This window comes from Nelusetta ayraudi, unplaced genomic scaffold (assembly GCF_046127955.1).
Source record: "Nelusetta ayraudi isolate G7.1 ecotype Tasmania unplaced genomic scaffold, CSIRO-AGI_Nayr_v1 ptg000020l, whole genome shotgun sequence".
Lineage (NCBI taxonomy): Eukaryota > Metazoa > Chordata > Actinopteri > Tetraodontiformes > Monacanthidae > Nelusetta > Nelusetta ayraudi.
The window spans coordinates 310,368-451,409 of record NW_027466070.1 but is presented as its reverse complement, the minus strand read 5'-3'; the positions used below and the strand labels follow the sequence as shown (position 1 = coordinate 451,409).

General features: G+C 48.4%; 5 protein-coding genes across 10 annotated transcripts in view; all 5 read left to right on the top strand.

Annotated features, from left to right (window-relative positions):
* The window catches only part of cav2 (caveolin 2), a 5,294-nt gene extending 711 nt beyond the window's left edge, over positions 1–4,583 (top strand). The window contains exon 3 of the mRNA XM_076027203.1: positions 2,524–4,583. Within this exon, the coding sequence (XP_075883318.1) occupies positions 2,524–2,674 (151 nt within the window). The 3' untranslated portion in view covers positions 2,675–4,583. The remainder of the gene's footprint in view (positions 1–2,523) is intronic.
* A 2,215-nt stretch (positions 4,584–6,798) lies between these two features.
* Positions 6,799–13,885, top strand: cav1 (caveolin 1). The gene is made up of 3 exons (XM_076027202.1): positions 6,799–7,005; positions 7,989–8,156; positions 13,524–13,885. Exons 1-3 carry the CDS (start codon positions 6,970–6,972, stop codon positions 13,863–13,865), a joined length of 546 nt encoding a protein of 181 aa, XP_075883317.1. The 5' UTR covers positions 6,799–6,969; the 3' UTR covers positions 13,866–13,885.
* Positions 13,886–27,488: 13,603 nt separating this feature from the next.
* met (MET proto-oncogene, receptor tyrosine kinase) lies at positions 27,489–86,005 on the top strand. The gene is made up of 21 exons (XM_076027200.1): positions 27,489–27,644; positions 29,390–30,623; positions 50,899–51,102; positions 56,259–56,387; positions 56,482–56,658; positions 57,449–57,606; positions 58,628–58,742; positions 59,303–59,439; positions 59,782–59,946; positions 60,707–60,806; positions 67,025–67,234; positions 70,087–70,236; positions 73,123–73,276; positions 73,477–73,611; positions 74,263–74,517; positions 76,111–76,191; positions 78,795–78,976; positions 79,051–79,160; positions 79,699–79,864; positions 80,404–80,540; positions 82,708–86,005. Exons 2-21 carry the CDS (start codon positions 29,397–29,399, stop codon positions 83,042–83,044), a joined length of 4,329 nt encoding a protein of 1,442 aa, XP_075883315.1. The 5' UTR covers positions 27,489–27,644; positions 29,390–29,396; the 3' UTR covers positions 83,045–86,005.
* An 8,845-nt stretch (positions 86,006–94,850) lies between these two features.
* On the top strand, positions 94,851–111,758 carry LOC142888792 (F-actin-capping protein subunit alpha-2-like). Its single transcript, XM_076027201.1, has 10 exons — positions 94,851–94,985; positions 105,724–105,787; positions 106,664–106,715; positions 107,240–107,303; positions 108,319–108,525; positions 109,122–109,201; positions 109,826–109,904; positions 110,087–110,158; positions 110,289–110,351; positions 110,462–111,758. Exons 1-10 carry the CDS (start codon positions 94,947–94,949, stop codon positions 110,600–110,602), a joined length of 861 nt encoding a protein of 286 aa, XP_075883316.1. The 5' UTR covers positions 94,851–94,946; the 3' UTR covers positions 110,603–111,758.
* Positions 111,759–113,187: 1,429 nt separating this feature from the next.
* Positions 113,188–141,042, top strand: part of LOC142888787 (suppressor of tumorigenicity 7 protein homolog) — a 37,154-nt gene continuing 9,299 nt past the window's right edge. Inside the window, exons 1-3 of one of the 6 annotated variants that reach the window (XM_076027193.1) lie at positions 113,188–113,451; positions 124,095–124,407; positions 137,790–137,872. In XM_076027193.1, the coding sequence (XP_075883308.1) occupies positions 124,386–124,407; positions 137,790–137,872 (105 nt within the window). In that variant the 5' untranslated portion in view covers positions 113,188–113,451; positions 124,095–124,385. Of the gene's footprint in view, positions 113,452–117,349; positions 117,368–124,094; positions 124,408–132,979; positions 133,187–137,789; positions 137,873–141,042 lie in introns of those variants that run through there. The other 5 variants (XM_076027191.1, XM_076027190.1, XM_076027192.1 and 2 more) reach the window with 5 other exon arrangements.

The window sequence follows — 141,042 nt, the reverse complement described above, 5'->3', positions numbered from 1 at the left end:
CTGCAGCCGGCAGGTGTCTGGCTGCGTGGTGCATGTTGTTGAAGTGAAAAGGAGCTATCAAGAATTGAAAAGTTTGGTTCTCAAATTTTATAAAGGGAACAAGACTACAGATATTGTATATATGGGCCTCAAGGTGTGTTTCTTACTTTTGGAGTGGGAGCACCGGACTAAAAACAAACAAACAAAAAAACCTGATGTGTGCAATAAATAACTAGTTACGTACCATGTATTGCTATGTGCAGGTTTGCAGCCCAGTGCATTTTCAAAAAATAGAATTGAAAAAATGATTAGTGGACAAACACATTCATAGTGGACCAGTTTCATTTGTTTACCATCATGAGAGCAGTGGGTGCAGTGGCTCGGTGTTTCACAAAACTCGACCCAAATCCAGACAGGAGCAGAGAAAAGCCTTTGCTGTTTTTGATGATGATTTTGATCTAAAAACTGCCAACATTTTTTTTTTTAGAAAACTGCTGAAGCATTTGCTGCTAGTCTAATTAGCAATGGTCACGCCCTTCAGCGGCTTCCTGCCTTTCTCCTTCTTCTTCTTCTTCTTCTTCTTCTGCTGTGGTTTTTGAAGGCAGCGTGCATCCGTCGCATCCTGCTTTCATTAAGACTGAGGGGAGGCTAACACGCCGCACAAAGCTTTGCACCCACATCCCTCAGTCCCGGATTGGTTCAGGTTACGTTAGCATTAGGGTTAAGATTAGGGTTAGGGCTACGTTGCGCTAGTGCAAGAGTTAGCATTAGGGTTAGTGTTGGGGTCAGCGTTGTGCAGCTTGCAGAAGACTCAGCCAATGAGGGGCAGAGGGAGGCCAGGTAGGATTCGCAATATCGCGCGGTGGAGGAGATTAGCTAGCCTGTCAGAGGTCAGGCTGCATTGAAAGGTTAGCATTCAGGCTAAACAGTCTCTGTCGTAAAAGTTTCCGTTGACGATGTTGTGCCGCACCGAAACAAATACACACAGCACCTCACACACAGTCACACTAGATGCCGACGCTGAACATTGACTTGCTGTGGGAATGTTGCAGGACCTGGGTGGGACTTTTTCCCCGGAGGAGGGGGGGGGGGGGATTCAAACCCACGCTAGCGTGCTTGTTCTGCCTCTTTAGGAAAACACAAACCAGGTTATTTTTAAAAGTTGACGTCACATCTTCGTCTGAAACCCAGAGGGTTTTTTTTTTTTTTTTTCACTCATTATTATTATTTTACCCTTATTTGGAAAATGATGTCATGCTCATGTCGGCTGTGAGCACCTGCATCACTCTCGGACCGGGTGCCTCTCGCTGAGCGCGTTTTCCAACCACGCAGCCTCAAAGAGTCTATTTACAACCACTTCAGGAAGAAGAAGCAGTTTACGGCGGCGTGAAGTAAACGCTCGATGGAAAGTTGTGAGGAATGTTTCAGTTCCAGCCCGTAGTGGGTGGAAAAACAAAAAAAAAAATTAAAGGCCCCGTGGCCTCATCCAGATAGCCGGCAGGCTAGCGGCCTGTTTGCGCACCTCCGTGTGACATTCTTCAGGTGCAGATTGGGAGACCTGCGTGACCTCTGACCCCACCCGGTGGCAGGGGAGTTCAATCACAGCAGGGCGTTCATCAATAGAGCGTCAAGCTCGTCGATGCGTGTGGAATGTGAGAGGACAGAGGAGACGCGGGTTCAGAGGAGAGGACGACCTCCAGACCTGCTGCTGCTTCTTCTGACTTGGCTTCCTCAGAGCTGCAGTTCAAGGAAGGGCTCTCAGAATTCAAAGTATTCTCGCTGAGGAACTGTGTTGGCTGGAGGAGACGGAGTTGGTCACATGGCTTTGCTTGGTTACCAGAAGTAAATTGGAAAAAATAAAAAAAAACTGGCCCAACCAATTCTGGGAATGGTTGGGGCCAAACTGAAACCCTGGAAAGAGGCGGAGCATTGTAAAGAAAACTTGTGAGGTTCACAGCTTATTCTGCAATCCTACATTTTCTGTACCTCTGCACTTTCCCCAAAAGACAAAAAAACACCTCATTCCAGCCTGCAAACTTTATTTGTAAATTATAGTAGACAAATTTCCTTCCAAATTTTGCTGTTCTCGATAAACGTTCTAATCTAGGTCAAAATTCAAAATTTGCTTTGAGATGCTTGACAGGAACTTAAATCTACCGTCTACAAGTTGGCAGCAGCTTCCTGTATTTACCTGTTTTCCTGGTTGGCTGAAGTCCCAGCCATGCCGCTTAGGCTGCAAGCTTTGACAGTTCAGGAGAACTGCAGAATGAATTGCGGCCAATCGGGGTGCCATTCTCTCTCCGGGAGGCGAAGGCACTGGTTGGCTTCTCCTGACCGACCTGTCCGACGACTCTTCACACCTTGCAGGCAGAAATGACATGAGAAAAGGTTCAGGCTTCGCTTTTGCTTCCTTGTGCTTAAATTAAATAAATGTTTGAACATGCAGCCCGTGACCCACTTTCCTTCCTCGATGCAACTCTTTGGAGGTCAAAGCTCAGATTGAACGTGTGAAAGCTGACAGACTTTCCCTGGTCGCGCCTGCAGGCTGGTGATGCCGCTGATGCAGAGCTTCCTGATGCTGGTGCCGCCGGTGCAGCTGGTGTGGAGCAGCCTGACGGACCTGTTCGTCACGCCGCTCTTCCAGAGCGCGAGCAAGATCCTGTCGTCCATCCAGGTGAAGAGGACCGACGGCTAAAGTGGACGACGGCGATGTCGATGGGGGAAGAGGAGGAAGCGCTGCAAACTGGGAACAAGCAGAGGGAGCGGTTGTCGTGAAATACACACGCTTAAAACACAACAATGACCTTTTCCTTTTACCTTTTGCTATTTCAAAATGAACATGCTCAGCAAGTTGTCGGTTTGCGGCTCAAAATCCAAATATATATTGTTTGCAATTTGTCAAAAAGGGCCGTTAAATTGACTAAAAGTTTAGCTTTGCCTGTAAAACAAATCACACAACTCCACTCGACACGACACGCTGAATATAAGCTCAGATGTTCCACCAGAACTCCACCAGAACTCTTTCCCTCCATTTTACTGCTGCGGCCGAAAGAACCAATCGGGAGGATTCGAGGTAATTTTAATTTAGCAAATCAAACTGCTGATGTGAGATGTAATATTTCAACCTTTCTGACAAAAAAAATACACGTTCATAGTTTAGTCTGTAGGTTGTTGTTTTTGTTTTGTTTTTTTTGCTTTCGGTTTTAACCTGCTTCAAGTAGAACTTCAGTAGGTTGGACGATGAGACGCAGCTGGTTGCACCTTTGCAGGCTTGTGTGTTGATTTCACACTGTGTTGGCAATAATATAATATAATACGGGGCATTTACACCACCGCTGGGACATGAGTGGAGGTGTGGCTTATTTTTATTTATTTGGTTTAGATGCTTTATTATTTTTGCAAAAACAAATATTTAACTGACAGACTGAAATATTTAAAGGCGTAAACTAACTCTAAAGTGAGCGGGAGTTCTGTTCTGTTCTATTCGGTTCCATTTTGTGTCTAGTCCAGTCTCTCATATGTGCATCTTTAGCGTTAGAGGTGCTGGTTTGACCATTTGTGCAGCCGTGGCGAGGTCAATAGCTTTTAAAATGCAGTAAACGATGCAGCAATGTCACATTTGATTGTTCAGGTCTGTTGAGACTTTTCTTTTTATATATATACGTGCGTGTATATTTCTATCTAGCACCTGAATGTGCTGCACTGTGCATGGATGTGCTCAACAGTTCTGATAACTTATTAAGTATTCGAGGTATCCCAGGTTTTACACACAGTAAGTTTTTATAGGGAGGTGAAAAAATCTCATCACTGCACTAAACTGAATATTGGTCCACGGAGGATATTGAGAATTTGGGATTATTTACAACAAAAAAAAAGGAGTAAATCTGGTTTGGTTTCTGATGTAAATACATATTAATTCACTTTTTAATTTGTTATTTAAGACTAACAGGCTAATTTCAGAACCTGGGCCGAGTACGGAAGAGGATTAGGGTCACAAGAAGAGAAAAATATTGAGATAGGATTGTTTTTTAAGTTTCCAATTAAAGTTTTCCAAAAAAAAAAGACAAAATTTCATGAATAAAGTCGAACTTTCGAAAATAAATTGATGTAAAGAAGACGAAATTTTGTGAATAAAATTTAAATTTTCCATTTAATGTCAAGAATAAAGTTGAAAGGCTCTGTGCACTGTGCAAGTCTAGCGGAGTACTTATGTTTTTGCGATGTTCCCGATTACTGTGGGTGAGCCTTGTGGGATACTCCTGTTTTCAGCAGTTTACTTTTAACTCTGGGTAACTGGATTAATCCACCATCCATCCAGTCTACTCACCAATTTCCACTTTATTTGCGTCAACTTTATTCCCAAAATTTCTACTTAAAACTCGGAATGAAAACTTTAACAAAAGTCTCCTTCCTGTAATATTGTTTTCTCTTATCGTGGCCCTAATCCTCTTTCATATCGGAAAGACTGAACAGCAAACATTAGATAATTCATCAGCGTGTGCGTCATCCAGTTTTATCTTCTCATCTCAGTCTGAGACTCTTTGCTGTAACAAGTCAACTGTGCACCTCGTGACCAAAATAAAGATTCATTTTTTCCCCCTCCAGCTCATTTTTCTGTGTGTGGTGTTTTCTCCTCGCTGTCAGAGGAGTCAAGTCGGACTGTGATGTAAGTGCCAAAAAAGGTCTCGTAAATCATCTCACTGGAGTTTGGAACCCGACGATGATGAACCTCAGGTGGACGGAACAAGACCCGAGGCTCCGCCTCAGGACCCGCAGGCCTGCTGAGGCAGCCGTGCCGCGCCGCGCCACTATACCAGCAGCCCACCCGTGCATTCTGCATGTTCCCTTCATGCGCCCTTCAGCGGCAAACACCTCCGATTAGCTTCAGCGGTGTTCACGTCCAAGATGTTACACAACATCAAACTGCATTCCTCATTAGTTTTTTTTTTTTTTTTTCGTCAACACAGTCGTGTGTCAGGACCTGCAGAGGTCACAAGAGGGCAAAAACGTCTTTTTCAGAGCAGAGATGTTTTTGGTGTTTCTGACCTGTGTTGACTCATTTTGGAATGATTTGAAGTTGCAGCGCAGCTCTGCACCAAGTCTTGTCCAGCGTTGTGCTGTGTTAAGTGTGTGTCTGTGTTTGGCTTTACAGTGAAAAAAACCTTCTTAACCCGTCTTAATGTCTTACAGTGATGCATTAAGTGAATAATTTGCGCGACATATGGTGCAAATTTAAAGAAAAAAAAAGATCAAATCTGAAACAAACTGTAAACAAACGCACAACATCGACGACGACAACTGCCGGTGTGAATTACAAAGAGATCCCTCACTTCCTTTGCATGCTCCCCTTTATTGGAAACCAGCTCATTGTGATGTCACAGAGGCCACACCCAATACCTCTGTGAGGTTCCTGGCCAGATGCAAACACAAACTGCAAACAGAGGGCTAAGACTGCTGGCTGTCAGAGTGGTCCGTCGACGCAAGTGAAGGACGCAATGGTCTGTCATCACTGAGGGATCCACCAGCAGGAGAGACACTGACGCAGAAGGCGTGACCTTGACTGACCTCCTGGTTTGGAATCAGTCTGAGGTGAGCCCAACACTCGGCGTGTTGCTCTCGAAAACAAACTTTAAACGCTGAGCAAACAGCCTCAGTAATGGGCAGCAGTCAGTCCCTTCCAGCCCCCCCGCCGGCTCTGCTCCTATCAGCTGCACGGCCCCAGGGAGGGAAAAACAGCAGCACTACTGCATGCCAGCTGCTGGGAATAGCAGGTGATTCCCGGGAATGTAAACAAACCAGAGTGACCGACCAGAGTGGCTGACCAATGAGACTGCGGCAGAGAGCGGCAACACAAAAACCTGCAGGGTTGACGGTACGTGTAGGTTTAAGTGGTCAGAAAAATAAATAAATTGGACAAACTTCTGAAAACTCTTTATTCTTTGTGCAAGTCAAAGCTAAACAGTTGTTTGCTCCACTGAGGTCCTCCAGTGAATTCAAGAACTGCTTCGTTAGCTTTAGCTTTAGCTTTAGCGATATTTTATTCATTGTATTCCTCCATCACTGTCAGTCCAGACCACCACCAGACCTTCCCTGCAGGTACCACTCAGTGCAGGTGAAGGAGTCCAAGTCCACCAGAGCTCAGTGTTGCACCTGCACCTGAGCAGGAAACCCCTGAAGAGCCCAAACCCATCACTGATGCATGTTGCACTGATTGGTTGACGTGTTGGAGAAATCTGTCATTGTGAGAATGAAAGGTGCCTTGAAGAATGTTGCAGTTGTTTCATTTTTATATAAATATATTTTCATACAGTGCTGAAAAGCTGCGCTGCAAACAGACCATTGCCTGTGTTCTTAATTTCATTTTCCCGGTGACTCTTCGGATCAGTTCTACCATTAAACATTAACCTCCCGAGCTTTTGGCTCCCCCACTCGTGTGTGTGTGTGTGTGTGTGTGTGTGTGTGTGTGTGTGTGTGTGTGTGTGTGTGTGTTTTTTTTTTTTTTTTTCCCCTGCTCGGCTCCCCTACTGCCTCGCGCTGGAGCACGTCGCCGTGACAAGCATCCACACCTTTCTCGCCAATCCCCAATTAACGCCCACAAATTCTCGCGGAACAGAGGCGTCATTATGCTCTCTGCGAGCGGGTCCCGGCAGTGCAGCAGTTCCTCCACAGGCAGCAGCCAACAGTGACTGTCTCCTGCTGCTGCTGCTGCTGCTGCTGAGGAACTCTCACTGCAGGGGTGGGTTCGTCCTCCACTGAGGAACCACCGAGGCCCCCCCCTACTCCACCCCACCTTCACCACCGGCATCTGTACTACCGCACTCAATTCCCGTCACGTCCACTCGGACGGACATAAAACCAGGGTGCCAGGAGCGGCAGCAGCTTCCTGAGAGGAGACTCGCCGCCTCCCCGCCGCCCCCCCTCCCCCTCGACGGCTTCGCCCCTCAAGTCCGCCTCGGCGCGCACGTCACTCACTCCAGACCTGCGGGCAGCATGACAGGAGGGCTGAAGGACGAGGAGACAGACGAGGTACAGTATCGCTCTTCAAAGCTTGGCTTTGTTTTTTTCTTCCCCGAGAGACTGAGTCCCTGCGACAAGACCAGCTCTCGTCTTTTTTCGTTCATTTTCCCTCCGAGGCGCCGCTTGAAGTTTCCGCAACTTCGGGCGGTTCGGTCTTCAATTAAGTTTTGTATTTTTATTTTTTTTTGCACCTGGTCATGAACGCGTCTCCCACACACGCTGAGGGAATGTCAAGGACCCTTGAGTATCCATTAGCGTGTCGGTGGGAAAAATGTGCCGGCCAGGAGCTCAAAATAGCAGCAGAAGCAACAACAACAACAACAACAACAACAACAACAACAACAACATAAGAAGGGAAAACCCGCACTGAGGTTCCTTGGTGTCGTGCGTAAACGCGGAAAAGAGGCAAAACCCTCAAAATTCATTCGAGCCAAACTCGACTAATTTGTAGTGACTGCGCCCAGAGGATAAAATGCCACCCGTGTAGGTCACGTGGACGGAGTTGTTAACGCAGACATGGGCGATAGTACTGGTAGGGACCCACCAGTGCGACAGGATCTTTACGCACTCGACTTTTAACGCAGCTGTGCCGGAAATCCAGCGCGATTTTAAGCAGCAGATCTTAAGGAGCAAGAGAAAAAAAACGTCCCAGGTACCAACAAGTAAAACAAGAAACACAACAAGAAAGACATTTATATTTTAAGGAACAGTGTAGGGGGGGGGGGGGGGGGGGCAGCTTAAAGGCAGAAAGACGCGCCTTTACGCATTCCAAAATACTTGTTCCCAGATTGTCTGCGTGCCAGGTAGCGGGTTTGTGTCTGGGCGGTGAGGACCCCTTGCGGCGAGATGGAGGGTGTGGCGCTTCGACTTTCTATTGGTTCAGACCCATCCCTGTTTGCGGGGCAGCTCCAGCCTCCCTCCCGCCCTCTCTCCCTCTTTCCCTCCCTCCCTCCTCACTCTCCTCTTTCTCTGCCTCCTCCGGACCCCGACAGGAGTTCCCGCAGTCGCCGTTCATCCGAAAACAGGGGAACATATACAAACCCAACAACAAGGACATGGACAACGACAGCCTGAACGAGAAGACGCTGGAGGACATCCACACCAAGGAGATCGACCTGGTCAACCGCGACCCCAAGCACGTCAACGACGACGTCGTCAAGGTGAGTCACGCTGCCGCGTGCGGGGCTTTTTGGTGGGCTCGGCTGTGGCGCGCGCACAGGGGCACTGGTGATTCTGCTGCTGACCCATAGTACTTCTTTCCGTTCTTAAAATTTTCTCACTTGTTTTTGTTTTTTTGTTTTTTTTTTATACTTCTGCGCAACAGCGCGCCAACAATCCGGAGTTCTCAGAGTTTGGCGCTGCGCGTCAGAGGCGCTGCGTTGCGCACAGCGCGGAGTCCCAGCAGCGCTCCTCTCCGTTCCTTCTTCCCCTATTAGGAAGAAATCAGCGCAGGGCTGCCAGGGCTCGCTGAGCCGATCTACTCTGCGGGTTTATTTCTCTTCTTTCTTTCTTTTTTGGTCCCCTAGTTGAAAACGCGAGACGCTCCAGGAAACAGTCACTTCCCTTCTCCTGGTTGTTGACATATATCTACATTTTCATTTCGGTCATTACTTTCTTCATTCTTTTGTGGTGTGGGGGTTGCGCGGGATTCCCGCAGTTTCCCCCGCGGCGCGCAAAGCTGAATTCTTTCCACGAGAGAACAGCGCGCGTTCATTTGGTAGACAGAAGTTTCTGAGGAGGACGCAGCAGCAGCAGCAGCAGCAGCAGCAGCAGCCACCTGACGCTTCAGTGTGAGGCGCGGCAACGACCTCGCCCTCGGCCTCCCTCCCTTCCTCCCCCACCTCCTCCCTCCCCCTGCAGCTGGGGCAGCCTGGGTATGGGAGGTGGGGGGGGAGGCAGGGAAACACCCGAGTAGCTGCTGAGCAGAGTATTCGTGAGAGGGGGTCCCTCACCTCCCTCTCACCTTCCTCCCCCCTCTCCCCTCCTCCCACCACCACTCCTGAGTCCTGCCGTCAGGAAAATGTCCAGTTGTCCTGATTGGCTGCTGATGACCAACACTTTGTCACCCCTGATTTGATTTGACCAATCAGGTTCCAGTCAGGGAGTCAGGACCCCGGGATCCTTGAAATGAATCAGTGCACACGTCACCATCACCAATGCGTCAGCCAAAGTGCAAAATATTCCGTGTGAGATTCTTATATCGTTCAACAAAAAAGGTTTTATATTAAATTTAATTGGATCTAAAAAAAAAAGAATCTCGTCGTATCCCTCGCCATTCTTTCCAAACGACTTCCATGTGACGCATTGCTCCGCGTGGGATAATGAAAGGAACACTGGATTAGCAGACGAGAGGAAGCGATCTTCTTCTTTTCATTTTATCCATTTTTTAAGTCTTAGAAGTAGAGAGTGGACTTGAACCTCGACTCTCTCCCGTCTCCCAGACTTGTTCCACCTCTGATCCGCTCTGCTCCTTCTCCAGCAGTGACTCAGACTCTCCTTCCAGTCCCAGAATAGAACGCAGCTTTACGATGCCCCCTCCAATCCCCCCGCTCACCCCCCACCCCACCCCACCTCCCCCCTTGCAGAAGCTGCTGCAGCCAGCTAGCCACGATCACAAGGCTGCGCACTAAATCTAAAGCAGCGTGGAGAAACTGGAGCTCATGAAACAAACTGAATGTGGAGTCGACTTCAGGAAGTCGAGGTTGTGCTCTGTCGCACGACTTCGAGCGGCCCAGGACCTCGCTGGCCGAAGTGCAGCGATGAAGCACCGTTGTCACGAGGCTTCGTTTCACGACAAATGGCAACGGCGAGGTGGAAAAAAAGACACATGGACTTTGGACCCTCAGGTGCTTACAGATTCCCACTGCAGCTGCTGCCAGGCCTTTGAATGGTTTTTTTGTAGTTTTGTAGTTTTTTTTCTAGCCTGCGCTAACGTTAGCCACCATGCTGGAATAGCACTCGTGCTCACGTGCCGCCGTTCGTCAGATTGGTGAAGCGTCTTGCTTGGCCTTTGTGGTGGAACAGTGCAGCGCTGCTGTGTGTTGAGGGACACCGAACGTTCGGTACAAAAGTCTTTCAGTTTCTCCAAAAAATTTCTGGCCACTTAAAAAGTCCAACGTGGGTTGTTGCGCTTTTATGTGTCATACTTTCTCTGCGCAGTGTCACAAAGCGTCACCACAAATCGCAGACGTATTACCAGTTAGTGTTTCCAGCTCTGCAGCCCGCAGGGTGGACAAGGTTGTTTTCCTGCTTTGGAAACAGAAGGATAGTAATTCATCGCCCCGGGTTAGCCCCCCCCCCGTCCCGACTCTGTAGTTTTTGCAGTGCAGTGTGTGAGTGTGTGTGAGTGCAGTACAGTGACTTGACTCCTGAGGTGATCTGAGGCCATACAAACACTCCACCGAGTTGAAACGTGTGTTTTGGTGTAACGCTCTCCCCCCATGCAGGGAAACCCTCCGAGGCATCTCCATGTCCTCCATCGCTCATCCAAAATTACCGGCATTGTGTGTGTGTGTGTGTGTGTGTGTGTGTGTGTGTGTGTGTGTGTGTGTGTGTGTGTGTGTGCGTGCAGACACACTCTCTCTCTCGCTCGCCTGCCGCCTCCTTATAATTAGAGCGGTGCGAGCGGCTCTCCTCCCGCAGCCGCTGCAGCTGGCTTCAATCACCCGACCGCATCGCTGACGTGCACGAGGGGGATCCGAGACTGAGAAGGAGGGCGAGGGCAGTGGGGCGGGGCAGAGGAGGGGCGGGGCTCGGCAGAGGGGGGGCGGGGTTGGCGGTTTTATCGATGATGTCAGTGTCATAAGATGATCTTGACAATCTGTGCGTGTTATTAAAGTTAAGGGTGAGCCGTAAAAGCCTTCTGGGGCGGGAGGGGGTGGGAGGGGCTGTTGACAGACATGCAGGTGACTGAACAGACCGTCTGCCCCGCAGGGCTGCACACTGTGTCCAGTATTGGAATATCGTTACCTTCTTCCAGCATTATTCGCATATTCAAATCGCTGCACGTCGCATCTTCCTCCTGCTGTCCATAAGTCCTGCTTAAAACTGCCCAATCAGATTCAGTCTTTCTCTGCAGCCATGGTAACAGGGCGGGGCTACAAAAAAGTTCTTTGCTCGTCCGGCAGCGACCGAACTGACCGGGCCGGAGGTGAGCAGCATCTTCCTGTTGCATGGCAGAAGTACTTCCTGTCTCTAGCTCCTCCCCCCGTTTCTCCTCAGAGGGCTCTGATTGGTCCACTAAGGAGCGAATCGGCTAGAAGTTATCCACATCGGGGGAGGATTTCAAGCTGGATCTTTTCTACTTTCTGTCCTAGTTTAGTTCCTCTTCAGTTCTGCGACCTCTGTGACCTCTCCCTGCTGGGGTAGGAGGGGTTTTGTGCTTTTATCCAAATGTCATGCAAATGTAGAAATGCCACACAAAAAATGTGAATGCAAACCAAGGTGTGCACACCTTGCGCACATCACACACAAATGACATGATGAGGACCAAATATAGACGCAATGGTCTCCCATGTGCACTTGCAGACAGACACACATGCAGGTCTACTCCCCCCCCCCCCCCCGACGGCTTCATCATGAGGTTGAGGTCGAGATTGTTCCCTCAACATGAACCCGGGTGGCTTAAGGTAAATTTGGCCTCATTAAAAGCCTCCCGAGAGACTCGCTGACCGACGCCAGGACAAAAATCTCGCACACAATCGGCCTCGGCTGTCAGTCACGCTAATCTCCCCCCGGAATCAAACCAAACATTTGTCTTGACCACCGAAGCCCTCGGACCGACAAAGGAGCCCATTAAGCCCTCTTCCTCATCCTCTTCCTCCTCTTCCTCCAGAGCTTCACTCTGTCTATTCAAGTGTGTGCCGACGGCCTGAAGATAGAGCTCTGGAAATAAATAGCACATTGGCCTTATTTACCCAATAGAGTCAGTTGCCTTGCCGACGGGTCACATGCTGACCCTGAGGTTGGGCTGCTTCGCATCAAATCTCAGATTGAGCCGCCGACGTCCAGTCTTTTAATTCCAGAGTGGGGGTGGGGGGGGGGGGGGGGGGGCAAGCTGGATCAGTGTTTCAGCTCAGTGAGAACCAGCGGTGGCGGTGGCGGCGTCTGGAAAGCAGCAATGGCAAAGTAGAACCTCAGAAATGATTCAGTTCATTGACGAAAGGAGGGAAACTTTAGATCCTCGCACATTGGTGCTAATCATGGATTTTCCTGCCCTCCCCCGTTTGACAGCCAGGGCAGCCGCACGCTGTCAAACTTTTGCATCTGCGGTGGTGTTTGTGCGTCGGCGCAGTGGAAACTGGAGTGAAGCAGCCACGGAAATAAAAGGAAATCTAATTAAATTCAGTCTGCGCTGGATTGGTGGCTGCAACCAGAAGTGACGGCTGCTGGTTGTTAAATCTTAAGAAACTGCTGCTGCTGCTGCTGCTGCTGCTGCTGCTGCTGCTGCTGCTGCTGCTTAACAGAATAACAGACCAGGATTTATTTTTCATCTCCGGCGCTCGCCGATGCACGAGCCAGCACGCACGACGTCACGCCCTCAGACTGGTGTGTTTGTCAGAGTGCAGCGCGAGTCGACATCCTGTCCCCTCCCAGCAGTGAGTCGTCTCACAGTGACTGCAGACTAAATATTGACTCGGAGGCCGTCCACACTGACACACTGACTTTTGCCATTGTGTTCTGACACTTTTCCCACACAGCACCCTTGCCGCACCCTTTTTTTCCCTTTTGTTTCCGCCCTTCTTTCAGATGTGAAAGCCTGCAGGATGTTTGTGACAACAAAAAAAAAAAAATCGGTGTAAGCACAGAAGCGAGGCGAGCAAACGTGAAGTGTGATTATTTGAACTCGACATTTACTGATTTGACGTCTACTTGGATGTACAACTGTGTGCGTCTCCCTTGTTGCGCCATTAAAAAGGGAGGGGCTTATGGCGTTACCCTGATTCCGCCACTAGGGGGAAGATTGACATGTTTTCATCCTTCAGCTGATCTGCAGGAAGTCCATGTGATTCCTATTGGCCTTCAAGTTGGACAAATGGTCAAGGCATTTAGAAAAGTTCCAATCTCGTCACGCAGTGTTTTGACGACAGCAGGCTGGATTTCAGTGACATCCGAGACAGTGGAGCCCTTTGTTAGACGGAACTCAGTTGCATTTGATTGATGTGAATGAGTCTGCGCCAATCAAGTACCACAGACAGCGCCGATTCAAATAATAAAAACAGCCTCCGTGACCTGAAGCGCCTCCCCTTCCTCTTTCTCTCCCACCTCCACCTCATCCTCCTCTTTGTCTTCCTCCTCGTCCTCGTCCTCTTCCCCCTCCTTCGTCTTCTCTACCTTATCATCCACCTTCTCCTCGTCCTCTGCCTCCTCGTCCTACCCCACCTTAGGTTTCAGGAATGCCATTCTGAGATTGAGAGAAGAGAAGAAGTAGAAGCTTCTGAGAAGAAGCTAAAGAGATTAGCGTGTGCTCACTCTTTTTTGTTCCAGAACTTGATGTTTCTGCTCCTCTTCTTCTGTCTCGTCTCCAGGTCGAGTTTGAGGACGTGATCGCCGAGCCGGCCGGCACCTACAGCTTCGACGGCGTGTGGAAGGCCAGCTTCACCACCTTCACTGTCACCAAGTACTGGTGCTACCGGCTGCTGACGGCGCTGGTGGGCATCCCGCTGGCGGTGGTGTGGGGCATCTTCTTCGCCATCCTGTCCTTCATACACATCTGGACCGTGGTGCCGTGCGTCAAGAGCTACCTGATCGAGATCCAGTGCATCAGCCGCGTCTACTCCATCTTCATACATACATTCTGCGACCCGCTGTTCGAGGCCATAGGCAAGTGCTTCAGCAACATCCGGGTCCGCACCACCAAGGAGGTGTAGGGGGAGGGGCAGATAGAGGGAGAGGGAGGGATGGAGGTAGGGAGGGAGGGATGAGGTAGGGATGAGGGAGGGAAACAAAGAATCAGAGCTGAGAAGAAGAATTTAAAATAAAGAATAAACCTCTGGGAAACGAGTGGTGAGACTTTTCCAGAGCTGGGCAGAGGTTGTTTTGGAGGCGGAGGGGGCGGGGTCACATGGCACCGGACCCTGGCCCCTCCCTCACCTGCCAGTTCCTTCCCTCTGGTGTTAGTGGGAGGGTGCAGGGAATGAATCGTTCTCAAATGGGAAGGGGGATTTTTTTTTTTAGTTGTCTTTTTTTATTCCTCACAAAAACTCCAAATTTGTTTTTCCTGCTGTTAAAATTCCCTCCATTCTAAGTTTTTTTAGTGGGGTGGGGTGGAGGAGTGGGAGGGGAGGGGGGGGGGGGGGTAAAGGGGTGGGGTTCTGGAGAGCTTTTGTGCCGTGATTGTTTTCCTATGAGGGGAGTCAGTCGGGAGTCAGAAGCCGAGAGAACCAGTGAGCGCCGCCCGGTTCTGTCTGACTCAGCAACAACGCGGCCGCACAAACAGCACAACGCGAGCGGCGCTGCACCCGCCAGCACCTCCCCTCACCTCACACCTCACCCCAACCCACCCTGTCTCTGACCTTCATGACCTCCGCCACCCCCACCACCACCACCTCCAGCTTCCACAGCGGTCTAACACACTGAGCCTGCCCTCGTTCCTGCATGTGCCTCTCCGTCCGCCACGCCCACAAGCCCCGCCTTCTTCATTCATTTCTTTCCTTGTCAAAAAAACAAAAAAACTAAACAGCCTCGGCGCCAGCACCGCCTTGCGTCACCCTCATCGATGACAAGTGCGCGACAGAGAATGTTTGGGAATTTTTGCAAGAACTGCTCTCTTTTTAATTTGTTTTTTTTGTTTTGTGCTTTTTTTCCCCCGCTGATTTTGCTTGTGAAACTCTTTGTAATCCACCCTGGTTCCACAGAATATGAAGAACTTTTTTTCGCCATTGTTTTAAAAAAAAAAAAAAATCATAAATGTACTGTATAAGCGTTTGTGCATAAACAACAAACCAACCCGGCGCTGTGTGATGTGTGTGTGGTGGGTTACAAGAGCTCACCGAGAGTCACTAACACTCTCTGGGATTGGATGACGTGAGGTGGACCGTGATCATGTTAATCACCCCCCGCATCCCATCCCGACAACCTCTCATAACCCTGTTCTGCTGCCCCCTGCTGCCCAACTGTGGACACAACGCGATAGAATTTGAGATGTGACCGATGTTGTGTTTGAATGAGCCGTTCGGCTTTGCTTTGGTTCCGTCACCTTCAGTCATTCTGCTGTTTTTTGTTTTTGTTTTTGTTTTTTTTATCTTCACAGGAAAACAAAAAAAGCACCTTTTTTTTTTTTTTAATTGAGTGATTTAAGCTCCAAAGGTCATTTTTACTTTTGTTTTTTTTTCTAATTCAGAAAATATTTTCCTTGCAATGCTTCTACTGTACAATTTTCACGCTGTGCACATTAAAAAGAAAATTTAATATATCCCCATGTGCATTGTGATTTATTGTCCTCACTTCTGTCATGCAGGCAGTAACAAGAATGTGACCTGCTAGTCAAACATTCATGTTTGAGCAAAATATGTTTGAGGGTTTTGGGGTTTTTTTTTTTGCAATGAATTAAAACTTGTGTCACTTGTTGTGAAACGGAGCTGCCAAGATAAGTTCCAGGAAGATTCTGGAAAACAGCTGGCCCTTTGCTAAGGCCCTTCCTCAAACAGTCACCGTCCAGTCCTGTGTTAGCAATCAAAGCAGTTGATAGTTAGCTTGTTTAGCAGGCTGCTAAAACAAATCAAGCTCCTTGGTTCCTTTCCTTACCTCTGTAGATTGAACATGTGCATCATAGGTTTTTTTTTCCTTCAGTTGTTTTTTTTTTCTTAAGTTTATAAGTCAGTTCTTTCGCCCCGCCCACATTTTTATTGACCCCTCCTTCCTGCCTTACCCTATGGTACAAATTACTTCTACGCCACTGCTTCTAAGACTTCAAAGCGCCATAGCTCATTTTGTTCCATCGAACTTGTGATGCTGAATAACTTGCACTGCGCTGGTGCCATGCACGCTCTCCCCCGACTCCCCTCGTCCATCTGCCTAAAAAGCAACATGTGCGCAAAATCAAAGGACCATAATCTGCAGCGAGCTCTTGTGAAAATGTTATTTTCCGCCGGCGCTGCCCCCTGGAGCCCTCGGGGTGTTTGTGCAGCGGGCCGAGTCACTGAGGTCAGGCTGCACACAGGCACGAGCCTGGCACCATAGCGTATCCACGGCAACCGCAGGGGGAACAAAACACAAACGTTGGGCAACGCCAACAAGACTGGAGTGCAGTCTTCACGTCAGGGATAATTTCAGGCTGCTAATCACGCAGCCCGAGGCTCCACCTTCTGGAGCTGGTGTTGTGTAGACTTGAGGAGTTGTTGACAGTGGCTCATTGTTCAAACAGTGCGGACGAGTCTCAAGGATGCATTGGATGCAGTAAAGTTTTGGGTTTTTTTTTTGTTGTTGTTGTTGTTGTTGTTGTTGTTGTTGTTGTGCGTTTACAGCTCGGCTTCCATTCAGCCACTGGATTCCTGTCAGCGCAGGTTTTTGCACGGAAACTCACAGCCAGAGCGCTGGCTGTTGAGATGTTGTTCAGGAAGTTATTAATCCACTGCAAACTGAGGAGAAAATCTGTTTTTGGTGCTTGTACGGGTCAGGATGAAGGGTTGGATAGACAAAGATGACTTTTAGGGGCTCTAGGAGCTCATTAACTATTTAAGTGATGGTAGGTCCCATATTTAAAATTGAACCCGTCTATGTAGTTTAACTTTTTGTCTTCAGCCTGTCATCAAACCTTCAGAAAAAAAAGGAAAACTTCGTCCTTGATTTTTCTTGCTAGCACCCCTATCTATTGCCTGCAGTATAGCTTCTGAACTTGAACTTGAAGAGGGCGCCACCGCCGCAATTCAAAACTCAAACGAGTTTGTGACGTTTTTGTTCACAGGACATCCATGCATTTTGCAGAGGTTGGTTGGCTTTGTTGTTGTTGTTGGGTTTTTTTCCCCCCCCAACATTATCGCTATTAATGTATAACTCATTATGATAGAATAACTGAGAAATCGAAGCGTTTACAAGACCCAAAATCCACCGCCAAGTTAACACAATGCTGTTGTTGTTTCTGTTTGTTTGTTTTTAAACTTCTTCTTGGCTTTTGTTTTACTTGACACACTTTCAAATCCTTCAAATCTTCCCTGTGGCGTATCATCTTTGCTCTCAGTTTTTTTTTTTTTTTTTTTTCAAAGAAAGAAAGCAAATGTAGCAGCGCCATCTGGTGAGAAAATCAAAAAATGCATACATGTGTTTTGTGCAATCATGGATGAACCGCGGATGGTGACAGCCTTGTTGTTGTTGTTGTTGTTGTTTTAAATATATATTTATTAAAGTATATGAAGCCTTGTGGAGATCACAGTGAGCAAAGACTGACGTCTGTTTCTTCTGAGGCCTTTTCAGGCAGCGTGTATCAGCTACTTCCTGGTTTGTGCGAGTGAAATATTTGAGCTTTTCTTGACCCGGATGACGAAAAAAGTGTAGTTTCGCCTTTCAGTTTCACAGTGGAACGGCAGCTCTGTTAGGGCTTCGCTTTTGTGTGTCACCAGCATGTCACAGGACACCGGAAGGTCCCAGTCATTATTTTTAATTGGCCCAGCCTGCCGTGCGTGGCGTGAGGACTTCACCTGGTGGTCGGAAAAGTTAAGTGACTCATTCAGTCTGAGTTTGTGCTGCTTTCTGCGGTGAAGAAGAACCAGATGGTGAAGACAGCACAGCAAACCACCTGGATGTGTGTGTGTGTGTGTGTGTGTTCACCAGCTGGGTTCCAGTCATCAGTAATTGAAGGGAGGCCGACCTGACCCTCAGTCAGGTAATTTCCCCTGAGGATCAATCAAGTGTTCTGATTTTCAACACAGGCCAGGAGGGAAACACTCTTTCCAAGGCCTGCCTGCTTAATATGGTGAATGTCCAGTGTTTTACACATTTTATGATCTTGTAATCTATTTTTAATCCTACACGCTGGTTGGGGAACCTCACAAACACCTCTGTTTGCAGCCTCCTGCTAAATTAAAAAAAAATAAAAAAATAAAAAAATCTTCGATCCTCCAGTTACCATCAATTCACCTATCTGATGCTCATTCTCCTGTTTTATTGAAAGAAGGTGGTTGTATGATTATTTGGTTGTTTTGTTTTGTTTTTTTCAGTCAGTACGTAGTTGAAAATAACCACTAGGGGGCACCTGTTGACTTCCCATCACCTCTGAAGCCGAGGGCAACTCTGGTCCCGCTCGTTTCTGTTTTAACAGACGTCTGCTGACACATCCGCAGGTGACACACACACACACACACACACACACACACACACACACACACACACACACACACACATGTGCGACTGTTTACCTGCAGGCTCTAATTGTGAGGAAAACTCAACCACTGTCTTATCTAACACACAACGCATTGTAACCGTTAACTGCAGGCTGATCACATTTCTTTCTTGTCTGCTTCACATTGACATCAGTTGGCTCACTGTCAACAAGAAGGCCTTAATTAAATTTCCTGCCTTCGACCTGACCACTTTTACTCTGAGAACGATTCTTCTCTCCTCTCCTCTCCTCTCCTCGCCTCTTCTCCTCTCTGTGTGTAAAATAAGAAGTTTTTTTTTTTAGATATATTGACGATAAATTAGGAGAAATTTCCCATATATAGAGGTTTAAAATATCTCAAAACATCAGAGGATGTTACTTTTAAGAGTGGAAGGCGTCTGGTCTTTTTTTTTTTTTTTTTACATGGTAACTCAAAGCCTTGAAAAAAAAAAAAGAAGACGGGTCTTAAATTCATATCTCGATGATTCAGATGTGTGTTAAATTTACTTTACTTACAATTTGTCCAATAGCATCAGCAAGATTTACACAAGTCGGTTCTAATGGTGGAACAACCACAAAAAAAGTATGATAATGAACGAATGTAAGGCTGCCTCACGTGGAGCAGAAGGGAGACTTTTGCAGATTTTTCACGCTCGCACTGCACACAGTGAAACTTTACTCCAACAGGAGCCTCTTTGTCACCGGGCTCTTAATGAGAAACAACGCACACACCCACACACAGTTTTGGGGGTGAGGTCTCGGCGGGGCCGACTCTCAGACAAGTTCTTGGCAGCGACCACCGTCAGCTGTTCACGGCGGCGAGCGGCGCGATGACGGCTACAATGAAGCGTGCGATGACATCACGGATAAAGAAGGCTGGAGGCGGTCCAGTCCCCGCCCCCTCCAGCTCACCGTCGGCCCACTGATAAAGCTCCTTGCAGATGTTGCTGCAGCCGCCACACCTGGTTCTCCAGTCCAGAACAGTCGCCGGCTTGAAATGCACATACAAAAAATTAAAAAAATAAAAAATAAACATCTGTTTGCTGGTGACATGGTGCAACAAATCTGTGGTGACACGTTCTGGTTCCAGCCGTTCTGCCTTCGCCGTTCCACTTCTGTGCCGGAGATCAGCCGACCTAATCTGGAACGCGGCATGGAATGTTTCCAAAAAATCCTTCGGACTCCATCTGTGAAAGAGGCCGCAGAGAGAGTTTGAGCCTGACCACCTGTCTGCCACCTTCAAAAGGCCCGTTGCCCTATGGATGAAATGCCGTAACGATTAAATACTTTACAGTTTCCACCAAAAAACGTTCCCGTGTGGACCGGACCTAAGTCTCATGAACAGTGACCCGGGTGACCACAGAGTGGTCAGTTGAAGGAATTGCCTTGGCGAACCTCATAAAGTGTGCGACCCATCAGGTCACAGGGATGGGAACTCGTGACCTGAGCTTGTCTTGCCGCGAATGGTTTCAACAGGTCACAGCGGAAGGAAGGATGGACCACAGCCAAATAAGTCCATTTCATAGTGTCATCTTTACCCCTCACGGCCATTAAGTTCTTTAAATCGTCCGTTGGTGAGAGTGTAAGTGCAGAAGGTTGTTTTTCCTCTTCTGGTTTGGCCCTCTGATGAACCGCCGTCCAGCCCAGGTTGTAGCTCCGCCCTCGCCCCGGCTGAGACCCTGACGCAGGATGATCGAACCTGGATGGATAGACTGAGTTCCCCGCCATCACTACACTCTTCCTGCCTGCAGGTTACCTGTTTGTGTCAGTTGCGAGAGCCACATTGTGGGGAAAAATACCTAGATTGTATCAGCGTATTTTTTCTTCCCTCCAGCGCATAAACAACACAATTACTCTACAACCACCGCTTGATTTACTGGATGAAGCCTCTTTTGTTCGGCCCTAAAGGGCCGATTGTTGTTTCTCTCTCTCTTGCAGCTGAAACCCGAAAACGTCCAGTTTCCCACCATTACAGTTGTGTCCAAAGTTAACGTATGGATCTTTTGTTGGGACGCACAAGAACGCACAAAGACGTGCGTGCCGAATCACTGAAGCAATATCCTCCTCCGGCCCGCCAGGACACGATGACTCAGCAGTAGCCAACAATTAGGCTCAAAAAGCAGATTTTTCTTGAATGAAACCACACTCATACATATTGAGATTGTCGAGCTATTTTGTGATTAGTCGCACAAAATATACAAAACAACTTTTTTCGCCTTCCACAAAATGGGTATCAAGAATCATTCACACACATTCTGGAGAGAAGCGGAGGAATTTAAACACTTGAAGACGCTCACAGTGAAAAAGAGAGGAGAAGATGAGCTCACACTGTCGGCCGAACTGCTTTGAGGACGCGAAAACAAGGCCAGGTGGCAAATGAAGTGGATAAATGTGGAGATTTTACTCAGCGCTCATGCACAGAGCCGCTAATTTGGGTCCTGTGCTCAGTATTACTGAACCTCCAAGGAGTTTCTGCGCTTGATCAGTCAACCGACCAATTTGCTAAGCTGAGAGATCCTACTGCAATAACAATTGGACGATGCATGAAGGGGCCTGACAAGCTCGCAGCAAAAAGCTAAGGTGCTGAAGCGGTTTGCTTAGAGAACCTGCAAATCAGTACCAAAAAGACAGGGGATTTAGTTTACTTTGCCAAAACTGGAAAGAAGGGAAATGTCGGATGAAGCAGCATGGAAGAATGCACGAACTGCGGAATCAGTCGAACCCAACAAGTGCACCTTCATTTGTTGCTGCAGTTGGCTGAGTGGCTCCGCGTGTGTTTGTGTGCAGTTTTTTGCCTGTGTCTGTTTTGCTTTTTGTTTCGTTTTTTTTCTTGATTTACAGTTCTTTGCTGCAGGCAAAACTTTTCAAAGATTAGCTTGAGTCAGTTTGCTCAGAGGCAATACGCTTGTCTACTTGTCAGCTTTAGAATATGAGCAAACAAAGGTTCTGGCGGAGGTGCTCGTGTAAGCAGATGCAAACGACAGAGTTTGGATTAGTCCGATTAGTTCCTAACCTCTGCATTTAAACAGAGGTACTGGACTTTTTTTTTTTTTGTTCTTCCGATATATTTGAAAGCAACATTTTTATTCAGATTTAACTAGTGCTGGAACTTACAGACCATGTGTTAGAGTAGTAACCTATTGTGCTAAACAAGTGAGGAAATCATTGATTTATCACTGTAGGAATATACGTACATTTCTCCTTAAAAAGAGTTGTTGGGTTTTTTGGGGGGGTTTTTTGCTTATGTTTTTCGCTTAAATTCAGTGAGCCAGCGACAAAAACTCATTTTGAGCCATGCAAATATTCATCGCTTTGCCCTGAGCACTGTGAGACCACTGACTCATATCTCCAGGCTCGACACCTCATCACAGAGATATGGGAACAACACGCGTCTCCTCCTTCTTTTATTAGTCTTCCTCCACTCGGCTCGACTCGCTGTGACTCTATCAGCGGCAGATTGGTCGAGATAGCGACGCGGCAGCGGTGCCTTATTGACGGCGGTGGCGCCTGCCAGCTGCCGCAGCCATTTCCTGTCAGCTACAAGATCCTGCTCTTCTTTTTCTTTTATCATTTTCTTTTTGATTTCCTTTTTCATCAGGTGCGCCTTTATCGGGCAGGCTGGTCCCAGGTAATTTTAAGATGGCAAACCCTGATCTGAGCGCGCTCGCATAAAAGAAAAGGTGGGACGAGTCTTGAAGGGGGTGGCGGGGGGTCCGTCTGGGCAGAAAAACAAGGCACCGACTAGTTGGAAACTAAAATCATCTCCTGCTAAAGCTGATGCTTTGTTGCATCTTCCACGTTTGGATGGAGACAGAAACAAAATCCCTTGTTCAGGCTGCATCGCCAACCTATCAGCGAGGTGTCCATTCCTTTTGTGACATCATAAAGGGTGTAGCAGACAGAGATTGAAAGGATGGACTGGTGTCATTACTGGGGGGGTGACCAACACCACGTTAGACATCATCAGTGAGATGAAATTTGCACAATACGGCACCTTTGAATACTGTTAAAGAACATGAAACCTGTTAGAGGCTTCTGAACGAGTATTGGCTAGCTAATGGGTGACGTCACATGTTTGCAGACAGTCAGAGGCAGTGGTCTGGCGAGGGACCCAATAGTCTTTGTCTGGAAACTCCCAAACTGTCCACAAATTGTCCCATTATTTCGCAGTCGGTTAAAAGTTAAGAGAGAAAAGTCTGTAGGTGTCCTCGAGTTAGGCCCCGCCCACCTCGGTGACCACCCCGCTGCCACTCTATTCCGGGCATATCAGTTCTTCACTTCTTCTTCTTCTTCTTCTTTAAAAAGAAAAATAAAAATAAAAAAATACCCTTAATAATGCCTTCTACTGCAGCTGCAGCCTCTTATTTAGCAGTTTTCTCTCGACCTCAACTGCTGTTTATTGGCGGCGGCCGAGCCAACACACCAGAATAGTCTGCGAGGCTTCAGTCGGCACAACGCTGTCATTATTTGGCGGAGAACATGAAATTATCCTTTGCGCTTTCGCTGTATAACATAACATCATTTATACCGAATAACAGGACGGAGCATGATTGGTTGATGATTGGTTGAAGGCCTGGAACTTGGCTTGCTCCAAGTGTTTTTGATGCAGTCTAGGAATAAAAGTGTTGCTCATCAGGAGGCTGGAGAAGTATGTAAATATACCAGTAGATGTGGATGTGTGGTTTTATTTCGGGAAATTACAAATTAGAGGAAGGAAATTTTGAAATGAGCCTAAAAGTTTATTTAACATTATTTCAAATGCATGCATTTGTGAATGTATTTTTTATTTCCTTATCCAAAACATTCAATTTCAAGCTTAAAAAAAACAACAACACAAATTACTGTCTCTGTCTCTCTGCTTTTGCATGTAAGTTTCCTTTTTTCATGCCTCATTTCTCAACTTCATCTCTGTGGCTCTCTAGGCTCCTCCCACTGTCCAAAGACTCTGCCCAGGCTCCTTCCACTGTCCTAAGACTCTCTCCAGGTTCCTTCTACTGTCCACAGACTCTCTTCAGGCCTCTGTCCAAAGACTATCCAGGCTCCTCCCACTGTCCTAAGACTATCCAGGCTCCTCCAACTGTTCAAAGACTCTCTCCAGGCTCCTCCCACTGTCCAAAGACTATCTAGGCGCCTCCCACTGTCCTAAGACTCTCTCTGGGCTCGTCCAACTGTCCTAAGACTCTCTCCAGTTTCCTCCCATTGTCCAAAGACTCCCCAGGCTCCTCCCACTGTCCAAAGACTGTCTCCAGAATCCTTCTACTGTCCAAAGACTCTCTCCAGGCTCCTCCCATTGTCCAAAGACTATCCAGGCTCCTCCAACTGTTCAAAGACTCTCTCCAGGCTCCTCCCACTGTCCAAAGACTATCTAGGCGCCTCCCACTGTCCTAAGACACTCTCTGGGCTCGTCCAACTGTCCTGACTCTCTCCAGTTTCCTCCCATTGTCCAAAGACTGTCTCCAGAATCCTTCTACTGTCCAAAGACTCTCTCCAGGCTCCTCCCACTGTCCAAAGACTCTCTAGGCTCCTCCCACTGTCCAGACGTGCTTGCAACAGGATCTGACCAGCAACTTGAACTTAGGTGCAAGTTTGAGTGCCACCAAGCTCGTGCACAGACGCGAGTATTTGTTCAAGTGTATGAAGTCGTCCGTCACGTCTTTATCCTGGACGGAGTCGATAAACAGCGGCGCCACTCAGTCTTCAGAAGCCACTGCAGGAACAGCACCACCATGACATCCTGCGGCGTTCCCATCGCGTGAACTTTAGTGAGCCGCTCTGCACTTGTCGCTGCAGGAAAGCACCGCCCAGAGGTGAGTCACGTGATGGAGGCCTGGGCGAGCGTTTAATCTCCTCTCAGCGACTCACAAGTCAAGAGTCTGTCGGCTGAATGAACTCCGGATGGCTGGCAGGCATCCGTCAGTCTCTCCTGCCACACTCAGCAGTTGACCAGGCCGTCGTATCGACCCCCCCAGGTGATAAATAACCGGGTTTTTAAAAGACAATCAAGACCAAGTGCGGCCCAGATGAAGACTGATTGCACTCAGAGGTGATGGGTGCGGGAATCGGGCCTGACCTCAGCCACGTCCAATAGGGACGTGTTCAGCAGAGGGCCAGCAGATGGCAGCATGCCTGGTGAGATGCCGATGCAGCTGCAGGCAGGACGCCACTGATGTTATAAACTTTTCTTCTCAGCGCAGTTGGTTTATAATTCTGCTGTTGTTGTTTTTTTTTTATAGGTTAATGTGATGTGCCAGCAGGGACAAAGGTTCTGAATACGTCATGTGACTTCAGCCGTGATTGTAGCTCCTGGGAGTTTTTGGTTTTCTTAAAAGTCCATTTTGCAGAGAGGTTTCATTTATATGTGAACTTGGATTTTTCACCTGATTAAGATCCCTGGAAGACTTCCAGCAAAAGTTGAATTTTCATTATGTTGATATTTGCATTTGATTGAATTTCACATTTTTAATGGAGCAAAATTGTATTTTCCCAGCAATAAACACAAAAGAAACAACAATCAGTGCATCTGTCCTGTCAGTGAGAGCCCATCTTCAGCTTCCTCTCCTTACCCCACATCTCTGGTGACATGTGCCCTGTATGATGTCACAAAGGGCACTCCCACCTCTCCCCGGTTAGTGACAACACCCCCACTGCCCCCCCTTCTAAACACTTTTAGCAGGAGGTTGCAAACAGAAGGTTAATTCTGCTGTCGTCATGCCAGAATGCTCCTCTGAAATCCAGGACGAAAGAATAACCACCTGTAAAATCATATGCAACCTTCTGTCAAAACAGGTTGTTTTTTTTTTCTTGTTTTTTAATTCATTTTATTTATTTTTATTTTTGGCTGCAGGTGTTTTTGTGGGAGACGACAAAATCATTCCAGGAGTGTGCGTCACCCCACAACGGCTCTGAACTCTTTGCATACCAGCGTTGATGAGGTTCACCGCCGCTGCTGCCACCCCCACCCACCCTCAGCCCGCTGCAGCCGGCCGGGTATGGCTCACCACCGCTGGAGCCGCACTGACACACCCCAGGAACACACACGCGCGCACACACACACACACACACACACACACACACACACACACACACACACAGAGCGTGTGACGCTCCCCTTGGCAACAGTGCTAGTAGTGCCCGGAGGTTAGAAAAAACTGTTTCTTTCTTTCTCTCTCTCTCTCTCTCTCTCTCTCTCTCTCTGTCACACACACACAGACAAACACACACACGGCAGCAACAGCAGAGAGTTGTTGTGCAACTCCTGCGTTATTGCCACAGAGGTGAGAGTGAGCCTGCAGACACAAACTCCTTTGAGCAGGATATTTATTTATGGGCTCTGTTTTTGTTCAAGTGTGTGCGTGTGTGTGAGTGTGTGTGTGTGTGTGTGTGAGAGAGAGAGAGAGAAAAAGAGAGAGAGTATGAAGCGCTGTTGTAAAAGTTGGACGAGCACTTTTTAAAATCAAACTTTTCTGCTCCTCCATCTTTCATCTTTTTTTAATAAAAAGTCTGCTGCCTCCTGCAGGATGGGAGGGTTGCTCTCCTCAGTGTGTGTGTGTGTATGTTGCGTTATTGCAGATGAACTAAAGGTCGATGGTGCACAGTGACAGTTTAAGGGCTCTCTGGGGTGATGTCAGAAAAAAAGACCCAACAAGAACCCCACGGCCCTCTGGGAAATCAGAGGGCGGACGGCTGATGGATCGTCCGGGAGCTGAGGTGAAGATGTGAAGATGAGGAGCATCAGTCGCTCAGTCAGGGGAGACTTTCTCCTGTGAACCCAGCTGAGTGATCAACCGCTCAGACACACACACACACACACACACACACACACACGCAGCTTCACTCATCCCTCTGTTCAGCCTTTTATCAGGCCCCTGGAAAAAGGCCCCATGTTCAGGAAGTTGGACAAAGGAATTTTGTCTCTCCCTCTCTTGCACTCTCTCTCTCTCTCTCTCCTGTGATTCATGGCTGAGACACTCGCGCGCGCTGCTGGTTTATCCTTTATAACTTGCTCCCATTATTTATGGCTGAGTGAGCCGTTTCAACATGACGGGCGGCCGTCTGACTCACGAGGCTGCCGCTGCCGCTGCAGTCAGGTGGTTGTTGCGAGTGTGACACTGCCGTGAGTCCTCCTACATCTTTGGGTTCGGTTTGAGTCTGATGCATTGTCATTTATACAAGGTCTGTTTAGGTAGAAACAAATGGTGAATCTTAAAGACAGGTATTTATGGACCCCTGATGTGAAGAAAGGGTAACCTGGACGACACCCCCCCCCCCCTCCACCCCCCCTGCCGTACTTGCGTCATCAAGGCACATCCATCAGGTGAGAAAATATTTCCTGGCTCAATCGCATTGGTGTCAAATCCAAGAATCACGTACTGCCGCTTTGATCCCTCAACAGACTGTTTTATTACCTGAGCCAGACTGCACTTGGTATAGAAGCAGTATTGTTTGTTACGTATGAGAGGGCTAACCTACAGATCTTATATACGTGAAGAGGCTGGAGCTGCAACTTTGGAGACTCTCATATTGGCGTTGAGAGCCGCCTCAGGTGGAGTGGTGCCCGGCGGACACTAAACCTTTTCCTTGCAATAAATGTATTTCTTTCCAATCAAGTGGGTGCCAAGGGAGATTCCTTCAACATGTACGCGTCATGGGAAACCACATGATCTCAAATAAAATAAAATAAAATGTGCTTAAAAATTAGCCAAATTAGCATTAATCGATAGCTGTTTTGATGAAACAGTCATCGATCAAAATAAAACAGAAGCTGCAGTGAGCTCCCAAAACTTTTCTTTCCTTTGCTATTATTTGTGGTTGCTATTATTATGTGGTTCAAGTTTGTTTTGCAGCTCCCAGTTCGGAGTTTTCAGTCTTCGTGTTTCACCTCGGCAGGACCGCGGCAGCAGCACCTGGTCGCGTCACACGGATTCGGAGGGAGGGAGGGAGGATGGGGGCGGAGCTTTACGCGCACCCATGTGAGAACGGCGGCAGCGGCAGTGAGTGTGTCAATGTGTATGTGTGTGTGTGCGTGTGTGTGTGTGTGTTTCTAAGTGTGTGTAAGTGTGTGTGAGAGAGCGCTCGTGTGACCAGGCAGCGCTCAGTCACTTGTTGGAGAGTCGCAGGTTTTTCTGCCGGAGCGCCGCGAACTGGAGCTGAACCAGTGGGACATAGTTTTTAATATATTTAAAAAATATAAATATATATATTGTTTTAACCGTCACAAGGAAACAATTCTTTAACAACCAGTTCGGATCTGCCGAGGAAGTCCCGCTTTTTGAGGAGCTCAGATGGATTTGATTTGAAGGCAGACGGGACCGGAGCCGCTGCTGCTTCCCAACAGGTGAGTTTGATTTAATCATTTTCTCCTCCTCGTGCTCGTATACATTTTTATTTTTTTTTTATTTTTTATTTTTTGCTCCTTTCGGCGCTGATTTTCTGTGCGTAAAAAGCGCAGCGGAGCCCTCAGTCCTCCTCCTCCTCCTCCTCCTCCTCCGCCACCTCCTCTGGATGTCCCTGCGCCAGCTTGTTTTTAAACCTTTTTTTCTGCCTCCCCGCACCAATTCACCAAACTTCCCATTCGAGGTCTCTGCCTCCTTTCGCCATGAGTCACTTTCCTCTCAAAAAGGAAAAGGTTTTTTTTTTCTTTCTTTCTTTCTTTACTCTTTCTCGGCGCCTTTTGTCCCGCAAGAAAAAAAAGAAGAGAAAACAGCAGCAGCAGTAGTATTGTGTTTGCTGCTGCAGGTGTGCGCTCGTAATGTTGTGAGTCATTTTAAGCCAAACACGGTTGCTTCAATACATAAATAATCTGTTTTCCGCGTTCGTTTTATTTGATCAAAATATCCGCGTCTGTGTGAACTCTGCTTCCTGTTTTTATCACTCAAGTCCTCCTGCAGCTGTTTGTGTTATCCGCGGGATTATTTGCAGCTCGGGTCCATAAACACCCTCAGCTTTCAAACACCTGTTTCATCCTTCAAAAGTTATTTAGTTTCTCTCTGAAAAACTGAGATTCCTCCCTCTGATTGGCTGCAAAGAGGGAACGAAAAGGGAACAAATCTGCCAAAGATGCTCAAAATGAGATATTGCATACACACATGCATTGCTGTTGGCATGGGGGGGGGGGGGGGGGGGGTGTAAATCGAAAAATGCACGAGTTTTTGATTTTGGGTTTGGATAGATAGATAGATAGATAGATAGATAGATAGATAGATAGATAGATAGAGACTTTATTGATCCCTTTGGGATGACTCCCTCAGGGAAGTTAACAACAAATGCAGGTAAAATATTTATTTATTTTTAAAATGTGGCGTGCAGAAGCGCACTACTTTGCAGATTCCCTCTGCTTTCCGCGTCGTCTCCCCGCAGTTTTCCACTTAGTCGTCGTGGTAATTCATCATTTTGCAGCGATCCCCTCTCCTCCTCCTCCCCCCACCTTTCTCCCTGCAGCCTCTTTTGTTTTAATTGAGTTTCTCTACGCTCCCCGGGGCCCGGCTGTCTAAACTTAGGCAGGCGGCTCAGGGGGTCTCGTCGCTCTGCACAGCCGCCGATTCTCCAGCTGAGAACCGCACAAGTGCACGAGACAGAGGACAGGCTGGCCCGGTCCTGGTTCTTGTCTTAGAGTCAGTCCTAGTCCTTGTCCCAGACTTGGCCCTGGCCCATGTCTTGGACTTGGCTCTGGTCCTAGTCTTAGTCCTATTCCTGGTCTTGTCTTTGGCCCTAGCCCTGTCCCTAGTCCTGGCCCTGGTCCTTGTCTTGGACTTGGCATTGGTCCTAGTCTTAGTCCAGGTCCTGGTTCTGGTTCTGGTTCTGGTCCCGGTCCTAGTCCCTGTCTGGTGATGATTAGCAGGATTTTATGTCCAGTCACTTTGCACCCTGAATGTCTTTCTCTGTTTGTGGTGAAGTGAGTCGACGGTGGTTCCACGGATCCACTCACGGCTCTATAATAAGGTTCTCTGAGGTCCGACTTGTCTCTCCTACTGTGCCTCCCCCTAACCTCTCCTTCCATGTGCAAGCTGCAGATAGTTGAGGCTGAACGCTGTGAGCTCTTTGCGTTCCTGCTGACTCATCCCCTGGTATCTTCTCTTCCAGGACCAGGATGAATCTCCTCCTGCCGCCACCGCCGTCACTGCTGTTGCTGCTGCTGCTGTGGGCGTCGGCCTCCGGCGCTCAGAGCCAGTGTGACCAATCGCCCGAGAGCGTGCGGCTCAACCTCTCAGTGACCTACGACGCCCTCCCGACCTTCACCGCCGACTCCCCCATCCAGAACATGGTGACGCTGGACGGAATCGTCTACGTGGGCGCCGTCAACAGGATCTACGCGCTGGCGCCTAACCTCACCAAGCTGTCCGAGTACCGCACCGGCCCCCTGCTGGCCAACCAGACCTGCGGCCGCGCGCCAGGCGGCAATGCCACGTCTCCAGGCGGTCTGGTGGACAACCACAACCTGGCACTGGTGGTGGAGAACATCTACGACAAGGGCCTGTACAGCTGCGGCTCGGCCGACCGCGGCGTCTGCCGGCGCCACGTGCTGGACGACGGCGTGAGCGCCATGACGGTGGACGAGCAGGTCTACTGCTTCGCCGAGCGGGTGAGCGAGGGCAGAGGTCAGCCGCCCGACTCGGACGTGGTGGTGGGCGCCGCCGGCTCGCAGGTGCTCAACGTGGAGAGCAACGTCATCAAGTTCTTCGTGGGCAACTCGGAGGTGCCCGGCGACGGGCGGCGGGCGGGCGAGGGGGCGGAGCCTCACACCATCTCCATGAGGAAGATGAAGACGAGCCAGAACGGCTTCACCTTCTTCTCGGGCCGCTCCTACATGGACCTGGCGGCGGGCCTGCGCGGCCGCTACTACCTGCGCTACGTGCACTCCTTCCACAGCGGGCCCTTCGCCTACTTCCTCACCGTGCAGCAGGTGGCCAAGGACTCGCCCTCCTACCACACCCGCATCGTGCGCATGTGCTCCTCCGACCAGGACATCCGCCGCTACGTGGAGATGCCGCTGGAGTGCATCGGCACCGACAAGCGCCGCCGCCGCAGCTCGTCCGAGCATGTCAAGGTCTTCAACATCCTGCAGGCGGCCCACGTGGCCAAGGTGAGCGGCGACGCCGAGCTGCAGCGCCAGCTGAAGGTGGAAGAGGACGACGACGTGCTGTTCGCCGCCTTCGCCCGCGGCCGGCCCGGCTCGCCCGAGCCCATGGCCGGCTCGGCCGTCTGCGCCATGTCGCTCAAGCACATCAACAACATGTTCAAGATGTACATGCAGCGCTGCCACACGGTCGAGCCCTACCACTTCACCGGCTCCAACAACACGTCCTGCTACAACGTGGTAAGAGCTCCTGTCTCTCAACTTTCCCCGCATGGTTTATTGGTCGTTCCTATTTTTCTGGGAGGGAAATTCAGAAGTTGCGCAGCTTGAGGAGTTTTGATGTGATGGAGGCTTCAGATTTTGGAGGAATTGTGCAATTTTCCTCCAAAATGCCAAGACACAGGCGGTCAGATTCCACCTCCTCACCTATCATTTCTGGCAAAAAAAAGACCCCCGAAGAACCATTGATCGCTGCGTGTGATGGCCGGTTTAGTAAAATCACTCTGACATGTCATTTTTAATATTTTGTTTGTTTGGTTTTTTTTGTTCCTGCAAATAAGACAGACGTAAGTCTTCCCTCAAGTCTTTGCTCGGCAAGTCGTATTTTAAATATTTAAGTCTTGGATTTACCTGGAGAGAAGCTGCTGAGTCTGAGTGAAAGGAAACAGCAGGCATTTGAGTTGTTTTGTTAAGACGTTGTTTTGGCCAATTAAATTAAGCCTCTTTCCACTCATCCATTGCGCAAACACAGCCCGGAGGTCCCTGGACTGGAGGGCTTGCCCACTGGACAGACCTTCAGTTTCAGTTTCTTGGAGTGTTCGGGCTGCCGGTGTGACTTTACTCCCTCGTGCGTTCCAGTCGTTCAGCGAGATGCTGACGCCTGACCTGCCGCCGACCTGTGACCTCAGGCCATTCTTGCGTGATTGTGCAACTCACTTCGGAGTAGGCGTATCCTGGCCGGTTTGCTTCAACTTGTTTCGGTTCCTGGCATAAATCAGCAGGTTTTTCCATGATGCTCCAGCTCCATTCTGGAGTTCCGCCAGCTTGGTATTGTGTCCGTGACACCACCTGGTTACGGCAACTGAAGAACTAGGTCGCTCTTCTGTACAATGGCTGAAGAGGAGACGAACCTTGCTAGTGTTGTGGATGCAGGAGAAGAAGGTCACCAACTTGAAGATTATGATTATTACGATTCTTTGTCGTTCAGCCGATGCCGCTGTTACTGTGTCGGGCAGAACCCAGTTTGCACGTCGCACTGTACGACGTTTCCCGATCTGACGAGCGTATTGCTTTGCACACTGTAAAAATGAATCTGGCTGCTTTCCATCACCCAAATAAAAACGCGGGTGATGGAAAGCAGTCGAGGGACTCGGAAGATTTGATTCTCATCTTTGATGTTTTTGTTTTGTTTCTATTTTTAGACAACGCAAAAACAGTCACGCACACTTTGGGACTATACATCATGACCACAACCCCCAAAGACATTAGACAAAGCCGATCCAGCCTCACCCCGCCCCCCTCCCCCCTACATCCCTCCAACCCGGCGGTTGACTGCAGTCAGTGAAACTTTGGCCCTAAAAAAGTGGCCATGGCCGGCCATTATTGATTCATTACAAGCACCACCTCTCCGTGTCGTCCCTCTCAAACCCCCCCCAACCCCAACCCTGCTGCTGCCTTCACCTTTACTAGCTCACCTCCAATCCATCAATCCGCTCGATCGGCTCGATCGATACCGACATGACTTAAACGGGGCGAGTGCCCCGCCCCCTCCTCCTCCTCCTCCTCCTCCTTTCTGACTTCATCTTCACTTAAACGCGACATCAGTCAGCGGCGCCGTCCACCTCCTTCAGTGCGTTCAGGCTGACTGGGCTTTACGTCACTGCAGCCTGGACGTGTTAGCATAGTACAGTGGAAGGAAGAAAAAAAAAAAAGGGTCGGGGGAGGGGGGACGAGAAGGTATAGGAGTCATGTGCAAACAACGCTTCTGTGGAAGAGGCACGACGGGGTGTGTTCCGCATGTGGGTGTTGTTGTTTGTAACGTCTCTCCGAAGCTCCTGGCAGAGCAGCGAGTTTGGTCTGCAGCAAAAAAAAAAACTCTGTCTGCGCTGTGATTCTTGCGTCGCCGCCGAACCCGAACAACTCGTCCGCCCAACAGCGCAAACCAGCCAGAAAACAACCTGATCACCCGCCGGTGGTTCAATTTGTGTCCGCGTGACGGGACTGGAGTTCGGGGGGGGGGGGCGGGCAACAACAAGTCCTCATTAATTCTGCCCACACTCGTCTTCTTGTTTGCGCCTCGCAAACAGGACGCCGTTTGCGCTCGGCCTCGGGCGTCTTGCCCTCGGAGTTTGTTTACACTGCTGGAAAAAGCCTACAGTCATATTGTTTGTCTGCGTGTTGACTTTCCTCCTTTTCGCCGTCGCAAGTCAAATTTTTTGCCCTGCATTGTTTTTAAGTTGCTTGCTAATGGAAAAATCTAAACTTTGAACACAACGCAACAGTGCCGCCGGTGGTCAAAGTATGTCATGTGTGTTTTCAGGTTGTTTTTTTTTTTCTTCAGTTTTAAATTTAAACTAAGAAACAAACAAAACAACAGATTCATGCCAGGTTGAGGTTTTCACAGTTTGCCGCTCCAGGCTCACAACCATTTTGACAATAAACTCCAAGGCAAATAATGTTGGGGGGGGGGGGAACACTGATGCAGGCGCAAAACAGTAAGTTGAATTAGAGTCACAGTCGTGTGGTCCAGTGCGTGAGATCCCTTAAAAAAAAAAAGAAAAACAAGACGAAAGTGAAGTGACGAAGGTGATGAAGCTGATTTCCAAAACAGCCTTTTTTTCCCAGGTTCATGGCGGGGTTGGTTGATTGGTTGTTTGGTTGGTTGGGCGGTTTGGGTGCAGTCGGGTGGTTGTTTGGGTGCAGTGCAGCGGCGCGGCCCACGGGTGGGGGAGCGGGGGGGGGGGCTCAGCGAGGAATGCTGGGAGCCCAGAGTTGACAGACGGGGGGGGGGAGGGGGTCAGCGAATATCTGACTCTCAGCGGGCCGTGATGAATGACCGCGGGGGTAACAGGGCGTCAGCAGCTGGGCGGAAGACGATCCTGTGTCCCGCTGCGACGACGGGCGGCGCTGTGGCAGCGAGCCTATCCGTTAGCGGCGCCACCTGTGGGAACCAGCGTACGGATATGCAACAATTGGCCCAGAAATTCAGACAAAAAGCAGTTTTTGGTTCCACTGGACCTGGTGCTGCGTCTGCTGCTGCTGTTGCTGCTGCTGCTGCTGCTGCTGCTGCTGCTGCTGCTGCTGCTGCTGTTTGGCGTCATGAGATTCAGCTGGATCGTTCCAAGTTTAAGTCAGCCGTTCCCTGAACTGGTCGAGAGACACGACAGCGAGAGGACCTGCTGCTGTGAGTCGTCTAAATAAAGAGGCTGCTGCCAGAGAGGTTCGCATGAACATTGCAGGAGCAACACATTTTAGTGAAAAACAGGGACGGCTGACAATTAAACATCTCGTACTGAACGTTAACGGTTGTTGTTGCATTTTCACATCGAACAGAGGAAATGAATGTTTGCGGCTAGTCGCAGCACAGTTGCTAGCATAGCCTCCCGCGCGGACAAGAAGGCGCCCTCGGCCTGGTCAACCGCGGCGCAGTTGCTAGCTTAGCCTCCCGCGCGGACAAGAAGGCGCCCTCGGCCTGGTCAACCGAGCACGGGGAAATGTGGGAATAACAAGTTGGAATTAGACGTTATTTCAGGTTTTTTTCACTGTTTTTTAATCTTAAATTAAATATTTTGTCACCCAATGTCAAAATTCGACCCACCACAGGAGTGTCATGCTCAAAGACGTCCATAATTCATCAGAGAAATATTATTCTTTAAAGTCTTTGACAGATATTTATGCTTGGCTATCATGGTGACAGATTTCATGGACTTTCCTAAAAATATCTTCTGCTGTTTCGTCTGCAGTCTTCGCTCCAAGCGGATTCTTTTACTGTGACTGTGACTGTATTTTGAGACGTTGATGATGTCGTCATCAGTTTGAATTGATTCCCAAGCACACACTGACACACTCACAAAATAAAAACTTAAAACATCTTTGGCTTTCATCCGTTAAAGTCGTGTTTGCCGTTAAAAAAAAAAAAAAAAAATCTCTCTTTTCTTTGCAAAACAGAAAAACAGCAATTTTCGGCTTCCCGCCTCTCGACAGTATTTGCGGGGAAGAAAAGTGTTTGGCTCCCGGTGAGAAGGCATCGTTCCACGATTCGACATTCTTTCCCCCCCCCCACCCCCCCCCCCGACTCATTTGATTAGCGAGACATGACGTCAGTTTCGACTGGAGCATCCCTGTGTCATCACCGGAGAATCCCCTCCGGCTCCCCGCTCCTGCAGTCTGGCGGCCCCTGCAGGAGGGAGGAGCCGCCCACCGTACACCACAGATTAAAACCATCGTCCGGTCGTGCTGCCGAGAACTTGACCCGCTTCAATGCAAGAAAAAAACAAAACCAACAGATTTTCAGTTACACATTCTCCCTGCAACTCCTTCAAAGTCAAAGGGCTCCAGTCAAGAGTGCGAACCAGTTTTCCAGTTAATCGTAACATCCGGGGAGTGGGGGGGGGGGAGCAGCTGACGGATCTAATTGTGGCGCCGTTGAGCAGATTTACAGCCTTGTTCGCATTCGGCGGCATACGGCAGGTGGATGTTCAGGGTCGGATAAGTGAACATGGCCATAAATTCATAAAAAAAAGGGGTGAAAACACTCGGAGGAGGGATTCTCCGGCTCTCTCCCTCCCTCCTCGCGGCTTCCTCTCAGTGAGGAGCTTCTTCATCCCTGTGAGGTTAATGTTGTCAACATTTTTTATTTTTTTCCTCGTCGTTTCTTCCTTCTTTTACAAAGCGGCAAAAGTCCAAGTCGGTCATTGTTCAGGGATTGTTGGTGGAAACAAAATGAGGTCTTGATTGTGAAAGACGTGTATTTATTTCACGCGTCCGTCTGGGAGTAAAAAAAAAGCCTGTAAAAAAGTTTTTGGAAAAAGGAGGGGCTCCCCGCAGACAATAAACTGGAGTGACTGGATAATGGTGGTGATGAAGGATTCTTGGCTTTTTCTGTGTGTGTGTGTGTGTGTGTGTGTGTGTGTGTGTGTGTGTGTGTGTGTGTGTGTGTGTTTTGATCTTTGCTGTATTTGTCTCCTGCGTGTAAAGTTGGGAATTCACATCTTGGAAGATTTAAAAAGAAAAAGAAACTCTCTGGAACGAACCGTAACGCAAACAGCTAAAGTCCCGGAGATTGTCGCATCCCGAAGGAAGCAAAATTTGCCCCGTGCATTCCCCACATTTTCGGCCATCCAGGTCAAGACCTGTGAAGGTCAGAGCGCCACCTACCTGTCGGGTCGTTCCCTGCAGCCTGCTGCGTGAGCCGGAACGTCCAGGACCGGCTCTGTGGGTCGGAATTCTCACAGAGTTACTATTGATTTGGGAGGGGGGAAAAAACCCAGCAAATGCTGATTGCTTTTAAATTAAATCTTCGTCCTGATTGATTGCAGCCGGTGTAATATAATTCCAGCCGGCCGACGCTTTTTGAGCGGCGGTCATTTTAATCACGCATCCTGTTGGAATGGACGGCGGACAATGTGGAGCGTCGGCCGTATCGATTCTGCATTTAGTCTCTTCAGGAATTCCCAATCATTCCTGATTATGCAACAGTTACGGGACTTTTCAAGATGGATTGGGCAATAATCCGGCCATCCAATCGGAATACACACATCGCCCAGCGAGACGGAATTAAGTCTCTTTAATGGCGTTGGAGGAAACGTGCGGGCGGCGCTCGCAGAGGACTCCAGGAAGGTCCGGTGATGAAGTGCACGTTGAAACGAATGGATTTGTGAGGACCTCGGCGCTGCTCTGAAACTACGAAAGCGCCAGCTGCGGGAGTTCCAGTGAAGTTGCTGCGATGACGAAACTTCAGACAGGAAGTGAAGAATTGCCATCAAGCTGACAACTTTGCATTTAAAAAAAAAATAGCTACAACAGACTTCTCGGTGTTTCCCAGGCCGTTCGCTTGTCTGCGGAGGTTGTCGGTCGCAATGTTTGAAGACGGAGTGACGGCGGCTGCGGCCTTCAAGTTTCAGAAGGATAAATGCTAAATTTCAAATTCAAAATGAGGGTTTCTCGACAAAATTTTTTTTTGACTTCGACAGACTTTTGACTTGCAGTGCAAAAAAAAAGGAAAACCTCACCTGTATAAGCAGCCATGGCCACTGTGGAGTGCAACACCATGGAATAAGAAGCAGCAAATGTGCCGAGCAGGGAAACATGATGACAATTCAGCGGACAGATGTTCTGTCTTTTTCACCTGATGCCAAAATCCCTAAAACCAGGTTTTTTAAAGCCGATTTTCTTGTGAAATCTCCAAATTTCTACAGTTTACATTCTCCGCGGATGCGCACGCTACGTGTTGTTTGCGAAAGCCGCGCATAATCCCGACGGCTTCAGTCGCAGCAAACGGTCTGCGAAGGCCGACGCGCCCGACAGGCCAATGGGAATGCACTGTACATGCTGCACAGAGGAAAACGAATCCCTCCTCGGCTCGGATCCACGTAAGAAAACAACAAATTAGCATCAGAGCCTCGGAGGCCGGAGCGGCGTCCCGCATGCCCGAGCCTGCGGAGCTCAGCGATTCTTCCAGCAGCGCTGCAGAATCAGCGGAGGAATGAAAATAATACCTTCCTGTCCCGTCCTGTCCTCCTCTTGTCACTTCTTGCAAATCTCTCTCAACCCGCTGCTCCAGGATCAGATGGGATCCAGAGCCTCGTGGAGGAGATGCGTCCGTATCGCAGCGTGCACACGGGAACACGCAGTGCCCGAGACGAGACGGGTGAGATCGACGGATACGCACACCTCTCCGCGAAGACGCTTCAAGAGTTGAGGGACGACGACAAAAAGTGCAATGTGCCTTTATTAAAGTGCGATTGAACTGCGACGCGGTGCCATTTGCGCAAGTCAGTCGATGTGAGAAGGGGGTCAGGTTGATTCCAGAGTTGAACCTGGAGCAGCATCAGCTCGGCTCCGGTTGTGTTTTTTTTTTTTTTTTTACGCAACAGCTGAGTTCTGCCTCAAAGTGGGCGGAGTCACAGTCACTGTCACAGGCAGCTTCAACCTTTTGCCAACTAGTCAGTCTCGAAGTGTCACCCTGTGTCGTCGCTCCCTGTCCAATCAGGGGCCTGCTACCAGGTACCAGGTTCTACCACCTGCTGTGCAGCCGTAAGAGCTTCCACGTTTCCATCCACTTCCACAACTAAAACATCTGCCAGCGGCCCCTCCAGCGGCCGCCGCCGCCAGCGTCTCTCCTCTGTGCCCTTTGGTCGTGGCTTCGGGCCCAGAACCAACACAGTGTGTGTTGGTCGTTGCCCAAGAAGTTGTGAAACTCTGGATTGCAAAATGCCAACGCAGGCTGCAGATCCACGTCTTTTTTTTTTCCTCCTGGCGCCCGCGGCAGAGAAGACGTCATATTTAGCCCTGTGTTTACAGCCTCCTGCTCGGACCTGATGCTTTGAAGGTAAGCTCCCCCTTTGTGACATCGCAAGAGGCCCAATTGTGTGCTGGCAGAAGTGGACTTGTTTCCTCCTGGCCGGCGGAGGAAAGAAAATTAGAAAAAGGCAGGAAAGTGAATTTGACCTTTGAATGGCCCCGACGCACAAAACCGGTGTGTCACCGTGTGTGTTGCGAAACAAACGCACACACGCACGCACAAGTTTTTTTCAACTCGGTGTTCTTTTCACAAACAAAAACAGTTTATCGGTGGAACTCGACAAAATCATAATAAGATAAAAAAATGAAAGGTGGATGTTTGGTTTCCCGCTGACCCTTCGTGACGCCTTCACAGTCGGTGTTTGGCAGCTCGCCGCCGCCGCCGCCCAGGTGGGCGTCCCGGCCGTGTTCAGGCAGGTCCTTCTGCGTCAGACCAAGGGGAACAGAGAGTTTCGCCCATCACCCACATCTCATCCAGCTGTGCAGAGGCATTAGAGAGGAAACTTACTGAGGCCTCGTTCTCGTCCCGGGATCACAACCTGGCAACCCTGCTGCTGTGGCAACCCCCACATGCAACATTACGTGAATGGACGTCACCTCCTTTTTGATTTTTGGTTGGTTTTGTTTTGTTTTGTTTTGTCGGGATTTTTTTCACGGCTACCTGGCCGACTGGGCCGTGTCGGGTCGGGTCGGGTCGGGTCGGGTCGGCCTCAAGCCTGCAGGCATTTCTGGGACCTTTTTTTGGTTCCGCATGATTTCACACAGCCTCCGTCCGGCTGTTTGGTTTGGAGTGGGTCCGGTTAATCATTAGCTCTGCCAGTCTTTTGGTGCCTTGTTTTCCAGGGAAGCCAGTGTGTGTGTGTGTGTGTGTGTGTGTGTGTATGTGGGTCTGTGTGTGTGTGTGTGTGTGTGTGTGTGTGTGTGTGTGTGTGTGTGTGTGTGTGTGCATGCGCCTGCCTGTCTGCTTAAATCCTTCTGCACAGGACTTTTTTTTTGTTCTGTGTGTGTGTGTGTGTGTGTGTGTGTGTGTGTATACACATCTTATCTCTGTGGTGGTGATAACGAGCTCTGTAGTAAATACGCTGCCTGCAAGCTGTCTGTTGGCCCGGCTGGGAAATTACCATCAGCCCAACGCAGTTTAATTTAGGCCACAGCTGATAAGATCGTTAACGACGGCGGCGACCACCAGCACCAGCAGCAGCAGCAGCACCACCAGCAGCAGCAGCAGCACCAGCAGCAGCAGCAGCAGCAGCAGCAGCAGCACCAGCAGCACGCCATCAAATAAACTGCCCACCGCATCTCTGTTTTATCGCCTCATCAACTGAAGGGAGCGTGAAATGACTTGCAGCTCGTCTCGTCCGCAGGCTACGATATTTAAAATGTGCTGTCTAAGAAACATCCTTTTGTGATGTCACAAGGGGCAGTGACACCTCTTCCTACGTTAGAGGCCACAGAGACCCCCCCCCGGCCAGTTGTTGGCTCCGCCCTCTGAGAACCCTTTAAGGATGGTTTTCATCCCGTCCAAACGCGGAAGGTCAAACTCGGCATGAATTTTTTTAGCAGCGGGCAGTCAAACAGAGGGCTAAGTGTTCCGTTTTCTTGAAGACTGAGGGCTTTTCTTGTTGTTTTCAATTAGTATTGGTGAGAAGCAGCTTCACTTAAAAAGCGATATCTGAAAGAGAGGCCTTTAAAAAAATTACTGACATTAAATGAGATGAGATCAAAAAATTGTAAATTCAGTCTCAACTGAACAGCCGTCCTCACTTCATCACTGCGTCAGCTTGAAGAATGATCAACTTGTTTATTTGCTTTGTCTTTATTGACATCATCAAGCCTGATTTTCTTTCAATTAAATGATTACTTTATGTCAATAATAATATGAACACTAATACCTCCTGGCCAATCTGTCGTCGAGCGGAAAACAACACTGTGTGTTACTTTGTAATTATGAAGCCAGCCACATTATTCCGCTTCCCACAATAAACCTCAGCTGCTAGCGGGGAAAACGCGGCTCGCTGCGGTCGCTCCCCACAGAGGGAAGCGGAGAATCTCTGCGGCGGAGCCGTCACTCTGTTTTCACGATTTATTTAATTTTTACATTTTTTTTTTTTATTCACAAAGTGGATAATTCCCCCGAATGCGAACCGCGAACCGCGCAGACAGATTTCATTTCGCGTCGAGCGCTCGCTCCCCTCGGCTTCTGTTGGCAGGCAGGCCGTTTGCCAGCAGAAGCTGCTGTGCACTTGTTCCGGGGCGAAGGCGGAGGAGAGGGGCGGGGCCTGGCGGAGGAGGGGAGGTGGGGGCGGTGGCTGCGGCGCCGAGGTCAGAGGTCAAAGCCTCCGAGCTGCCTCCAGGCCGACACGAGATGCTGACATCAGGCCCTGTGTTGAAATCAGACGTGTGGGAGCTTTTCTTTCTCCCCTTAAGACGCACGCACACGCGCACGCGCACACCTCGGCGCACTGGAGAGCCGCGGCCGCGGCCTCACGCTGACCTCGGCTCGCTCTCATTTCCCCGACTCCCGGCGCCGTCATGAGGTCTGAGTCCGGCCCTTTGAAACGCTCCTAATCACAGGGGGCAGCAGAGCGGCGAAGGCCTGCAGCCACAGACTATTAGTGACCGCAGTCAAACCTGAAAACTTTTTTTTTTTTTCTTTTTTTTCCCGCTGACATAGGTTTGGACATTTAAAGGTTCCGTATTATTTAAAAAAAACACTTTGCCGAGGTCGTCCCACTGTAATCCGTGTCTCTTTTTATCCTTCCTTTGCTCGCTCTGCTTATCAGGAAAGTGTGCCCTGAAACACTCTTCACTTCTGGAGGTTGACCCCTCTGTGATGTCACAAAGTGTCATCCAGTCTCAAGTCCAGTCTCTTGCTCGGCCATTCTTCTTCATCCTCTCTCTCTCGCTAAACTTCTCTTAGCTGCTCTTTCTCCTCGGAGGCTAACGAGCTAGCTAGCGTCTTCTCAGTGTCGGTGTTCGAGGTGTTGCGTTAACATGCCGGGCTGTCCCGGGCCCGTCAAAAAAAATCATTTTGTCTCATCAGGCCAGCTGGGGGCGCCGTGTCAATAGCAGCGGCGCAGTTCTGCCAGTAACTTGTCGCTGTATTGTTTTACGATTGCTGTGACTGAAAGCGCCTCTGCCGCTGCTGTAAGTCACAGCAAGATGCTGCGTTGCCGTGTAAAAAATGAAACCGTCTCCGTGTTTACCTTCATTTCAAACGTGTTTGTGTTTTTGTTTCTCGAACCGTCAAAGACGAGCAGACGGACCGGTCCGCCCGTCAATCAAATGCGCTTTGAGCCTTTGAGTAAATACAGTGGGTTTGCACTGAATTTTAAATATTTTGGTGATAGTTTAAGAAAAAAAAAAAAAAAAAGAATGTGCAGGCGCCAGTTTTGGTGCCGTTCTCCTCATCCAAGTGCAGCCGATCCACCCAGTTAAAGTGTCAGGTGACTTCTATCCCACCAGTGAGCGGCGAGACCTTCTGTGCTAATTTGCAACGAGCCGCAACACAACCTTCTGCTGCCGTTTCAGGAAGCGCTGGTCCACTTCCTGAGTACACAGACAGCCTTTCTTTGTTGTTTTTTTGTTTTATTTGTTTGATTGTTTTTTTTCCAGCGGACACGGTGTCGGCAGCGGGCCGGAGGCCTCTGAGCAGCACCATTCCATTCCGAACCGGCTAAATCCCCACACAATGCCGACCAAAGATGCTCGGCATTGTGTGTGTGTGTGTGTGTGCTGCGCGCGTGTGTGTGTGTGTATGTGTGTGTGTGTGTGTGTGTGTGTGTGTGTGTGTGTGTGTGTTTGTGTTCAGCTAATGGAGGAGCTGTGTCACACCCCACACACACACACACACACACACGCACACTCCTTATCAGCCGACAAACAATGCACCGCCAACAGAAAGGGGGCGGGGCTTAGCGAGTCAAGTCGATCCTCGCCACACACTGCTGCCATTGTCTCCGGCCCGCAGCTGTTTTTTTTTTCTTTTTGGTTTTGGTTTTGATCTTATCCTCCCCGCGGCTGAATCACGGCGGCAGAACGAGGCGAGCTCACACCTGAGGAGGCTGAGTGGCTCTGCCGGGAAGCCGGCCGCACGGTTGGCGCTTTGCTTTACGGTCAGAAGCCGGATTAGCATCGGCGGCGGCGTAAAGAAGATTGACGGAGAGAAAGTCGGAACGAGCTCCGCCCCCTTGAGCCCCTACTGCTGTTGGTTGTTATGAGAAAACACATTTAGCTGTTTTTTTTTTTTGTTGTTGTTGCCGTGCAGTCATTGTGTCAACGCACAAACCAACGCACACGCACGCTCATTGTTGGGCAGCATCGCACCCTTGAGGTCTGCACGTTTCTCACAGTGGAACATGGAACGAGTTCACCCCCCCCCCCGGTGGCTCCACCCCCCCCCCCCCCCCCCCCCCCACACACACACACACACACACACACACACACATCAGGATCCCTGTGCAGAGATCCTTCCCAGTCATGAGGTTTTTTTTTTCAGATTTTTTCTTTGGCTCTGCTGAAGATCTGCTGGCCGTGCGTGAGAAGCAGGTTGAGAAACGGCGCGCTGAGCCGCGTTGCCAACTTCCAGGAGTTTTACAAGTGTGAAAAAGCAGCACAATCGCACATTGTTGCTCGGCGCTCCCCGAGGATCTCCTCCCCCTCCCCCCTCCTTCGGCCCCCCTCCGAACCCCCTCCTGCGGCTATGACGTTCCGATGTTTGCGCCCGGTCACGCCACCACCGCCGGCGCCACCTGCAGGTTGCAGCAACACGCACTCAAGTCTTCTCCAGGCAGTTTTATCAGCTTCTGCTTCGACCGTCTTGCCCTCCATGCAAAGCTGCCGGGACCTGATGTTTGCTCTGCTGGAGCGGGCCGTGTAAACGAAGCCAGTAAGGAGTCGAACGGCCGAGGCAAGGAAGAGGAGGAGGAGGAGGAGGAGGAGGCTTTTCTTCCTCGCTGCTGCTGCTGCTGCTGTTTGTTTTCCTTTCATCTCTCTGACTTCTATTGTGAGCGTGAGTGCCAGTGATCTCATCCCCGTGCAGGGATGATGAGGCCCGCGTGTTCAGACCCGGCCCAGACCTCCTCCTCCTCCTCCTCCTCCTCCTCCTCCTCCCCCACCCCCACCAGTCCGGCTAACTGCTGGCTTGCAGTGCCGGAGCTGTTTACAACCTCGAGGTTATCTGCGAGCTCCCCCAGCAGCCGTCTTTTCCCTTCCTTGCCTTCGCTGGGGCACATTAGCCCCGCCCCTTTCATCTGTCTCCAAGATAGATAATCACCAGTCTGGCCTGAGAAATGAAAAGAAAAGGGTTGTTGGGGAAGGAGGGGTTGATGGGGGGGGGGGGGCAGAGTGAAATGCTGAGAGCCGCGGCCGCCGTTTGCTTTAAATGGTAGGGAGACGGCCGAGGAGCAGGAGCTGTTTTTGGCTGCCTGGGCTCCGCCGTCAGATCTGGTCTGTGAAGACGCTGCCAAGCGTCTGCAACCGGTGACTGGATTTGATTATAGCAGACGGGCGGGGAGAAGAAGTCTTCTTAGGGAGACAAAAAAAAAAAAAGAAAAAGAAAGAAGAGAAAATTGGCCGGGGAAACTTTGAGAAATGTCAGGTTACGTGCCCGCGACTCGGAGCCTCGGACTGAAGCCGGTCCAAGTCTCCGGCGGCTGCCGCTAGCAAAGCAGCCGGCCGGCGGGCGACGATGACGACGGGCGCTGGCCGCGATGAAGAGCGCGTGTCCAGACCGGGGGGGTCGGCTGTCGGTGGGCAGACGGAGCCCAGAGGGCCGTTAATGGCCCGTTAACAAGAGGCTGAGTGAGACAAGGTGCCACGAGGCTGAAATCACAGCGGTGAGGCGGTGAGCGCCCCCGCCTGGTGGGCTCCAGCACCGGAATTAAAGTTTCCATATTTGTCTCCGTCTCCGTCTTGCGCTGCTGGACAGTCTCAGCCTCGATGGGTGTTTACCGAGTGAATTCAGAACAACCTGGAAGAAAAAGTGTTGGATTGTTTTGCCTCTGCACAGTGTCGCTTCAGTGGAGACAAAGTTTTCCCTCGACAGGAAGAAAAGGACGCAATGTTTTCGCTGTTTTTGCGATGAGAAAAAAGGGGAACAGTTCTGAAAGTCACCCCCGTTATGATGTCACAAAGGGGTCACTGATGCCTCTCTTGGGTTAGTGACAACACTAGCAAGCCAAGCCAGACGTTAGCTCCGCCCCTTCCCTCTGAGATTGCCTCATTTTTTTTTGCACCCTTTTTCGAGCGCGCTGAAGGCGTCGGCTTTAGCTGGCTGCAAACAAAGGGCTAAGAATACCGCTTTCTGGACTGACAGTGTGCAAGTTTCCAACAGTGGAGTGCAGGATGGAAAAGAAAATGTGAAAAGACTCAAAAATGGCGAGAACACGGGGCCTTTAATGCCAAAGAGTTGCCAAGTTGGTAAAAAAAAAAAAAGACTCAGTGGCAGAAACCCTTAAACCCTTTTTAAACCTTTTCACTTTGAAATGCAGAATACAGTGTGAAAGATGAAGATCATACAGGAAGGCAGCTGGCTCGAAACCTCGAAGACGACTGAACAGCCTCTTTGAAAGTTAAGGGGAAGCCAGTCTGAAGGGCGGCACGGTGCAGTGAAGCCTCAGCCGGGTGTCGCTCCCGGTGACACCACAGTGAAACGGCAGTGTCACCCATCAAGCCTCGTCGTCCCGACAGCAGCCAAACTCACTTCACAACTATTCACAGATGAGTGTGCGTGCAGCAGGAAGCTCGGACTGATGAAGAGACAAAAAAAAAAACAACTGCTAGCCAAGCGTGACGCCGCCGGGCTAACACGCTGCTCTGTCGTGTGTCATCCAGCTAGCATGTATCCGTCGCTAATCACTCATTAGCTCCGGAGTGACGCGCCTTGTACTGTGGATTCCTTCAGGAATCAGCCTCCAACTCAACCTTACCTTCCTGCTATCTGATCCTCCCCCCCAAAAAAAACAACCTATTAAGGACTTGACCTCCTCTAATCTTCTTTGATCTGCCGGCTGTAACCGGAGCCGCCGTGTCACTCTGACCAAAAAACCTGAATTAAGTCAACTCCCGGCGAAAAGCTCAGACCCGGAGAGGTTCTCAGCGCCGTTTGTCATCCCTCAGCTTGTTTTCCAGATGCATAAATCCGCCGTGTCTGACAAGTAAGGAGGAGGGAGGGAGGCAGGGAGGGAAAATATGCAGGGGAAAACAAGTGGCGACGTCCGATTGAAAAATCATCCTGCAGAAGTTTCTTCGGTTCTGAGCGATCGCCGTTGTCGTCGTCATTCACACACACACAGCCAGGTTTCACTCTGCTGGGGAGATTTAGTGGCGCTGGGAGGCAGAACAAAACACCCACACACACACACACACACACACACACACACACACACACACGCACGCACACACACCGCCAACAGATTTATAGAGCTGTTAGAATGTGTGCAACAGGCAGTCGAGTCAGAAACCCGGGAGCTTATCATTGTGAAAATGAATGAAGAATTATTCAATGAAAAGTGCCCAATTTATTTATTTATTCTCTTAGCAGCAATGCTACACCGGTGTGAAAAATGCACTTGTGAAGCTAACTTTGCGTAGCGACCAGTGACGCGCACTCGTTTTGCTAAGCTAACTCTCAGAGAGATACTCGGCAACGGTTGCTAGCATGTGAGGGGAGGGGCTTAACAAATGGTATTTTAACTTATTAGTTAAAATACCTAAACGGTGCAACCAACATCTCAAAGACAGTGTCGTACACCCACTGGAACGCACACACACACACACACAATCCACATCTTCAACCACACTCAGTCGTGCATTCAAAAAAGATAAGTACAAGACAAGTATCTATGTGTAAAGACATGTTTATGCATATGCATATGGATCCAGCAGCGTGACCATTGTGATCAGAATTGGATTGACATACTGGACAGCAGTGTTGTCTGGCAGCAACACAAACACCACAGAGTAGTGACGCCGTGCACCAATGAAAGAAGTTTTCTTCTGTTATTGGATAGAAGAAAGTTTAGGTTGAGACGTTGCGTTCCGGTTGGCTTGAAGACACGGCTGCTGGCTGAGGAGGAAATGAAAGTCGTGGCTGGGCGGAGGGGTTAAACATTGAACAGCTCCGACAATGGAAGAGTTGAGCAAAGTCACTGGTGTGAGACACTGTTGGTTTTTGTCTGTGTTTGTTCTTACGTATCCGATTGCGTAAAAAAGCCTGGCCGAGGTCACGATTGCGTTAGCAGTTAGCGGTTAGCAGGTGACCTTTCTGGGAAAAAAAAAAAAAAAAAGAAATTGCTCAAATTTCGCCTGAAAAAGTGAAATTTCACTTCAGAAGAAGTTAAAGAAAACAGAGTCACACCAGTCATGTTTCAGTTGAACAGATATCTTTTGAAGTCCCCAGTTTGGGCCCCTGTAGCCAGACGGCAGCACTGAAGTGACATAACCACGTCTGTCCTCTCTGGAAAAGTGTCTGTTTGGAAAAATGCTGCAGCTCCAGCAAAACACGGCCCTGCGAAAGCGGCTCCAAATCTGTAAATGTGTCGGAACAAAAAAACATAAAAGTCCCCAGATGTGTGTCGGGTTTTTAAAGGGATATTTAATGCATCACATTAAAAACTGCAATTGTCTGAGGGTTTTTTTTTTAGACTTTCTTCTTTTCTCTTCTTCTGTCTTTTTACTTGTTGCAACCGTTGCGGCTGCAGCCTCGCCATTAACAAACAAACAAACAGAGAAAAAAAAAACGACCGGCTGCAGTCTGCAGTCCCGGACCGCCTCTGACTGTCCCTGCAGCCACGCATGCATGCAAAAAACGCATTAACACATGGCTGCATGCGGTTGGTGTGAACCCGCCACCTGCACACACACACACACACACACACACACACACACACACACACACACACACACACGCACATACAAGCACACATGTCAGGGTCATTACAGCCGCGCAGGGTCAGGTTGCAGACTAACGTGCAGCCGTGACTGCAGGTGGGCGACAATAGCGCGTGTTGTCGCCGCAGCAACAATACGTGCCCCCACCCCCCCACCCCACACACACACAACCCACCTACCGCACACCCCCTCCACAGACGCACACATGCACACACGCTCCCGCGTTCCTGCGCGTCTCACTTTCTCCTCGGGAGTGCATTTCCACACACCCGCGCCGCGCCGTCGCCAGGAGCGCACAATTGGCGCACGCAACGCCGAGGTCAAAGGTCACCTTGCATGTGTCTGCTAACGTCGCAGCACATTACACTTTTTTTTTCACAGAGCAGCTCCGGGTTCATTGGCCCTTGGGTTGGCCCCTGAGTCCCGTCCACATTTGTCACAAAACCTGCCCGGCCTCGTTTGAACTGTTTGCAAAATACATTTTGGAAATTTCCAAAAGTTGTTGTGTTGTTGTGTCGTCGTGTTCAACGTCGAGCTCCTGAAACAAGTGGAAGGCCCATTCCCTAAGCCCCTCCCCTCCTACGCGAGCAACCTTTACCGAGTGTCTCTCCGACAGTTAGCTTAGCGAGACAAGTGCGCGCCACTGGTCGCTACGCTAAGTTAGCTTCAGCGCCGTTGTAGCATCGCTGCTAAACAAAGTCCCCTGAAGTGTTATTTCTAAAGAAGGAGGCAAACCAGTTGCTCCAACCGCCCGGTGGACCCGGCCCAGTTCTCCAGACTGGTTTCCTGTCTGCTCACTGGTCTGCAGCCTTTCCTCAGCTCTTGATTGTATAAGCAAAGCAACGTTTCGCTTTTACAAGTCCGTCCGCTCTCGTTCGCGGCTCCTCCTGAAGTCGCTTTTCCTCGCCCAGCCTCTGACGGTGTTTCCTCCCGCCAGCAGCAACCCGGCGGGAGGAGCTTTGCGTTACGGCTCAGGCATCGGTGTGTCTATTCACGCAGCCCCACCGACCTACAAGAGCGACATGAGACCACGCGGATCACCTTTCACCCGCTTCTCTCCGCTCCGCCCAGCGGTGCCACGGGGTTTTAGGGAGGCCGCGCCGCGCCGCACCGAGCCGAAACCCAATCGCAGCGCCGTTGTTTCTCGGGACAATGGTGCGGAGGGTTAAGTGTGCGGTATCTCGCCCGTTTTTTTCTCTTTTTTTCTCTCTCCCTCTTTTTTTTGTTTTCGCCCCGCGGTGCCTGTCGTACAGCTGAAAGACACGCTCGCTGAACGACCTGAGAGGTGTAGAACATCAGCAGCTCCGGACAAACTGTAAATCAATCGAGATGAAAAGCGAGCCGGGGGGGGGGGGGTGCAGGGGGAGGCCGGAGCCTCTCGGTTTCAGACTCCGTCTTATCAGCCCAGTCTTTGGCCGACGGTGTCGCTAGTTGCCAAAAATCGCAGGAGCCGTCGGGGTCGATCAGCGGCGGCCCGTCGATGGAGAGTTCAGACCTCGTGTTTCTGTCGTCTCTTGTTTGAGCGCCGCTCATTTACGGCTGTTTTGGCTCAAACTTTGAATTCTTCTTCTTCTTCTTCTTCTTCTTCTTCTCTTATGTATAAGAAAACAAATATTTCAGCTTTTCTCTCTTTTCTTTTTGGACTATTATGCGCTACTCCTTGCAAAGAAGAAAAAAAAGAAAACCTGCCTCAAACCGGGCCTGTCCAAACAGCCTCTGCTCCGTCCGGCTGGACTGCCCCGGTCCGTCCAGGAGACGCTCGGCAGAAGGTCGGGAAGGAGGAATTCCGCCTCCTCCGGTACCTCGGCGTTCCCGCCTCCCGCCGGCCGGCTACACAAACAACAACCCTTCACCCAGCAAACCCCCCCCCCCCCAAAAAAAAAGTCCTGTTTGTTTGCTGTGAAAATAATCGAGTGGCGCTCTGTTTGTTTGAGGTCACTCAGACGTCTCCGTTGTCAGGACTCTTTATTCCTTTATTTCACCACCCGTCTGTTATTTAGCACCTCACCTCATCAGGGAGGGCTATAAAAAACTCGCTTCAGAAGGAGACGAGTCTCGCCAGCTCTTTGTTCATCTTTACAGTTATTTTCTCGCCGTGTGTGTCAAAGTGTTTTGACACTGCGTGTTTTTTTTCTGCTGCTTTGCTTCTCAAGCTGCACCTAACGCAGACGACGTGAGTTTGAGGTCGTGTGCACTTGCAATTTCACTCGTCGACAACTCTGCTGTCTCCACAAATGAAGAAATTAGGTCTCAGATTTTTTTTTTTTTTTTTGCTGTTTTTTTTCAGTGCCCTCATCTCTCTGCTACGTGTCCGGGTCTCCGTCCAAATCCCAAACCGATTACAGTCGCTGGCTGTCCTCCTCTGTCCACTGTGCTCTTTATCTCCTCCTCCTGTCTTTACTGTTTTACTGCCGTCTAATTGGGCCCAGATCAGCTGGCTGCACCAGCCTGCAGCTGCTGCGCAACTTGGCACCGCACCACCAAACCGTTTTTTTTTTTTTTTTTTTTTTTGGGGGGGGGGGGGCTTTTTGGCCAGCCTTTCAATTTCCTCCTCATAACTTTGGTTGACTGTATTGCAGCCAAGCGAGTGACAGTGACCCGGACCACAATTCAGAAGGAGGCTGCGGGCCACATGCTGCAGTTCTGAAAGGCCCGCGGGCCTTCAAAACTCATTTTATTGCAGCCGCCTGCACGGCTGCTTTCATGGATGTTGGCATTGTCTTAAAAATTCAAGTGTCGATTGTCCGTAAAACTCCATTTCCCAGGATGCACGGGGAATGGACTGATGGCAGATTCCAATGTTGAGCTGTGAAACTGAGAAAAAGGTGGAATCAGAGTGAAAGAATTGTAATTGTAAAGACCGCCAGAGGAATGAGGGTTTCTTCTTAACCTTCACGATTAAAGAAGAAGAAGAAGAAGACCTTTATTGATCCCACGATGGAGAAATTTGTATAATTACAGCAACAATCAAACATTGTGCAGTAACTTGCTAACTTGAACTCATCTGGACCATAACTTTGCACCGGAACCATCATCCTGACAGAAGTAATTTCATTTTTTGCAAAGCTGAGTCAGCTCCCTGCTAATAGTTAGCCGCTAACGCTAATCGCTCCAGCGATCACACTACGCTCCCTCCCTCTTGCCCAACCGCCCCGCGTCCCCTCGTGACTCCAGCGCAGCGAGGTCAGCGTCTAAAGTGAAGCTGAGAAAACAAGCGAGAGCTCGGGTCCGGTCACGCACTCAGGTCAAGGACCCCAAAGAGCCCAGCAGAGGACCGGGTCATTAATAATTAATGAAACCTGACGCCGGGACAGGAGGCCATGACCAGGCCCCGGATTGAGTTCTTCAGGTTCTGCTGACTGCGTCTGGGGGCTGCGGGCTGCACTTGGAGGTTCCGCTGAACGCTCGGCGGGCTGCAGACACAACAGTCTGCAGCCCGCAGCGGCATTTTGAAAAGCCAGAGAGCGGAGGATTTGAAGTTGGGAGTTGAGAAGTTGAGGGTGGGGGTGGGTGGGGGTGGTTGGGGGACGCTGAGGCTGCCCGGTCGGAGGCAGAGAAAGCAGAAAAAAAAAAAAAAAAAAAGCCCTCTCTGATCGCCTTTTCCCATGAAATCCCGCCGTCCTCCGGCCTCCATCCTGCAGAGCGCCGCAAACTCACGTTACGAGCACGGGACGATGAAAGGGTAGCTGGAGGAGGGAGGGTGGAGGGGAGCTTAGGAGGTTTTTGTGCCTTTCACCCCCCAGATATGAAAGCAGATAGTTGGGCCTGATATTGTATGACAGTGAGAGTTTTGGGAGGGTTTGGCCGTGTTTGGATAGAGAGATCCGATCAGTTCTGAGACCTGCACTTCTGGGAGCTGCTTCTCTGTGCACTGCACTTCAGTGTAAAACCGGGTTTATTCCTCGTTATTGCGCAATTCCAACTCGTGCACTCGTTTTAATTTGCACATTCGGTACGTTTGGTACATAACTTACAGTTTGCACCTTTTATACTTTTTAAAAAAAAAAGTCCTTTCTGCCTCCTGTACAACACTTTGCACACAACTGGAAGAAACCAAATTCTGATTGTGACTGTGTTGTCGTTGTCGTTGTCGCTGCTGCAGAGCTCGTCGGATGACTGCGACGCCCACGAGGGGATCCACGAGGGCCGGGAGGGCCACTACCGGCTGCAGGTGACCCAGTTTGTGCAGCGGCTGGAGTACTGGCACAAGGAGCTGAGCGACACGCTGGTCACCTCCATCCACGTGGCGCAGGTGCACGGCCGCGCGGTGGCCTACCTGGGTACTGCAGACGGTCGCCACATACAGGTGGGGAGCTCTTGCTTTTCTTCTTATCGGTGTGTGTGTGTGTGTGTGTGTGCGTGTGTGTGTGTGTGTGTGTGTGTGTGTGTGTGTGTGTGTGTGTGTGTGTGTGTGAGACAACCACCTGATTGGCAAGAAGCTGATTTGTGTGGAAAACAGCAGTTAGGCACAAACAGGGAGTCTGAGGCCACTGCGGTTTCCCTCCTTCATTGTTCATGTAAATGCAGCAGGATGTCGGTACGTGGTGAGTGAAAGCACTCAGCTGCACACACACACACACACACACACACACACACACACACACACACACACACACACACACGGCTGCAGGTGCCTCAAATACAGGCTGGTCGCCGCAGAAAGGGCGGAATGGGGGGAGCTGGGACCGAGGTGTGTGTGTGTGTGTGTGTGTGTGTGTGTGTGTGTGTGTGTGTGTGTGTGTGTGTTTGCCTTCGCTTGACCTTCGCTTTGTGAGCCTCCACGTTCCAGTGCAGCCATCTGAGCAAACACAGCCCTCTGGTGCCGGTCGCTGCTCAGGACAGCAGGCGGATCCACAGTCGAGTCCAACGGCCGTGACGAAGCAGCTCCAGACAGTCTTCCTATCCGGAATACCAGGATGTTCCGCCGAAAATGGCCTGAGTGGTTTGTTTGTTTGTTGTTTTTTTTAAGATCAGACATTGTTATGCGTTGATGACGCGTAAAACTCCAGCAGGGGGTCAGAGGCTCCGCCCTGGCAGCGACGGTCGAGGATCTCTGACGCAAACCAATTGAAATGTAGGATGAAAGCAGCAGATGCATTGCGTCTTTTGTCTAAGCAAGGTGTGTATTGAAAAAAAGAAAGTTTCAGGGGAAAGAAAAGTTAAAGTTTTCTGCAGTTGAGCACGTCCGCCAGAGAGGGCGCCACTTCCCCAAACTCAGCTTTACGTAGCTTTAAAATAAATACTCATGAAGCGGCTGCTGGTTTGCATCAGGAATTCAGCAGGATTAAGAAGTTACGTCATCACTTTCAGAACTGAACACGTTTGTCAGGTGGACGAGACATTAATCCTGAGTCATTCGTTTATATTTTGACAGAGGAGGAGCCTCTGGTTGCCAGGTTCCTGTGATCTTCAGCCGGATAAGAACAACCCAGAGTAGACACTCATTCACGATTCATTTCCTTCTGACTGGAAGAACGGAGAAAACACTGATTTCAGCGACATTGCTCATCTTCTTTTCTGCACAGCAGCCACTTTAAAAGCGTGGACGTGACAGAACTTGAGCTCTTCAGTGACAGTGTTTTGGGTTTGAAGGGCCGGAGAAGCGCTGACGCTCGGGGGTGAAGCGAAGAGAGTCGCAGCCGTCAGACTCTGACTCACCCTGATGTCTTCTCCTCCTGCTTCACCATCCAGGGCCTGCTTTCCTTTTCTTTATTTATTTATTTCTTTTTTGGACTTTTTTCTTTTTTTTTCCCCCCCCTTTTGTCGGCCACCGCACGACTTCGCTTGTAATTACCGTCTGAGGTTTTCCGAAGCGTTCCCATGCAGCCGCGCCGCGCTGCGGCCGGGCCGAGGACGGAGAAAGTCGCCGTTGCCTCGCGTGTTTTTTTGGGAAAGGCGAGAGCGAGGAGGAGACGCGCGCTGGAAACAAAAGGCGTGAGAGACGTGGTTGGGGAGGGCGGTGGGTGTGTGTGTGTGGGGGGAGGGGGGGGGGGATAAAGACCGACAGCTGCAGGGGAGGCAGAGCGAGCGGCACGTTAATGGTGAATGGCGGCTTCGCTTGACACGTCGTCTCGCTGGGGCTTTTCTCTTTTTTTTTTCCTCGTGCGTTGCTCACTCACTGAGTGTCCCGTGCAGCTGTTGCTGTGTGTTTTCTCCATCGTTCCCCAACACACACACACACACACACACACACACACACACACACACACGCTCCTTTTTTTCCCCCTGCATGTTTTCTGCGGTTGGCTGAATTCACTGAAGTTCCTGCTTTTAGCCGAAAGGCTTTCAAAAGATTACAACAGCTGTTCGGCGCTGCAGGATTCTCGGTTTTATCCGAGGCATCGAGTGGCTCCACGCCGAGGGTCCCACATCGAATTACCGCAGGAGGCGGGCAGAAGTGTTTACTGCCAGAGCTTTCGTTGTGTGAGGAGAGCGAAGATTGAATTATACAAAAAAAAAAAAAAAAAAAAAAAAGGCCGGTGGGTAATAAACATAAACGCTTTGCCTAAAAACAAAAGAAAACCTGAAAATAGAGTGAGCAATTAGTTCAGTGAGCAAACATCAGCACCTCCAACAAATCAGTCTGGGCGGGGCCAATGAGTACCAACTACGGAGGGTGGGGGGGGTAGTGGTAGCTCTGCCCTTTTTTCGCCACGTGAGTCAGAAAACATTTTTAGCGGCCATAAAAAGGAAGAAGGAGAAGAAGAAGAGGAGGATGACAGATGAGAAACGTGGGAGGTTGTGTGAGGAGGACAGTTCGGGACCAAAAGCCTCTAATTTATGTCCCCGCATGAAGCCGAGAGTTTTGGAGCTGATCCTTCTCCCAGGGCTCCGCGCAGTCTTTCACTCAACCTGTCACGGCGGTTAGCAATGTAGCAGGAACAGCAAGTGGCTGCAAACAATCTGCCAAGAGCAGTGAGACACGTTTGATGTGAGCCTCAGAAGTAGTTTTCTGAAAGCAAAAAACAAACAAGCTTGAAAGTCCTGAAGGCTTTCTGAGCGGTCTGCATTTGATGCTAACAGTTAGCTTCTTTTTCAGGACACGCAAAATATCTTTTAACCTCATTTTAAAGGTGTTAGTTGAACCAAACCCCCTAAATGTAATGTGTAAATCTGTCCAGTCGTCTTGGTGTAGCCTTTGATCTAATTGACTGATTTACTGACTCATTGAACGACCTTGGAAGCTACTGCTAGCTAGTGCTAGCTGTCTAGCATCCAGGCCAGGCAGGATTGTAGCCTGCTGATACCCAGGTGACGCTGCAGTTCTCCGTCCACAGCGGCCTCTGCCCCCCCCCCCAGCACATCACAGAAGAAGAGGTGTCATCAGTCTTGTTTTTGTTTTGTTTTTTTGTTTTTGGCAGCTCATTGTTGCAGCCAATTAAACTGACCTGTCAACTCTGGGTGCAGCTCGGCTTCCTGCCGGCTCCCGCCGGACGGGACGAGTGTTTGTAGGCATTGAAAGGAGAGAGAGAGAGAGAGAGAGCGAGTGGAGAGAGAGAGAGAGAGAGAGAGAGAGAGGAAGAAAAGAGCATTTTACCGCCCCCCCCCCCCCCCCCCTCACTACGCCTCCCCCCTGCCCTCCTTGCCTCCACACGCACAGCGCTCGGACTGAGGAAGTGCTTCCCTCGGCCTGACTGGCCCACTGTGGGAATAACACAGCCAAACTTCCCCCTCCGCCGCGCCGCTTTAATACAATAAGCTGTAATTTACGCCGCTATTACCCCCAGAGAGACGGCCGTTGTGTGCCCCCCCCCCCCCCCCCGCCCCCCCCCCCCCAGCGGAAGGCCGGCCATTATGCCGCCCGCCACAAAGCTAACGTCCATCACGGGGCCTGAAACTTTTGGGAAGAATGGCGAGTGGGGAAAAAACATGAGGCGAGGGCCGAGGGCGCGTCTGAATGCGCCGAGTCGCCGCCGTGCAATTGGCCGATCGGCACCTGCGTCCGCAAGCGAGGGTTGTGAACATTCTGCGTGGGTAAAGTTGCAAAGTGGGTGTGAGTGGTTCCACACTCGAGGATGGAGGATCCTTCAGGAGAAACTTGCACACTGATTTCAGTTAACGTTTTGTGTATTCACAGTGGACCAATCAGATTCTTCATTCCACTTTATTTACGTTCTGCCTTTTTCAGACTCCCTCGACAAAACTTGGACACCGTCAAAGCGTCAAATCCAGCAAAAAAATAATAATAATTCTGAAGAAATTCTGTTCCTTGGAAAAGCGCCACATCCTTGTTAGCAGATCACAGTTTTCAGCTTCTCCTCCTCCTCCTCTTCCTCCTCCTCTTCCTCCTCCTCCTCCTCCTGCAACATCCTTCTTTCACTGCCGTTTAAGTGAAGCTGTTTTGGTTCCTCAACAATCAGGGCCACTGGAAGTGAAATAGGCCGGAGCTTTTCAAGGCGGATGAGTGAGGTGAGATCCAGGGTATAAAGTCTGGGCGCTCCCTGGGTAGTTTTCCTGTTTCGACTTGCATCCGAGCGGCTCGTCCTCCTGCTGGAGACTCCGTCCTGCCCTGCTGCCTCACAGGCCTGTTGCTGCAGCGCAACCACAAAATGATAAATGTAGTTCCAGGTGTGTGTGTGTGTGCAAGTGTGTGTGTGTATGTATATTGGGGATTATGTGTGAGAAGGCCTGTATTTGACTTGGCTTTTATGATGTACAGTCTGCGGGTGTTATTAAAAGTTCCAGTGTGGTTCCTCTGCTCCTGTGTGTGTGTGTGGGTGTTTGCGTGTGTGGGTGTGTGATGGAGTGTGCCGCTTACGCGTTGACTTGGGTGTCTTCAAACACTTCACAACTTGTTGGAGTGCACCTTTGTGTGTGTGTGGTTTTTTTGTGGTTCCCAAAACACGAATCAGATCAGTTCAGATCCTGTTTTTTTTTTTTTCACGTATTAGTTCATGTAAATTCACGGCTCACTTTCCAACACATTGAGTTTGTGACCGCGGTTCTTGAAGGAAGTTCATTGTTTGGTGATAACAGCTTCACTCAGTCAGTCAGCATTGAAATCATTCAGCACGGGAAAAGCTCAGCGGTTTAACGGATGGAGCAGGAAGGAGAAAAGTCTGACTGGAGGGCTTTTTTTTTTTAATTTTATCTTATTTTCTATGACACTTTGACACTTGACAGCTAAACAACACAAAGCACATGGTCTCGTTGGAGTATCCAAAGTTCAAGATCAGTTCCAGCTCTTTGATTCCAGCAATCAGTATTTCTGCAGTTGGCCAGAAATAATCTGACGAATTTTTCAACTTTAGTGTTAGGAAAACACTCTTCGTGTTCCAAAAGCAGCACGTAGCTCTGCCATGTGCGATGTTTTTGTTGGACGTTATCTCGGTTCACCTCAAGAATCTGTCTTAGGCCTCGTTTTTTTCTTCCCTGTCAGGCTAAATTAACGAGGCGTTAAACTAAAAAAGTACCTTCTGAGCCGCTCTGCTAACCTCCGCTAACCTCTTCTGCCCCCTGCAGGTGGTGTTCTCCCGATTCGCGTCGCCTCACGTGAACTTCCGGCTGGATTCGAGGCCGGTGTCGTCCAGCGTCATGCTGCAGGACGCCGACCAATCAGGAGGAGCCTTGCTCGTGGCCACGGGGAACAAAGTGAGCTGAAGTTCCAAACCAGAAAAGAAACGTTAAAGAAAAGTCAAAATGAACATCGGTTAACGTCTCGGTTTGACCTCTGACCTCCACCCAGATCACCAAGGTGCCGCTGATTGGCCCCGGCTGCAGTCAGCTGACCAGCTGCACTTCCTGTCTGCTGTCGTCCAGGGTGACTGAGTGCGGCTGGTGCCACGGACGCTGCACCCGCGCCAGCCAGTGCCCCGCCTCGTCCGGCTGGACTCAGGACTACTGCACGCCCGTCATCACCAAGGTAACCACGGCGCTGCGGGAAGCTCAGCGATTGGCCCGTTTATCTGCTGCTGCTGCTGCTGCTGCTGCTGCTCCGTCCCACAGCATCACCATTACACATGCATTTCAACCGGTTTACCCGTCCAATCATTTGCACCTAAATGCATCCTCAGGGTTCGACTTCCTGTCTTTGCAAGCTGCCAGTTTAATGTGCAGTTCACACTTTCTGCACTATAGGTTTCAGTGCAATGCAGCGCTTGTGAACTGGAATTTAGCCTCGTTTAACGTTGGACTCGGCTCAGCTTGGTGGTTTTCATGCCAGCTGACTTTACTGCAGCGCCCCCTCTGTCTGCTAGTCTTCATTGAATAATAAAAAGTATTTAAAGAACAAGAAGACAGCTGAGCGGCAGAAGGCTGACAGTAACGTTTAAAGGGATAGTTCAATGTTTTGGCAAATTCAGCCTTTTACCTTAATCTCCGTAGTTGAATGCGCAGGTACGTTGCCTTTAATTGTCTTTGGGTGTTGTTTTGAAATCGGGGGGGGGTGTAACTCGTCAGATACACAGTCCAACAACAACAAAACACTCTTGTGACCTGCACATTCTCCACGCCATGAAATAATAACGTAAACAGTCGTTTTCAAGGCCAAATGCAGAAGGCCAGATGTACATTCCAGAAAAGTGTATATTCAGTGCAGCAACAACCATCATTAAAAACAATCCGTGCGTGAAGAGGAAGCTGATGTCTGCTTGTGTGGTTGTGGCGAACTCTGAAGTCTCTAAAACCTGGACGCTACCTCCCCACTGCGTCAGGTGGTCCCCACGTCCGGGCCGATCCGAGGCTCCACCATGGTGACGGTGTGCGGACGCAACTTTGGCTTCGACAAGACGGAGAGCTTCAAGACGTCTCTGGTGACGGTGGAGGTGGGCGGAGCTCCCTGCAAGCTGCCCCGCCAGGACTACGTCAACAGGTGCGTTGTGTGTGCTTGCTTGGCTGTTGTTTTCGGTCCGGCTGCAGCAGGCAGGAAGGAGGGGAAGCCCGTGTCTGCCGGTTCCTCATCTGTGTAATCGTCAGAATTCCTCACGAGGAGGCGCATCTTCGGGATCGCCAAAGAACTTCTGTCTTTATTATTCATTTTTTTCTCCTGCCAAAATCCCTGCCTTGCCTGGGGGGGCGGGGGGTAGGGGGTGGGGTGGGTTTGGAGACGGAGAGCCCTCTGTGACATCACAAAGGGCCGTTTTCCAGCACTGGAGTGAGGCAAAATGAGCCCGAGGACGGACTGCTCTGGACTTCCTGACAGCCTCTAAACCCGGGACTGCATACTTGAAATTTCCTGCATTTCGGATGTAAAAGTTGCTGATGTGCTGCACGTTAGAAACCAGCCTGTATGTGCAGCAGCGTCGCTTTTGTTGTGGTCGCACCGTATCTGAACCGCCACCTTTGTCAAGCTGAGGGACAGCGTGTGTGCGTCTGTGGGTGTTTACCAGATAAAGGCTCCCGTACGGCGGCGTCCCACAGGGGCCGAGCGCTATTTAATAGGGGGTTATTGTGTTGAAGAAAGAATGTTAAGAACCCTCTTTGCCCCCCCCCCCGCCCTCGGCCCCCCAACACCAGTTCCCCCTCCAGTAACCCCCCACCACCCTGCCACATTCAACACATGACTCCCTCTAACTGAAAAATTGCTGGCAGGAAAGAAAGGGGAGAAAAAAACAAAACAAAACTGCTGCATCCAGAGGTTTTTTTTTTTTTTTTTTTTACGTCTTCCCACTTTTTCCCAGCTTCGCCGGGGCCGCGTCCCATTCAGGATTCCAAACAACCCCATTAGTGGGGGAAGGGAGAAATGAAACAGTGTGAGGCCCGTCCAGAATGAAGACGGCCCCCTTTGTGGCCGCGTCGTCATTGGATTAGTGATAAATTTGCTGCTATAATGGACGTCCTGTGGTGTGTTGTGTGTGTTGTGCGCGCTGTGTGCGGCGCCTGTGTGTGTCTAGGTGGACTGAGATCCAGTGTTCGCCCGCCTTCAGCGGGAACTTCACCCCATCGGGAAGCACGGTCAAGGTCACCAGCGGCCACCGGGTGGCCAGGACGGAGGGCTTCACCTTTGTGGTAAGATTGTGGCCTTCTGTCGTTAGCCTTCGTTGTCGAACGCACTGACTTTTTTTTTTTTGTTTTATTTTTTTGTACTTTCACCACCCGAGAAATCCTGCAGTCAATGGATAACGTTTTCCTGTCAATGTGAAAAAGTGCCTCCTCAAAGCTGCGCTGTTTAAAAAAAAAAAAAATAGTGGAAGGTCCCACAGTAAACAATAGCTGCTGCTAAAGATATTAGCTTGGATGCTACAATAGTTTATTTTTATTAAAACTAAAGAACTTTTTACACTTAAAAAAGAAGAAAAGAAAACACAAGAAAGTGTTTCTTCTTTTCACTTTACTGATGCTTTTGCTAATGCTTTTGCTTGCACCGATGACAAGCCTTCAGGCTTGTTAAGCTAGCAGCAAGACGGCTGATCAGCTTCCACCTTCTTCCCGCCCTCCTTTCCGAATAATTTCCTGAGCCCTTCACCAGATGACTTTGCGACGTTACATCCAAAGAATCTGACCTGATTCCAGGCCAGTAAATCTGAAGACAAGATGTTTGACGCTGCTTTCTTTCTCTCTCCTCCCAGGACCCTGTTATCCACGAGATCTTCCCGACATTTGGGCCAAAGTCTGGGAACACCATGCTGACCATCCGCGGAGCCTTCCTGGATACGGGAAACAGGCGCGAGGTGACAATCGGGAAGGCGGCCTGTAACATCCAGAGGTGGGTGTGGTTAATTTATCCTCCATAGCTAAGTCCTCATGCTTTTGTCAGGCTTTTTCTCCCGCCTGGAAGCGGGGGAAAAAAATCTGGAAAACATTTTTTTTTTTTGCTGAGGAATTACTATGACACACGTCTGCTGTGGTTTTTGTGAATTTTGCTGGGAAAATGTTGCCCCTGAGCTGTAGCAGGAACTCGGGACCGGGGAGGTCAGGGTTATTAGCATTTCTACCCTGGTTTAACTTGTTTCCTGCTCAAGTTCCTTATTCACAGAGGAGAAAAAAAAAACAAAAAAACAATGAGCAGCACTGTACGCACATGATGACTCTCTCTCTCTTCCTCCAGCTTGTCAGCCAGCATGCTGACCTGCAAGACACCTCCGCAGCCACTCCCCTCCGAGCAGCTGGTGAGGCTGAAGGTGGACTCAGTGGAGCGCCACGCCCCTACCCCCTTCACCTACAACCAGGACCCCGTCATCAAGAGCATCCAGCCCTCGCGCTCCTTCGTCAGGTAAGAGACTGGACCCCGTTCGGGCCACGCCCACTTATATATACATATATCCCCTTTTTGGATATATCGTCCAACAGCTGCTGGTAGAAGGCAAGAGTTGAAGATTTTTAAAAGGTCCCACTTTATCATTGACATTTTTGGTTTGGGATTTTCATTCGAGAGTGAAACCTCGCTTCATGAACCGACCACTTAACTCTCCAGATCTTTAGGAAGCAGCAGGGTTTAGCCACAAAGGGCACTCTGTTATTGAACAGAGTCCATCTTTCACTTCTTCCACCTGCTCCAGATGTTCTGGAGACTCAGATTGCTGGTTCTGCGGGGGGGGGGGGGGGGGAGGGGGTTTAGCTCGACGTGAGACCTTTCTCATAAGATGTGCACCAGCCAGCAGCAGCCACGGCTTCAAAAAGTCGGTTTCCGCTGCTTCCATGTGGGCAGTGAGAAGAAAGATTTTTTGCACACATGTTTTCCGCATCATTATTGCCTGAACGTTCCGTCATTCAGCGAGAGATGCAAAAAAACAAAAGGGAGGAAAAAGTGAACTCAAGTATTATTATTATTACTTTTTTTTTTTTCTCCCACGAGTCGAGACAGATTAACGAGTTAGCCTGACGGCCGAGCGGGAGGAAGCGAGTGGGAGGTGACGAGCGGCTACTCGCCGCTAATGCTAACAGCAGGTTCCTCCCGCTGGGGGTGCACTGTGTCCGCGTGCCGCCGACACTAACATCCGTTCTCAACCCCCCCACCCCACTCTCGCCCTCAGCGGAGGCTGCACGGTGGCGGCACACGGCCTCTTCCTGCAGTCCGGCCTCCAGCCACAGATGGTGCTCACCACCGGCCAGGACGCCGCCGTCTTCCACGTGGTGAGTAGGAATGAGGGACCAGGAACGGTGCTCTTTCTCCAAACTCAAAAGTATCTCACAGCTAAATATTGATAGTGTCGATACCAAGGTGAATATCGCTGTCAAATCAATACAGGTATTGCAGTTTCTCTCTCTGGCATATCACTCCAACTTCCTCACAGCTTCTCTCTAAGTCTCTCTTTCCCTCTCTCTCTTTCTCACTGCTGACCTTTTTTCTCAAACAATTGTGTGTCGTAAAAAGGGAATTATTTTATTACAATTTCCATCCATCCATCCGTTCTCGATACCCACTTCGCCCTGCACTCAGGGTCTGGGACCCAGGACCAAGGACCAGGATTGGTCAGGACAAATCTTTGTCCTGTGTTTTACCATCTGACAAACTAACTAAAGGCAAAATTGTTCAGCGATCAAGACATTTGAAAAAACATATATATATATATCGGTATTGATATCGCTATCTGCATCGATACTTCCACCCTCGGACTTACTTACTCTCAGAATCTATACCCACCCCTGTTAAAGCTGTTAAAACACTTTGCTCACCATGGAGACATTTAAAAAAGCACTGAAGCAACATTTTGCTGCTTCTGCTTCTTCAGCTACTTGCTGTCCTGGTGGCTCCTTCAGCCCCGAGCGTGTTTTTCCTGGAACTGCGCAGTTCTGTTTCGAGCGCCCCGCCGTCCACACGCGTGGTGTTTTCATTATCCGCCGCTGGCCCCTCCCTCTCCCCCCTACCCCTCCTCCCCCCGCCCCCAAAGACCATCTGGAAGACAATCAAGGCTTTCCGGAGATGATGGGACGGAGCTGAAGTGTCAGACGAGCAGCAGCAGCAGCAGCAGCAGCAGCAGCAGCAGCAGCAGGAGAGGAAGTGGAAAATCCTCCGTCTCATCTGACACCACGCTGACTCAGTACAGTAGCAGGACGCTCTGGCTTCCCTCACCTCCGTCAGACTTTATTTCACTTAGTGTCAGGAGAACCCACACACACACACACACACACACACACACACACACACGTGAGAGCAGCAGCCAGGAGGTGTTTTAAATTATCTGCCCCTGACGCTGTCCAGGCTCTCAGGGCTGCCTGTCGGCAGGCCCTTAAATCGGCCCTGCGGTGTCGACACTCCGCTGGTGGAGCTCCTGTGGAAGGTGTCGGATGTGGCGAAGAGGCCAGAGGCCACGCCCCCCCTACCCCCAACCCCTCCAGGATCCAATATGGCGGGCCATTCTTTTCAGTAGAGTTGCTCACCCAGCGCATATGATGAGAAGGTCTTTGGCTTTTGGGGTCTGTAAGTCACGTGACGCATCGGGACGCGTCAGCCAATCAGAACCACGTACGACACTGTGACATCACGCTGGAAAGAACCTATTTTCTGGGAATTTTCTGGCCGTTACACATTTTTTTTTCAAACTTAAAAATCTATAATAAAAAGATTTATTATGAACCGTGTATGAGGTCATCCAAGTTCATCCTGTCAGCCGTTGATGAAGACAACACGGATGACTGAACTGACCAGCTTGTTTGTCCGTCTGTCTTTTGACAGAAATGAGTCCAGCAATGAAAAAAAAAAAAGTCCATCCTTCGCTTCTGCGCGCCCTAAAACTCCCGGTTGTGGAGGTTGGCTCTTTGTGATGTCACAAAATGTGGTCAGACCCCTCTTCCTCTTTGGTGACCACGCCCCCTGCCAGGTGTTGGCTCCGCCCTCTGAGGCCGCCTTGCTTTTTCCTGTCCAAGAAAGATTTTTTTTTTTCATCAAGTAGGCTGTAAACCAAGCTTCTTTTTTAGATAGGTAGATAGGTAGATAGTTCATGATGCAAAGGAGGAAGGAGAGGGAGGAAAAAAAAATATCTGAAAATGCGTTCAATGTGGCAGTTTTACATTGTAAAAGTCATATTTCTCCGTGGCCCCAGACAAAATATCCCCAATAAAATAACAGTTTTCCTCGGCTGCAGTTCTAATGTTGCAGCCGGTGGAGTCGTCGCTGTCTAGACCGCAGGTCCCGCCCACATAGGAACCCTTCAGCCCACCCCCCAGTCGAACCTGCTGACCCACTGGTCCTCAAGGTCTGGCTCAGACAATGGCTGCAAAGGCCGAGTTTGGTCGCAGCCGTCGCCCGAAATGAAACTGCAAAGGGAAAAAAATGAGTGTCATTTTTCTTCTTCTCCTTCTCCTTCTTGCTCTTCTTTCTCTTTAGTGTTCAAATGGCTCAAAACTTGTTTAGCTGCAAAGACAACTCACCCCTTGAGTGACTAAATCCGGCTAGAAGTTGGTTTAAAAGGGATTTTTGTGCAGCTGCAAGCAGCTTTTTGTTTTGGAGGTAAAGCGTCCGTGTGTGTGTGTGTGTGTGTGTGTGTGTGTGTGTGTGTGTGTGTGCATGAGTGCACTGCTTGTGCGTGTGTAACGATGTTTACCTGTGTGGGGGAGTGGCCAACCCTGATGTCATCTGTCATCCTGCGGCGTCTGCAGGGCGTGTGGGGTCACGGGGGGTCGCGGCGAGATGCGCTCGGCAAATACACAAAAAGTCAAGCGTGTAGACAACAAGAGAGGGCAGGAAAAACACACACACACACACACACTTTCACCGCCAAGCTGGTCGGTTTCCCCCCTGTCACATCTCTTTTTCTCACACACACACACACACACACACACACACACACACACAGAGTTTCTCACCTTTCACCCCGCCTCCTCCGCGGTCGTTGACCTGTGGTCCAGCCGGCGGTCGATGGGTCTCCGGGGAGATCAGGCTCGGTTACACACGAGCAGCGCGAACACACGCAGCACGAGGTGCTTTGAAACCATCCAGAACTTTCTGCTTTGCAATCTCCCGCCGGCCCGCTGACACGTTTTTTTTTTTGTTTGTTTTTTTTTCATGTTTCCTCGGCCAATCAGGACGCAAGATCTTCTGAGACTGTAGGGTTGCGCCTTTTTCCATTCAGTGAGCTTCAGCTGAAAAATATGTAAAAAAATAAAAAAAACATCAAATGACTGCAGTTTTCAAACTGGAGGCGATACTGTGTGAACTGGCTCAGCAAATATGTTGCACTTCTGAAAAGAAGTGGTAGCTGCAATATTTCTGCAGCTCATAAACTCTGACATTCAAAAATGCCCATGCTCGCTAAAAGGACATTTCAACACGCTTCGGTTTTAAAACCGAAGGCGTGATTCACAGGAAACTTTCAGTGGATGAGCGCGTGAATCTTAACACACCCATCAACTATATTTGCTGACGATGTCATTTCGCGGTGGGAAGAGAGAGCCGGCGCCCCGAACATCCGACGCCATCGTAAATAATAAACTGAAGAATAACGGCGAAATTCCGAGAGCGGGCGAAAGCGAAGCGAGGTTCCCCCCGTGATTTAGGACGGGATGCAGCTCCAGCTGTCGCCTGGAAGTTCCTGCCCGGTGTCCAGGGGCGACTCGGGGTCTCAGCCTGGGGAGCCATCGCTTCAGTGCGGTGACCTCTGGGCCCCCAAGGTCGTCCGCACGCAGCCGTCCCCTGGACCAGATCGTTCGGTCGCAGCACAACCGCACGTTTCCAGAACCGGAGCAGCCAAACAGTTTAGTTGTTGGGCGGGGGGGGGGAAGGAGGAGGAGGGAGGGAAATCCGGGCGGATCTTTGAGATTCTGGTGCCAGAGCCGGTCGCTGCCTCCTCGCTATCTGGCTCTCACATCTCTAAAGCCTGCACCCAGCCAATCTCGCCTTTCCCACCAACATGAAAGAGGGGTTGTTTTTTTTTTACACGTTCTTTTAAACAATCTGTTGTGAAAATCTGCTGTGGTCATGAAGCCAGCCAGAGGCTGCTGCGCATGTGCTAAAAACAGGGGGGGGGGGGGGGTAGCGGAGAGGCCGTGCTTCGGCCCCGGTGCAGGAAGCACAAAGCACCAGTTGGCTGCAACACCTGCCGCCTGCACTCACAAAGTCAAAGTCAAACTCCTCTTCAAATCCCAGCAGCAGCCCCCCCGATACTCCCACAGCTGGAGGAGGAGAATGTGGGAGGAGGAAGCCGACTAAAGAGGCATTTCAACCATTTCTTTTTTTTTTTTTTTTCACGTCTGGCAGGTCAAGGTGCTTCAGGCCTCCAGGAAGAGCAGGAGGGAGGAGAACAAGGGTGCGGTTGTGTAGCAGGGGGGGTCGGACACACATCAGCATAACACAAGACTAACTAACTATTTCCTCCGGGCCTTCAGAAAACTGACAGCGAGACCACTGCAAGGTTTCTCAGGCCACACCCACACCTCCCCTGCTACTGGTGGCTGCTGCTCTATTAGCTACTGTGCTGCTGCTATTGGCTATTGCTCTATTGTTAAGTTTTCGGAAATCTCCGCCCACTCAGTTTCTAGGTCCTTTTGGGGATTTTACATCTATATTTGTGTGCCTTCAGCATTTGTTTATGCGACTTTACTACCTCAATCACCAGCCGCTAAGTGTTGATCTGGTTTTTAAGTCGTTTTGGCAGGACATTTAGTTTTGAATCCGGATCCAGACGGCGCTCTCCGTATCTGACCTCTCCTGCTTACTCCCAATAACGCGGAATGTCGGTCTAGTTTCGAGAAGAGTCAGTATAGTTTTCCTAGTGTTGATCAGCAGTCCAGTTTCTCCATTCACATTTCAGAAAAGCCCCCAGAAATCCATTCTGAATCAGATTTAGAACCTGGCAATGTGAACGAGGCCTTCACTCTTTGTTTTCCCTCGACGGAGGTTTGAGGGACTTTATGCCTGAAGAAAAAGTACTTTGCCTTTCGCGACCAGGGTCAGAGTTTCAGAAACCATCAGAACCGTTGAACTCTGGTCCAAAGTCAACAGCGGCAGCGGAGTGGCGGTGCTCGGCGTGGCAGGACGCGGCGCTCAGCTCGGAGCGCCGGCGGTATAAATCACTCTAGATTTGACAAGGACGTTTGTACGTGGGAGCCCCGTTATGACTTTGCTTTTTCACAGGCTGTTAGGCTAATGACCCTTCGGGGACGGGTCGGCGGTTCTCGGGGAACGCTGCTTCTCTCATCACCGCCGCCGCCACCGCCGCCGAGAGGCTCGGCCTCGATTGTGTTCACAGCTGCTGCTGGACGCAGCACTGCCGCACCGCGCCGCTCAGCCAGAGGAGGCACCGCAGCAGCAAACAATGAAACTGACTGAGGTTTCCACTAATTCACAGGATATTTTTCCTTTTAACTACACACACACACACACACACACAGGAGTGTGTGCTCTACCCTACGGTCCTACTTCTCCTCGCTCCTTACTGGCGTGCGGAGGAGGAGGACGGAGGGTTAATTGGATTGCTTTTGTTAGGTGACCCAGCGCTGCCCTCTCTCTCTCACACACACACTCACACACACACACACACACACACACACACACACACACGCGCACACACACACACACACACTAGTCTGCTCAATCTCAAGTACAAGTAGTTTTTTTTTTTTTTAAATCACCACATATTGAGCCATGTAGGATGTGTGTTTAAGTGTGCTTGTGTGTGTGTGTGTGTGTGTGTGTGTGTGTGTGTGTGTGTGTGTGTGTGTGTCCATCTGGGCTGCCAAAGCTCAGTGGGGAGTTTGATCAGGAAGTGTGCGTGTGTGTATGTGTGTGTAGTTTTGAAGTGCTGCTGCTGCCATTCCAACCAGTTTGGGAAGTCATTCATTGTAGGCTGTGATGTCACAGTTCCCAACCGGTCAGTCATCAGGATCGTGTTCTGATTGGACCATCAGCAGTGGCTTCTTTTCATTGTTATTGTCATTAATATTATATTTACCGTAACCAAAATAGGAATAAAATGCAAACAGAGCTGAATTGCTCCAAAGAAATTATTATTATTATTATTTTTTTTTTTTTTCATGGTTGTGTGCCAGGTTTTTGTGCACCAGTCTGTCCTGCTGCCTCTGGATCTGCTTGCACTTTGGCACTGAATTGCTTCAAATCAACAGGCAGCCGCTCTTTAAACAGCCTTGTGGAAACAACCGGATGCTCATAGGAAAGAATCGATCCAAATACCTTTATTTTCGTCTCCTTCTTCTTCTTTTTCTTCTTCTTTTTCTTCTTCTTCTTCGATATCACTATAAAGAAACAGCAATAAAGACAGCATTGAAAGTATCAAAATTCTACGTGGAAAACAGTTCGAAATGAAGTCAATGAATCTTTGATTCAGGAAACTTGTTATCAGTTTTTCTGAACACTTTGATTAAATTTGATCATTTCAACTTTGATTCCACTCCAGAGCTGCGTTTATGGAGAGAACCGGACATCCATCCAGTGCACTACGCCCTCTCTGGCCAAACTGGGACTGCAGCCACCAGTGGTCACCAAGGTGGCCTTTGTCCTGGACGGCTACTACACCGACCAGTGGGACCTGATCTACGTGGAGGATCCACTTTTCCAGGACCCCAAGCTCACGTCAAAGGACAACAAGAGCATCGTGGAGCTCAAGGTGAGGCGCCCCCCGCCTCCGTCTCCCTACCCCCAAAAAACAAAGCGCACAAACAGCAATTGAAGTCTGCCCACTTGAATTGGCCGTCAAAAAAAGGAACCCTTGAACTCCAGCCAGACGGACACCTGCGGATGAAGCAGCTGGAGAAACTCGACATACCTGCGGGGGGCGGGGGGGGAAACCCAAGTCATTCACTTTTAAGGGAGCCGAGTAAGAAAATACTGTTTATGCACTGTGGCAAATTGTTAAAAGGGTCAGAAGTGTAACAGAAAAGCCAGATCTGAGCCGCGATGAAGCAGAACAGAGGAATAAAGGGGCCGGCCTCCTTTTTATTGCCATGCTAGCCCCGAAAAACACATTAAGACGTTAAGAAACCAGAAGGCAGAGTCTGTCTTGTTTTTTTTGCAAAATGATTCACTTTAGAAGAGACACATGCACATTTTTGCAGGTTTGACTTGGCTAACGAGGCTGCCATGCTAGGTTAGCCGCGTGGCTAATCGAGCTGCCGTTAGCTTTGCGGTTTGACAGCAGCTGGAGTTCTTTGAAAAAAAACAATTGCAGAATTCGGCAAATTCGGCAGCTTTCCAAGTCTCCAGTTGCTGAGGGGCTTCGAGCGCCATCTTCTTATTCTTCTTCTTCCAGTCGGGTCGGCCGTGGCGGCTAATCTTGCTAAAACTGCAGTCGACCGCTTGAGTGCTAACATGTCTGCCCGCCAGGAGAAATAACATGAAAACTTGAATGTGATGAAGGAGGCTGTTCGTACTTTTCACCCACCTCAGTGTGCGCAGGTTCACACGTGCGACCCTCGGGAGTCACTCGGTCAAGTTGAGAAGGAAACAATAGAGAAAGAAAAACAGGAAGTGGAACCTGTTTCCCCTCCTCTCCTCTCCTCTGCTCTCATTGTTCGACCCGCCGAGGTCAAAGCGTTTGACATATTAACATTTCAAACGAGACGAGTGACCCCCCCACCCCCACCACATCCACCCCAGAGACATTCAGTGAACACAATGAAAAATGCATTTCTTCTGTTTTCTTTTGTTTGGTTCTTTCTTACAGTTTTTTTTTTTTTTTCTCTTTGTGTTTCGGTCGACGGCCGAGCAGTTTGGTGGCAGCTGTGCTGCTTTTTTTTTTCCTTCTTCTCCTTCTTCTTCTTCTTCTTGGACTCTTTTTTTTCCCCCAGCCGTGACCCTGGCCCTGATGCTAAATCCACCACTGACTCACACCTCTAGCCCCTCCCCTTTATCCCAGACGACCCCCCCACCCCACTTCTCTCACACACACACACACACACACACACACACACACACACAAAGGGGCGGTACCAGGCGCAAGCCTCCTCTGATAACTCTGCCCGCCGACGTGCTTCATTAATGGTGGAATGCCAAACTGCTCAGGGAAACAACTTGACTCGGTGAAACACAAATAAACAAAGTGTTTACCTCCGACTGGCGGGCCCATGAAAGGGGGCGGCGGCCTGTTGACTGATCGCCAGCTTATAAGCGTCGCCTCCGTTACGGGAGAGCGAGGACCGTCTCACATTCACATGCCGTCACTGTTGGGCCGCGATGAGAGCACCACACTGATTGTGTGTGTGTGTGTGTGTGTGTGCGTGTGCGTGTGCGTGTGCGTGTGCGTGTGTGTGTGTGTGTGTGTGTGTGTGTGAGTGTGAGTGGACAGTTTGGTCACGCCCCCTGCCAAGAAAACACACTGCGGATTGTGTTTGATGATCCCACTTGTCTTTCTGTGTCCGTCCCTAATTGCGAGCAAGTGGATTAATTTGTCCCCCGTGAGCTGCCTGGGTCCAGCGTGTGTGTTTGTGTGTGTGTGTGTGTGTGTGTGTGTGTGCGTGTGTGTGTGTGTACGTGCATGTGTGCAACAGGTGCAAGTCTCCGCTCTGTGTCAAATTGGAAAATCCCAAACTGTCACGCAAGGAATGTGATCATTCTCTTTATTGCATTCTGGTGCGCTCAAACAAGCATGTATGTGTGTGTGTGTGTGTGTGTGTGTGTGTGTGTGTGTGTGTGCGTGTGTGTGTTTGTGTGAGACAGAACGATGCCATCAGATAAACGAGAGGACAAGCAAAGCCTGAGAGCAGAGAAATCAACACACTTGGCTTTTGAACACTGCTCAAACGGGATTACACACACACACACACACACACATGTATACATGTGCATGTGTGTGAGACGATCGAGGTATGAAGTCCGAGTCTGACGGTGAAAGACCAAGATACCAAACATCCATCCGGGTGGAACCTTTTGCATTAAAGTTGAGTTTGAGTTTCTTCCAGACTGAACTTACATGCTTCCTTGAGATGAACTCGGACTTGGCTTTTTTATAGGAGTGTTTTTTTCTATTTTCTAATAACACAGAACCATATAAAGAGGATCTTTCTCCATGCTGGACATTCATTCGAAATTTCTTTCACAAATAGCAGGAGCTGCTTGGGTAGCTTGGGTATATTTATATACATATATATATTTTATTTTTTTTGTGGCGCTTCCAATGGCAGTGGGAACATGTTTTAAATTTCTTACAGGCCTCTCCTCTCCATAGTTGGAATTGTTGGCGAGTTTCTTTGGTTGTTTTTTTTTTCTTCTCTTTTTTGTGCTGATATATTTGATGAATCCCAGATGAGCAACATTGGTAAAGTAGTTCCAGGCACGTCACTGTCCTCCGTGTGTTACTGCTCTGCTTCTGCGCCTGATGGTGTTTGTTTCGTCTTTAACGGCAGAATACGGTGCGGAAGGTGCTGCCGAGCAGAGACGTCGATTGTCAAACAGTGCACGTCAGAAAAGTCCTCCTGGTGCCTTGCAGCTGTTGGCCTCACACGTCTTCCGCTTCCTCCGCAGGGTGACCGGATGGACCGGGAGGCCATGAAGTGTCAGGTTCTGACCGTCTCCAACCACAGCTGCGAGAGCCTGACCTTGGAGGGAAACACTCTGGAGTGCACCGTCCCCACCGAACTGCAGGCCACCAGCTCCAAGGAGCTCCAGGTGGAGGTGAGCGATCGCTATTTTAGTCCCGCCTTCTTTGACAAGGCGTGGCACAGCACAACTCAGACGTCATGGCTTCCTGTGCCTGCTAACAGTTTTCAACAAGGCATTTTAGCAATAGACGCTAAGATTCGTGATATATCAGCCATGCTCAAAACAGCGCTAGCTAGCCACTTAGCTTGTTCTCAAATTTGAGAAAAAAAATGCACTGTCAATCAAGTAAAAAAAGGAACTGAAAAGTAATCAGAACATAACAACAATGTAAATCACAGTAAAAGATGCTAGCCTACCTACTATGCTCTTCCAAACTGTTGCTAGCAAACAAAATGGCCTCTTACATTTCAAACCAATTGCTTTTTTCTTTTCTTTTTTTGGCGAATCAAGAAGTCAGCAGTGACTTGGGGCTCCTCAGGGACGTTTTATTTACATCTAATGGATTCAAACTTTGTATAAACACCTTCGAGTGAGGAGAGAGGGAAAAATCCTGAGAGCCTTAAAGAGGCTTTTTGATGATACTTACTGTCAAACATCTGCTCTCGAGCTGAGTGGATAGCAAACAGCAGGCGATTCATTAAAACAAAAAAAAATGCATTTCTACTGAATTCCTCCTCAGTTTGTGTTACGGGACTCATGCAGTAAAAGGTATCGAGTCATATCGCAACACCTGCTGCCGAGGAGTGTGACCTCCCACGCAGCATCAACACGGTGGTGATGGATGGACCGAGTGTGTCTGTGTGTGTGTGTGTCTGTTTGTGAGTGTATGTGTGTGTCTGATACTTGTAGCAGAAAAGCGTTTTTAATCAGAATTATTCCAAACTAAATTTCCGTATAAATGCTCTAGAAGCGTATAATCTTCTAAATCTTCTTAAATTTGTCTCGTGCGAGGAATTCATTTCACCCCAACTTCACTCTGACTGAGGTTGTAGTCGGACTTTGTGCCATGCTGAGCTCCTCAGTCCACACTCTGGGGCGTTTTATGGAAAACACCGCATTCCTCTGGCGTTCCAGGCACTTTTTACAGGGGACACTGGCTAACTCTCCTGTCCTCACGCCGGGCCTTATAAAACTCGGTCTGCTGAGTGAGAGGGGCTCAGCGTCCAGCTGTCCACTCAATTAAAGTGCAGCGTCGCTGGTCGTGAGAAGGAGAGGCCTCGGCGTTGTGTGGAAAGGTCGCCCGCCAAAAACACCTTCGCTTGGCGATGACATCTCGGCCTGCGATCCGACTGTTAGCGCTCAGATTGTCAATCAATCTATCGATCGTTTAAAGGCCGGGCGTGTGGGATTTAGCAACAACTAGTGGCCATGTACCATATTGCAGATCGTGTGAACGTTCCTTTGTTCAGTTCCTTTTTTTTTTTTTTGTGACTTCCGACTGCTGTGACAACAAAGAATATATAATATATTTATATTCTATCATTCTATCCTAGTTCATACCAAGTGTTTTTTTGTTTTTTTTTTACTTTTTATGCACTTGACTTTTAAATGAGAATTTGCAATTTAAATTTTCAATGAAAACAATTCTTACCAGTGATATGTACACGTTTCTCTTTTTTTTTTTCAAAAAGAAAACTGTCAAAAACAACAAAATTAAGGGTTGAAACAGAAACGAATAGCCGTTTTTTTTTTAATTCTGCTAATCATGTTTATCTATAATATGCTAACACCGGGCTAATATCCGATTGCCGGCCGTCTTCGGCGATAAAATCTGCTGCCTGCCGCCGAAACAGCAGACCTGTGAAGTGGCCTCCAGAGGAAAAACCTTTATCTCAGAGGAGGATCAGGCGGCAATATCCCCGAGGAGCAGCAGCACCTCCTGCACACACACACACACACACACACACACACACACACACACACACACACACACACACACACTTAACGAGCCGAGTGCAGGAGAGGCTGCAGTGGAAACCTCATTTCCACTAAACCTAATAATGGCAAAAGCAATATGGCTGATGTAATCTGCCTGTCTGCAGTAATAGACTATAGTGTGAGTGTGTGTGCATGTGTGTGTGTGCGTGTGCGTGTGTGTGTGTGTGTGTGTGTGTGTGTGTGTATGCATTGTTGCATGCCATATGTCTGCATGCCAGTTGCGTGCCTTTAAGATGAGTGCGTGTGGAGCCACAGGTCCTGCGCAACAAAGGCGGCGGCCGTGACTTTGTGTGTCACTGTGTATCGTGTGTTTGTGCGACGTGACGGCAACATCGGTGCGGTGGGTGACGAAGCACGAGTGAGAGAACAGGGCGGAATACTCCTTTAAGAAAATCACCCGACGGGGCCGAGAGTGTTCCCGCTGCAGTTTGAACTCGTGCTCGGGTTTTAATTGTGTTGAGGTTTTTTTTTTTTTTTTTTTTTTTAATCACAATCAAAAGTTGTCGGCTCAGCCAGGAAGTGGTTGCATCTCTCTCAAGCCCCCACAGTCCAAGATGACGGCCCATTTGTTTCAGTGAAGTTGCTCACCCAGATAGAGTGTGAGAAAGTAGCCACTTCCCATCATGCCTCTGTAACTCAAATGATCTATTTGGCCAATCAGAACGATCCTGGAGAACGTGACTTACAGACATGTGTGGACGCAGCCAATCAGAACGAGCTGACGCACAGCGTCTTGGCCTTTATCATAAGTGAATAATATACAATAGAAGGATTTGCTATGAATCGCATTTCAGGTCACAGTGGTCCTGTCAGTCGTTTTAAAGGGGTTTATTTTTGTATTGCGGTCTATGGGAAAAATGCTTTTTGGGCCCATGGGACTTTTTTGCTGCAGTACCTCCAGTGGCCACTGGGGAAGATATATAATATTTAAAAATAAAAATGATATTGCCAGTCTGGTACCAAGTTCTTCTAATACATCCATGATCTCTCTCCCTCTCACCCTCCGCCCCCCTCCTCCAGTGGCGGCAGGCTGACAGCATCAGGTACCTGGGCATCCTGATGCTGGCCAAGGAGCAGGACTACACGGGGCTGATCGTGGGCTGCGTGTGCGTCAGCCTGCTGCTGTTCCTGCTGGGGGCGCTGCTGCTGTGGCGCAGGAACAAGCGCATCGACGGTAAGGGGCGGAGCCAACACGTCAAACCTTTCTGAGTCTTCTTCGAACCACCGTGCATGTCTGTCGTAGCTGGGCGGCTTTTTCAAATAAATTTGTTTTAAATAAAATTCATGCAGCGGTTCTGGGTTGCACAGATGAGCCGCTTAGGTTTTTTTTAATCAACAATCTTCACCTCTCTGTCCACTCCCTCCCACCTCCAGATCCACCGGAGGTTTGGTACGACAGCCGCGGTCACATCCAGCACCTGGACCGGCTGGCCAACGCCAGGAGCATCAGCCCCACCAACGAGCTGGTCTCCCACGAGTCGGTCGACTACAGAACTAACCTGCTGGAGGGTACGTCGGCCGCAGTCGCCACTCCACCATGAACTGCTACGCTACTCTAGCAGTGCATGTCTTCCAGGGCTGGATATGCTTTTTTGAGGACCAATGGGGGGTTGTTTTTTCGTGGAATATTTCCGAAAATATGTAGAAAATCTGAGAATGTGGCCTTATTTTTTTATTCATTTACAGAGAAATGCCATTAGTTTCCTCCACCCTTTTTTGTGACCTATTTTTTTCAGTTCCTCCCGTTGATTTAAAAACATTGCAGCCTTTCCAGCAAAAATTTTGTCGGTCACATTTTCATACATTTTGCATCTGGAGGACTTTGATCTTGAGGGCAACAGACTCAGAGAGGTTCCGTCCTTGTGTCTCCCCATCCTGTGCATTACCGTCCGAGCTGTTTTGGTGTTTAAAGGCTTGGTGTCGGTGAAGCAGCTGATCTGAGCTCAGCACTTCCAGCTCTAAGACCCAAATTTAATCTTTTAGCTTGAAGTCCTCAATTTGATTTACCTTCAGCGACGGCTCAATCATAGACTTTATTTTTCCCCCACCGTGCCCCTCCTCTCTCTGATCACGTGACCAGAGCTCGACTTTCCAGAGCTCCTTGCTGACCTTTAACCCACCTCATCCCCCCTCCCTGCCCCCCCCCCCCTCCGTCTGCAGATCAGGGCACGGACAGGCCCGAGACGTGTCGGGCGGCTCCGCCCATCTACGGCGGCAACGGCGAGCTACTCTCGCCCAGGCTGAGGGCGCTGGGGGTGGGCGTGGCCATGGAGGGCGAGCTGGTGTCGCCGCTCCTGATGGCACCGGTCCACATCGACCCGTCCTGCCTGCACCCAGACCTGCTGACGGAGGTGCAGCACGTGGTGATCGCCCGGGAGCAGCTGCTGCTCCACCTCAACCAGATCATCGGCAGAGGTGAGGGCTGCAGCATGTATTTGTATTTCCTTATGAAATTATTTATTCTGTTTTTATTTTATTTTATTTTTATATTCAAGCTGATTTTTGTCCTGCTGCCGCACATCGTTGTTGTCATTAATGCAACATTTAAGCGCGTTTGCTGCAGAAAAAACATAATATTAAAGGACCCACATAATTAATCATCCTTAAGTCTCACTGGAGGTCACAGCAGCAAATTGAGCCCTCTGTTTGCAGCCTACTGCTAAAAAACTATGCCCTATCGGACCTTCTGCAACACCTTGCTAGGGGTGTGGTCACCGACCTGACGGGGGTATCAATGCTCTGTTTATGACATCACAAAAGGGCTCATTTGCAGGCCTGGAACGCAGGTTGTTGTCTACAAACGTCCAATTAAAATTCCCTATATTGGCCAAAGCATTCTTAAATCCACCGGGTTTGTGTCTCGCACAGCGACCGCCTGGAAAAGCCCCGGAAAAAAAGAATCAACAGTCCAGATTTCTCTGCCTGTTGTTCAGGACGCGGTGCAGTGCGATTATCCAGCCACTTTGGGATTTTATGCAAAGCCGTCGTAAAATTTGCCCACAGTGAGGTGTATTGTCTGCTTCGTCCCACACACACACACACACACACACACACACACACACACATTTGTGACGTTCTAAGTTGGCGGGTCGGATCAAATTTAACATGTTGAAGGAAAAAAAACTCAAGCGAATGAGTCCCCCCTCCTTTAGGTAAAGAACCAGGGTTCAGAGAAGGGGGAGGGGCTGAAGCAGGCTAGGATGACTGGTTGGCAGCCAGAATTCCCAGGGTCCGTCATGGGCAGCAGCCGTAACCCGACACTGGGGGCCATCTGCGAGGACGTGATAGCAGAGCCCCGCGCTCATTTGTACGGCCGAGTCGTCGAGTCTTCACAGGCACGAAACTCAATAAACTGGGCTGTAAGTCAGCCGGGAGGAATTAATTCATCAGGAGGTCGAGTTAACGAGGGCAGATTAGGTGTCCCGGTGACGGGAACTGAAATTAATCTGACTGAACTGTTTTTATGACAAGACCTACCGCCTGATATTTGGGTTTTTGTGGGGGGCGGGGTTTTGGTTTTTTTTTTTACGCTCAGTTCACACTAAATAAAACCACTTTGATCCTTCTGACCTCAAACTTTGCCCCAGATTTTTCGCCGTCCCTCTGCGGACGGGAATATTTCTAGAAGTCAGATAAGAGGAAGACCTCCGCAAGCCAAGACACAAATAAAAAATAACCTCATCGACTCTGTGCAAGCTCGAGTTTGAAGCTTCTGTGACGCCTTGCAGGGTTTTTATTTCCTGCCTTTCATGGTATGATGCGAAGAATTCAGCCGCGACGCATGTCGAGCCAAAAGTTAAAGCTCACTTGCAGCGTTTTCAGGGAATTCGGGGGTATTTCTGAGACGGCGACAGGCTCCTACCCTCTTTACCTGTCCCCCCTGACAGGCTGTAATCAAGTTGACGTGTTAATGTGTACGTGTGTGAGGGTTTTGTTTTTGTTTTGTTTTGGGGTTGTTTTTTTTTTTGCTTTACTCTGTGACTCACTCGCCTCTGTTGCAACCTGCAGGTCACTTTGGCTGCGTGTTCCACGGGACCCTGCTGGAGCCGGACGGCCAGAAGCAGCACTGCGCCATCAAGTCTCTCAACCGTGAGTACGACACACACACACACACACACACACACACACACACACACCCCACGTTCCAGACAAAACAAAGTGCTCAAGATCAACTCCACCAGTCCCTCAAGTGATGCTAATTGACTGTCAGCAGGCTGTGGATTCAGTGTGTTTTCATCAGGAGAACTTGGAATTGAAGCGATGCAAAACACAACGGATGAAAAGCAAGAAAACACACGCAAACGACCAAACAAAGAAACGCTGCATAAGCCAGTCACTACTACGGAAGTGCTCCAAACCTGCAGGGGGCGCTCTCTCACATAGGCAGACCGAAGACGGCTGACTGACAATGATTTAAACAACAGCGGGCTTAGCATGCTAATGTGATTTTTGTTTGAGTATATTTTACGTCAGTTTCTAGAAACCTTCTCGTCAGCCGTCCTCGGTCTACCTCTGTCTTTCTCCATTGAGCTGTTCCGCTAAGAGCGCCCCCTGCAGGTTTGGAGCACTTCCGTTGTAGTGACTGGTTTATGCAGGGTTTTTTCTTTCGTTTGCATGTGTTTTCTTTTTTTTAGGTTTGCGTCTGTTGTGTTTTGCATTGCTTCTCTGTTTGCAGCGCATTTGATGATTAAGTTTTCATGTCTTGCAGCGTGTTTTTTTTTTTGTTTTGTTTTCACCACAATCCTCTTTTTGTACCTTGTTTAGACTTGTGTTTGTGTTTGTGAATTTGCATCATTTCCATACCTGCAGCTGTTTTCGCCAACTCAGGCGCATTAGGCAGTTGTATTGTGTTTGGCCCTTGTCGGCCACCGTGACCTACAGATAAAGGCTGAGAAGCTGAGCAAAAACAGGATCATCAAAACTCTGCAAAAGAAAAGTTTCGTATCCAGTTTTTCTCTTTAAAAAAAAGAGAATCAAAGTGGGGGGAAAAAAAACTTCTTGTATTGGCTGCATGTTTACGTAACATCTCAGGGCGAGATAATGAACAAAAAAAAACAGGAAATAACAACATCAGGAGCCTCTCTGCTGGCTGCAAAGCCAAAATAATCACATCATCATTCAGGCTTGCTCTTGCTTATATTGCACTCTTATTGTCTGATGCCAAGACGGCGCCACGGCGGGACAAAGCTCATCTCGCCTCAGTGCCTCCCTGAATCCTTCATTTTTTTATTTTTTTATTTAATTCCTTTATTTTTGGTTGTTGTTGGCGATGGGTGATGGATGAGCATCCCATGATGAGGACGGCATTAGGACCCTCCCTAATCATGTAACCTGTCAGTGTGAGCCAAGGAGATGGATGCGGGAGTGATGTGGAGGGGGGGGGGGGGGGGTACCGTCGGGGCCACCAGCCGGAGGGGGGAGGGGGAGGTCGCCGGGGTTCCGCCCCCCCTGGGAGACTCCTGATTAGGTTTGGCCATTTCTCGGGGCACCTTGTCTTTATTCCCCTGCATTCTGCCAGTCGATGGGTTCAGCCTAATATGACCGTAACTAAGACGGGTGGCCGAGGGTCCGGGGGGGGGGGGGGGGGGGGGACCGGGGTGATCCGAGCGCCATAACGTCATCCTCTCATCGAGGCTGCTCTCAAATCCAATGTTGCCCCCCCCCCCACCAACCCCATCTCCCCAATCAGCTGCAGGTGAAGAGCTTCTATCGCTAAGCAGATTAGAGCAGCGGTGGAGGCGAGGCCAGAGGGCGTCGACATCGTGGCGTAGATGCAATTGGCTGATGGGAGATTGGTGGCGGGTGGGGGGTCAGGTCCAGGCCAGGGACACCATGGAGCTCTTCTCCTTGTCTTTGAATTACCTTCACCTTTGTTTTTTTGCAAGACTCTACGAGATAGATGATGATAAGACAATGAGCCGTGTCTGTCATCAGAGAAAGAGTCTCCTCAAAAAAAGAGGCTGGGGCCTCGACCAGAGCACACAGGGTCCGCGGCAAAGCAATCATTCTTCATTTTGATGGTTCTGGTGGAGACAGATTGTGAGCTGAGGCAGTACAGACGGGCCATCCTGCAGAAAAAAAAACATTCTGTGGTCTAATTTTCGTGTCCTGTTCCTGTAAGAGGTACTTCATCATAGGCCTCTTTCAAAAATCTAAGTCTGACAGCTTCATATTAATGATTATAGACCAGGTTCGGCTTCCAAAAGAGGCAACAAGTTCAGAATCGGAATCCAAATAATCTTTATTGGCTTTGAACTCAGTGCAAAAATAACACAGCCACTCGGTCCAGTCTGCAAGCGGAATGAAAAAGGTGCGCAGAATACTGTAATAAATAAAAAGGCACATAAAAACTAAAATGTTAAGAATGAGCAAAAAAAATATATGAGTGAATACAACATATTTTTCTTAGGAAGAAGTATCCTCTTCTGGAAATTGTGTGTTTTCAGATGTTATTATATTGGCATTAAATTGAGAGTAATCACATCACTCATGTGATTTCACAGCTGTATTTAGCTCAAAGTTCACAAGAAAACGTGCAACATGTTCCTGCAAAATAGCCCCAAAATACCCCTTGTTCATGTTCAAGTTCTTGCACCGTCTCACTGTGCAGACGCATCAACCACAAGGAATCTCACAAGTCCGGAAAATCCCTCAACCTTCTCTAACCTTTTTTCATTTCCTGCCGTCTGCAGGCATCACCGACCTGGAGGAGGTGTCTCAGTTCCTGAAGGAGGGCATCATCATGAAGGACTTCAGCCACCCCAACGTCCTCTCTCTGCTGGGGATCTGCCTGCCGCCCGAGGGCTCACCGCTGGTGGTCCTTCCGTACATGAAGCACGGCGACCTGCGCAACTTCATCCGTGACGAGGGACACGTACGTCTTCACATGGCTGTCAGGCAGCAAGATGAAGGGGAGCAACTGGATCTGAAACCTTCTTCCTCTTGCAGAACCCAACGGTGAAGGACCTGATGGGCTTCGGGCTGCAGGTGGCCCGAGGGATGGAGTATCTGGCCAGCAAGAAGTTTGTCCATCGGGACCTGGCTGCCAGGAACTGCATGTGAGTTCACACTTCCTGCTTCCACATCAAGAGACTTTGTGTTGAATCTTGCACCTCCTCGGCTGCTCAGTGTGTCCAGTCAAGCGGATGATTGATCTGGATTCCGGCTCGCAGCTAGAAGAGCCTCATTTTAGGGGAAAAAAAAGAGCTAAAAGAGCTTTTTCCTCTTGGTTGTGACAAATGCAGGAAGCAGCTGCTGCAGGGCAGCAGAAGCAGTTGACGTTTGACCGGAGAGATTTTAATGCATGCTGCAGTTTTATCATTTTCGCAAGATTTTTCTGTATGGAAAACGTTTTCAGGTCTGTAGCTGCCTGGCTCACTGATTGGTTTTCAGCCTGAATAAGATAGATGGTCCATCACCTGCTTGTCACTACTCTCCTAAAAGTTTCCAGTGGGCTCTTCACCACATGGATACACACAATGAGGGCAGATGTAGGAAAGGTTCCCTCTGATTAAGATAAAGAAACGAAACAGGGGGAGAGGGAAAAGTCAACAAGCAAGAGTGAAAATAACACATTGGTGTGTTTTCTGCCGACAGGCTGGACGAGAGCTACACGGTCAAAGTAGCCGACTTCGGCCTGGCCAGAGACGTCTACGACAAGGAGTATTACAGCGTCCACAACAAGAGCGGAGTCAAGCTGCCCGTCAAGTGGATGGCGCTGGAGAGTCTGCAGACGCACAAGTTCACCACCAAGTCTGACGTGGTAAAGACACACAGCCGCAGTCCAGTGCAGCAAACAGAGTGGCGTCTCAAGGTGTCAGGGTCCCAGACTGAGAAATTAAAAAAAAAAAAAAAACTAGCCACAGTCAATAGCTGCGTTTCCATTATCCCTAGAATTGCGCAGAACCTAAATATCGCAATAAAATGTATCAAACCTAAACTTTGAAGAACCTCTCAAATGTTGCTAAAAGGTTTTGACGCTCTCTTGAGTTGGTTTTCAGACGTATCGATATAGAGGTACATCGCAAAAGTGTCATGGCAACACTTTTTTCAAATTTACACGTCACCGGACGTGATGTACAGGGTCATGTGACCATTTCACTTCAGGTGAAAATGGCGCGTTATGTGTGCGGCGTTGGCCCCGCCCCCTCAGACCACGTTTGTTTGTTTGAATGATTCGACAACGCATCGATTTTATCAGGAGAGGGGGTAAACAGTGAGCTAAGTACACAGATGATGCAGTTCGATTTGTTTGGTGTTTTTTTGGACAATCAATCATCATCAATTCACCTTCTCCCGCAGTGGTCGTTTGGCGTGTTGCTATGGGAACTGATGACACGCGGAGCTCCGCCCTACTCGGACGTCAACTCCTTCGACATCACCGTCTTCCTGCTGCAGGGGAGGAGGCTGCTGCAGCCCGAGTTCTGCCCCGATGCCCTGTGAGCACTCACACACACACACACACACACACACACACACACACACACACACACACACACACACACACAAGCGCACCCACTGTACATGTATACACTCTTCTCCCGTCACTCTCCTGCTGAAAGCAGAAAGCGGCCACGGCTCAGTGAGTGTGAGTGAGGGACTGAGTGAGTGCGGCCGGCGCTGCACTCAGTCTGACAGGAGAAGGCGGCCTTGGCGATAAACAGCGAGACGGAGGCCCGAGAGGAGAACTCGTGAATAAAAGTCAGTCGGGTTTCAGCCGTCCGTGTCGCTCTTAGAGGCCTTTCATCTCATCCCAACCCGGCGGAGGGTCAAACAAGAGTCAGACGCAGCGCCGCAGCTCTTGAATGCTGTTCCGGGAGCAGTTTGATTTTGATTAAAGAAATAAAAAATAAATTCCAGAAAGCGAGGATCCGCCCCTTTTACATGTGACATCACAAAGGGCCACACTGAGACCTACCGTCCTGCCAGGTGCCGGCTCCCCTCTCCGACACCACCAAACATGCGGAAGGCCCAACGTAGCAATTTGCTATTTGCAGTTTGTAGGCCATAAACAGAGGGCTAAACATCCAGTCAGAGAGATTTCTGGTGACCTAATCATGCAAGGCCACAACATAGATAGACAGATAGATAGATAGATAGATAGATAGATAGATGGATAGAATCACTGTATTCCATTACACTGTTTTCTTTCTTCTGCTCTCCATTAAAGTCCAGCCTGTCTCCAGTTTGCTTTCTGACTGACAGCGGGGGGGAGAATAAACCAACATAACAAATCATGTTACCGTATTAGTCAGAAACGTCCTGGCGGCAGGCTGCTCTTCCTGTTTCACTGCTGCTCACTTAACGCGCCGCTCGCTATCCGACTGCGTCCCAATCCGTTAAAACCGCTGAGCCCCGCCAAGTGTGATCTCACAAGGGGCCACCGATAACGCGCATGCGTGCGTGTGTGTGTGTGTGTGTGTGTGTGTGTGTGTGTGTGCCGGGGGTGGGGGGGAGTGCTACTCCCAAGCTATAAATTAAACAGAGACGTCAGCAGGTGATGCACGTCTGCAAACATTCTCACCATTCCTGAGCGCTGACAGCTCGGCCCGATGGAAGCGGCGGCCGCCGCAGCACGTTGACGCGTCATTCTCCAGGCCGTTTGTCTTCATCTGCAGCAACCTGCCAAGTCTGGGGATGAGAAATCGCAGGGGAGTGTCAGAGCTCTGGAGAAGTGGGATAAACTAGACTATCTACAGGAAGAGTTGAGAAGGAGTCCTGACCCGAGCGACGCCTCAGTTTGTCACTGACTCTTAAGTAAACCGACTCAGTGGCCTCAAGCCATGGCCACTTTGGGTTAAGCGGACTCGTTGGCCACCAACAGAGAGTCGAGGAAGCTCAGCTAGGAGGGAGATGTGACCTGCTTGAGGGTTGACCGGCCTGAAACCTGCCTGGAACCAGACCTGTTTTTGAGGTCTGACTCCATGAAATGTTTTTTATTTGTTTGTTTTTTCAAAACTTAAACCAAAAAGGGAGGGTGATTGTTTCTGGACATTTCAAGACTTGTGAAACACCAGAATATCCTTTTAAGGCTGTCTGCCGCTTCCTTAGAGACAGCATTTTCTTTCATTCAAACATATAATGTTACATCAGGAAGTAAAAGAGCGCTCCCTGTTTGAAGTTTCCCCATTCAGGGGAAATGTTGTTGATTACATGCATATGTACCAGCAATCAATAAAAAAGTAAGGCTGTCAGTCGATTAAAATGCTTAATCATGATTAATCGCATGTCCTGACTGACAGCCTAAAAAGTAGGGCTTTCAGTCGATGAAAAATTTTAATCGCGATTAATCGCATGTCCTGAGCTAACTCGCAATTAATCGCAAATTAATTGCAAATTTTTTTAACCTGCTCTATATGTAACTTCATATGATATTTATTTGATATATTTATTTGGCACTGAGCCAGTTGCTCAAACAGAAAAGTCTTTTGACATTTTCTGACAACAAGGCAGCTTGTCCAGACAGTGTGAGTAACCTCTCACACGATACAGAAGTTGCAGGTGTTGCAAAGTAGTTAAAAGCCAGGTTCGGCCACTGTTTAGCCTTTTATTTATTCATTCTCCTGACTCCGCCTCCTGACTCCGCCCCTCCTCCTCTGCCCGCAGCTACACGGTGATGATCGAGTGCTGGCACCCCAAGCCGGAGCGCCGGCCCTCCTTCTCCGAGCTGGTGTCCCGCATCGCCGCCATCTTCTCCAGCTTCAGCGGCGAGCACTACGTCCTGCTCAACACCACCTACGTCAACATCGACAAGATGAGCCCCTACCCCCCCCTGCTGGCCTGCGGCTCCACCTCCACCTCCACCTCCTCCCCGGCCTCCACCTCCACCTCATCCTCCTCCTCCTCCTCCTCCTCATCCCCGTCGTCCCGCCCCTCCGCCTCCACGTCGCTGCCGACCCAGTCGCCGCTCTTCTGCCACGTGGAGCGGGACTGCTGCACCTGAGCGGAGGGAGGCAGGGAGGATGAGGAGGAGGAAGAGGGAGTTCGGAGGAGTGAAAAAGAGAAACGGGTTATGGTGAACTACTGTTAGGCCCAAACACTGGACGCTGAGGGGGGGAACCACGCAGCTTTTGACTGTTTCGCTCACTGTAAATAGATTGTGGAACTTCCTGGATCCTCTGTGAACCGCTGACCTCTGACCCTATCGACTGACTCCGCCCCCTCGATTAGGTTGCGTCACCGAGGTCCACAATATAAGTCGGAAAACCCGTTCTTTTCTTCCATCCCTCATTTATTCCCACTGTTTGTACTGTGAATCTCCAACAAACGGACGTGTGTCGCGCTGCATTGTGTCGTGTCGCTTCGGCACGCCACCCGCCACTTCCTGTCCTGCATCCCGCCACCGGAATGCCCCCCCCCCACGCCTCGACGGACCTCCAATGTGGAGGCAGCGAGGCGGGATGTGAAGAAGAAAAAGTCGCGACCTGAGTTCACTGCAGTTCACTGGATGCTTTATTTGTATAAATATCTTTGGATGTTTTCACCTTTTGATGTGCACGGGGTAGACGATGGCGGTGGTGGGGGGGCGCCACAGTGACTCACCGCCTTCGAAGCTCCAGGTGTTTCCAGAGGAGGAGCAGAGGAGCACCTGGTCGTTACTAAACACTAAAACACTGCAGCGCTGCGTCATGGTTGGAGGTCTTCTTTGGAGGAAGAAGAAGGAAAAGACAAGAATCTCTCTCCTGGATGCTCTCTGTCAGTGGACTCTGAGTTCCTTACTGTACAAAAGAATCTATGTGTGGATGATTAGCTTAACGCTGTAGCCGAGGAAATGATGCCATCGCGTGGAGGGCCGTCAACGCAAGTACAAGTACAGCATTTTTGCGATGAACTGATGAAGTTTTTGATTAGAAATAATCAACCAATCACGCCTTTGTTGTGACTCCCACGTGTGCAGAAGAGTCGGCCGTCGTTAGCCGCTAGCTGCGCTGAGGCTACACCAAAGCTGCGTTCCAAATCCTGTACTTCCGTTAATGTCTGTCGCTGCAGTACATTACATTCTACTACATTCATTGTGTGGTGCGCCAATGTTGATATTGTGGGTGGTATCGTCCGAAAAGTAAATTTGTTTTCTGTTTTTTTGAACGGCAAGGATTCTTTGTAACTGCCGCTTGTTCTCCACCCACGTAAATGGCAAAAAAAAAGAAAGACGACATCCGGCATTAACCAAAAACCACAACATAACACCCCATCGGAATGTGACTCCCTTGGTAGCAGCACGTTAGCTAGCTAGTGGATGCTAGCGTTACACTGCAGGTAATTTGATCAACATTTGTGAAAATTGAGTCCAACGTGAGCCAATTACAATTTATAATCTCTGGAATATGTTTTTTTTTTTTTGTTTGCCATCACATGACCTGACATTCATTACACACCAAGTGCACTCTCATAAGATGGATCTCAGAGGTGACGTCACAGGTGGTGCAGCTTGCTTGTCAAGATCAAAGTAGGTCTTTTTTTTGTGTGCATTGCGACGCTCGGCCAAAGCGAGGTGGCTGTTTTTTCTTCACGTGGCCCCCACAGCTTTTAACCAGATGTGTGGAATGACGCGACGTTCACTGACATCACTGAATCTGCAGACTGAAGACACGTTCTAAAGATTGAGATTGACAATATGTTTGCGGGTTTTAGCCTCTGAACCGCCGACTCGCTTCCAATTCTAATTTCATAAAAGTGCATAGTGGCCATTTTTTACTGTCCCATGCAGCCTCTGACCTCTGACCTTGTAGCCTTTTCTCTGCATGGAAACATCCACATTTGGGAGCATCGCCTTAGTTGGGTGATCCATCACTGTCCATCAACAAAAGCGTGCTGTCCAACAATAATATAATTAGCATGCAAATCCATTATTATGTAATTACTACACCATGTAATCCTTGTGTGTTTAAATTGATCACTGCTGATCGGGAAAGACATTGTTGGGATTCGCTCTGGCCAAGTACGCGTGACCACCTACTGCGTCAACTACAAAAAAAGAAAACGTGATCTTGAGACTGTTACTTGGAGTCAGCAGTTCTTGGTCCAATCAAGAGCTGGATGTAGAAGCCGATGTCACGTCTAAACCTCAAGGAGGTTGATGTTTTTATTTTCGACTGATCTCTGTTGTATGGTTGACCAGTTGCAGGTGAATAGCGCCGACTGAGCAGGTGTGCAAACCCGCTCCGTATCATTCACCAATTTTTTTTCATAGTTTCAAATGTTAACATAAACACCTTTTAAAGTAAAGTTTCTTCACTGCATTTCCTCTATGTGATAGAATAATTATCCAACTTTAGAAAGTTTCAAAACTCTGAAATTTGTGAAATGAAAGAGGAAAAAAATTGGTTGGCTACCTCCTGCAAACCACAAACCCGCCCTGCTCCCCATTTTGCCTTTGCTTTGTGTAGCAAATAATGTAGTTTAATGTTTTTTGTTACGTTTCTTTTTTTTTTTTTATGGGAATGGCTGCTGATGCGACTGGGCCATTTGACGGACAGGTATGAATGTTTGCTATGACAAGAAAATTGCTGTACTATATTTTTGTATTGAGGGTGAGCCTTATCTGTAACCCCACCCCCCACCCCCCTAGTCGGAGGAACGATTGCGATTGGACGGCGCCGACGACGCTGATCAAAGTTGTGTTACAGTTTGTTCTTTTCTTTCTTTTTGTTTTGTTTTCACTTTACCAGATGAACCACACTGCCATGTTGTGAACGTTGAGCCGAGCTGACTGTTGCTCTCGGCTCGTCGCCATCGTCGTCGATAGCCTGGCGACGTCGTGTCGCTCTCACCAGTTGCCGTGTGACTCTCGGCCGCTCTCTCTGTGCTCAACACTGTCTGCTCCCTGGTGTGAATCGTGAAGGTACATGTTCCTCTGTAAAAGTCCGTAAATCAACTTTGTCAGTGTAATAAAGCAACACGATCGGAGCCAAGGCCTCGTTATTGGCCCACGGGCTAAATGTTCGACTGGGCTCAACACCTGTAATCACTCACCTTTAAGCTTCTCACATGTACTTCATGTTCACCTCTATATTTACACACTCACCGTGTCACCAATATTTCAAGCAACCTCAGGCCGTTACAATCTTTAGTAATGTTACTTTCTCTGTCCTTTCTCTTCTCCCTCTCTGTGCTCTTCTGATCAGCATCTATCAGTTATTTATTATCTTGACCTCTGTTGTCGCGCAGCTCCACTTACATGTTACACTCCATGTTTAAATCATTTTAAGATTAGTTTTAATCCTACAGTCTTCCACGGTTAACCAAAGGTGGGATTAGTGTTAGTGACGCGGAGGTTGGTTGGGACTCGGTAGTTTTGATGTCCAGAAAACTGACTGGATGTCAAACAACTGAAAACATTACTGCAGCTTTTTAGACATTTTTAGCAGCTCTTTCAAACCTTTGACCTGCAAAGGAAGAAAGTGCAGGTAGAGAGAGAGGGCGAGAGACTCTCACTTTCTCTGTCTTTCTCTTTCTCTCTCTCTTTCTCTCCGACATGCTCCACGCTTGCGAAACGTCACGCGGGACCGCTCGCTGCCCTTTGTGTCTGCCTTTGTTGGCAGAAATTTGTTCCTATTGGCGGCTGCTGACATCTGACCCTTCAACTCCAGCTCCCCCGACTGCTTTTGAACCCTGTAAGAACTCTGGTCTAGACTTCCCCCCCGCCCCCCCTTTTGCCTGTCTGCAGCAGTGAGCCGTGGCCATGGCTCTCAGCTCACGTCGTCCTTTGTGTCGTTGCCCTGAATGACCAGGACGTCTAGCGCAACACAACACAACACAGTGTCTTTGTGGAGAAATGTGAGGGTTTTTCTTTTATGCTCTCCTCTTAGAAATTACATGTTTGTAACTGTTTTGAATTGAACTTGGTTGCAAAAGAGGAATTCCTGCGTGTCGGAGCCTGGAATCGCAGGTGAAACAATGACTCTGCTCCGCCCACCTTGCTGTGCTCACCCCGTACCTGCCACGTTGAAAATTTATCATTTCCAATCATATTTCACAATGTCTTGGCTGAAGCCAGCTGTTATGTAGCAAAAAAAAACGAATCAAACTTAATTTGCTAGATTATGTTCTGAGCTAAAACGAAGGTCAAGATAGCTAGTTAACACAGCAAGGTGCTTGTTGTAAAAACAATCCAACGACCACATCCCCTATACGCATTACTTTGGCTCTAGCCCCGCCTCCTCCTCCTGGAAGGGCAGCGATAGTGATTGTGAGCGTGGTACTTTAGCCGGGGACGCTAATGCATGATATTCTTTTTTTCAGATGGATCTGAGTGAGTCCATACGTTACGGCTCAGCCGTCCGAGATAATCCAGTGTTATTATACAACTAAGCTTGGCAGGAATGTCCTGAAATGTCTCAGGGAGAAGTTGTGAAACCGTCTTCGTGTCAACCCAATCAGAGGAAGAAGATCTTGTGACAGCCTGCGGACACGGAGGAAAACATGGCCCGTCATGTGTGTTTTGATTCGATGATTCAAAGGTGATGTAATAACATCACCGCACGCTGACTGACTGAGATCAGCTTGATCCACATTCACCTCCCAACACGCTTTCTACATGAAGTGCTGATCAGAAAAGCACACAATTTACCAATCATTTGTCTTTCCATTGGCTTTGAAATAAGTTTGGGGGGAGGGGTTTGGCTCCTTAAAGTCTTCGTAGGAATTTTTCCAAGCTGTCAGGACCAACACGGCCTATCAAACATCGTCATCTTCCACCCGCCTGAAGCGTCTTTGTCCCGAGGCTTTCAGCGGAATCCGCGCTAAGCCCCGGCTAACACCGGCATTAGCCTCGTCTGCCTTTTTACGCCTCACATCCAGCGTCCATCTCGGTTATTCTCCGTCGCCAGGCTCGTCCCGTCTGTCATCCCCTCCCCTTTTATTTCACTCTCCGCCCTTCACTCAGCTGCCTCCGCGCCGCTACTGGCTGCCTCTGATCGCCACCCTAAGTCGTGTCTTTTGACACATTATGGCCGCATTTGTGCGTTCGTCAGCTGTAAGAGCGGCTTGGAAGGCGCCTTTTTACACGACTTGCGAAGCAACGACCTCGCTTGACGATGATGTAGTCGACAAATGGTGGATGAGGGTCACGATTGTTTTATTCAATTGCTTTCGTGTCATTCAGCTGCTGCTTTTTCTCTGTCTGAATCAATGGAGTAATCCTGGAATACCTGCTTTAGAATTAACTTTATTCATCTGTGATGAACAGGATTTATTCCAGCGGAGGAACTTAATCAACTGCTAACGTCTGCTTGTGCTTGTGAAGGTACAGCGGGCATCTCAAGTCTGATTTTTGACCAGTCGGCATCCTCCGAGGAGAAAAAGGCAGAGCTACAGCTGGAGGTGAACCTGTGACGGGACAGAGGAAGCTGCCGCTCGCTTGTTAACGATGCAGCCATTTGGTCAGTTTGATCAGAAAAACTGCAGAAGAAAGTTTTTCTTGAAGTTTCTTTCCCAGGTGAAACACTTCCCATGTTAAATCCTCGACCTGACTGTCAGGATGCCGGCAGCAGCTGGCCTCTTTCTTCCAGTTCCAGGACAAAAAAACAACCTATTTTTAGTCAACAATGGAGACACAAAAGCAGAGAAAATTGATGCCGTGACAGCCGGTCATGGTGGATGTTATAAAAGGGTCAAAACAAGGTTGCCAAGCAGCTTTTCAACAGTAAAAGCTTTATGAATATGATGCATAAAAGAAGGAAAAACAGTCCAAGGTGTGTTTATTATTTTTACGGCAACGTAAAAATAACATTTTTTTCTGAACTGAAGCCTTTCATGCCACTCAAGTCACGCCAAGCACTGTGTGTGTGTTTGTGTGTCAGCGATGCGTACTGAAAGCAGGACGCCGCCACACGCGCTTTCAAAGGGAGGACAGGTGCAGCTGTGGACGGACTCTCTGGAGAAAGTTTAACTGGCGGCGGGAGTCATCAGGTGATTCAGCAGCACTGGTATGCGAGTCAGGGAGAGAGCGAGCATGCCCACGCTCTCTCTCTCTCTCTCTCTCTCTCTCTCTCTCACGCACACACACACACACACGCACACGCACGCGCGCGCACACACACACACACGCACACACAGTCCTCCATAAACATCCACAGATACAGGACAAAGTGGGGAAATCTTTTTTAAAAGCCAGACTGCTAACACAACCTCATCCTACAGTTGTTTCTACATAACAAAGCTCCAAGTCAAAATCAAAAATGCAAACAGATTGTCTTAGTTCCATCCCGTGGTGATGTCACATGGTACATGCCAAACAAAGTTTAGCTCCCTTGAATGAGAACTCATCTCAAGAAAACAAATTTCTTTATCTGGTTTATTGCCTGCAATTTTGGGTGAGTATCGATATAATGCGCACACTCACACAGACAAACACACACACACACACACACACACACACACACACACACACAGTGTTATCGTTTGATAAAGCTGAGGACCAGGCAGTAACATCCTGACCTGCTGAGTCAACCCTCACTCATTAAACTGTTATGGCCTAATGAGTTCTGGCCCCTGAAAAAACACAGAGGTACTAAAACACACACACACACACACACACACACACACACACACACACACACACACACACACACACACATACCACAGATACCTTGGCTGCCTGCCGCCATTAGTGATTCCCATCAGACATGATACGCTTCATTTCCCTGTGAATCTGTCAGCGGGACGCTGCAAAGGACGACGCCACAGCTAGCAGCGCCCCCTACTGGAACAGCAAACTGTTTGCACCTGAACGGAGAGACGGAGCGGAGCCCATCACCTCCAGAGTCGAGCTGTTGTGTCGTTGCACAGCTGTGAGCGTGTGAGTCAAACTGCCGAGCAGCAGTAGCGGGTTTATCCGAGGCAGCAAACACCGGTTGGCTTGATTTGTATTAGCATGACGGTCAAAACATTTTCAGCACTTTTGTGTTTTTGGATTGAAATTTACCAATGAGTAAACCATTTATGGCTCTGCGCTGTTTGTCAGTTGCAGAAGGTCCAACAAAGCCAAGCTAACTCCTACACGCCATTGTTAGCAGGAGGCTGTAAACAGGGGGCTACATACAAGGTTTTCTGGAGACTTTTTGCTGTAATTAATCACACGAGGCTGCCCCGCCGCTGCTCCACATCTAAAAATGGGCTCTAACACAGGACTCTTAAGAGCTTCCTTCTATGAGGGTACTGACTGCAGCAGTGAAATATTTGGGTCTAAACATCAGGGAATTATGGGGGGGGGGGGGGGGGGCAACAAGTGCAGATTCCTGCTTCCTGTGACCTCAAAACATCACTAAAAGTATTTTCCCACTTTAAGGCCTGAACAGCAGCAGCAGAGGTGATGCAGCTCAGCTCCGTTATAAAAACACTGGAAGACAAATTGATGCTCCTCCACGGGCTGGGAGCAGTTCTCAGCACCCCACTCCAGCCGTTCACCTTCAAGGACGAGGAGTAAGCGGATCCAGACTCGACCTTTCTGACCTGGACGCTGTTTTGTTTGAAAATATCACCTTCACGTCCCCCGTTTTTTCAGCGCTCCGACTAAATTCTCGAGGATTTATCGCCGGGCCTGAACATTTCCCTGCTGCATATTTCTCTCTTTCACTTGCTTGATGCGTGCGATTTATCATCAGCAAAAAGTTGTTTTTGCTCTCGGCGACGCAGCCCTGAGCTGCATTCTTCTTACCTGCAGCTGCAGTGTGTGTGTGTGTGTGTGTGGCCTAAATTCATAATTCAGGATGCGTGCAGCATATTCATCTTAAATTCAGACCTACAGGCTTGCCGGGATGAATGAGTCCATTCCAGGTGCGACTCTGTGAAGTTTCCTTTTTTTTTTTTATCCCTCTTGCTGTGAAAAGTAACAGCGGAAGTGAATCAGCAGATCGTTGGCCGGTCTCTGGTTTTGCAGGTCGCCTTGTAAACTTGAATGGTCACATTTCCTGCCCAGTTTTTAGGGCCTCTCACCAGAATATCTCCACGGTCGCCCAGACAGAAATGTAATTGTAATGGCTGTGAAAGGAAGGACCAATTATCAGGACTGGGAGTGCTGGTCTACCAAGGAATTCCAGGGGAGTGCGATCACAGCCAGAATGGTGTTGAAAGCCCCTATCTGTGGTTCTGGTGGGGCACCCGAAGTCCTGGAAGGCCGTGGGCAGATGGGGGTGGTATTTCTGACATGAGCGGGCTTGACATATTTCTTAAGTTTTTATAAGTATTTATTAATCATTCACAAACGGCAGGTTAAATCCAAAGGTGGGGCATAACAAAGTAAAAATACTTAAAATAATTTTTCAGGGATCTGTACTTTACTTTTCTTTTTCTGACCTCCTTTTACTTTTTCTCCCTACATTTGAACACAAATGTCTGCATTTTATACTCCTTACGTTGGAAAAAACACATTTGTTGATTTGATGATGAAAAGACTTTAAAAGATACAAATTCTGTTGAGAGTAATTCACTTATGAGAGTATAGTGGTTGCTTGAAGTGAACTGGGAGATTATTTTAGGCTTTGTGGTCACTGTTCAGTACATTTTCAATACAGAGAAAAATGAACCTGTAGGAAACAACATTAGTTAATGTTATTAATAGTATAAACAATGAATGTTTTTTTGAAAAAAAAAAAAAAGAGCTTTTCTCCTTTTTACTTCAGAATGTGAGTAAATGAGTTGAATTGGTACTTAAATCAGTCAAATCAGAAAAGAAAAAGTCAGTGACCTCCAAGTTTGTTTTCTTCTTCCTTCTCTCTGACCTCTTTTGGGAATTGCTCCATCTGGCTCACCAGGTGACCTAGAACCACAACAACAGAGCGTCTGGAACAAAGGTGGAGGTCTGCAAACGGCTTCATTTTCCAGCTGTAGACACACGAGGCGGCCCTTCAATCGTCCTCGCCGCCGCTGCCGCCGCCGCCCACATTTCAACACAGGCCCACAAAGCCTGGCACGGCTCTCCACGGCACTAGAGCGGCTCCGGCTCTGATACTGTAGCCGAGGACGTTACGGTCTCACTCGTCTGCCCCGTTTGCCTTTGAGGCTCTGCCAGGGAGACATTTCTCACACACCAATACTCAGAGAACAGAGAGACACACACAATTCACTTTGCACGTGATTCACAACAGCGCAGTGATACAATCCGCTCGTGATACTTTTATCACGCGCCACATTGTTTTGCCTCTTTTGTAGCGACGCTTGTCCTGATGAGATTTTTTTTCCTTTATCTTTTTGTGTCTTCTGGGCGAACAGCATAATGATTATCTGAGGTGACTAACCAGCAGCTCGGGGGTGACTCACTGGGCAGGGCCCCTATTCAGGGGCAGACAATCTGAGTTATCAGTGCCCCTTGTTTCTGGTCCCCAGAGGAGAAGATGAGCTCCGGTGTCGGGGTAACGCTCCATTACAGGGCCTCTCAAGTCCTCTGCCTGCCTCGTCTCAAGAGGCTCAATTATGAGGCCACTTGTGCTGATGGCGGGGGCCCCCGCCGCAGAGGTGTCACCCTTTTCAGCCTCATCAATCATAATTTAAGTCGTGAAAAGTAAAACGAACATCAAGGCGGGACATCAATGAGTTTGACCCAAGACCACAAAAGCGGTTGGATGGATATTTTGCCAACTAATCTACAGGAGGAAAAGGGAGGATTGAGCGAGGTGTCGGCCGGAGCTGGATCCTGGAGCTGCGTGTGCGACGGGGGAAACGACGGAGGAGGACGAGTGGGATCGTTATTTCAACCGCTGTCAGCCCGGAGGAGTTGGTGTAGCACGGTAGCAACTTGAGACCTGGCGTGACCCCGACCGAAACAAACAGCCAACCGCTGCGCTGGCATCGCACAAAGGTGGTGGAGACTCTCTTTTTTTTTTTTTTTTTTTTTTGGACGAGGTAAATTACAGAGCAGGAAAAGGGCAAAGCAGGAGGGAAGGACCTGCCGTTCTGCGGGTCGCTGCGCCTCTCAGTCAGGCCAGTTTTATTGAGAACCTCCAGTGTTTTTTCTGTAATTAGCTGGTTTTAAACCCTGAAAGACCGAAACAGCCTGACGTGTGTGTTTAGATCCGGGGTGGGCAATTATTTTTTGCAAAGGGCCACATGACAAACCTGAATCGTGTCGGTGGGCCACGGAAGTTTTGTCGACGGACCCGGGGGGTGAAATTGCGCTTTCGTTGATGGGGACTGGGGAAACGCGCTATCGCTATCGCTATCGTGCTAATGTGCTAACGTGCTGACAAGCTTTCGGCGACGGCGGCGGCGGGGGGGATGGGTGATCAGCCTCACGCGGGCCGGACAGAGACACGCAGCGGGCCGGATGTGGCCCGCGGGCCGTACTTTGCCCAGGTCTGGTTTAGATCCTGCTCTGAGATTATCTGAGTGAAATCAAGAGAACCCGAGAGTCTTCCTGCAACCAGCAAATCCTCCAAAAGCCGAATGTATTTTGAAGCCCATTCTATTTATTGGCTGTTTCAGCTTAATTAAAAGGTGAATGTAAAAATAGTAATGTTTTATCATATTATTGAACATTAAATTGTGACGAAATAAAAGTAGTTTTTTGTCTTTTACATCACGTTTTCAGAATTGCAGTACTTTCCCCCACGACAGAGTATTTCAAAAGTTTACAGTGTTACCACACAGGAAAGGATCCGACTTCTCCTCCCTGGTCTTTGGTTGAAGATGCAAAACACTGTCCTCCACCTACGCTGAACCTAAATTTATACATTTATACAGCTCGTAGGAGTCATTCTCCAGGCTCGAACCTATTTTTCTTCTCGGCTCATGAAAGTTATTTTCATGGGTGTGTTGTTGTTGTTGTCATTGTTCATACTGAACATACTGTTTTCTCCGCCCAGTGTGTCTTCGTGTCCGCAGGCCTCTTGTTTTTTAGGGTTCAGTTACATGTTGTTGTCTCTGGCTGGCAGCGCGAGGGGCCCATGAGTCACACTGTAACTGATCTCGAGACTTTTCAGGGCAAAATAAGCTGGCGGCATTATAAAAAAATCAGTCTTCGTCTGCCATCTTGTGGTCAAAGCATGAAGTACATCAGGTAAACTGGGACTTCTATGAGTTGGATACTAGTAGATGGACATGTTGTTGTTGTTGTTTCATGTATTATTTTACTCTTTTAGTTGGACACAAACCCGGAGATAAGAAACAAATAATATAAATGGCATGATCTGCTGAATCACGCTTATCAAAAAAGACGTCAGAGCATCAGAGAAGTTCAGAAGAAATCTTGTGAGAAACTAGAAAGACGGGTGAACTATCTGTATTGAAGATATTGGAGGATGTGTATAGAATAAGTGCAAGTATTTTTTTGTAGAATTAATCGATTAAGAATTACAAGGTTTTTTTTTTGGCTATATTCAATTTGCTACAAATCTATTGCAACTTATCAACCGATGACGTTCTTTTTTTTTCTTTTCTTTTTTTTTTTTTTAAAGAAGCCCCTTGTGCCATCTTGATCTCGAGGTTATACTGAACATCCATCCATCCATCCATCCATCCATCCATCCATCCATCAAAAAAAAATCCTCCTCTATCAAAGGGAATCTCTGCGTGCTCTTAAAATCATATACCTCAAATAAGGTTAGGCAATGTTGTCAAATTGTGTATTGTTTCTTTATTTAGTTATTTTCAAATGAGTAATAAATAGCACGACACATTTGGGGGGAAAAAAAAAAAAAGACTCCAAAAGTTTTATCATTGTACGCGCCGGCGCCCGGCTGGGGTGTTCAGGTAAATCTCGGAGGGAGGGACGGCAGCAGCAGCAGAGGCAGTGGCAGTGGCAGAGACAGTGTCAGTGGCAGCAGCGGCAGCCAGGAACTCAACCGAAAAAGGAATCCACCCATCTGGTGACGTCACGTGGCTCTGACAAGCTGGTGGTGCCGGAAGAAAAGATGGCGGATGGTGAGGAGCCCATACTCGACGAGGACAAGGTAAGATGTGAATTTCACCGAGAAATAAACGCAAATCGGACGCATCGCACGCCAAATTTGTGTTGCACTCGAGTGCCCGCGTCGGTTCGCCCTGACAGCGAGCGGCGTCGGCTAATTCGGAGCCGAAGGCAGGCCTCGGCACGACACTGCTGCTGCTGCTCTTATTATTTTTAGCTCAACTTCCGCTCGTTTGCGAATCTCGAAACGGAGGCTCCTTGTACGGTCCTGACTCAGAATAGGAGCCGTGCGCGTATTAGAAATTCGACTAAGCTCGCCTCCCGCAGCATTTTCTCCCAAAGGAGCTGTCGTTTTTGCCCCACGTCCCTGGCCGTCTGTATTTCGGAAGTTTTCATAGAGAAAACATCGGTGGCTAGTTACTTTAGCAGAGCCGCCGCCTGCTAGCACTTAGCCATACTTACTAACACGCCCTTTTTTCGCGGCTTCATAACGTCTTTCTGACATTACGCAAAAATTGAACATTTTGGTTATCTGTCGCACTGTAATACAGTATAGTGAATTGGTTTTTGACATGAAACGGGCACCGTTAGCCTTTTTAAAGCTACATTGCTAACCTCTCTGCTCCTATTCTGTGGCGTTTGGCTAAGAATCGGGGGCCAAGATTGAATGTACTCAGTGTTTCGACGATTAAACTATTGAAACTGTCTTGAATGCGTGATTTCATGAGATAAAAATATTTCACTTCAAATGAACTTCCCCTGCTAATAATAATTAGCATAGCCCTAAAGGTGTAGCACCAGCAGTTATATTTGTAGGCGGGTTACTTCCTGTCAGTCGAGCTTGCTGTCAGCTTCTTTTTCTTTTCTTTTTTTACCTAGCAAAAAATTTTAGTTTGATTTTTATGGCTTATTTCAATAGTAGTCACAGCCATGATTCAATGTAAAGCTGTGGAGAAAATCTAATCTTTCACTTAATTATACTGAAAAATGGCAAATTCTTGTAAACTTGTAAATTCATTAAAGATCACAAAATGTACATTTTCTTGCTTTGTTTTTCAGTGGTCCAGAATATGCCTTTGTGAAGAAATGATACTAGTGTCTTCACTACAGAGTGCAGCAAAAACTGAAATGTGTTTTTGGGTGTACAGAAGAAAAAAAACAAAACACAATAATGCATGAATGAACTGCAGCCAATTTATCTAAATCAAGACAACTCACTAAACCGGTAGCCCGATGTGCTGTGTCCCAAATTGTGTACAAATTCCTTCTCTCAGTAATTTCGCAGTTAACCACTGTGAGTATTCTCCTGAACAACTGGTCCAGAGCCCCTAAGGTGTCGCCCTGTATGATATGCAATTGGCCACACAGAGGTATGGCTAGGCCTTGATTAATTTAATTTACCATGAGTCATTTTCTTTTTCCTGTGCCAGGCAGCTCGCTGACTGTTGGGCGTGACTGCGTCATGCTCGTCAGACTTCGACTCTAACCCGAGGTGTTTCATCACACCCGGGTGTGCCTCAACCTTTTTTAATTTGCAATGTACATAATGGCTCACTTAGTTTTATTCAAATGTGTGGTGACACCATCACTCACTGTCATCTGTCTACCACACTGGTTTTCACACGTGGCTGGCGGCTCTATGTTTTTGACCTGACGATTTGATGAAGAAAAGGCAAACAAACAATGAATTTGATTTTCTTGTTTTGTTTTTGGAAACCTTCAAGTATGACTGGTAAAGAACCAGCCGCCGCCCCTGTATGGCATCTAACGGGTTGGAGCTGTTATGGATTGAGATGTGTACGTTCATCCATTAATCTACCTCGCATCACCAACTGCATATCCCGTGCTGTTCAAAGTGCAGCAGTTCTAAACAAACACAGTGGTTGCATTCTGCTGTATGAAAGCAGTCTCTTCGGTGCATTAGCTCAGTGCAATCAGCCATCTGCTCTCGCCCCACTGCCTGTGTGCGGTGCAGCTCAAAGACACGACTGCAAAGGGAGGAAATGAGCATTTTCGTCTGCCTGACTCTGTGACAGCGGCTTGCAGTTTCCTAGATTCATGACTCGGTTTGAACAGCCCTCTTACCGGACTCTTGTAATTAGCAGGAAGAAACACAAGTGTCAGATAATGACTGGTGACCTGCCAGGGAACAGTAGAGTGGGCATAATTACCATCCAAAAATCCTGCCAGTACTTCACAGCAGTGAGGGATACATTTGCAAAATTGCCTTTATCGATTTACTGTGTTTTTAACTTTCTAAACTCTGGTATTAGAATAAGTTTGAGGAATATAGAGAACAGTGAATCAATTTGAGTAATTTGTTTTCTGAGGACTGTGTCTGCCTCAAATATAACCTTTTCAAAAATACTTCTTCAAATCTTCCACTAGGTGTATAAGTCAATCATCCCCCATTTGGGGTTAAACTGCAGACTTGCAGTCTTAAAGGAAACAAACTGCGGCTAATCGTCTGTCTGAGTCATGTGGTAAACTACCCTACCAGCTTTTGCAGTGCAGCGTTGAAACCTGACAAACCTGGCGTTGCTAAATTTGGTCGCCGCCGGCGTCTTCGTTTGCACATATGTGTCAAGACAGGTAACTGTAACGCAGGGGCCATGTGGTTTTTGGCATTTTGCCTGTCAAACTGCTGTTTCTCTCATGGCGCATAGCATTTGATTGACAGTGTGACAAACCCTCATTTCCTACTTCCTACTGAGAAGTACGTGACTCTGATGAACATACTTTGTGTTGGTTTCATGGTCCTGGTTTAGGGGTCGTTCAAATGTTCTTTGACATAACCGAGAAACTAGTGCAACTGAGTCGCTTCCTTTTCATGATATCAGCTGAAGTTTATTGTTAAACGTCATTGCTGAAAACTACATTGTTGTTTTTTTCCCCCTCTGTCTGACTCTGCACAGTCACTCACCTGCCTTCTGGAGTCAACATTAGCAGCAAGCCAAAGGGGAGCGGGCATCGGAACTTTCATTACTAAGTGATTTTGTGGTCATCACGAGTCGTATCGCCATCAGGGCATTCAACACACTCAGACACTCTCACAGCTGCAGAGTGCATGCTGGCCTAAGGTTGTTCAGTCACAGTGCTGACAGTGGTGTATTGTTTGGCATTGGGACACTAATGTAAGAAAAAAAAATCCCTAAAGTCACAGTACAGTGAAGCACTACACAGACAACAGGCCTTGCAGATTCTGTTGTTGTCTGTGAAAGGTTAGGATTAAGGAAACTCCATGTTACATTGGTTTATGGCACAAACAAGCCAGTGAAATTCAGTGGCCGTGTTGTTGGAAAATAATGATCTTTGTCGATAAATTACTGGCCGCAGCACTTTACTTGTAGATCATACATTTTTCCACAAAGAACATTTTATTGCCGTTGCTGAAGCAAGAGGAATCATAAAAGTCTTTCATTGAAGCGGCAAGTTTTTGGAAACTTCCTGCACTTTATTTTCTTTTTCTTTTTACGTCCCCCGAGCGCCACTTGTGAACAGCCATCTTGAGCCGCTGCGTACGTGACTTAGTGGAATGCTTAAGTCACTACCGAAAGCTAGGAATGTAAAGACAGAGGAGTTCTGTCTGTACGCGTTTGTCGCAAAGAGCTTTTCTGTGCTTCTCAGCCTCAGCCGTGTCTTGTGAAGAGGCCTTAAACATCTCAAAATAAGTGCCCGGACTAAAGCTTCTGTTTCATTTTTATTAGGAGCTTTAAAAAAAAAAAAAAACTTAGTTGATTATGCAAATCCCAGAGCTTCCAACCATGTCACAACCCGGCTGATCCCGGTGGTTCCTATAAAATGTTAAAGTGTTAAGACCGCTGGCTTTACACCGCGGCGTGCCTTCATGCTGCAGATGGTAAGGTAAGCCGGTGATATTCAACACATTGCATAGCTGCGTGCTTGGCAGTAAAACGACACTGCAGCCTTCACTGACTCAGGGTACTTCTTTGAGCTGGAGACCTAAGGTAGCGCACCGGCTCGTTTAAAGGAAACCAGGAAGCTTTTATCTGGATGCACTGCTGCAGCGGCGCGCTGCAGTGCATGGTTTTTGTGGTGAGGAAGTTCGAGGTTGCGTGTTTGATGCTTGCCAAAATAAGCATTGTGAGGATTATTGACGGTGCAAATTATTTAGTCTGGCCTGGTGAATGTCTTGGTGTTGAAAAACTTGCCGTCAGTGTCAAAGTTTTCACTTTCACCGATACATCACAGCGCAAATTTCACTCAAACTGACTATTTTTTCTGGTGGGTGACAGCGACAACGTGTTCAGTGCGAAGCCCTAACAAGTTAAGCTGACTATTTGCATGAGGTTAGCTGAAAGTAGTGATTGTCTAGGAGGCGAAAGAAGTCAGTTAGACACCCTGGAAATGGTCTCTGGGATTCCCATTTTTGAAAATTACAAAAATAAAATGTATCTCCACATACAGCGAAACCATGACCTGAAAAATGAAGATCAAAGTCACGATGTTCAGGTTCAAAAGGTTCATCTTGAAATATAAGAAATGCGTCCATGCTTTCTTCCCCAGTTGCCTCCAAAACCGTCTGGCTGCCACCTCCTCATTTTTGATGAGCGGAGGAACATTTCTGTTTGGCCTGCGGCGTCTTCTCTCCCCGGCATCGCACTCTAGTCTCATTATCCATACATTATTTTTTCTACCCACACTTCAGCCTATTGCCCAACCCCCTCGACTTTCAACCACATCAAATCATCCCCCCCTCCTCCAAATATGGCTCTGTCTCCACAGTTGCATTTCAAGTTGCCAGGATACACTTTGTCCTCCATATCTCTGGGATATATAAATGGAGGCATGCCAGGGAGGGGATCAAACACGGGGAGAAGATGCATTCTAAAACACCCATGGGGCAGTTCATCCCTGCTGTGCTTTTTTCCCCCCTCTCTCTGTCTCTCTCTCTCTCTCTCTCTCTCTCTCTCTCTCTCTCTCTCTCTCTCTCTCTCTCTCTCTCTTAGCATCCTGAATATTTTACAGTCTCTGGATTGGCACGATAAGGCGATTTTGATGCCTGGATTAGGATAAATGTGGTTTGGGTGTCATTTGGGATTAAGACGTGGTGCTTCATGGGAGGGTGGACGAGGGCGCAGTTGCTGTTGCGATGCTGCGGTGGAAGTGACTGGTGAAAAGGGAAGGAGGGGGTTGCTGGGTAATATGAGGATGAATGTACAGTGTGCAAGGGGACCAGCTGGTGTTGGGGCCGAGGGTACACAAAGAATCGAGGGTCCCGCACCGCAGGAGGCGGGTGCTGTGCCCCATCTTCTTTGTGTCTGCGAGCTCCTATACAATTATCGCAGGCCCTGCGTCGGCTCCACCTCCCACCCGCCCCCCCCCCCCCCCCCCCCCGACTCCGTGAATCCTCACACGTATAAGGCAATGGAAGAGGAGGAGGAGGAAGACAAAGCTGTTTCCAGCAAAACTAAGACTTTGTCCAAGACTGCGGTGACGCAGAATGATTGACTGACTCACATTATTGCTCCAGCTTGAACACAAATGCACACAGCGGCGGCAATTTTCAGCCTCTCTAGCCGTCCTCTTGTTCTTATTTATGACCCAACTGGATAAAAAAAAACAAAAAAACAGCCAGTTTCCTCCGCTGCGTGATGATCACATGCGGCTAATTTTTTCTCTCGCAACACAACTTAGCCTACTTTGAACCTGCTGGCCCAAGGTTAGCAATGGGACTGATAACATCCAGCATTGATATGTGGTCCTACACATCACTGGTCAGTGATCCCTTCCGTACTTTCAGCTTCAGCACTTGAGAGAGTTGTGACCCCCCCAGTGTCCATGCCCCCTCTGTGTGGTACTCTCGGCTCATCAGTTCGTTTGCAACATGTCCTGACATGTTATTCCTAACAGTCTGCTAAACAGTGTGAATAGGCAGCGGCTTGCTGGTGCTTTTGTTGTTTGATAAACTCGGGTACTGATGTACCCAAACTGGAAAAGTGATTCTCCTGATCAGAAGAAGCATTGTTGTTGTTTGAGGGCAGGTTATGAAAGTGTAGACATTTATTTTGTTGTCGTGTTGGCAGTTTTCTCTGAGACATTTGGACGTGGAACTCCTAAGATTTGATACTTTGCACATGAGGCTGACAGAAATTAAAAAAAAAAAAAAAAAATCTCTAGGATACATTTGATTCAAAGTAGCGATGCAAATTATCGATTGATTCATCAATCGTTAGTTGCTTGACCTTATTGATCGACTAATGATTAATTAAGCAGCCATTTTCTTTCCTGAGAACCTACATTTGACAATGAAAAACAGTTTTACATTAGAGAACAGAAAAAACACCCTGAACATTTATTTCTGACTTTAAATTGACTTCCAATGGTCACATTTTTTAAGTTGTATAATTTTGTAAGTTTGTTTAAGAAACTTCTTATAGGTATATAGGCATACAACACACCATTTAACAAAAAAAAAAACGTGTCTAAAAAATGTTCAATTAATTGTGACTAATTTATTTTAATCAATTAAATTCTTTATCGACAGTTAATCAATAGTCGATTCATTGTTAACATCCCTAATTCAAAGTCATCTCTAAATATTTTTCCTTCCATCGTATAAGAGGCGCTGTGTCGGATTTACCAAAGCTTTTGTGCAGCTTTTCACATTACTAACATTAGCAGATCTGATAACTCTATGGAGTTTCACCCTGCAGTCCTCGGCGTGGCAGCAACACAGGAAGCAACACTGGCAGACATTGAAGAGAGCGTTAATGGTTGTCAGTCGCTGGTTCTTTTGCCTCAGCATGAGGAAAAGCTGAAGGCGCTGCAATGCACGATTGAAAAGGAGACTTGTTCAAAAACTCTTTCGTCAGAGTGCAACTAATGAACCTCATCCACGTCTGTCTGTCATTTGAACTATTCCGCCGTCTATAAAGCATCAGAATCATGGTTTGTTTCTTCTTGGAGTCAAGCCTTGAGCCCGAAGGCGTTTCATTCCCTGGCTGATAGAACAACGATCGTCAAAAGTTGGCACTCACGTTCCCGAGACTCCTCCGGCTCTGGGCTAATTTAACTTTTAGAAAAAGGTGTTGGGACTTAATCGGCGTCGTCTGGGGATCTGCGCCAGCCGTGGCACAGCAGTCGCGGAGAACTTTTACACATTCAACTTCCTCCAGAGACCCCTTTGCTGTGAGCTCGGCCCCTCGTGAACTGTGGTGGCAGTCGGTGCTCAAAACTAGTTCTCAGAGGTCCGTGATGTCCCACTTGCCTTGGTCCCTGAGTGACAGACCTGCCCCTGAAGGACACGCTCAACCTCTTCCATGACTGGAACAGGCACTGTGCTTTTCCAATCTATCCAGACACCAGGTTGTCTTGAAGTTTAATTGGTAAGAGCCAAGTAGGAGGGCAATGCTTCTGATGAATATGTGAATTTGTAGCTAAAATCTCATGGAGTTGTGCAAGAGGTGAGCTACTTCCTTGAGGTTGTACAAACTCTGTGGCTCTCTTCTGTCTTGATGAATCCTTGCGAACATTCTGTATGTATGGACTTTTCATTCTTCTCTTTGGTTGAGTTATATGAGAATTATTTTGATTCAGGAAAGGTCGGTACCCTGATGTTTTCATTCCTGTATTGTCATACAAGGATGTCTGCCGTTGTCTCTGCAGAATTGAACACTGGCAGAACTGGTTTGAGGCACTAAGAGGAAGAGGAAGCAACACTCACTTCTTCACCGGCTGCACTCTCTCATAATCTCTTAATGGACTCCTCCTCATCCCTTTTCCTGTCAAGTGTTTTCATCGCCAACACCAGGCTCTCGCTCGCCTGCGCTTTGTGCGCCCTGAAAGTCATTTGCACGATTTCTCTGTCAGGTGTGATTATCATAAACCTCTGTCTGGCCTGGCAGTCTTCACTGATCCCTCCCTGCCTGGTTGGCATCACAGTGGCCTTCTCAAATTCCCCCCCGTGACCGTTCTTGTGTTTGATTTAAAAAAATATATATATATTAAAAATAGTGATTTTCCATTGGACAGTGGGAGCACACAAAAATTAAGCTGCAGTTAAATTTGAGGCAGACAACAGATCTGATTGTTTGAAGTCTGTGCTTGTGTTAGGAAGTAGGGATGTGCGATATGGACTAAAACTGTTATCACAATAACTGTATATTTTTTTTTTTTTTAATTTAAATCCAGTTTTTCACGGATACGCTGGAAACGACTGAAAACGATGCAGTACCTATGCCCGCCCTGGTGTGGCGCCGCAGGTTTACTCCCTGAGTACGCAGTGTTTGCAGAAGCAGCAGCTCGCTAAAAAGAAGCGCCACAGAGAACAGAAAGAAAGAGAACTTGAAAAGACGGTGTGGATAAACGACAGAGTTCAACGTCTGCTTCGAGTTCCTTTAGAACACAAATCCTGAAAAGGTCCATAAAATTGACTCCGAGTCGTGCCAGTAAAAGTTCGCTAACTTTTATTTTGCGTTTCCTGCCTCAGCATCCCGGAAAAACCCAAAAGAAAATAAATATAAAGTAAAACAGGATGTTTGCAAATCGTTTTCGTGGTGTTTATTTTCACTTTGCACACAATCCACGATCGATTCTCTGGGTACGCGCTTGTTATTGTGCTACACAGTGAGCTGCCAGCTGCCAGCAGCAAAGTGCCTTGCGCACGTAATTACGTCATCAACAGGAGTTTAGCGTTATTATCGCAAGATGAATTTTTTTTTCACCATGTCACCCATCCCTATTAGGAAGCACTGAAGTTTGACTTTGACTTTTGTTTCTATTCCACACGTTTAAAATGAGCTCCTCTGGCAACATCCAGTGGCTTTGAGGAGTGACGCTTTCCTCGCTGAGCCGTTGGCGGCGCTGATCTTTACGTTGCTATCGCCGTAGGCAACGTGCTGTGGTGCAGGTGTCAGGCCGAGCTCAGCCGTTTGTTTCTCCCGGAAACGGCAGATCGTCCTCTATGTCCCAACTGGCAGGAGTGTGTGTGTAATATCTGAAGTGTCCAATGACAGCAGGCTGCTTGACACTTGGCAGTATTTTTGTTTCTTTCTTGCCACGGAGTAATTGCCTGGCTGGATTTTTTTTGTTCCTCCTGTACTTCCTGCCCTTTGAAGTTTCGGTTGTTGTAGCCTGGTGCATTTCTTGTGGCAGACAGACAGTTTCCTGTGTGTGCACCCTGCACTCGTCGGGGGGTTGGATTGAAAAAAAAAATTTGAGTTGACATTTTATGTTCCATTTATTTTACTTCATAAGTTTTCTTTTCTTTTGCGTCCTCCACTGTGTCACGCCACACACGGGCTCTTGCACCTCTCCTTGTGTAGCGACAACACCCCTGCCAGGTGTTGGCTCCGCCCTCTGAGGCCGCCATGTGTCCTCTTTCAAACGTCACTTTCGGCAGGCGGCTGCAAGCAGAGGGCTAATTACTATCGCTGCTTTGTGGTGAACTAGAGAGGTTTATGAATAATTAGCTGTGCAGGTCTGGGTGAAAATGATCTGAAAGAGGGTGGAACAGAGCAAATTAATATTTTTTGTAGTTTTTATTGTTTGCGTTTTGTTTGTTTGTCTGGGTTTTTTTTCTGGCCCAAAAAAAACAATTTTTGCCGCGATTTGTTTATACAGCAATTCTGTAAGACTTTTGCAGTCTGCGCAGGTTCAGCAACAGTTTGAAGCATCAGTTTGCAGTCTAGCCTAGCCTGGTCTGCTCTGCACTGCCTCCTGCACCAGGCCTGGGAAACACTAACATCCAAGCTAACGAGGAAGACCCTGGGCAAATAAACCCTCCTCATGGGGATTTCGAGTCACAGACACACACTCACTTCCACAATTATCTACCAGCTGCTTAACAGAGTGTGTAAGAGTGTCCCCGACTCAACACACACACACAGTCACACACAAACTGCTCCTGCCACCGTTGTTTGATGAATTGTAGGTCTTTGAGGATAAAGTGGGTCATGAAGATCTCAAGACAGAGGGGTTTGACGAACGCTGATAAACTTTGATCCCAACATCACACACACACACACACACACACACACCTCGGCGAGTCTTCCTCTTTCTCTCAGTGTCGCTCATTAGCGAGAATCAATCTGCAGCTCTGCGCCAGTGCCAGGCCGCTTGTACACACACACAACTAATAAGGGCCCCGGGGATCAGTCACGCATGCATTACGCACACATTTACATGAACAGCCTCCCCGATGCACCAGCTTGTTTGTCAAGAGGTGGAGGGTGGGGGGGGGACCTGGCCCAGCCGCTGTCAACCCGCCTGTAATGAGAGAGGTGGAGAAATACAGTGAGAGAGAGAGAGAGAGAGAGAGAGAGAGAGAGAACGTGCACGCCACGGTCCGCGGCGCATTTTTTATGACCTTATATGGTCGTGAACCACGCGGGGGGAGGGAGTGGCTGTTGACTCGCTGTCGGCTCGACATGTGACCTGGAAACAGGAAGTGTTGCGGTGCAGAAGAGAAGTGAGGAAGGGGGTAAGACGAGAAGAAGGCTGGCTGGATGTGCAGCGACGAGTGAAATGCGTCCGTCGCTTTGCTGTCGGTGCGGCAGCGACACGGTGACGCTGCTCCCTCTGTTGGTCACACGCAGGATGGAGGATGCACTCAGTGGCCAGAATGTTTAGGTCATACAGTGGAGGTGGGGTTGGTGTAGAGGGAAATGAATCTTACCAGAATCAATGTGGATGTTTTCCCCAATAACACAATCTGGCTGGACAGATGATCTGCATCAAATAACATACATTTAATAATCGGATATATTTTATAGCTTGAGTTCTAACCCTGTGCGTTTATCCTTTCTCTGTCGCTGCAGGTACGCATAGTCTCCAACTTTGTCATCCATGCCCCACCAGGAGAGTTCAACGAAGTCTTCAACGGTGAGTTAAGCCTCGTCTTTCACTCTCAGTGCACACCCATAATGTCTGCGCGTGTTCAATTGCAAAAATGTTGTCATGACTCTTTGTGCATTTGACCTGCGGGCAGAAATAATCTGCGTGTGTGAAACACCGGGCAGGCAGATTAAGAACTTCTGGTTTGCAGTTGTTTTTACCAGCAGGGTTTTTTCCCCCCGTATATTTGTTTGTGTGATTTTAAAGGACCGTCATTATCCTCATTTTATTACAGTGAAGCATCTGGAGTCATTAATCCAAATCTCAAAAAAAAAGCCTTGTCCCGCTAGAACTGATATTATCACCGACTTGGAATAGATGCTTGTCTGATGTCACAAAGGGCTGATTTCCGGAACCTCATCGTGCGTCGTAGGCTTCCGACGTTATTAATAATCCTCGTGTCCAGTTGGCTATCGCGCCACACCAGACGGAGGCGGCGGCGGCGGCGGCAGCGGCTTGTTACCCGCCCGGCAGCTCCGGCGTGGAGGCCGCACGCTGCCGACACAGCGGCTCCCCGCAGTTGTGTCTGTGTTTTGGATGTCCTCACCTCGGAGCAGCGCCGGCAGGCTGTCTGTCTGCTTCTTATCACACCCTGGCAGCCAAACACACTGCAGCGGTGCCCCCCCCTCTCGCCAGCCTCCTTTCATCCCCCTAAGATTTTACGGGCCGCTTCCACTCGCCGGCTAATTCGCCGCGCCCGCTTCTCTGCCGCCGGCCGTAAATCCTGCGGAGACAAGCCGCCGCCGTCTGCTCCATCTTTTGTGCCGCGCGTGTCCACGGTGCCGTTGTACCCGTCCTCCTCTTGTCAGCCTCTCAGTTCTGCCTCATTAAGTCGCCGTTTCTTTTCCTTCCTTCCCTCCCCAGATGTGCGATTGCTGCTCAACAACGACAATCTTCTCAGGGAAGGTGCTGCCAAGTAAGTCGTTTGGTCTGTGAGATGATTCCACGGCAAGCAGGTTCAAGGAGCAAACCCGCAGGCACATCCAGCATCTCGCGTTTTGCCATTTTAAGGCACGACGACAAGCGCTGTTTTCCCTTTTCTCCCTGCTCAAATGATGTGAAAACCTGACGGTATAATGATAATCAAAAATATAATAATACCTCTTTAACGAGTCCAGAATCCCATCACCGTTTCTTCTTTCAATTTCTTGACACGGGAAAATCCAAATAATTCCACACACAACTTCCACCCCCAGTTTCCCAGATATGTATGTGAATGCTTAGAGCAAAGGATGATGGGAGGCCACATGGAGGTTCCCACTTCCCTGCGGGGTCGTATCAACTGTGGCTGAAAAAAACAAACAAAAAAAAATTTCCATCTCTGTTCAGCCAGTTGACCTTTCGCTTTAATCCATTATTTCCCAGTCTAGTGGAAATATTATTGTCTACCACTGAAACGGTGTCTTGAACCACTCCTGATGCATCTCCTCCTCTCTGCAGTGCATTTGCACAGTACAACTTGGACCAGTTCACCCCGGTGAAAGTCGAGGGATACGACGAACAGGTGAGGGTCTGTTTTGGTTTGTGGGGTTTTTGTTTGTTTGCTCACGCTTTAGATGATGGCCACTATTGGCGGCGGACGGTGACATCATGAGCCAGAATATGCAGTTCTCTTCTTATATTGCGCTTTTCCAGCACCTTCACGCTACCCCAAAGCGCTTTACTATGGCCTCTCATTCACCCATGCACACACACTTTCATACACCAGTGGTACACCATTCATACACCAATAATATTATAATTAGTTGTATTATTGATTTATTTAGACATCATTAAAAAGGTGTTTGCTCTTCTGGGAGTAGTGTGTAAAATTTCAAAGGCAACAACACACGAAACAGCTTTTTATACACGATTGTTGTCGCTAAACCTGAATCATCGCTGATTTTGTGAGACAAATGTGTCCTTCAATCCATATTTTTCTACACGCGCCTCCTTTTTAAAAAAATATATATATATATATATCAGTCGTACTGGCGTACTGCGAACAAAGCTGACGATTTTCAGTCAACGCACATGGTGAAACGAAATAATAATAGAATAAATGTTAAAATAAAAAGTAGCAGTTGGCAGCAGAGACGTCATTAGCGTCTGCACGTCCTGAAAGCAGACGAGACGCACTGACCTGAAGGATCAAATGAGTGCTGCTCTGTGTTTTGCGTTGGTTCGACAGGAAACAAGCTCTCACACACGCACACACGCAGAGACACACACACACCCTCTTTTCCCTCTTCGGCGTTGCGGTGCTCGAGCCCTGTGAGCCTGCGTTACGGTTGGGGGTTGCGCGTCTGTGTGTTTGCTTCAGTAATGATTGCACAGTCTTATGTAAAGATGTCATCATGTCCTTCTGTTGCCACACCACCGGCTGAAACTCCCTCCTCTGATACCCAGCAGGCTCGGCTCAGCGTTCCCGCCTTCTCCACGTCCTCGTCCCCTGTGTGCGCTCTGTTTTGTTTTTGATTTCTCGAGTTTGATCTCTTTGTTTTTTTCCTCTCTTTCTCCTCCTCCTCCTCTTCCTCCAGGTCTTAATCACAGAGCATGGCGACCTCGGGAACGGCCGGGTCCTGGACCCCAAGAACAAGATCTCCTTCAGGTACGACCACCTGAGGAAGGAGGCCAGCGACCCGCGGCCCCACGACGTGGACGGCTCCCTGGAGAGCTGGAGGAGCGCCGTGGACTCCCAAGTCAGAGCCTACGTCAAGGAGCACTATCCCTACGGAGTCTGCACCGTACGTCCCCGCACCTGCTGCAGTCCCCGCCACCGCCCACACACTTTCACCACTGACTCCCCATTCTGCTGCTCCCACCAGGGCCGACCAGCCAGTTTTAGCCTTAAGTGAATTCTGCTGCTGCTCTATTTTTTTCGATGGTAACAGCTGTTTGTCTAAGGGTGAAATAGTGCTGCGTGATGATTAAATGATGAATGGCACTTTCTCTTTGGCGTGGGGAAGTTTCGGCTTCCCTTGGCCCAAACGTGCTCCCATCATCCTCGCTCCTCCTCTTCCTCAGACAAATCAAGCGTTAGAGTTCATTTAGTAGATGATGCAAGTGAGGAGAGTGAGATGAGGGACAGATTTTTGGTTTATCTATGTCAGCAAATGAATATGACGGACAAAAAAACGCTGCCGGACTAGAACTAAAACGCGACTGCTCCGCTTTCTTTTTGATTTAATTGCAAAGAATGTCTCTTTGTAACCGCTGTGCCTGTAAGGACCAAAAGTAAAAGAAGAAGAAGAAGAAGAAGAAGAAGAGGAGGAGGAGGAGGAGGAAAAATAAATGTGCCTTCCCTCCATGCATTTGACATCTTTCTTTCTTCTCTCCTCAGATCTATGCGAAAACCATCGACGGACAGCAAACCATCATCGTGTGCATCGAGTGCCATCAGTTTCAGCCGAAAAACTTCTGGTACGTTTGAGATGAGTGCGACAGGCAGGACAAAGCTTGTTGGCGTCCGGTGGACGAATGAAGCTAAGAAAAGAGATTTTCTTTGACTCTGACGAGAGCTACGAGAACTCCCAGTGTCGGGCTTCCAAAGACCAAACTGAAATGGCAAATTGTGATGGGGTTGTTTTTTTGTTTGTTTTTTAACACCTTACCAGGCGGCTCTGAGGCACTTTAATTGCCTTTAATTGACAGTTAGCTGTGGACAATAGGCTGCTGGGCCCAGTAAGTATCGCTGAGCTGTTCCTAATCAGGTTAATCTAATTGGATAAGAATGCCGCCAATCCTCTTTGCTGTTGGGTTTTTACTGAGCTTATGGCTTGTTAGTGTTATGATCCCATTGCTCCTGCGTCTGTAGTGGCTGGACTCTTGTGACGCAGATTTGGGTTTGGATTAGAAACTCAGGGTGGCTTTTTCCAGCTTTTTAATCAGTCGATTGTTGCAGCGTCCAGCGACATTATTTTTTTTTCCCCTCTCCAAAGTCCTGAAATATAAAATTTAACAGCTAACTTTCCCGGAAAAGAAGCTAATTCACGACATTAAGACCTGAGTGATGACAGTCTTCTGTTTCTCTTGCTCTTTCCACAGGAACGGGCGTTGGAGGTCAGAGTGGAAGTTTACAGTGTCTTCCTCTGTTACTGATGTGGCAGGAATCATGAAAATCCAGGTACCTTGTTTGAATCGTTTTCCCTCTTTGGCTGCGTTGCCATAAGACGTTAAGGGAACTTTTAAAAGTTTGCTTTAAAAAAAAAACACAAGTGCCAATTTCCTATGAATTGATTTTTTTCCCATTAAGCAAGGATACGTAAAGGCTAAACAAGCCAAGCTGTTCTGTTGTAATTGCTGCAGGTCCATTACTATGAAGATGGGAACGTTCAGCTGGTGAGCCACAAAGAGGTGAAGAAGGCCCTGAAAATTTCTGTGAGTATGACTGACGAAGTTCCACTGGGCCTGTTTTTCGCATCCGTGTTAACATTTTTTACTCTCCAGCTACTTTTTTTTTGCTCCCTCAACTTTAGAAATTAATTCAATTTAAATTTTCATTTTGTAGAACGAGTCTCAAACTGCAAAGGATTTTGCCCAGATCATGTCCATTGAAGAACACGACTATCAGGTTTGTGAGAACGGCGTCGTCCACTCACTTGCAAAGGCTGAAGGCTGCCAAAAAATAGTTTTGCCGCGCGCAGCCGATCTCACTTTTGCGTTTTTTGTCATTCCGCTCAGGCGGCCATCAATGAGAACTACCAGGCCATGTCGGACACTACCTTCAAAGCCTTACGCCGCCAGCTTCCTGTGACGCGCACCAAGATCGACTGGAACAAGATCCTGAGCTACCAGATTGGCAAGGAGATGCAGAACGCTTAGGAAGACAGAACGAAAGGAGAAAAAAAAGTATATATCGACGGAGAACATAACAGACAAACCCACCCCCCCTCCCCTCCCCTCCCTCCCTCCCACCTCACCCCCACCCAAACAACGTTGCATGACTGGATAGTTGTATTGTCTTTGTACAGAAAATTGAAATACAGGGGGCAAAGGAAAGTTTGGTCTCACCAACACATTGGATGTCTACTTTTAGCAAAATAATAATAATAATAATAATAATAACTTTGTTTTTATACAGACACTCTTGACTCCTCTATTATTGAACGCAATGCAAATTTGAATTTGGGGAAAATGTCACTCATCTCAAACATAGGAAAGGAAACAAACACTTATATGCAAAAAAACAAAACAAAAAAACAACTAAACTATAAACTACCTGATGTTGGAGGGAAAAAAAAGGAGAAAAAAATACATGTGCAATATTTATTGTGTCAGTGAGACCATGACTTTTATTTGATCCGCCTCTAAAACGGTTTGAATCTCAGTAACGATGAAACTCATATTTCCTGGGAGGATTTTTTTGTCCCTGCTCAACAAAAGAGCTCCGATTGTCGGCCGAACCGAACGACTCCCCTGTTTTTTCACAATTGAAGCCCCCTTACTGTCGAGCAAGAACGGTTCCTCGCGGCTTCGGCACAAACGGTCACCACTGTCAGCCACTCAATGTACTTTGTCCCCTTATCTGGTACTTCCCCCTCACTGTATGTCCTGTCTGTGAGCTCTCATGATCACAGTGCTCCCAGCTAATTAAAAAAAAAAAAAAAAGCCTTTTAATTTTCTTTTTTTTTCTTCTACTTCTTCTTTGACTTGACATTGTCTGAACTCTCAGCGCAGGAGGGAGGAGAGGATTCTGTGCCCACTTAACATGCTTAATTAACAAGTCATCGAGTCGCTAAGTAACATGCATAATGTCCAATTTACAATAAAATCCAAATGTATCACTTTCTCCTTCCAGTGCTTATTTTTATTAAAGAAAAAGAAGCAAACAAACAGAACCTGACTGTATTATATAACAAGGCACATTGTAATATATATACCTGAATGAAACATCCTGTCTGTCAGTTTGGTGGTTTATTTCCATGAGATTAATTGTAATTCAGTCACAGTTATGTTGCATTAAACGACAAATTTTCTATTTACTGACTCACTCATAATTTCAGATTTCGCTCGCTGTCACACAAAGATTGGAGGCACTGTGTCGGGAGTTCCCAGACCGTCTTCACGTGCACGTTACCATCCGTTCATGTGTTAAGTGTGACATTACAGCGTGTATATGTTATGTCTTAAGGTCATATTCAGAGTTATTGTAATTTCATCTGCTGTTTACATATGCACAATAAAAGAAAATTCTGTTTCTTACCAGCTCATTTCAGTGCAAAGAAAAGAGTTGATATAAAATGCTGAAGTAGTGACACGACTACATCTTCACGTTCCATCTGCCATCGTTCACAGTCAGACATTTAAAATGCGTAGAGGTGAGGACAGCCTGAAAAGCCTCACCACAATTCTGCAAAACCATAGAGTTCATACAAACTTAAGATTTGAGGCACACCCTGGGTGCAAAGGAAAGGGTCCAACTGGCACATTTTTCACTAATTATGAGCTGGCATAATCAGAAAATAAATGAGATCATAGAGAGGAGCTCTTTTCATTGACTGTTTCAAAAGGAGTGAGGACAGTAATTACATTTCTGATGAGGAAATAAAATACAGTTCAGGTTCTATTAAAGTATTGTTTCCTTCATTTCCAAGTGAATGAAACCACTAAGGTTCTTTATCCTGAAAAATCATTTTAATTTACCGGTATGTCTTCTTTATTTTTTCCCAACTCGTTGAAAATCAGATTTGATCTGGTCTTGCAACCTTGCAATAGCTAAGAAAAAGTTTCATACCAGTGACACAAAAGCATTTTCAAAAATAGCTTTGCAGTATCCAAAATAAGGAGCAACTGTTTCTAAAATTGACTTTTATGAAAAAATACAAGTGTTTCGAAATTGACTTTCTCCTTATTAATGATAAAACGTTCTTGAAACTTATTTTCAAAATATTGATTATACAAAGTTAATAACATTGCTTTATTCATTTCTAGACACCAAAGTTAGCAAGCAATATATTCTCAAATCACTTTTTACCTACTAAAATAATCACTTAATGCAATTTGTCGTTTCTCATTACTCTAAAACACCAGCTCTGAGTTTTTGCAAAGACTGGCAAGATTGAATGTTTGGAGATTGATGGAGATTAATTTATGAAGATTGTCAGCGTCTTCCTCTTTTCCGAAACAAGAGTTGTCTGTAAGGAAGTGATTGACAAGGTGCCACGCGAAAATTTCTGCTCAGCGTCCCAACATCATCGACGCGTGCGCAGTAGGAAGGCGAGACACTTGCTTTTGACAGCTAGCCTAGCTTCTCCTGTCGCTAGCTCGATTTAAACGCACAAATATAACTCCACCTTAGTACGTATGTTCGCAAAGTATACCAACGAATGTGTGTATTCTGAAAGACGTTTAAAAAAGGGGGCGGGGTAGGGCATATGAGTCGGCGAGCCGCGGTAAGGCCGCTACAGCGACACCCGGCGGCGGCTCCTGTCCCGACAGCCGTCTGCGTTGAGAGAGCCGGTGGCGGCTAACAGTTAGCTAGCAGCCACTCAGCACTCTGGGCTCTCAGACACGTCCACACACAGACAGACAGCCAACCAACCAACCAACCCACTGCAAGTGCTGCTCCTGCCGCCGCCGCCGCTCTGTGCCAGCACACATGTTGAACTGGTGGGAGAAATGCTAGCAACGAACAGGGATTTTAACCGGCTTCCGTAAAGACACGAACCGAGGTAAGCTCGCTTGCGTGCACACATTGCCTTTAGCCCGGGTTCCGCTGCCACTCCGCTTAGCCCCTCTCCACCGGTGGGAAGTTTTCGGTTCTCACACATATGTACAAGGTGTCATGTTGCTTCAATAACAGGGGTAGCCTAGCTGCTGCTAGCTTGCGCGACCTGCGGCTAACGCGGCAGCCACGTTTAAATGGAAAACGTCCCGTCCTCCCCACTTCTACCGAAAGGTGCGTGGTTGATGTTTAAAAAGCAGGGGACGGACGGCGCGCCGAGAGGCTGCTGATCCCCGCTGCAATGTGAGTGGACGTCCTCGGCGAGACAAGCCAGCTCCGGGGAGCAGAGGGGCTGCTTTGTGTTTGACTGGGACCCATCGCGAGTCTGCCACAGTTTTATGAGTGCCCCCAACCAAGCGTTTCTGTGGCCTTTACCTGTGTGTGTGTGTGTGTGTGTGTGTGTGTGTGTGTGTGTGTGTGTGTGTGTGTGTGTGTGTGTGTGTGTGTGTGTGTGTGTGTCGACGACGACTCATTTGTTCTGACAGAATTGTGCGACAGAGTCTCAGTCGGACACGTAGACTGGGGGAGGCTGTCTCAACCGCAGACTTGAATCCAAGCTAGTCTAGAAATATGCATTAGAAATCACGTTTGGTATCTATTCCCCCCGCCAAGTGTTCATTGTGTTGCAGTCACTATAAACAGTGCGAAGATCTTCTCGTCGACCGTGCGCAGTCATCAATACCAGCACCAGGTCTTAAAGGTCTTATTGTTTGAACACCCCAGGTTTATTTTGTGAATATTTCTCGAAGAGAACACTACTTTATCTAGTTGCGCTCGTGGGACAGCGACGTGTTTTGTTCTGCAACTTTAAAATCTTGCTCTTGTATTTTGGATTTCCCTTTCTGGGAAATATGAGCTTCAGTAATGTCTATGAAAGGTCCAAAAATTGAATGGGGGGTGTGCCAATCTGTCGTTTATAGTTCAATGACACTATGTCATTGTCTTGGGTCTTTGGTGTAGGATGAGAAAAAATGTCTTCAGGCAACGACAAATTCTTCTTCTTACATTATGTGAGCTGCATTGATCCAGCCACCATACGAGTGAACCTAAACTGTGCCTTTGGCATTGGCGAGTTTTTAGTCTATGGGCTTTACCTTCAGGTTCAACTATTTTACACTCATGCTTACAATAGTGATGACTATAGACGATGGAACTGGAAGGCCACTGCTCCCTTAATGGCCAAGGCGCCCTTTATGAATTTAAGTTGAAAATATTTGACTAACAGCACAATGGTAATGATTCCGCTTCCCTATTAACCTAAACATCAGTGCTAGTTTACTACCTGTTTCCCTTTTCCCACAATGACACGGTTGATCCGTCGACTTCCTCAAACGCTCCTTCACCTCGCAAACGCATCTCCTTCAGTTCACCTCATGATCTGATCCTGATGCATGACCAGATTTCTCACAATGACATTTGGCATCCTGCGGAGAACTTGCTCACTCTTGCCTCACGCCATTTCCCCCTGCCACCTTCCACTATGATCACACTGAGAAAATGTTGGCGTATACGCTCAGATTTTTTTTTTTTTTTGTCTCCCACCTCCGATCTGACGTGGATCACACCTCACTCCCGAGAGCAGATGCGATTAAAACAAAAAAAAAAACTCTGAAAAGAGGCTGCAGTGTAACAGCTGTACGACAGTGACTGGATGACTAGCACAGTAGCTCTCAAGTAGACCGAGCAAGTGGCGCTTGAGGTGGGCAGACACTTCTGCTGGAGCTGGCAGTGGATCCCACACACAATCATCCATGTGCATCTGTTCCACAGTGTTGACAAAGATGTTGTTTTCTCGGAACAAAGTTTCGACGTTGCCTGCTTGTTTGAACACACCTCGCGGAGAAGAACGCAACTCGTGTTTTGTTTTGGTTCTCCTGCTACGAGTCGGGAGTTCTCAAAATTCCGGCCCTGCTGTCGCGTCTTTGCGCAGCGCTAAACGAAGTCAAGATCACAGCAAAAAATGGTTAACTGCTACTGTGAAGAAATGTGCCGACTTTGAAAGGCGTGTAGTGTGTCAAGTGATCGTTGATAAGAGCAATGACTCACTGAGTTAGCTTCCAGTTTGACAAATAATTCCCTTTCAGACTCAAGTCGACCTGGTTTGATCTGTCGTTGCGGTGACTCTCTCGCTGCTTTATTTATTCACCTGTAAACTAATTTTTTTTTTCTTCAGAAAAGAGAAACTATTTTATGATAATTTTTTGGAATTATGTCGTAGATTAAATCAGAGCTGTTGGAATTTAGTTGACTATTAGTCAGTAGTTTGCCAGGTTTTAACCTGTTCTTAATACATGTGTCTCTCTCCGTTATTGAAATAGCGCAACGGTTCATTTGGGTCAGTAAACGGTGACATTTTTGTGTCTGCGTCGCCTGGAAAAATAAATGTTTGAATTTGCAAGTTGGACGACGAACAAATTCAGGCAGAGTTTCTGTAAATGAGAGGCCTCAGACGCTGCGATAAGAATTTCAATTGAATGCGCCGTCACGGGACTCTGGTGGTCCCTGCAGAGAGCCGGTGAGGATTCTGCGGTGCTGTATTGACCACCGGCAGCCCTTCGTGACTGTTGGAGCGGCGCTGTAATTGAAGACACGCCACGTGATGTGTGTCTCGACCGTTTTTTTTGTGGAGAATGCCGGCGGGCCCGGCCTCCACCACCACCGACGATGATGATGATGATGTGTGTGTGTGGGCTTCAGAGAGTTTCTGCCGGGCATTTTTTCCCAGGCTTTCTGTTCCCCCAGAGACTGATCCAGGCATCACAGAGAACACGGCTTTGAAAGTGGCTTGTTTTCTCCCACAGATGTGTTTTTTTGTTTGTTTTTTTGTTTGTTTTTGTCTTGTCCTCCCTCCTGCAACTACAATATTTCCAGCTTTGTTAGCCCTGGATGGAGTTGCCGTTGCAACCGGTCCGTTGTTGGACTGACAGTCCGGCATTCATTAGTGTAATGAAGCTTATGGCGACCAAAATGCCGGCATGCACGTTCTACGAAGCTGGATTAAAAAAAAAAAAAAAACTCAAATAAAGCTGTCAAACATGAAATATAATTTAACCGTGATCACAGGAAACACGATTGGAATGCCAAAAATAATCTATTGTAAGATTGAACATTGAAATATAGCCGTGGTCTGCTTTGAATTATGTCTTTGGGAGAAACCGGAATGTTCATCATGTTCATCTTGGGGAGGGTGGGGGCGGGGCAGTAATCCCAGGAGATCACTAATGTGTGGAACGAGCCAAACATCACTCACTTTATTGCAGTTTATTACATGTGTTTCCATTTAGATGAAAGGATTTATCCGAGAATCATTTGTATTTGTGATCCTCCAGTCATGAAGGGCATAATGTTGCGACAGCATCCTTAGAAAACTATACACATATATTTATATGTGTGTATATTGAATAAATCATTCTGTTTACTGGCCCGAGTTGTAGAACAAAGTCGAGTCAAAAAAAGTTCATATCTTTCAAGAGACCCCCAGTGAGCCGCGCACATGATCCGGGACTCAAGCCCGGCACGCGTTCACTGCGATTCCAGATCAGACTGGTCACGGACCTTTATTTAGAGCCTGTGCACTGCTGCGGTAATGTGATCCGAGTCCGAAATGTTTGCGCTACCTTTCGACGGCGTGGACGGCCCCTGCCTGTCGGCGCTTGGGGTCGGTCGCCTCTCCCCTCCCTCCCCTGTTTACTCCGGCGTCTGCTTTCAATCAGCTCGACCCGGAGAGAACGCCGGCACCGCCAAGTCCGGATTGCCCCTCCTCGGGCTTGTGCGCCCACAGAGTGCCCAAAGTAACAGTTGAAGGCGAGCGGTCCAGATCCCTCGCATCTGGCCGTCCAGTGAGGGGGAGAGTCGGTGGTCAGGTGAGTCAAGGTAGGCTGTCTTATAAAGTGGGGAATTCTCTGGCTTGATCCTTAACGCTGTGAAGACGATAAGAAGGATGTGAAGAGACTTAAAAAGTCCTTGGAAAAAGGGAGCCACGCCGCCGAGTTTTCATTAAAGTTGATCGGTGAACTTTGCAAATGACCCCGTCACGTCCCGGGCCGTCGTTTTTCTAGGCCCGCCGCCTCATCTGCGCCATCTGTGCTGTAAAGGTCACACCTCATGCAAAGTTCCCTTGACCGCCGTTTCCGAAACAATAGGACGGGTGGCACGCCGATCCGTCAAGTCCTTCTGCAAACACGTGGAGGGTCCAACAAAGTTCCGTTCCAGCAGGAGGCCAGAATCTAGCGTTTCAACAGGCGGCTGTAAACGCAGGGTTAAATGTGCTGTTTTCTGTTTTTGTTTTGTTTTGTGTCAGCTGCTGGGGTTGATTGATTGTGAGGCTGCCAGAGGTTTAAAAGTGTGTTGACTATGGCACTTTAAAAAAAAAAAAACTGGAAATAAACCAGGTACTTGGATTCCCTTTTGCTTGACCGCCAGATAGCATGTAATTAAATCAGAACAGTCAGTGAAGCACTTTGACCATTCAGACTTAACTGTTTTTTCAAGAACCATTTTTCTTTGTTCTGCAGTGCGGTATGCTCTTTTGGCTAAGCCGTGAAAACATTAGACTGATTGCTCTGATTCAGGCGCTGGCACTGGTAACACAGTGGAGTATCATCTCTCCAAAGTGGCTGCCTGCGCTCCAGCTAGATGAGTTGATTTTATTTCCCAAGCCTCGGTTCCTCATCGCAGCTTCCTGCTTTGCGTAAAGAGACGGTTTGATGAATGGCATTTCCCAATGGCTCGTGTTTAAACGCACTTAAGATTCTCCAGATTTGACTGCCTGCACACATTTGAATCTATGCAAAGCTGAGCATAAAATTAACACGCGGCGTGCCTGTCGTCGTCGTTGTTGTTGCCTGACTGGAACGTTTCAGCGTGCTGCTGTGCCTCAAGTTGTGTATATGTAACGTCAACTCACTGACCTCGGCAGGGATTGGGATATAATTGTTGAGAATGACTGGTTTCCGTGCCTACACATGTGTGCTCTCGATGTACGTCTTGCTTCTTCTTTTTTTCTTTCTTTTTCCAGTTGGTGGCCCCTCAGGCTCTTTTATTTACATATACGTTGCCAATGTGTTGTGGTCACATTCGTACATCCACAGGGCGTTTGTGTCCCTGAGGTGGAGCTTTCTGTCAGTATCCGTGCAAGCAAGAAGATATGATTTAGAATTAAAGCTCTCTTTGTAGTATTTTGCATTTTCAGACCTTCACAGGCGGAGCTGCCTCACGCGAGTTACTGTCTGAAGTACCTCGAGATCTACAGAGGCTCCTTTTAGTGCCTTCTGCTGAAACTGATGCTCTTTCCAATCTATTGCATCTTTGCAAGAACTTCAAAACATGGTGGCCTTTATATTAATACATTTAGTTTCTTTGCCCCACAAAATTCCATTTTTAATGTATTGAATTTTTGTTTGGTTTAAGTCTGCAATGCAGGCTTTTAGACCGCAAGTGGTCTGTGCAGGTTCCTGAACGTCTCCATTATGTTTTAATGTTTAAAAATTTGCAAAACAGTGTCACCTGATGCATGGGAATCATTTGAAATGAGGCCTAACACAAGGGGGACGAAGCAACAGAAGCAAAGGATGGACTCTTCTGTTCTACGGGAAGTTCACCAGCAGGCTAGAGACTCATAATTCTGAGAAAATATTAGTAAAGGGTATTTTACATAATACGGAACCTTTTCCTAATGACTGGTGTAGCACCAGATCCACCCAGGGAGGCTTCGCTATCTGTGACCTTCCCCAGGAGTTGGCCTGGATTCCAGATTGCGGTCTCTCCATAAACATCCAGTTTATTTTTTAGTCTGCCACTATAACATAACAACCGTGACCGCGGAGCGACCCGGAGAGAGATTCAAGGAGAGCTCGGCTCTTTCTGCGCCGGCTGGGCTCAGCTTGTCTGGACCTATTCAGATTAGTTGTGCCATTCAGAGGAGCTGCTGAAGGAGAAGTAACGGGCCGCCGCCCGTGCCTCTCATCGCTGCCTTCTCTTTCTCTTTCTCTTTGTGCATTCACTCCAGTGAACCTGCGCCGTTTTATTGGCGGCGCGGGGGAACGTTGGTCCGGCCGTGGACGTGAATTAAGCCGCGTCCCCGAGCCGCACCGCATCACACCACTGGTTCATTCATTGTTTCCACGTCGGCGTGCCGGTTTGGCTGATTGCACAAGTTGCGCAAACACATTTTCTCTCTTTATTTCCTCTCTCTTTTAAAAAAAAAAAAGAGTTAATTTATTTTCCTCGTTTTTAATTGATTACTGGAAGTCAGGGGAGAAGGAAAACCTCTCCTGACTGATCAGAGCCATTGTGAAGGAGAATGAAATCCGGCGACGGCTTTTTCTTCAGCTGACTGAATAATGGGATGACAAACAAAGGAAAGCATTCAGATGTGGAAGCCTGACTTTACTGAAGTTGACAAAGTGGGTCAGGACCACAGGGTTGTGTCCGATTTTTATAGACCTCGCTTCAAAACTTGAAAGGAAAAGTTAAAGAGATTGTGCAATTCCCCGATTTTCTTACACTTTTAAGAAAACTCCTCTAAAATGACTAAAAAGGAAAAAAAATAAAAAATCATAGCTGATATTCAGACTGCGGTCAGGAGACGGAGATAATCAAACCAAGGTCTTATAAATTACCATTAAATAAGAGGATATGGCCCATCATCCATCCTGCTCTTTATCACTTCTATTAAATGAGGCCCGGGGATGATTAATGCTTCTTCTGTGGGCGGACGTTAACCGTTTATTGCCGGGCCGTTGATCCGTGTGACTCAGCAGAGATAACTGGTGCTTCAGAAAATCTTCAATTCGCCATCAAGTCAAATAAAAGCATAAATACATCCACTCTTCTGGATTGGGCGTCTCGAAAAGACCAACATGAACAGGGATACAAGGGTAACCACCCTTGCTGCGGCCCATTTTCATGTAGAAAACATTAACATGCATTAAGATGACCTGAGCACCTTCACAGACATTCTGCCCATTGTCCTTCCCGACTCCAGTGGACTGGCACAGAAACATCGTATTTAGCCCTCTGTTTGCAGTCTTCAACACAAACTCTTGGTTGAAGCTTCCTCCTTACTGGACTGTTTTTTTTTATACGGGAAACAAAGACAGGCAGGCGATCTCGGAGGGCAGAGCCAACTGGCTGCTGGTCTTGGTTGGATATCGACGCCCTTTGTGATGCCATCAAAAGGCTGATATCCAGAATTCTTGGATACACTCACAGAGTCTTGGAGGGGGTAAAAAAGTGTGGGGGGGAATTCTGTTTAGTTCACTGAAAGGGTAGAGACACCGATTATAATAGTGGATTTATATAGCGCTTTTCAAGGCACCCAAAGTGCTTTACATTGAACCCATTATTCATTCACACTGGTGGTGGTAAGCTACATGTGTAGCCACAGCTGCCCTGGGGCAGACTGACTGAAGTGTGGCAGCCAATCTGAGAAAAAACACGTCCCCTCTGTCCAACATCCAACATCCACTCACATTCATAGGAGGCAATGTGGGTTAAGTGAGCTACAAGATTTCCATGGGTTAGAAAAATCCTTTCTATGAGGCCTTTAGTGGGTCAGACATGGGATGAAATAATACCTTCCCTCCCCGGGCAGTCAACTTTAATCACTCGAACCTTGGCTCATTTTCCCGTGTTTTTGGTTTTGGACCTTTTCTCTGTCCTCGCCAGGATGAAGCGTCTCATCTCAGCCGCTCCCCGAACGTCCGCCGTTCACCACCTCCTCTTCACGCCGGCTGAAGGGTGGCCACGCTCCTCTCGTCTCCTCTCCTCTCCTGCTTATTTTCAGTTCCCTAGCAACCAGCTGGAGATGCTTTCTAGGGGGGAGTGGCGGGGGTGGTGCTGTGATTGGAGCGGGGGCGGGGCGAGGCGAGGTGAGGTGAGGCGCGCATTGTTCAGGAAATGAACGGCTCGCGGACGCAGTTCCGGTTGAGGGGAAGCGACGAGCGAGCGGAGCGTTCGCAGCGCGGAGCGGATCCGTTCGGTCGGCCAATCAGAGTCTGACTCGGCTGGCGGCGCCGCTCACCTACAGCTTCACCGGCAGCAGGGTCGCAGTCTTGATTATCAGCGTGAAGGTCTTTAAACACCAGGAGCGAATTCGCGAGGCGAATAATTCCGCCTCTTCTGAAACAAACATTTAGTATCTTCCACCTGCGACACCGCATAGTCACCTGACCTATATACTGTATCCTCTTGACGCACACAACTGGCAGACGAAAGCCATGACTTTCATTTAACGGCTGTTAACACCTCTCTCAAGAAGAATATCGGGTTGTTCTGTTCTTTTTCCTTTTCTTTTTAATTCGACCATCACCAGGACATCGTCACTTGAGGATGTAGTCGAGTCCATTGTCTCTCCTTTGGCGTGATAGAAAGATCCCCAAACTTTATTCGCTTAGCAAATTTTGTACACATATTCACGTTGTGCTAGGTGTGTACAGCAAAAATTCATTGCCAAAAAATTTGTGTTTTAGCGTCGCTTATTCCTGTTGTTTCGCCTATTGCCTGAAGGACCTTTTAAGGGGGGCAAACTTTAGGTGCAGGTCACATCAACTAATTTCCCTCCATGAAGTAACTCAGAAGGCTTGAACACAAGTTGTTTAACAGCTGAAACACAGACGACTTCCCGTTGGTCCAACAGAGAGCGAGAGCGATCTTCTCTCCTGCCGATCGCAGCACAACAGTTCCACGCGAGCCCTGCCCTCCGGGAGAACGTTCCATTCATATCGGATGAATAATTTAGGCCCATGAATTAAAAATTTTAGGAGCCCGCCTCACTGTTTGGATCCACGGAGTCACGAGAAACAACGGCGAGATGCATTTTTCATCGACTGCGCCTGTTCACCCAGTACGGTTGGCGTGAAAAAAGTCCTGAAGAAAAGAGTGTAACAGGAGGGTGGAGGTGATTGTTTCCTCACACGCTTCCTTCACACATCACTGCAGATGAGCTAATCCACATTCTAGCTAGCTGGGGGATGAGAGAGGGTGGGGGCGGGGGGGGCGAATGGTCACCCTCAAACTATTTAGGTTAGCAGCCTGATGCAGCCACTGCAGTCAGTCAGAGAGCCGCAGTCCCGCCGTGTTACACCTCCACCGTGCCGCCCTAAAAAGGCGCCACACAGACTTCATTAAACTTTTAGAGTATGCATCAAAAAAGGGGGGACGGGGGGGGGGGCTCATCCCTCGCAGCACGACGGGGTATCCATGCATCCCCCGAAGAAGGGAGGCGACTTGAATCATTTAGAGTCAAAGCTCTGGGAGAAGGATTGGGACGTCCTGGATGCAGCAGCAGCGTCTTCGTCAACGCTGAGTCGCGAGGACACTGCTGTCATTATATTGTCGCTATGCAGATCGTGTGAATGGGTAAAAAATGATGATAAGAATAACAACAATAAAAACAAAAAAAAGCAGTAGGTCAATTTTTTTTTATGATAACCCATAAAAATAAATATTGTGTATTTTCTATGTCAATTTTACAGTCTAGCCGCTGTTGTAACAAGATCTATTTTTAGATGTGATATTTTTCCCCTCTGCTCAGTTTAAGTGAGGAGTCGGTGTGAACAAGCTGGTGCCTGCAATATTCAGACGTTAATCCAACACCGAGCTGCAAGTTCTTTAATATGGATGGATGGATGGATGGATGGATGGAACGTTTCTCATCCGATTTGCTCGTTCCAGTGTGCGAGGGGCCTTGAGTGTAGCAGGACGGAGCCTTCTGATTGGCCCGCCTCCTTCCCCAGTGTCCCATCAAGCCCGGCTGCCTGACTCCGCCCCCTCTCTGCCTCTTAATCTGCCCGTCATTTTTTCCCCTCTTTGCTCTCTCTCTCTCTCTCTCTCTCTCTCTCTCTCTCTCTCTCTCTCTCTCTCTCTCTCTCACTCAAACACACTCTCTCTCTCTCCTCCATCTCCTCCTCCACCTTCTCTCCCCCCACGCTGCCACTGTCCTCTCCTGTCTCCTTCTCCGCCACATCTCTCCTCCCTCCCTCTCCCTCTCTCTCCATCTGGTAGCAGCGGTCACTCGTCCCTATAGGCCCCGCCCTCTGCTGACGTCACTCCCTCTTTGCACAGCTATTGTCTTAGAGCGGCTGCTGCGGCGGCTCTTCACGACATATTGAGTTTTTTTTTTCCTCCCCCCTCCTCCTCCTTCTCCTCATTCTCCTCATTCTCCCACTCACTCTTCTCTCTCTCTCCCCAGCAACGTCACCTCTCCCCTCCCTCCACCCTCCACTCCCCTCCCCTTCCCTGTGAGTAAATCCTCCTCCAGCAGCAGCAGAATGAGGAGTGAGTGAGCGAGCGAGCGAACGAGCGAGCGGGGAGGATGAGAGGCAGGACGTAGAACTGCAGAGAGAGAGAGGGAGAGAGAGAGAGGAGGGATGCAATAGCTCGACCCAAAGCACCATATCTATGACTTGACCGGGACGCTTTTTTTTTTTATTTTCGTTTTTATTTTATTTTTTTTACTCCTCCGGACGTGAAGGATTTGTCTACATGCGTTTTTTTGGAAATATTTTTTTTACAAAAAGTCGATTGATTGAATTCCCCACTCTTTTTCTCTTTTTTTTCTCTTTTGCTCCCCTGTGCGGACTAAACCAGGCACGTTGTTTATGTGCGTGCGTGCGTGCGCGGACGACGGCTCCCAGCGCAGCCACGGACGGCGGAGCCGCGGACATCTGGCCGTCTGGGAGGCAGCGACAGCCGGCTGGACGCATTGTGTTGCTTTGATGACCCCCACTGTGTAGCTGCCTGCTCATCCACCTCCCCTCTCTTCTCTCTCTCTCTCTCTCCCCTCCTCTCTCCCTCTTTTGCTTCCTGCCCCCCTCCTCCTCCTCCATCCTTCTCCTCCTCCTCCTGCTCCTCCTCTCCACCACAGCTCCTGGCCAAGCCATGTTCGGCACAGAGTCCTCATGTAAGTACCAGCAGCATCTCTCCTCTCCGCCGCCTCTGTGTTTGTCTGTGATGCTCGTCCTTAATTTTAACGTGCGCTACATCAGAGAGGAGGAGAAGGAGGAGGACGAGGGGGAGAAGGAAGAGTGTGAGGAGGAGGAGGGACAGGAAATGGCGAGGCTTCCCCCTTTTTTCCCCCCGCATTCTCTCCTCTCCTCTCCTCTCCTCTCGTCTCTTCTTCCTGTTTCGCCTCCATGCGTTGCTGGCGGCGGGGAGAAATCTGGGATCTACCATTTTAGCAGGCGGGAGCTAGCTAGCCCGCTAGCCGTCCTCCCGCTCCTCGCCTCCTCAGCTCTTCGCATCCCATCTCCTCCTCCTCCTCCTCCTGCATGCGTGTGCCACTGAGCAATGGAAGATGGACGATGCCTTCGCCAGAGTTGCATCGCTTCCACGAGCGTTGCCTCCCTCCACCCCCATCCACCCCCCCAACGCATCCAGCCTTCCAGGCACGGATGCTACCTGAGCTTGGACAGCAAACGGCTAATAGCTGCTGGTCTTTGCAGCTCCACAACCCCCCCCCCCCCAACCCTCTTGCAGCGGAGTTGTGTTGTTGCTGGTGTCTCCAGGCAAACCGCCCATTCCTACCCAACCACACACACACACACACACACACACACACATACCCTCCCCCCACCCTCCGTGAGCACCTCGCTCCGTCAGTACAGCGATGCCTGGCTGCACTACCTGCTGATCGCATTGATTCCGTGGTGGCAGCCTGAGTCGGCACCAAAACTGACTTTGTTTAGCGTTTGTGCTGTACCGGTGACAGTGGTGACGGTGTTGGTGGTGGTGGTGGTGGTGGGCTTTCACACACAACTTGCGGCCTGAGCAGGGAATCTCTGACTGCGTCGTCCAGCTGGGCCAATGAGCAGCGTGGAAACGGACAGATGCAGATTTTTGTGCGTTTGGTCAGAGAGATGGAGAGAGAGGGAGGGAAGAGGTTCTGGATGGCTTGCCCAAAATTTAAGGTCGTTTGAGGGTCAAACTCAATGCCGTCCCCCAGTCATCCTGTCCTCAGGGGGGTTTGAGCCAATCAGGTCTCTCGCAGGCTCTTTAATTGGAAATTTGTTGACGTTTTTTTTTCTCTCTCTCTCTCCCTTCAGTGAGTTTCATAATTGGTTCCAACATATTACTCATATTTTTCTCTTCAGCCTGTTTTTCTTTAATAATTGTGCTTATTTTCCGCCCCATGTGAAACGCTGGGATTCAGCCTCCTGCTCTAACTGGTGCGTTGTTGGAGTTCTTCCACGTTTGGAAAGGAACAAAAACAAGACGGCTGCGGGGAGCTTTTCCTTTGCTTCGTTCTTCTGTTTAAGAATAGAATTTAAAGGCCCTGCGCCTTCCTGGTCTTCTGTAATTTTCATCCTGGACCCTGGTGGAGCAGCAATTATTCCGCCCCCAAAAAAACTGCTTCTTTAGCCCTCTGTTTGCAGCCTCCTCCTAAAACTGATGCTTTGTTGAACACATCTTTGGGTAGAACAAAAAGTGTGCAGAGCAGCAACTCCTGGCCGGTGGTGTCACACCAAGCCTGGTGCAGGTCTTAGTGCCCTTTGTGACATCACAATGGGCAGATTTTGAGTTTTTTTTGTGCTTTTTCTTGTCACTTCTTGATACACTGGGACTCTTTAGGTCAACACAACAAATTGGGATGTTGATATTTATTGTTTTGAATCATTTCAGACACAATCAGATGATGAAAGACTGGCCAGAAATGTTCCAACAAGCTTTTCAAAGTTTTCAGACACATTTTTCTGTCAGCAAAAAAACAGCTTGTTTGTTTCTTTCCCCTCTCACATTAGAATGTGTCTGGCTTTTTATCACAGTGTTTTAATTAAGTTATGTTTAGACTGCCCTTCCTTTTTGGCTAAGGGTAAATATTCCTTCTACGTGCGTGCTCTTCGAAGGAATAATTAAAACCATTTCTTGGTAACCCAAAACAAATGTTTAGTCTTCTTTCCCATATTAAGGTCGCAGTGGATGCACAACGTACCGTAAATAAAGATTGTGCAAGGACGTGTATTTTGTCATTGCCACATCCTTCTGCAGCTCATATAGAGCGATAATGCACACATGCATTTGCTTTGCCCTAATTTAGAGTTGGAAAGACTCTAAACGGTGCGAGGCCTCAGAACCCGCTGGTTTGAAGAAGGACCCCGGCCAACATGCCGGAATAGTGCAGTAGTGCAGACCCTCACATTGGCCCCGTCAGCGGGACTGTTTTGCTCTGTTTATATCCATGAGGCAAATGCTCCAAGAGGAAATAAACAGGCTTTTAGTGGGTTTATTTGCTTGGAGTGGAATTGGAAGCTCAAGACGATTCTTAAAGAGAAGCTCCATTTCATCTGAGCTGCCAGTCTCCTGATATCTGATAAACTTACCCTGGGTTATTATTGAAACTTGGTTGTTTGTGATTTCGCTCTAAAGATACATGCGTAAAGATTATGGTGTCATTTGCATCGCAATGTTTTTTTGTAAACTGAGTTGTCTTGTCTTTAGGAGGGAGATGATGTCTGACTCTGAAGCTGCGCCGGTCAGATTTTGCTTTCATTATTTGCGGTTTTAAAAACCAGTCGGCCTCCACATTGCTTCCAAGACGTTGGTGTAATCATTGTGACTTGTCTGCTGCCAACACGGTCACTTCAGGAAAGAGGGCCTGTCTCTTGAAGCGTCTGCTGTCGGCTTGCCGTGTCGTTTCAGGAGACAATCGGATTTCATGGCAACATTTCACTTTGCTAACCAAAGTTTTTTGTTTTCATCGCCGCCTCCTGTGCTTCTAGACTGTATAGCGACCCAATGTTGCCCCATGCAAGAAATCACTGGGGTGGTGAACTGTTAACAGCTCCATTCTCACCGCTAAGCGGAGGCGATTACCAGGACGTGATTGTCACATTGTCACCATATGAATATTGCAATTTGACAATCGTAAAAATCTCCAAGCGAAATTGGGCCACGTCAGTCATCTTTTGCAACCCCTATTTCCACTTTCCCCTAAAACGTACCCACCGAGTCACGTTTTTGGAATTTTTGAAGCTAATACCGGTACTAACAATCAAATAGATTGCATTTTGATGGGCCGCAGTCCAGGGAGAACGGACCAACGTTGACAGGAGCAGCTAAAACAGGAAGCCCTTTTGCTATTTTCCCTCTCTGTGTGTTGGTTGGACCTTTTTGAGCACTGACCTCACAGACACTATTAAGAGCAGGAACATCATCTTCTGCCCCAAAGTTGTTCATACGGCACATTTATCTTGTCGCGCAAATACACGCAGCTCTCTTTCAAACATTTAACCTTCGTCACCTCCAAGTCCCGCCACAGCCAACCCCCCGCCGCTATCTTTTCCAAGCGATGTTAGCGCTTTACGTTATTTCCTCTCCCCTGGCTGATAAGTCCTTGAGAGCGTTCGATCCCATGGCCTTTGACAGAAGGTCTGGTCAGGACAAGGTCAAGACCACTTTTAATGTCCTGGCGGTGCGATGGGCTGCTTTGGCTTTGATCATCGTTGTTGCATGGCTGACTGCGGTGGCAATGGAGCGGATAGGAGACTACGTACACTTCGGGTCGGACTCGAGCCGCCAACTCCAGCCCCGAAAGAGAAGCACCTCGTTCCGTTCCATCAACGGCCAGACCTCTGCGACTATCGACCGGCTGACATCGATGTTTCCAGGAGGAACAGAAATCTTATTATCATTGACGTGAACTTGAGGCGCAGACAATGACTCGGCATTCTTGTTCCGTTGTTGTTGTTGTTGGCATTATTTTAAGAAGTTCTACGAGAGCAAAGGCATACGGGCGGAGTCGACTGGAGTTTGGGAACTGTAGAGTGAAACGACGGGAACCAAAAGGGCTTGTAGTTTGTTAATTACTGTCTTGATGCTCCATCGAGCCTGCAATGCAAGAGTGAACAGTGGATTTCCCCCGTCTTGAGAGAGCGCTGCAGGCACATTTTAGCCTTCAGGCCACGTCGGTGCTGCAAGTGGAAGATTAGAGCAAGACATCAGCCTTCAAAGCGTTTCACCTGTGAATCAACGTCTTGGGTCGGCGCTGGAAGTGGATACCAGACCGGAAAACTGTGCCACCCTGGCCATGCACAACGGACCGTGTCCTTGCCCGACCCTACATTCTGGTGATTGTTCAGACATTTAGGATACTGAGCCAAAGTGAAACAGCGTGGTGGGAACCACCGACTACCGTCACGGCCGTCGGCCATGCATGGCCATCAGCCTCTGTTCACATGCACATATTTAGTCGCGGTGCGCGACAAGAGAGAGAACAAAGTCTGACAAAGTAGCGCACTAGTGGTGAGTTCTAAATCGGTCTCGTCAAAGCATCCTGCTAAGTCAGTACTAATAGTAACTAAGACAAGGGAAAAGACAGAACCCGGTGGGGCTGGAACTAACTTGCAACTACACAGCAGCACTTGGCTCAATTCAAAGTTCAACCACCTGGTAAATTCAGCCTGCACAGAATGTATTTTGTAAACCCAGAAAGTCCTTGTTTAAACTAAAACAAGGTCTTAGTCCCTCATACTGACACCTTTTAATCCAAAGCCTCAGCTCTGGCCACCAGTTTGTAATTTAGTCCACTAATCTGATCGACTTCAATGGCTCTGAACCCTAAATGTGTCACAGTACCGTCTCTGCAACAACTGTGTAGAACTTTGTGTCACTGTAGCTACATTAATTTTGGAGGTTATTAAACAAATTTGAGTCATAGTTTACTTTTTTAATATGAATTGGCAGGAAGGGGTTACTAAGAAGTGCAGCTGTGTGCTTCGATATCATAGCAGCTTGTGTAGCCCTGCTTTAAATCACAGCGTTGGACTCTTAACACTGTCATAAATATTACATACGCTGTTCCTACAAACGGTTTGCGTGACTTCCCGGCTTCGATCAACTCTGGCTGACGTCAGCGGGATTATAACGGTTGCATCATTATGTAAACAGCTGTTATTCCCTGATCATCTGACCTCGGCTTCATCTTTACAGTTACAGTTTTTTTTTCTCTCGTTGTTGTTTGTTTATATTACGCCCGTTTCGGAATGATGCTGGATGCTCTGGGTCGGGTCGTGCAGATAGCGGATAGATTAGATGGCCTCCTGTGTAAAATCCCTATTAGATCTCCGGCGGCAGTTAGATAAGAGTGGGACGGCGGGGACGGAGGAGTCAAGCTAGCCCTCCCCCCCGAAGTCTTGGGCCGTTCTCTGGCCGTATCGCAGGCCTCTAAAACTGCTCTTTCATCAGCGGCCAATCAGATAAGGGCACGCGCCGGGACGGACGGCTGCCCACCACCTCTTCGGACAATTCCGGGGAACGTGTCGCGTTTGCTTTTTTTTTAATCATTTATTTATTTATTTATTTATTTATTTATCGCAGCCGCCTACAAGCGGGATTGGTCTGCATGACGAAAGCCAAGCTGGCGCTCAACTGGCGGCAGCCAGTTGTCTCTGTTGCCGTGGTAACCCCCCTGTGAGAACGGCAGAGTGATCGGGTTTCTGTGGTAACTGCTGACTTCTGCTATTTTTGTCTTCCGCGCCGGGTGTGTAGAGGATGGAAGTGGTTGGGCGAGCCAAACCAGAGGCTTAATATAGCCGACGGGGGTCTTTGGTGAGGACCCGCCGTGGTGTCACCACCAGAGAGACGCTGCTTTTGTCACGTTCCACAGGCAAGATGTAAAACGCGAGGAACCCTGCGTGACAATTTGTCGGTTTTTGCCGTTTTTCTTGTTCCCCCAGTTGCCGAGAATGGAAGTAGCTGCGTTTCCATTCCAGTTTTTCACAAAATAAAAGCGGCATATCTAAAATTTTGACAAAGTACAATTGCGATTTGCAGGTGTTTGGATTGAATGGTGTGAAGTGCGTAACTCGTAATTCTCGTAAAATCTCATCCTGCGAGATTTACGATAATTACGTTTGCGTTTGTTGGTTTACGTTTGTTTTCTGTCGAGAATGGTTGTTATATTTTTCTCTTTGATTACTTATAAAAATATAAAAAATAATCCATCTCCTCCTCCGTCCATTTTCACTTGAAATGAACTGGTCACATGACCCCCGTACGTCACATCCGGTGACACGTAAATGCGAAAAAGTGTTTCCATGACACCTTTGACCTCTCGATACATCTGAAAAACCACCTCATGAGAGCGTAAAAACCTTTTAGTCATATTTGAGAGGTTTTTCGAATTTTAGTTTCCATTACGAAGTTTTTATTGCGATATTTAGGGTTTGCGCAATTCTAGGGGTAATGGAAACGCAGTTACTGATGGATTGTAGAAGTGGTTCGGCTTTTACGACGGGGAGAAAGCGGTTGGGCTTCTTATTGTGTATGTGCAGCTTCTGCTTACGGCAACAAATGCTATACGTGTGAGATCACCGCGTGAGGGACCTTTGCATCAATAACTGATTACCAGTATCCATCCACTGCCTCATTAGTCGAAGCTCCTCCAGTGTTTGTGTCGCTACCACTGAACTAAGTGAAGCTGTGCTGCCAAAAAGAAACATGGAAAGTACAAATAGACATACTTTTGCAATTTCCCAGGTCAAATTTGACTTGTAAATCCCGTTTTACACAAACGGTGACTAAACATTAAAAAAAAAAACAACAACAACCAAAAAATCACTTTATATCATCCACCTCATTTCGCTGGCGCTCAGAGTCTCCGTCAGTGGTTCCAGCCACCGTCTATAAAGCCATTTTCCGCCGGCGCTCAGGACTCGAGCCGCCGTGCCAACAGTAACACGGCTCTCGAGCCGCAGCGATCACAGGTTTGGCCCTCCAACATCGCGGAGCTGAGATCACCACGCCGCTGTTTCCTTCATTCAGGCTCAGCACCGCGCCGCCTCTCCTGAACACTGTGACGCACGGCAGCCACAGTGGAAAGATGTTAAAATCGCCGTGAAGGTCATTCGGTGTCCTCACACAGAACCATAGATCTGGAAAAAGACCGACGTTTTTAGCCATCTGTTTGCAACCTCCTGACAGAATTGACGCTTTGCTGGACCGTCCATATGTCTGAAATCGCTCAAATCAAGGTGGTGCCAATGCACGGCTGGAGATGCACATCACTTCTTCCAATAAGTGAATTCAACTGAGGACCTTTCTCCTGTTTCTGGGGAGTTCAGAGACATGGATTCAAATATATATTCAATTAATTATGAAAGGGAATTTAGTGTCAATTTTTTTCACCCTTTCAATCAATGATTTTCCAAGATGGGGATGTTGTCGTAGGCCCCAAAGAGGAGCTTTCAGCGAGCGTTGTTCCATGACAGGTCCAAGCTTCATTCCCTCATTCCTCCTGGTGGTGACGTCTGGTCCACATATTTTAATTGTCTTTGCATGAAATGACGGGAAATGAGATGATTGGTGCCAGACGTGGGTGCATGACGTGTGCGTTGTGGCCTCGCCGAGAGTGACTTGCAAAGAGAGTCGGAATTTTTTTCTTCTTTTTTACCAGCGGCAGCTTGGTTGTATGGCATGAATAAAAGATCATTAGTCTGAGACTGACCTATTTTACCCAGACGGACGTATATTAGCATTTAGATTAGCTTAGGCTAATTGCAACCCTGTCCTTCAAAATAAATCTCAGTTCTCCCACTTTAATCTCTGTGCTGAAAGCCATGCCACGGTTTGAATGAGCCCAACCCCACCCCTGGTCATTTCCCCATCAGCTTTAGCATTCATGCTAACAGCTTCTGGCTAAGGGGTTTAGCCGCCGGACCCACGACGCCCTCGGCGTTCTTCACGATGGAACCGCAAGGGAGTACGGGAGCAATTGAGTGGTCTTCGCTTGTCCCTGTGCTTTGTCATCGTCACGTTCTGATGCTAACGGGTAGCAGCGGCGGCTAACCTGCTCCACTCCCCCTCCCCCCCCAAACCCCCACCTCCATTCTCTTTGTGAGCGACGTCCACAGCCAGGACCAGGGTAGAAAATCTGAATCTGAATGGATGAGGGGGGATCAATAATTCTACAGCTCCAGAACGTCCCCTCAGTGTTGCCTCACTGGAACTAAAGAAAATCACCAGAGCCCCCAGTTGCCTCCACTGAGCCGGCCGGCTGCTGCTGCTGCTGCTGACTGACTGACTGACTGGAGTGAATAGATTCTTTTTTTTCTTTCTTTCTTTCTGATAAATGGAGAATAAATCCCTACTATATTTTCCCGGGACTGAAGGCCGTCTGTGAGTCTGCGCTGAAGGAGGTCCCCCCACCACCCCCGCCTCTCCTTTTTTTACTCATTCTGCCCCGAGCTTCATTTGAGGGTTGTCATAGTTACCTCTGCAGGAGGAGGCTGGAGGAGCACCTGCCCCCCTCCCCCACCTCCCTCTCATCCACCAGCCCCCTTTCATTAAAATCCACCTCACCCATTGGCCCACCGCTTTCTCTCCCTCTCCCCCTCTCTCTCTCTCTCTCTCTCACTCTCTCTGCTGGGTTACCGGTGGGAGAGCAGGAGACTGAGCCGGAGCTTCGTCACTCACCCGGCAGCAGCCAATCGGAGGAGGGAGGAGGTGGGGGCGGTGGGCAATTGCACCCCTCCCCCTCCTCCTCCTCCTCTTCGTCCTCTCCTTCCTTACGAGTCAATGTGCTGCTCTCTGAAAGACGGCGGCTGGCAGCAGCAGCAGCAGCAGCAGCGGCGGCCGTGTGGACGGATGGAGGCACGCTTTGTGCTGATAAAGGGGGACAGAAAGATCGCAGGTTATTTAATTTGGGAGTAGAAGGGCGCGTGCTGGCGGCGGATGTGGAATGGAGGGTGAGTAATGTGTTGCTATATTTGGTGTCTGCGGCGACTGCCGCCGCCACCACGCCGTGCGCATCTCGTCCCTGGGAAGGACGGCCTTTGTGTGGCGTGCAGCAGGTGGCCCCTGTACGTTCCCTATTGATATTCATGAAGTGGACGGTTTGCACAGCGCGTGGGCGAGGGTCCCGTGCGCGCGCGCGTGTGTGTGTGTGCACCGTTTGACGGTTGCAGCAGCAGCAGCAGCAGAGCGGCTGTCATTCACTCTCTCCTCTATTGTGTTGCGTTGTGTGTTCTCAGCGTCCTCGGTTTATAGAAAATTTAATTAAAGCAAACAAAAAAAGGTTGTTTAGGCTGAAGTGAGCACGCACAGTGGAGGTCAGAGAACGTTGCTGCCTCAAGTCGGTGCTCAGGTGAAACAAAGAAAGTAAATACAGGTTGACAGCAGGTGTCTCCCGCCGTCTCCTGCAGTGATACTCTGGTGCCAGTGATTAGAAACGAGAAAAAAAAAAATCACAACAGTTACTTTCAGTTCGTAGCAGTGCAGAGGAAACTGTACATTTGAGACATGTAAAGAATTAATCCGAACTTTGAAAACGCTGTCGGGAGTTGAGGGGAGGAACTTTCCCATAGTTTTCAGCAGGAATATTTTACCTTTTAAGAAAAATTCGACGAGACTTTTTTTTGCTATTTTGTCCGACCTGCGATAAGATTTTTTTTATTTTTTTAATTCGGGGTGTGGAAGCATCTCATTTTTTGTCGAAGCCTCCGAATCTGTGAGAAGCGACTGTGCACAGGTCAGTTTGTTTTGAAGCGCTTCTACTGTCTGACACCTAAAAATAGATTTTGTGGATTTTTTGCAAAGTTTTGTCCCACATATCGTTGTTCTTGTGTCTGTCTTTCATTTTCTTTTCCTGATTCACCCTTCAACGTCCTTTTAAAAAAATAATAATAATAAAATAAACTCTTCATCATTGCGAAGTACAATTCTGACTGTTATTCCCGCTGTTTGCCATAAAGGAATTAAAAGTGAGCCTTCCTTTTCTTTCTCACACTCTGCTTGAGCTCCGTGATAACCAATGACACACAGCAGATATGTTGCCTCACCGGCGTTACTGTTTAACACAATTTTCAGCTTACAAGTTAGCCCGCCTGACAGTGCGTTTGGTATTTAGGGCCACTGTCAGGCAGACTTCCTTAAAGATAGCAGCACAAGATGGCAGCTCACTAATTGCTCTGTGTATATTTTTTTTATATATATGACAACCATTCTAAGGGCAGGAAAACCAAATACGCCATTGTGCGTACAATGGTCATGGTGTAAAGCTTTTACCAACACAAAAATCATCAAGTCGAGCCAAATATGACACACTGGACCTTTTAAAGTGTCTGCAAAGAAGCAGTTTTTGCTGCTGGATGTAAACAGAGGGCTCATGAAACGACGCTCCCTGCTGGTCTCCTAGAGCTGTGAGAATAATTCAAGGGTGTGAGGCTCCACCGGAGTCCCATCAACAAAACTGAAGAACTGAAATTGGGCAAGTGATCCGCCCGACCAGCTGATGCGACGCTTTGGTTCCCGTCAATCGCAGGATCATCTTGCGGCTGCGCGTCAGTTCCTGCTGCTTTGTTGCGTCAGGTTCATCTCAAAGGTTCACTGTTGCACTCCGTGTTTAGCAGCATTTTCATTGAGGATTAACCTGATTTTTTTTTTTTTTTTTTTCTTTGCCAAGTGTCTGTCCAAACAAACAGATGGTTGTCACGGAAGGTGAACGTTGAAGGTGCTCTCGGCGGTTTAGCTGGATGACGTCACTGGAGGAAGGGTTAGGGTGTTTGCTTTAAGTGGAACTTTTCCCTCGATGTTCGCGGCGTCTCAAGGACGCGGACCTGTCTTTGTGACCGCACATAAAAGAGGGTCATTATACCTTTGAGAGTGTGTGTGTGTGTGTGTGTGTGTGTGTGTGTGTGTGTGTGTGTGTGTGTGTGTGTGTGTGTGTGTGTGTGTGTGTGTCTTTTATCATTCCGGTGGTGCCGGCAGCCCTCCAACCCCTCCCACCCCCATCAGCCCGCCTCCCTCAGTAAAGGTCACGTCTCCCGCTGTCTCCGGTGACATTTCGTCCCCAGTCTGTCTGTTAGAATTTGTCCCTCCAATTCCTCCTGTTATCCTCCCAACATGCTCCCCGGCCCGCCGCCCTCTCGGTACACTGGCGCCGACGCTACGGGCTTCGTGGAAGCGACAAGGCGAAAGTCGTTGCAGGAGAAGCAAACCTATAAGCTGGAGGCGTCTGGGATTTATTCTCGCCCCACTGATAAAGGTTTACTCTGTTCTATTCCGCTCTTGCACCAGGTTGTCGCTGTCAAGTTCACTTTCTGACAACTGATGGTAGCTCAGATTGAAGGTTTTCCTGCTTCTGGGGTCAATCAACAAATGGGAGTCTTTTCAATTTCAATTTTTCAATTTCTTTACTTTTAAAAAGGGGCAAGTATATTAATCGACATTTTCTTGCAAAGTAAATATGCCCGAGTTAGCTGAGGGCTCTTTAAAAAGGGACACTTTTTACAGTTGTCTTCATGATCGGCAGCATGGCGCTGGTGTTTTTATGGAAACACCACGGTCACATTTTCTTTCTTTGATTTACAAATTCGTGGAGCTTTGGGAACGTCGTCGACGTCCCTGATTATTGGACACAACCAGATTAAAAAAAAAAAACATAAAAAGAAATGGGAAAAAAGGCTTCAAGAGTTTTGCTGAGACAGGTTATTGTCCGTCCCCGAGCACTTTTAAAGCTCCCACAAACAACACTTGCAGATAGTGCTCATCTGTGACTAAGTATCACTTCTTTCCACTGCTGTGTGAAAGTGGTGCATCCGCTCCTCCTCCCCTATCCATCCATCCATCCATCCATCCATCCATCCCATCGGTCTGTATGGTCCACTTGTCTCCTGTTATCGAGCGGGTGACGGGAGCTTTTAAGTCGTTCGGGCCGTCTGACGCGGTGTTTTTCAACCGGCACATTTTTTTTTACATTGAAAGAAATCCTAGGAAAATATCCTAAAATGACACTTTTTAGCCTAATAATGACAATTTAGACCTTTTAATGTATTGATACTCACTCAGTGTGGGACCTGGGCCTGTTTATATGCACACAAAGCTGATTTTCTTGGAGGAAACGAGGGAGGGAAATAGACTCACATTCTTTTGAAAGCACTGAAGTCACTCAACAATGGACTAATGATGTGAAACGTGATAGTTTTTTTTTTAAGGCATACCTGGCATTATCTTCCGGTACGCTAGTGTGCTGTGTCACAGTGGTTGGGAAAAACACTGGTCTGATGCACCGCTTTGTAAAAGATCAGAGATGGTCCACCGTCCACTCGGGCAACCTTGCAGAACACACGTGGATGCAAAGAGACTTGGCGTTGGTTAGGTTTCGTCTCATGAATGGACGTCATGGCTCCTTGTAATAAAGAGAGTTTGAGCTGCACGTCTCATTAGCTCCACGTCCACATTCTTCCTTCCTCCAGACGCGGCTACTTTCATCGACTTATTTATCCGACCCTTTGGCAGCGGCTGTGCTGCTGCTGCCGGCGGCGGCAGCGGCGGCGGCGTCCTCTTATCAGCGCCGGCTGACGGCAGCTGTCGGGCCTCTCTGACCGCCGGCCGCCTCAAAGCCGCTTTTCTTGGCGGGATGAGAGGCAGCACTTGACGGCGGTGAGTGGCCCAGGCCAGCTGCACTCAGGGAAGCCCGCACGTGCACGTGCCCCGCCGCGAGTGTGAGGCACAGCTCCGTATGAGTGGCGGCCTTTGTGCCGCTCTGCCGGTGGCGGGCGACGCGCGGGAAGTTGCCTCGACGTGTTGGAAATTTCGCTGCCGAAATTTTTACAGCGTTATCGATTGTAGCTTGTTCATCTGGGAATACTAAATTCTTGTTGATTCGTCTGGACAGTTTGAGTCGTATGTCAGAGGATCAGAAAGGTGGCCGGAAACATCTGCGTGATTAATCGATTGATTAATCGATCGCCTAAAATCAAAGCTGTGTGTTCTTAATTTTGCATCTGCGAAGCATTGCTTTCCGCCATTGTGTTTCACATGGACGCGTTGCAGAGACACACTCAATATAGGGCTGGATTCATGGATGTATTCTAAGACATGGGTACTGGACTGGCAATATGGTGCTGTGCCAATTTTTCCCAGTGGCCACTCCAGGTACTGCAGCAAAAAAATCCAGTGGGCCAAAAAATAATTTTTCCCATAGACCGCAATACAAAAATAAACGCCTTAAAAACGGCTGACAGGACCACTGTGGCCTGAAACGCGATTAATAGCAAATGGGCCCATTAATGTGGAAGTCAAAAACTTTCAGCGTATGCACTTGGCTGGATTTTATTTTTAATGTATCTTTTAACTTTGATGCTTTGTTTCTGGTTATTGTTTCACCTGCTTCTGGAATTACGAACAAGTTTGTCATTTTCTTCGTCAGTTTAGTCCACCCGAGTTGCTGCAGAGAGACTTTAGCTAAACAAGTCAAATTCAAATTGGAACGAAGGTGATTTTTCTATTTTCAATTTGTCCTAATTCTCTGTTCTGTTTTTCTCTTTTCTGCCCTTGTCTCCTCCACAGTGAGCATGTTTCTGAACACGCTGACGCCCAAGTTCTACGTGGCTCTGACGGGAACCTCCTCCCTCATATCAGGACTCATATTGGTGAGTTGCACTCAGTAACCGAGTTCCTGCTCAGAGGTTTGCGCTTTGTTTTCAATTCCCCCCGACCCCCCCACCATGACTCTCGCAGCACAAAGTGGGAAGTTTAAACCCCGAGTGGGTTTTGAGTCACACGGTGTAAACCAGCAGCAGCGACAGGAACTGAGCCGACGGTGGAAAGTCCTCAGCGGTCCCACCTGGCCACCATTTGCATCGTCTTTGTCGCTGCGTGAAAACTGCACGTTCACCATCTGGCCTGTGCATGGCGCTGTTTAAAAACTCTCTCTGGCACCTCTGGTTTTTTTTTGTTGTTTTTTTTTACTTCCTTTTCACCTCAACCAATCAAAGGAGATGACTCCACTCTGCCGTCCAGAGGTGAAAAAACGTCATATTGGGGAGTTTTTCCTTTTTCCCCTGTGGCTGCTGCAGAGGGATCAGCTGGTTTTTGATTATACAAAGCGCTTCGACACACTTTTTTAGCGCTTTATTAGTGAAAGTGGATGGATTGATATGGTGTCACCATTAGCTGCTAGCGGCCGACAACAGCTCATCATCCCGTCCCATAGAAGTAGTCTCTCATCCATTAGGGGTCTTTGTTTGTTATGCAGTGCGCGTTTTTACCGTTGCACAAGTGTTCCTCTCTTCCTTGCACGTCTATTACAGTAATGCAAGGTGATTAAAAGCCTCGCAGACACAATGAAGCTATCGAGCTATTTAAAAAAAAAAAACGGAAAAGGCTCACGCTCCAAGGTTGATGGCTGCTCTTACTTACTCGACACTCTCATTCATAACGCTGAAAAGGGGGAAAATTAATTTCCAGAAGTGGGGTCCCTGGGTGACTCTCTCAGCCCAGGATGTAATTTATTATGACTATAATCACACAAGGAGCTGCGGAGGGAAGAAATCCAGACTCATTTGGTAAGATAAGCAGAGGAACCCGGCAGCTGCCGCCAGGTTCTGGAACCTGGATGTCGTCCCGCGGAGGCAGAGAGGCGGCACGACGAGCCGAGAGGACGGAGGGATATAAGATGTCTCCAGTCGCTGATACAAGCTGCAGATGGTGTTCACGCCGATGATGATGATGATGATGATGCGGCGAGCAGGATGCCAACAGTTGCGCTGCTGTCGACTGCGGGCCGCAGGACGCGTTTTGTGGCTTTGAGCGGGTCGGCGTCTGGCAGTTGCGATCATGCTAACAGATAGCGTTAGGAAATAGGAAATGCGATTGAGGAAAAAAAGCAACGTTTTCACAGTCAACAGTGTCAGACAGGAGCGCGGCGGCGGCTGCTGCTGCTGCTGCTGCTGCTGCTGCTGCTGCTGCTGCTGCTTTTCTCCTCCTGATTGGACGCTCCGGCCCAGATGGGTCAGGAAAGGTCACATGACATAGTAGCACAACTAAAGCAGCATGTTGTGCCACCGCTGCAGCGTCCAGGCTAACCTCTTAGCGCACAGCCGCTTCCTGCATTACGACATCTTCTTATTCTGTGGCTTAACAGCGCAGCCTGCAGCTGTTGCTTCCCTCTTTTTTTTTTGTCACAACTGAAAAGATGCCCGCTAGTTACACAATAATAACAATACTGGTAGAAGATTTCACATTTGCCCTTTCAGCAATTCCTTTGTGAGGAAAGCAAACTAGAAAACTGTGGGGGGAGGGGTCAAACACCAGGTCACGTGACCTGACCCCTGTTAATCTGGTACGAAACCAATGAAAAACTTTATAGGCACCGTGCTGCCTTGGACCGCGACCGCGAGCCGGTGGTTGACCAACACCCTGAGCTGCGGTGAGAAACAGCACCTGAGACTCGGTCACGCTCAGGCCTGCATCGAACTAAGATACTTCGATGCAGCATGCATGTATATATGTGTATAAATATGTATACACGCACACATATACATACAAGGGAGCCACCGACCACCGACTATTCCTGCACACCGAGGCCGTCTTTTCTCTCTTTCTTTCTTTCTTTTTTTTTTTTCCTGTAAACTCTCTCAAGTTCTGCACGCAGACAGCCGAGCGTGCAAACGGCGCTCGAGTCTGTGTTTTTAAAATAGCTCCTCTCTTAATTAACTCGCTCTCGCTCGTCCCCGCAGGCCACGGCGGGCGGTGGCTGTGGTGGCGGCGGCGGTGGCGGTGGCAGCGGCAGCGGTGGCCTCTCCGAGAGGCTCGTTGAGCCGTGCACGGCGCTGGCGATTCATTCCGTCATCCGGATCTTTGTCCTGCGACGATGCAGCAAGAGTTCAGCGTGATTACCGCACCACTCCGGGATTCTCTTGTCGCGTATTCAAGGGTCGTTTGTGTAGCCTGGCGCACTGCCTGACACCAGCCAATCTCAGGCCTTTATTCTGGGACTCATTGAGCAGATTATTGTTGCTGCATCCTGTCAGGTCAAAGTCTGATCTTCAGTCTCTATCTCAATATTTGCCACTCATCGACACCGCAGTAGCCAATGAGAATCTGCCACTCGAGCCAGAGAGCCGGTGGAAAACGCATCGCTCGCCGAGGCAGTCGGCTGATTTCTGTTTCCTTAGTATATTTATTTTAGCTACTGAAGTGATGGTGGATTATCTGTAAGATCAGTCTGTGGAATCATCAAGCCCAGCGGCTGCGGCCTGGTCTCCTGAGCTCCTGAGCTCCTGGATGAGGACTTGGTTGAGATTGTATCCCATGTTTTAGATACCCGACTGTGTGTGTGTGTGTGTGTGTGTGTGTGTGTGTGTGTGTGTGTGTGTGTGTGTGTGTGTGTGTGTGTGTGTGTGTGTGTGTGTGTGTGTGTGTGTGTGTGTGTGTGTGTGTGTGTGGCCGCGATAACGTCAGGGAGATGCAGAGGTTTGCGGCTATGAAACAGAGAAGGCAAAAATCCCAGGACGTAAAGTTGAATGGGAACTGCATTTACTGTGCACAGCACTTTTAGCCTGAGAGCAGACACACACACACATACACACTCACTGGCAGACCTCCGGGTCTGAGCCATCACAGCCTGCAGATTGCAGCAGCAGATCCTCCCCCACTTTAGCTTGTTGGGCTAATTGGTGAGCAGTGTCAATCAGCCCTGCAGCCCTGCAGTCCAGCTGCCGTCCTCATTAACGTCTGCAATGTGATGGTTGCAGGTGATCCGATGGCTGATGAAATCGGCCTTTTAATTCACATTCCTGTTCTCGCCTGACCGGCCGGT

Excerpts from the sequence above, each read along its gene's own strand:
- cav1 (XM_076027202.1), top strand. The coding sequence starts at position 6,970 with ATGACAGGAGGGCTGAAGGACGAGGAGACAGACGAG. Across the intron at positions 7,006-7,988 it reads AGGACGAGGAGACAGACGAG|GAGTTCCCGCAGTCGCCGTT; the intron begins GTACAGTATCGC and ends GGACCCCGACAG. Across the intron at positions 8,157-13,523 it reads TCAACGACGACGTCGTCAAG|GTCGAGTTTGAGGACGTGAT; the intron begins GTGAGTCACGCT and ends TCTCGTCTCCAG.
- LOC142888792 (XM_076027201.1), top strand. The coding sequence starts at position 94,947 with ATGGCGGATGGTGAGGAGCCCATACTCGACGAGGACAAG. Across the intron at positions 110,159-110,288 it reads AGAAGGCCCTGAAAATTTCT|AACGAGTCTCAAACTGCAAA; the intron begins GTGAGTATGACT and ends TTCATTTTGTAG. Across the intron at positions 110,352-110,461 it reads TTGAAGAACACGACTATCAG|GCGGCCATCAATGAGAACTA; the intron begins GTTTGTGAGAAC and ends CATTCCGCTCAG.
- met (XM_076027200.1), top strand. The coding sequence starts at position 29,397 with ATGAATCTCCTCCTGCCGCCACCGCCGTCACTGCTGTTGCTGCTGCTG. Across the intron at positions 59,440-59,781 it reads GCGGCCTGTAACATCCAGAG|CTTGTCAGCCAGCATGCTGA; the intron begins GTGGGTGTGGTT and ends CTCTTCCTCCAG. Across the intron at positions 67,235-70,086 it reads AGAGCATCGTGGAGCTCAAG|GGTGACCGGATGGACCGGGA; the intron begins GTGAGGCGCCCC and ends CTTCCTCCGCAG.